The sequence below is a fragment of the Oreochromis niloticus genome, linkage group LG12 (genome assembly GCF_001858045.2).
Source record: "Oreochromis niloticus isolate F11D_XX linkage group LG12, O_niloticus_UMD_NMBU, whole genome shotgun sequence".
NCBI classification, from domain to species: Eukaryota; Metazoa; Chordata; class Actinopteri; order Cichliformes; family Cichlidae; genus Oreochromis; species Oreochromis niloticus.
The window spans coordinates 10,092,757-10,235,113 of record NC_031977.2 but is presented as its reverse complement, the minus strand read 5'-3'; the positions used below and the strand labels follow the sequence as shown (position 1 = coordinate 10,235,113).

Below are 142,357 nucleotides of genomic sequence, written 5' to 3'. Positions count from 1 at the left end.
TTTCTTTTTTTTTTCTTAAACAAAAGATGGTTGAAGAGTTCCCACGCGTCGAAGCACCTTGCAGTGTTTTTGGTTGTGCAGAGGAATCACCTTTTGCCAAAATGTACAGAGTGAAAGGACTTCTTGTAAGTTTTTCTCCTGAATAATTCAGTGTTTAGTTTCACTGATGCATCTGTCATTGCTGTCAAAAGGCAGGCAAAGAGTTGACCTCGTTTTTTTGTCTTTTTTTAAAAAAAAATGAATTTTCTCCTTTCCTTTCAGGCGAGTTTGGCCGAGAGGGAAAACGGACACCGGACATTCAAGAAATGAAAGATTTCTTTGATTCTACAATTCATTTTTTATATAAGCATAAAACATTTTTTTGTGAATGTTGCTCTTGTTTTATAATCTAAAATATAAATAAAAGCTTTCAACTCACTGAATTTGTTTTCTGCTAAGTTTGCTTGTAATGTTTGATGAGACAGCACCTCGATTTATTTATTTATTTTCATCTTATGATCCAAATCCAAGCAAACAGTACCAGGAAAAAAATGCCCTTTGTATTTGATGTCAAATGGAAAATTTCTCTTTTAATCAAGTTTGGCTAAGGGGCAAATTTACAGCCACAGTTCAATGACAGCAATATGCATTAAATTTGGGATATTTAATGGTATTACGTACAGTAAGTATTGTCGTGTAGGGATTTGGAAGATTGTTACAAATTGGCAACTAAAAATAACACAATACAATTCTTCTTTAGAAACACTATAATTTTAAAAAATGGCAATTTTATGTATTTTTTGATGTATTTCTTGCTAATTCTGCTGAAAAACAATATTTCCGCATCTAATATCGTAAATACTTTTTGGTGCACATGATGTTTTACCCCATCAGTGTACCTTCCTTTAAGTATTTGTATCTAAATATAATAATAATTTAATAATAACTTCAAATAAAATACACTGAAAATCCATTTAATTGCAGGGGAATTACACCTGTACACCTTACACCTGACTCTTGGAACTTACTATAAAGTGTTACCAGTTGTTCTGTTTGAAATATATTTTTAAAAAAACAGTAAGGCTTTGTGTTTATGGCACTGTAATATGAAAAATATGTTCTTTATTTAAACCCTCTTTACCTTGTTTGACGTAGTTGATGTGTATAGTAGTAGAGGCTGTGACTGAAAGCAGGAAAGAGTCACGTCTCTTTTCTTTCCAGTATCACCCTCCTTCGTCCATCCAGCCTTTCTCTCTGGCTGTCTTCTTTGGCTCCTGCTTTCAGCTCCCCTCTCTCAACATTCCTCCTTTTCTGGCACACACGATCACATGATCTATCTTTTATCTCCCTATCTGCCTTTCCTCTAACTTTCTCAGCCATATTGTTCTCTTTTTGCATCTCCCTTCATTAAAATTTCGAACTTTCCTTCTTATCTATGCAACCCCTCTTATATTTCCAGCCCCCTCTATCCCCCACCCTCTTGATTTTTCTCTCTCTTCCATCCAGCTGTCAATTTTTGTTTGACATTTTTCTTTTACATCTTCTTATCCTATATCCAGTTGTCATGGCCCCTGGCACCCCTCTTCCTCTGAACCCTGCCTTGCTCTCCGTTTCCTTTACACTTCCACTGCTCTCCAGTGTGCTCCTTCAGCAATCTTCCTTCCCCTCTTTCATCTTCCCTTGAGTCTTCACCTTCTTTATCTACCTTTTCCCTCATCCTGCACCTCCACCTCCTATCCTAAAACCATCAGCCTGTCCTCATTTCCCTTTCAGTCACAGTCTGTACTTTTTCTTCTCTGTGCTTCTGTTCCATTGTTTAATCATCCTCTCTTTCTTTTGTTCATCTTCCCCACTGCTCTGCTAATGCAATTCACATTCCTAACCTCCATTGCTCTGCCATTGTCGTGTCCTCTTCTTCATTTCCTTCCAGCGTCACCCCACACTCTCTGTATTTCTAATACACTTCTCCAGCTTCTTCTGTCTCTGTGTCACACCCTCTCCTGTCTCCTAGCATTTTCTTTTCCCATTCTGCCCTCCCCGCCTTTCTGCGTTCATCTTCTTTGCTTCTGTGTCCTTCCTTTTCTGTCTACTTTCATTCCTTCCTCTCTCCACTTTGTATCCTACACCCTTATTTTGGACCCTCTGCACTCTTCTTTCTTTCTGTTTTCACTTCTACACCTTCTGTTCTGTGTTTTTTTATCTTTCTATCTTGATTGTCTTACTTTTCCACTCAGCCTTGTTTTTTTTAATCTTTCATCAAGCCATCTAACAGATCTTCATCCATTTCCCTGTAGCCTGTCACTCCACTGGTTTCAGTTTTTTTTAACTCGACCTCTCTATTTTCAGTCTTTCTCTTCTACTGGCTTTTTTAAAATAAAATAAAAACTTCCAATATCTCTTGTCCACTCTCTCTCACTTTGTCTTTAATTTTCTTTCATCTTTATTCAGGAGGAGGAGTGTACCCCTCCAACTAGTTGCTTTCTCTCTGATCAGTTTTACTAATCGTCTACTCTGTGGATTAGACTACTCTGTCTGTTCCACGTTCTTTTCTTTCCACATTCATCCTTCTTCCATTTTACCCAGTTTCCTTTTGTCTCTCCTGTTACTACCCATCTTCTTTCTTTTTCTTTCTACTGATGTCATCTTTGTGCTTCTCATTGATGAGATGCCTGTCTTTCTCAACCCTTTTATGCATATTTGTCCTTATTAATATTCAAATTTCCACACTTTCTGTTCTCTTTCTATTACACTCATTGACCTTTACATCTCTCTATCTCAGAAAGACATATGCAGATGTAAGTATAAATTACACCTTATTAGTCCTGTTTGGGAAGAAGCTTCCTATCCTTCTTCATCATTCCCTTTTCCTTCATCTTCATAATCCTTTATTTTCCTCACCACTACCTTTGTCATCTTCCTACTATTTGAACCTACCTGCCATTTCTGTCCTCCACCTGGATCTCTCTCTCTTTCTCTTTTTTAGCGGTCTTTTTGCTCCCTCATCCCTTCAGTTCAACATCATTTCCTTCACCCTACTTCTTCATTTGTTTTTCTATTCAGCTTCAAATTCTCCCTCTCACATCTTCTGTTTCCTCTTCATTTTTTCTACCTTTCAGTTCAGTCAGTCAGTACTGCTGCTCCCATCCGTCTGCTTCATCCCAAACAAGCTTGACGGGGGTTTGAGTCTGAGGACTGTGCTGGTCTGCCATCATTTGTGTGCCTACCTTTATTTCTCTTTGGGAGGAACCCGGCCCAACCAGTCTGTCTTCCGCTGTTACTTGTCTGTTTTTTTGTCCTAGTAATGCATCGCAGGGTGTGGTAACACTGTTTGTTCCCACGCAGCTTTTGCATATAGGTTTTGTAAGCATTAAAACAAAAGCTGGCGCTCCTGTGCACATTTCTTTCCACCCCACAATTAAAACCATCCAGCAGGTGTGTGTGTGTGTGTGTGTGTGTCGGTTGGTCTAATAAAAATAAGGGCGTGTGTACTCTAAGAAAATGTAGTTTTGTGGTTAAAAATATATATTTTTTTAAATACTTGTTTTTGGCTCCAGCAGCACACACGAGCCTGATGCAGCGTCTCTAGCCACCAGGGGGCACTAGACAACAACATGAGAGTCCATCTTTCCATGTTTTGGTCTCGGTGTGGTATTTCTGTAGCTGTCATGTTCAAAATTGAGCTGCAAGTTTGTAAAGTCTGCATGCTCTCTCCGAGTACCGCTGAAGTTTTATCTACTGCGTGGACTTGTACTCCGCCCCCTCCTTACTGCACCGGATCCCGTCAAGAGCACCATTTAATGACATTTACTGTACATTACTGTGTTTGCTTTCCAACAGGACATGTGCCCGAAGCCAATTTACTGTATCGCAACAGCTCATTGCTTGCTCGGTCCATTTCATGTGCACTCCGCAATCTCCTCTGGATTATAAAAGCGCTTATTTATGGTTTGATAAGCACAATTATTCCGCCGGGCCACATGTGTGCTTCGACTTTTAAACAAACTGCACAAGAAATCGAAGTTTATTCATCACGACGATTTGACATCCATACAGCAGCCTATAATATCCTGCTGAAGAGCGAGTGTGGCTGGCGCACTCTTATCTTCAGTGGAAAGTGTTTTTTGTTTTTTCTCACAGTAGTTCAATCTGTCTGTCACTCTGGTGTTACTGGGCACACACGCACACACACACACACACACGACAGAAAATCGTTTCCGTAGTTACTGATGAGATTGCAGCTACTTTGGTTGAGCATACAGTCCACACCACACGGGTCAAGTATTGTCCTTTATTTAAAGAGCTTTGATAAGGGCTGAATCATCTATGAAACGCAACAACGCAGCAGGACATGAAATATCGACCGGAGATCAATGCCCTCGTGTACAGTAACCACCCTCCATTTGAAATGTCAAACATTACTGACTATAAGAAACTTCTGTTATTATTATTTGTGTTGCTTCCCTCAAGAGGAACATCAGCAGCAGATTTTAAATCACACTGTACAAGGAAATGGGCTCCTTGCTGCTGAGCATGGACCCCCCACCAGCTGTGAGGTCCACCAGGTTACTTGTAATTAGTCTCACTGAGACCAGTCTGAGAATAGATGAACTAATAAGAGAGAACAGGGGCCTTAAAGTCACGGAGCTGGCAGACTCTGTAGGCTTTGAATCTGGAGACCAATTTTATATGTGAAACTAAAGAGAAAGTGAATTGCGACGAAATTACAGTGAAGTAAGCTTTCTTTTTTTTAATCTTGAAAAGAGTTAGAAAAACTGTTTTATCTGCTATGTTTTTATATAAAGGCTGGAAAAGACTTGACTCTGTGCAAAGGTAATTTTTATACTTCAGGCGATCTTGAACAGAAACCAAATGTTCCAACCTTTAAGCTATAAACAGCTTCTGCAGGTGGTCTTATATATTGTCTGCTGGGAGTGCGCTACTCCAGGGTGCACTGTTCCCCCAGCTGAATGGTCTGTGAACGCACATTAACCGTTCAATATCATCCATTCTTGGAAAAAAAATAATAAAGGGATTTAAAATAGCAGAAACAAAACCAAACCCATGGCTAATATGTGATCTGACTGTGAAGCAGAAACAAAAAGGTTTCGTCTCTGGTGATCTGGATCAGATTTTAAAGTGTCTTCGGTTCCTGGCTCCATCTCATATTTGCTTTTCAGGCAAGAGAATTGAAATGAAATTTCCAATCTGACTCTTGTGTCTTTGCCAAAATATGAAACTGTTCCTTTAATAAAGCCTTTCCTCCCGGTGTCCTTGCAATAAAGCATGCAATATTAACTGGCCTTGACACAGGCAAATGACATGCTGCCAATATGAATGTAGCTACACACGCCTGTGCTTTCCCTGCTACAACTTCTGAAAATGCTCTTTTAAGAAAAAAAAAAAAATACTGCTTGCTGTGATGTAACTATCACAAGCCAGTGCAAGTCAAAAGGAAAGTTGCTGTGCGTCATCAAGCATCCTCAGCAATCATGTCTTACGTAGGACTGTTTGGCTGACATGGGTCCAGTGAACTGCTTCCGCCTGGTGCAGCTCCTCTGTCAGTGTTTAATAAAGTGACTTTAATAGCTCGGTGCTCTGTGTCAGCTTGAAGGAGACCCATTGAATACTCCGAGGAAGCTGTAACCAGGCAACTAAAAGAGGCTGTGGTCTTTTCCTCAATCAAAGAAAATGGAAGGCCAGATGCAGAGGCCAAGACCCTATCTATCTATCTTTTCATGCACGCAACAGAAAATCGTGAGGACAACCTGGCCGACACCAATCAGGGAGTTGCTATTCCAAGCCGTCAAGTCTGCTTGCATTATGCAAGAAGCAACTGTGTGTGTGTTATTTTGAATAGTACAGAAGACACATAGGTAAATGAAGGCAAGAAATATCTTGCAGTCTACAAAGAAAATTTCCAGATGTATTATAATACCGGAGACACGCAGAATTGTATTCTGGAGGTGGTCATGTATTCACGCCGTCATGGTGTCTGTGCTAACAAGCAGATGAAACTGGGAACCGTCACTAGAGATAAAGCTTCCCTGCAAGATCTGATGAACACAAGGTGGGAGGATCATTAGGGCAATTCAGCAGAATGATAAGGGAACAAGAAAATATTGACCTAGCCGATCTATGTGTTTGACCTGTAAATGAGCAACCTACATGTCTCACGGATGTCGGTATTTGCATAACACCAGGACGGGATTCGAAAGTCAGCAGCTGGTCTCCCTTTGACCCTTTCATCTGCCAAAATCTAAAGATTAGTTCTTTCTCAGCCAGGATCAGAGGTGTCATTGACTTTGTCTCATGAGATTGCAGCAATGAGTATGAGCTGAAAAATCATTCTGTAGCACATCTATATTGTAATTCTTCACAAATCCTTTGGCACAGGCAGCACAAACCCCTCAAATTTCCACTGTAATATTGATCCTCTTGCTATGAATATTGACACAAGGTAAAGCAGGATGAATTATACATCATTCTCACTGTTGAAAGGAAAGCAAAAATATGACTGAGGAGAATTGAAATGCTCAAAACAACAGCTTGAGCAAATCTCTGGCCAACTAGTTCACGTTGTTCCTGTGATCTGGAGAGATTTTTTATTTTTTCCCTTTTTAAAAAAAAATGAGAATCTCTCTAAATTAAAATGCACAGAGCCAAGATCCCAGTCTTCCTGGAACAGCTCGACTGACAAGGAGAGACTGGCCCTGTGGACTCATTAAGTATTTGTCTCCAGCTGAGCTTCATTTCATAGTGCAGTAATGTGCTTGTAGACTGGGTTACAATGGGTAACAATGTAACAAAAAAAAGGGGGGCTAATTTAGGTTCCACTCGTTGTCAAGTGCCACTGGAGTTTGCAACTACCTCCGGCATCTTGGGTCCTTTATTGCAAGGGGGGAAAAAAAATGAACACTTCTGCTTCACTCGGCTGGTGTTCTGAAAGGAAAGGCAGACTAGAGGAGTGAAATATGGGAAAGGAGAGGGGATTGGAAGTCAGCAAAGGGCAGCACAGGCCAGCAGAAGCATGCAGTCAATTATGCTGACAAGGACCCGAGAGCTCTCTTCAGGGCTAAGCTGCCTTTTGGAAAACGGCTTGGCAGGTGAACAGGTTTGGCTCTTTGTAAGGTGTGAAAACATCTAACACTCGACCTCCTGAAATATCATAAAAGCTACAAGGCACCTGGCAGCAAAAATAAAATAAATTAAAAATAAATAAAAAAAAAAAACAAACTCCCTTCTCCATCTCTCGCAGTTGGTCTTTGATCTTCCTTTCAGACAGGACGAAGCATGAGCGTTAGCAGGCATTCCCCGAATATGAATATTCAGCACTAATTCCCATTGATCTCTCATACACTTTCCTCCCCTCCCCGTGCTGTTTAACATCTATTGCACCAAACACAACACTGATTTATTCAACACTACGAGCGCATCTAAAATGTGTTGTGATCTCAGACTTCCCCTTCTAAATAATGCACACAGAGGCAGCACACAGAATTTGACCTCAGAAAGAAACAAAGAGTTTGAAATATTTAATATTTAGAAGTTGAAGGGTTTGGAGGGTTTTTCCCCCCCCTATGTACACTATATAACACAAAAAAGATATCATATCAAACCAGTGCTAACTGACCAGCATTCTGGTCAGAGGGTAGCATTTACTTTCCTGGGTAACTTGACCTGCAAGGTGACAGCTTCAAACCAGCATGTAAAGCAAGGCAGAAACAAAGAAAAGAGAAAAAAAAAAAGTCAGTACAAGAGCTAAACATGAACCAAATATTACAACAACACGTTTCCTAGAGATACTTTCTATCGTGCTATGCTACACAGTGCTTTTTATTGCACACCACACGCTATAACTGTGCTTTATCTTATATGCAACGGAAGGAGCCCGCTCTTGTCCTTTACTGCCACTTCTATTTTGTTTTATTGCGATTGAGAAATGGTGGCCGTGTGGCACATTTTATGACCCCCCTATGCCCCTAAACATCTGTATATATACACACAGGAGCATGGACGCGTCAAACAGCATGAAATGCATGCAGCTTTTGCCAAGGTTCTCTGCAAAAGACCATTAAAGCGACGACGGTGGCGGGTTTAGGTAATAAGAAATGCATTAAAATGATGCCAGTAAGTCCTCCGCCTAGAGCTACGTCTAATGCACAAATGTTCCCTCCTTCGGTTGTATTCTAAGCTACTCTGTTGATAATCATTTACACGTTGCGGTTCACAACCCCTCGATGTTTTCGTCATCACTATTAACACCAGAAAAAAACCACAAAAAAACCCGCAAAACTGAAAACAACATTTGCTGCTCCACGACCCACCCGCCTTTTGTTGTCCTTCCAGCACTCTCTTGGGGTTCGCCACATTTAGAGCAGGTGGAAGTGTTAAAGCCAGACAGCTAATATGCATTTAAACGTGATTTCCAAGCAGATCATTGCAGAGAGAAAACATGGTGTAACAGAGTAAAAAGGCATCTCCTCATTTTTATATGCGACAGCACGTGGGGGAAAAGACTATACGTACTGTAAGTGTCCTGTAAACCCGTCCAACCTTTGCACCATCACTGCGTTCTCTCTTTCCTCTTACATGTGGACTCATACTGATTGGAGGGCAACCTGCCATCCTGCTTAGGGCTCTTCAGCCTGCTCCTTCTGGACTGCCGTCCTGAGGTTTCTACCTTTTGCAAATGTCAAACCAAGAAAGAAAGAAAATCTCCGCAGAGTGACACAATGAAGGCTGAAGAGCACCAGCTGCTTTCTTTGTCTTTCAGTTAAAAAAAAAAAAAGAAAAAGAAAAAAAAGGCATGGATTTACGTATTGTTGCTGACAGAGCCATTGCTCAAAATCGACCCCTTGGTGACCTCTGTGCTGACGGTGGAGAGCGGCACGCTCTCGTACCTCTCCACCACGCCCCAGCAGCGGCAGCGCAGCAGCGTGGACTTGAGCTGTTTCTGGAAATTGCTGTTGAGGAAACCGTAGATGATCGGGTTGACGCAGGTGGAGATCATGGCAGTGAGGTGGCACAGCGAGAAGATGATGTCATGGCTGCAAGACGGGATGAGCTCGTGGTGCCAGTCAAACACCGTGTTGAAGACGTTGAGGGGGAGCCAGGAGAGGGCGAAGGCCACGACTATGGCGACTAACATGGCATTGATCCTCGTGGAGCCCTTGTTCTTTTTCTGAGCGGTGTTCCTGCCGCGGTCCACCATGTCCTTCCTTCTCCTCAGGCGAAGGTAGACGTGCAGGTAGCAGACCATGATGAGGACAAGAGGGAGGAAGTACTGAAAGACGAGCAGGGAGGTGAAGTAAGCTCGCCGTTCCTTAACTGACGGCCACTGCTCCATGCAAATAAAGTTGTCATTTATTGGGAGTGGAGTGCTGAAGTTCTGAAAAGGCAAAGTGAGTACGTTGTAGGAAAGCAAAGGCACTGAGATCATGCAGGCCACAATCCAGGTGATAGCCACAGCCAGGTAGGACTGAGCTACCATGGGTTTCCATCCTGTTGGGTGGACGATAAGCTGGTAGCGCTCCATGGCGATCAGAACGAGGGAGAAGATGGAGACAGTGACTGATATACACTGGATGAAAGGTGTGAGCTTGCAGAGGGTCTCTCCTAAGATCCAGTGGTCCATCAGTGTGTAGATAATAGTGACCGGCAGGCATATAATGCACGTGAGAATGTCTGAGCAGGACAGATTGACAATAAAGATGTTGGTCACGTTGTGCATCTCTTTGTGCCGTGTGATGACAAACACCAGGCAGGAGTTTCCAATGAGCCCCACTGCCATGACTGTACTGTAAGCAATGATGAGTAACGTGGTGCCACTCACCGACAGCGAGCAGTCCTCGGTCGAGTTCCACGGTATCTCTTTCCACGAGGCTTGGTTGTGATTGGTGCTGTGCTGCAGCTCCATGACGATGGTTTTCCCAGGCTCGCTTCGAACACGGAGGACTAATCGAACCAGATTGTATTGCAGCACCTGCTGTAATTATTTTATGAATAATATTTGAATTTTAAATAAGAGTTTTCCCTAATCCTTAAGCTCAGGCAGTCTTTAAAGCAGTCTTCCTTTGTGGCCTGGAAAAAAAGACAGGAAAAGAAATGTGCAACCTTTAACAACATTTTCCATCATTGGAGTTTTTTTATTTTCACAGTAATGGAATTTTAAGAAATGAAGGTTTCGGTTTATTGCTCAAATTAAAATGTAGCAACCACAAACACACCAGCACGACAGGAAATTGACCCTCGCGCGCTAAAAAGCTCATTTTACCCATTAGAACTGATTGCCATGCTGCAGGATAGGATTTTAAAATGTGCAGCGCATCAGGATGCCATTCCACAAGTGTCTTTTTTAAAAAGTGTGTTCAGTATTGGAAATTCAACTTCGCACGCAGCAGAGGTAGTTTCCATATAACAAAAACAGAAACTGATGAAGGGGATAATTAATCTCGCTATGCAGACATCACGAGCAGAACACAGACCCCCACTTTTTAAAAAAAATTATAAATCTCTTTGCATGCAGGCAATGAGAATAAATGATGCACTGATGGAATATCATCAAGAGAAAAAGCACAGATCTAGGTTTTTGCGGCATCGCTGTAATGGCATGCTGCTTCAAATTTCCATCACAATAACGGTGATAATGACTGCTCCTTCAGAAACAATCATCCCCCCCCCCCAATCACTCTTATCAACAGTGGGAATTTATTCTGTCCGTAACAGCTTTCATCATCACTGAACATTCACAGAAGCTTCACAGCCTTACAGTTCCCGAGAAACGGCTGCACTGGAAAACAACAGAAATACAATTCCACTCCACCAAGGCCAAGAACTTCTGAGTAGCGTGTGTGTCCGCATGTGTATAATTATCGTAAGTGCGTATGCACAGCAGTAAAAAGAGCCCTGATTAACCGAGATGTTTGCCCACAGCTCAGTTCCCTAGAAAATAGTTTTGCAAACATGCTGACAGAATTAAATCACCAAAGGATGGAAAGTATTTATCATTTTTAATTGAGGACTCCTTAACAATGATAAATGTTGACAGGTAGGACATTAATTGCTCGTGGCTGTCTCTATAATGAGCCCTGATGTCCTATTAGAATGTGTCGCTTCGTCTGCAGTAATCACAGATAGAACCAGAATAACTCAGGTACATACTTGAACTTAGAGGCTAAAATGACTTGAATTCATTTGTGGTACACGGTCTTTTTCTGGGTGCCAAACTTACTCAATCTGACTCGGCTTCAACGCATATGGCAAACATGTAGCCAAGACCCATCCTTCAGAGCCTTGATGCAGAATATTCATGACAGAATTTGGACTCATGAAGCGATGCAGTGCTTCCCGTTGTGCGGTGTCTGCAGGCGGAGGAGTAATAGCAAAAGTAACGAGAAATTTTGCTAAAAGCTGACATTAGATTTCATCCTTAATGTGCAAATTATACCGATTATTTCCAGATTACACACAACCTGCAGGGTGGGGAAACAATAAAAATAGTCTGAATGGGAGGAATGTGTGAAGTCACTGCAGAAAAAAAAAAAAAAACACAGAAGGAGAAATTATATCTCGTGGGGATTTGTCTCGAAATAGAGATGAATGCAAAATGTAGATTCCCCCCACCCAGTGTTATCCCTGCTCTGTCACCAAACCAAATAACTTTGCCAACACACAAAGTCAGCACATGAATTATTACAGAGGCTGAAACGCATAAATCAATGAAAAGTATGAGTATGATTGTGTGTGTGTGTGTGTGTGTGTGTGTGTGTGTCCTACCCTCGGTCTTTGTAGCTCTGTCCTGGATCCACTGTCCCTCTGCAGCTGTGCGTCTGCTCGCACTTGGGCGGACTTTCTCAGCTCCGGACAGATGAAGAAGACCTCCGTTGGTAGGTGCCAACTGCTTTCCTGTCCGGGGGGCAGACTCATCAATCATTTCCACATCACAAACCGTTTAATGTCCAATATAAAGCTCCACTTAGACTTCAAGCATTTCATTTTGGAGATCAGTCTGACCAGGGGGAAAATATTTCGAGGGAAGGAAGGAAATCCCACTGGACTGGGAGACTGACAAGCGACGGGAACTGACAATCCCAGCGCAAGCGATCAGGTTATTAAAACTCTACGCGCAAGAACGCACCAGCCTAGAGAGAGCCATCACCTAGAAAAAGGTCATTAGAGCTTTCTTTTAGCATATGATGAAAAATAAATAACCTTTCTGGGAATTGTAATTACTCACTCCCATCGCCACCTGCAAGAGTTAGAGGCAAGAGGAAATGGCACACTAATTAGCCACCGTTTCTTACCGAGTCTTATTTCTTCTAGGACTTCTTCGCGCCGCTGTGCATCAAGTGAGGCAAAGCTGAGAGTTTGTGGTCGAGGAGGAGGAGGAGGTAGGAGGTGTCCTGCCAGGACCACTGGTAGGAGCTGAGATGTCTCTTAAAGCGACCTCATGCCTCACACTCGCAGGCAGAGATGAGACTGGGAACATCTTACATAATAAGTTCTCCGTGGTTGGCACGCGCGCACGCAGGCGTGCGCACTCACGCGCTCTCGCACACGCACGGGGACCAATGGGGAAATTCAGTTGTTTGATACATGGTTTGGTTCAGCCAGACCGACGCTGGCCGTACCCACCTGAAGCCTGGAGACATATAGTGACATCAGATGATCCGTTTTTGTTTCTTGGAAAAGGGGCACGCGGAGGTTTCTCGTAACGAGGTCAGCTTTCATGTCTCCCAGATGAGGAATTGCCGTAATATCACAGTAATTTTGTATTCATATATTATTTTTAGCATTTTAAAAACCAGACAGGGCTTGCTGTATAATAATAATAAAGTATAGAATGAAATACAGTACTGTGCAAAAGTCTTGAGTCGTCCGTCCATTTCTTTGTGTTTGGCATCCAGGGAGCCTGAGTTTCTACTAATTCTTTAAAGTGGTCTTGATCAATGGTTCTCCAGGCTTTCTGAGACTATTTCAGAGTTTTTCTTTGGACACTGGCTGTTTTTCACTCTTGTGAATTCAGCCCTTGTTCCTGACCTTTTTCCAAAGAATGTTTTTTCCCCTTTTTTGTTTACTTAACCCTGAGTTATGAAGCATTCGAGCATAAAAAAAGGTGATTAACTTAAGGGATGAACCAGTGTTTTGTCCACACATTACAAGAAATTCAGCAAAGGTGTAGTTTTAAAAATTGTACCTAATGGACTTTGTTATGTGCAGCCTGTCACAAAACACATAATTTGTTCCTGTTTCTTTAGTTGAATCTATAAAAATATATATCAATGATAACACAGTTTGACAGGTATAAAAGAGTATTTTTGCACCAACAAGGCAATACCCAAATAACAACTAGGCAAAAAGTTGGCATATCTCACCATGTGCTAAAAAACTTTGAGGGGTAGCTGGACAACTGGAGGACAGAAGAAGAAGTGGCAGGTGTAAAACACATACACACACACAAAAAAAAACTGTTGACAGCAAATAAACAGTATATGAAAGTCACCTCCTTATGAAGAAAGTGTCTACAGTCATCTGTAAAACATGGTGGACACTCTAAACCAGGGGTCCCCAACTCCAGGCCTCGAGGGCCGGTGTCCTGCAGGTTTTAGATCTCCCCCTGGGTCAACATACCTGAATCACATGATTAGTTCATTACCAGGCTTCTGGAGAACTGCAAGACATGTTGAGGAGGTAATTTAGCCATTTGAATCAACTGTGTTGGATCACGGACACATCTAAAAACTGCAGGACACCGGCCCTCGAGGCTTGGAGTTGGGGACCCCTGCTCTAAACGCTTCTAATGCAGTAAAAACATACATGGATAGAGTGTCATGGATTAGCCTTTCCAAGAGTCTGAGCCATAATATTATTGAAGGAGTGTTGGATCATCTCAACAGTGAATGTAACAAAAAGCAGAAACATCCAAAGAAGAGCTTTGAATGTCCTTCAAGAAGCCTGAAGAATTATTTCTGAAGAGTACTTAAAGACATGACAAGAAAGCGTAGCTAAGAGAGTTCAGGCTGTGTTGAAGAATAATAGTGATCATAGCAAGTACTGACTTTCAAGCTTGTTAGAATTGTATAAACTCTGTTTTTGTCCTATATGCTGTGTTGCACACGTTTCAATGAATCACTGCACTGCACCTATTTCTCATTATAAATAAATGAGGGGTGGTTGAAGAGTTTTGTACGGTACTGTATATCATAATTGTGCTTTTGTTTCTGTATATGGAACTGAGAAATTCAGGCACAGATTTCACTCATTATAGTTCTGCAGAATGAATTTTGGATTGATGTGAATGTCAGCGTCTAATGTGCCTAAAACTTTCTGTGTGTTATGTCCCCAAAGCCAGTGAGACGCAGCTTAAAATCATCTGCTGCCAGAGTTTGATAATGAATACTGATAGACACTGCCTGCATTAAGACATAAGCTGACTTCCCCATTAGTTATAAAGATCACCAGCTTTCGTGATTGTCTGTGAGATGTCTCAGATCTGCATATCTGCTAACCACCCAGGGGCAATGTTCTCTGAATCTGCCATATGCACCTATCACAGGCTTTTCTACACCCAAACTGACTGAAGCATCATCACGAATAAGCTCGCAGCTCTGATCCCTCTGCAGCTAACACCTAGAACTATTTTAAACCCTTTTTTTTTGCACCTCCCTTGCTTGTGCAACAGATTCTTAACTGCATCTTCACACTGTCCCCACACATTCCTGTATGAAGAGGAGCCTGTTTGAGACAACAGTAATAGCTGTTTGTCTGAGAAGCAGAACGGTGTAATGACTTGCCACCAGAGCTCTGTGGGTGTTTATTCGACATAGAGACACGGGTTTCAAGTCACTCAAGACGACAAATCTATGCACATATTTTTCAGAGGAGAGCAGGACTGCTGAAATGGAAAAAAAAATGCTCCAGGACTGCAATATTGCTATATTATTTGGCCGCGGTCGCCCTTTCTCTGTGCAATCAGCGCTGCTGTCAGTCACACTTTGAGTTTTCTTTGAACTGGAGCTGTTTTGATGGAAGGAGAAGAAGAAAACACTTCTTGGAGAAAATCTCTAATGTCTAGACAGTTGTGCACTGTTATGACATGAAATTGTGTTTCCTGACCGCGTGTGTCCGCCATGTCTGTTTGATTGAAAAGCGACAGCTTGATTCGGTACGAGGAAGTGTGGCCGGTGAAGTCTGTGCAGTCTGAAAAGACTTCTCGTGGATAAGGGAACATTGCTTCTCCAGCCAAAAATGCTGTCGCAGTTCACTGTGCACACAACCAGAAAGCAGGGGGAGGTTTGTTTCACATGACATGATAAGGTAGAACAAGAAACAGACAACATGTTCCAAACATTTTGAAAACATCATCTTGCTGTCACGAGATTTAAGCACTCTTTGATCACTTACTGCAGTTGGTACATAATATCTGCTATTTAGTCCCCCTGTGCATGTACACAACGCTTGATTCAAATAGGGTCCTATTTGGACAGAAAGCTTATATTACATAAGGTATGTGTACAAGTGTGTGTAGTTTTTAACACCAGCAAGCTAAAACAAGGAAAGAAGGGTGGTGCTGTGAAATGTCACACTTTGCTCAGTTGCATTTGTATGTATGTAGGTAGGTAAGGAAAGAAAGAAAGTCATACCGTTGTGCAAAGCAGCCTGATAAATGAAACTAATCACATCGACAGATTACTTAGACATTCACTTTATAACCATTAGCAAAATCCCACATGAATCAGAAACTTAATAACTTAACAAAATAATTTAATATTAGACTACAGCCTAGGATCAAATTAAAGTTTAATTGAGCTCTAAATGGTGCTCAGGCCCATTGTCGAATTGCCACTTCACTGTGGTGGAGGGGTTTGTGTGTTCCGGTGATCCCAGGGGCTATGTTGTTGGGGGGCTTTTGTGCTTGCCCACTGATAGGGTCTCCAAGGCAAACTGGTGGCTGTGCCTTAGCCCATGGGACCCAGCTGGATGCAGCCTGAAGAAAAGACATGGACCGCCCTCCTGTAGGCCCACCACCTTCAGAAGGAGCTGTAGGAATCGGGTGCAATGTGTGTTTGGCAGCAGCCAAGGGCGGAGGCCCTGGCAATTCTATTAATGCCGGCCATGGGGACATGAAATGTAACCTCTCTGGTGGGGAAGGAGCCTGAGCTAGTGCCTGAGGCTGGAGAGATACTGGCTAGATATAGTCGGGTTCACCTCAACACATGACTTGGGCTCTGGAACCAGTCTGCTTTAGACTTGCCCTTGATGAGAGGTGGGAGGGAGGGGTGGGTATTCGTATCCCCTCGGCTTGCCGGTAGATGAGAGACCTACAGGGTGTCCTCCTGACTAGGAGGAACAGCCTGCCTGAGCTGAACCGAGTTAGGTTCTGCACACAGTTTGTCCATATGAAAAACCATGTTTGAACATAAAGATGTCTATAAGTGCACAAGGCACCAGGACAACCTAGGTCACAGATTGATGATTGATTTTGTAACTGTATCATCAGATCCGCATCTATATGTTTCGACAATCAGGTGAAGACAGGAGCTGATGACCACCTGGTAGTGAGTTGGCTCAGGTAGGGTGGGAGAATGCTAGTCTGATGTTCTGCCACACCTAAACGTATAGTGAGGGTTTGCTGGGAATGCCCGACAGAGGCCCAGTTTGTGAAATCTTAAACTTTCTGACTCGGAGAACTTGGACAGCATTCCAAGAGAGACTGGGGACGCAGATCAAGAATGGATTGTAAGGTGGCTGGTACCTCTCGTGGTGGTAATCCCCAAACTAGATGCAAGACATCAGAGCTGAAGGGAGGTATTAAGCTAAAGGAGTCCTATCAGGCTTGGCTAGCCTGTGGGACCTTGGAGGCAGCTGACAGGTAGAGGCCAACCGGAACGTCGCACGGGCAATAGCTGAAACAAAAACTCAGGTGTGGGAGGAGTTCAGTGAGTAAACTCCTCCCACACCTGTGGAGGCGTGTGGACTGTGTGTGTTTCCACACCCCTCTATATTAAAACAAAATATAGAGAAGAGTGAGTAAATAAAGTTTCATGTAAATTTTAAGATCTGATGCTAAGGATGACATCCGATATTTCTTGGAGATAGCTTATCACTAACAGTGTGCTTATGAATAAGTGATGATTTATGAGGGTGACTGGACCACTCTGGGCCAAGTTGTTGTTCCAGGTCCTTATCGCTTTGAGATTTTGCATCTGGCAGATTCTTGGCGGGACACATGGGAGTCAAAGTCTTTAAGCAGACGGCTGATGCATTTCTTCTGGCCCGGAGTAAAATCAATCACAGCTTGAGCACGCTGTGTGCACAAACATACTTCTAGACACCCTTTTATAAGTGTGACACTGTAATCCGCTTAATTGAGAGGTTTCCTTAAATCAGCCTGCACATGTTCAGAACAGAACAGAGGTCTACAAACCTCCGTTTACATGATTGTGCAACTCCTGGCACGACCAAGCTATTTCCAGCATCTCTTTTTCCTGCTGTGTGTCTCCTTTTTCTTTTATTCAGCTTTATTAACCTTATTCTTATTAACCTTGTTAGCATAATAAGCTGTCTCGTAGTGCTGATACTGCCTAATCTGTAAGACTACAAGGAATTATGATTGTTTGTTCCACAAATGACGCTCAAGGTACTAGAGACACACCGTGTATCGATAGTGACAGCATTGTAAATTTGAACACTTCTTCATGTTTACCTTTCACACACGTTTCAGTCAGATTAGATCAAGGTCTTTCTTTTAGGGAATTAGTTTATGGCCCTGTTTACAGCTCATCTCTGATGTAAGCATGAAATGATCAGGACAGAACGGATCAGTCACTCATGTTACAGCAATATTGTTCCATGCCAGTATTTTATATTGCAGCACATATTAGTTAGTATAAATACATCCATATGTCAGGCAGTGATAAGGAACCTTATGCATACATGTATGTGCTGATTTTGTAAAGTGTCATCTATGCACTAATGAACTAAAAGCTGTCCTGCTACCCATGCTGTCATTCAGAGATGAGGAAATTGAACTTTTTGAGAAAGTGTGATGCTCACTATTTTTTAATTACAGTCTTTTTATATGCATCTAAATTTAATTTTTGCATTTTGACATTATGAGAAATGAAACACTCGATCCATTTTCATATATAATAGTGTCATAAGTGAAGACAACCACGAGCAAACTGGGCTTTTAAAAGCTCATTTATGGGGCAAAAATATCCAGAGATGTAATCGGCTTTTATGAAAGGAGTAAGGATATGCTTCAGCCTTCAAACAGATGGCCTCACACTTGATATGATGCAGAATTTCTAGCTGAATCAGTGACTGCAAGCTGCCCAGTCCCCGAGGGCAGTAAGCAAACCTCAAACCATAACATTTCCACCACCATGATTCACAGTTGGTATGAGGCTCCTCTTCGGCTGAATACGGAGAGGTAGGAGGTCCCAAAGAAACCGGCAGATGATTGAAATCTTTCTGCATCTGCCACATGCAGATTGAGAAAATACTTTGGCAGAAAATGTTTTCTTTCTTTAAAAGGGAAAGACTTCTTTCAAAGTATTTAGACATCTTGACAGACTCGTGCGTAGCTGCTGCCATTTTTAAGGTGTTAAGAGAGCTCTGTATTTTGGCAGGAAAGCAGCAGACGCTTCACTAAGAATGAGAACGCCACATCTTAGATGTCAGAGACTTGGACAAGACAGCTCCCACCGGTCACTCTCCAAAGGAGGGTCTTATCACTGGCACATAATCTGGAACCCTGTTATTTTATATTATGCATTTGATGCTGTGATAAACGTATGGGTGTATTTAGTTTTTACACATGACTTTTCTTTTGTTTTCCGCAAATTCTAAATGATAAGGTCCATGATTATATGAACTGCCTAACAATACAGCAAATCTCACATATGATCATGTGATGGCCTAAAACAATGGTGGGGCCCACTGTGACCTTAAGTGGGTCATACCAGTCCAACTACATGATAAACCTTTTGTGTAAAATTACAGGAAAAACCCTGTAATAATGAAATGTAAAGTTTTTGTTAGTTCCCAGAAAATGTTTAAACTGTGGACTATAATAGTGGAAAACAGGAACTTTCCTGTCATTTAATTGTTGATCTGTTAGTTAATTAGTATGAACAGTAATTTAATGGTATTTAACAATAGGAAAAGCTTTAAATGGGGTTGTCAAACACGACGCTCGGGGGCAAGAATTTGCTCGGCAAAGCCCACTGGACTTACGCCTTATTCCTTGTTTTAGGCCATCAATGTGGCCCACTGGACGTCTTTGGAAACTTTGGAGGAATTTTGGACATTTAACTGTAATTTCATAAATTTTGCAGCTTGTCCTTCTTATAAAGACCTTCCCCACAGTGATAATACACCAAAGTAGTGAAAACAATTAAATGACAGTAAAGTTCCTATTTTCTGTTAAGTGGGCCATAAAAATGGCCTCCATACAAGAAAGCAATAAGTTCTAATGAAACTGAACTGAAAATGAACTGAAAATGGGGTACACAAGATGCTGAAGACGCAGTTCTGGCCTGCAATCCAAGGCCCACAGCCGGCACAGTCAGAATTGTTAACCTTGTGTTGTTAGAGTGGGTTTCCACATCAAATCCTGGGACTTCAGCTCTCAAGCTCCTCCTCTCAAAGTCTTGAGCAATTTCCTCTCACTGGTGACCTCCCAATTCCAGAGTAGGCTTTTCCTCCTTGAACCCAGCACACCAACAGTTTCCAATCCAGTCTTTTTATCACAACAAATCCACAGGAACCCTGATTAAAATGAGTCCTCCCTTCAGTGTCATCTGATTTTTTTAAAAGCAAAACCTTCCAGGCCAGATTAATACTATTTTCCTTTAAAATATTCACTTCTCTCACTGGAGTCTCCAAATTTAAACCAGCTTCCCTGTTGCAACTGTGCCCTACAGAAAACGAAAACTCCTTCCTGTTTTCTCCTTTATAGATAAGGCCTAAAACCATTACCAATCAACTACCGGTACTCCCTGTACTCAACTCCAAATAGCTGGACTAGAGTAGAAACTCCACTCCTACATAGGTGTGGCCTATAAGCACAAAAACACCAAAGCATGCAATAATTGAAATGGAAAATGATGCCAACCCAATGTTTGGTGGGAGATTCTCTCAATTATTCCATCATGTCACATTCTGCAACGTTTTCACCACTATAGAAACTCCTGGGATTTTTTTGTCAAAGAAAATATAAATAACATAAAATAAATCTTCTGTGACAAAAACTTTCTGCTTTATAATTACAGGATAGTCTGGTCCACTTAAAGTGGGCTGTATAGCCCACTATATAAAATGAGTTTGACATCCCTGATTTAAAGCTTAAAGTCTATGCACTCCTTTACATTTTGTATCCTTCACATTTACTCCCCAGGACCTTATGTTTGACACCCTTGGCCTAAAAATCAATAGCCAACAATAATACATTTTAAATATAACAATCCTACATTATAACTTTTTAAAACAAAAACATATTCATCATGTGAATGAAATGGTAACACTAGATAAACATGAACTTTGCTTTCAAAGCCACAAAGGGAAAATCTATCATGACCTTTATTTATATTCAATTTTCTCCTCTATTGTCTGCTTTTCGTGTCGTTGCTTGTTTGTGTTGGACACCCGATCGCTGCCTGCTCCCTTTGTGTCGTTCGCACCGCCTTGTAAGTCTACTAACCTCCAGTAAACTACATATGAATCGAATGTGCCTTTTTTGGGTGCTGTGCTTTTAAATTCCTGTCTGAACTGTGACACAATCTCCCCTGCAGTATCGCAGCCTCTTACATGAATCAAGCTGAAGTGATCCTTGACACCATCACAGCAACACAGTTCTACAAATCCCCCGAGGCTTTAAATAACCCCAGCAATGAGCAAATGCCACAATGCCTCAGGTAGCTTGCGATGACAAACAACCCTCATCAGTTGCACAGATCACATCTGACATGGAGCTCACCCCGGTGCTCTTCGCTTAAAATGCAACTTAAAGGAGCAGCACACGGTGGGCGGTACATATATAAGATGTGCACATTATTCAGCACTGACAAGTACAATGTTCAGCATTTCAATAAGTCACACATTTATGTTGTAACAGATGGATCACATTGGTGTTGTGATGAGCCCACAGGTAATCATCAGCTGACTCTGCATGCGGTCCCCTCAAGTCTGTCGAGTTTGTTAGTGTCTTCCAGCTAACGGCTTTGTTTTCACTGTTTCGCTTTGTTATCATCAACCTTGGTTTTGGTCTGCTCGGGGACAGCGAAAATAATATTTTAAAAAGGACAAAATGATTTCAACTAGATGTGAAGCAGCCTGATGCTTCATTTGGAAGTCAGTGGAAGCTAATGCAGAGTTAGAAGTTAGAAAAAGGTGAGCTTTTAAATGTAATTGAAACATAAACATGCCTCACGATCAGGTGAGAGACCACACGTTTTTCACAAAAACTTGAATATATTGTTACTGTCCTTCACAGTTATAGTTTTGTTTAAGAGAATCCTTTTTTAACTGATTGATAAAATTTTCTGATCTGTACAGAGTAGGCCTGCAGTCATGTGATGAAGAACGTTTTCTCAGGACAGTGCACGTTTCAGCAGCTTATACAACCATGTTTAGCAGCAGTATGACTTCTTTACACTCTTCTTTGCATCATTGCTTCAATTCATTGAGATTTGCAGGCATTCAGGTATACACGGCTCTCTTAAGGTGCAACCACAGCATTTGAGTGGTTTGACTGGGTCATTGCAGCATCTTGATTCTTCTCTTTTTCAGTCATTCTATTGTAGATAGGTCTGACTGGGATCATTGTCCTATTGCATGACCTAATTTTAGCAAAGATTTAATTCATGGTTGACTCAGTGACTGCAAGCTGCCCAGGTCCTAGACCTGGAAAGCAAACCCAAATCATCACCCCTCCACCACCATGCTTACAGTTGATATGAGGTGTTTGTGCTGATATTTGGTTTTCACCAAACATGGCGCTGTGTATTATGGCCAAGCATCTGCACTCCGGTCTATCCAAAGGACATTGTTCCAGCAGTCTTGTGATTTGTTGCAACTTTGCAAACCTAATCCATGCTGCCACGCTCATTTTAGAGAGAGGAGGCTTTCTCCTGACAACCCTTCCCAACAAGTCATCCTTGTTCAGTAATTGTACTGTCATGAACTTTAACATTTAACATGCTGACTGAGGCCTGTAGAGTGTGAGATGTAACTGTTGTGTATCTCTGAACGTTGCATGGTCTGATCTTGGAGCTAATTAGTTGAATGCTCCAGACCAGCAATCTGACAAAGTGTCTGTTTTTATAGCAGTGCTGACAGTTGGTGAAAATAATTTGATGACATGCAGCATGTCTAAGGCATGCTTAGTTTTTTCCCAGAAGTGCACAAAGTGGGATTGTATAAAGTTATGACCTTCTGCCAAGTTGCAGATTAGCTTAAGCTAACCTAAAGAAAAGCTAAATTAGCTAAATCACTACCCTGGATCTCTAAACACTGCCAAACGCCTCTGGTGATTGAGCTGATATAAAAAATTCACTGTATATAAGACACATAGCCCATGTGACGTCACCAATTTGTTAGCCACATCAGTCGTGAAGCCTCAAGCTAAGAGCAGTTTAGCTAAACCCAATGTAGCGTAACATATAATATTTGTATAAGTCTTCTAATCTTTGGTATTTCCCTTACTTAATTCACCTAATTTATCTGTCTCCAAGCCACAGCCATAATGGAAAGTCTGCCAGGTAACAAATAAGGCAACGCTAAAAATAAAACTCATTTCAATTTTGATTCAAGCTACTTATAGAATTGCTCTTCATATCATGCGGCAACCTAATTTTAAAACAGAGGGGACAAATAGACTGAGAGGGCAAAGAGAAATAAATAGACAAGTGAGGAGCCCGAGATTGGGGTCTATTAAATCACAGCTGCATTAGCAGCGGGCATTAGTCCCTCTGACCCTCTTCGTCTAATTCATATAAATGTTCTGCATGTCCTCTCTGCTTTCTCAAGCCACATATGTATTCTGCTCAGCTCGTGTCTGTGTGCAGCATGCACAGTCTTTCTTGCCGCCTGGCTTTCGCCTCCCTGTTCCTTGTTGCTGGCGAAGGATTCCTAATTTACACTAATATTGTCACTGCAAATAAAATGGTAGATGTCACACCTCAAAATAGCCCTCCTCCCAATGGCAAGAGGTGAAAACTGAATTCAGAGGCAGCATAATATGATAGCGGGGGGACAGCAAGTTGTTATTGATCCACTCAAGCATTTGTTCAATACGAGTCTGCTGACACATGGCAGATATGACCATCTGCCCACTCGGGGTTCTTGGCCACAGCTACATCGCCTCTTTGCAAGATTCGGAGAGGATGCCAGTCATCGTGTGTTACTGTATGAGGCTGAAATGTTTAAAAGCATCATGCATCACCGATTGTGTGATTGTGCTGTGTCCAGCATGATGCAATCAAATCATATCATACACATGCAAAACCAGAGACATAAAGACTTTTTTTTACTTCTTAGATTTTCCATTAGCAGTAAAGGCAAACTGTAATATGGCACGCAGGCTGTGCTTCTCCTTTGAGAGCATGTGTCAGAGGACAGTCCAGTTGAGTTATCTGGTGCTATCAAGCCTCTGCTTGCTGTCTTGTATAATGTTCTCCACAGGGAAATGCCCAGCTTCTGCCAAGTGTGGGCCATGTGTGAAAAAGCAATGATCCACCCACTGTCTGTCACTGCAAGAAGCTATAAGCTATAAGGCTGCTGCCCTGCATTTTACGATGTCTGAGTGAACAGTGCAGAAAACTGAGTGACTTGTACTCCCTGTTTTCTTCTTTTTTATCGAGAGTGAGTGAAATCCTTCCACCCACAGTAGCAAACACAGTTGGGAGGCTTAAATATTTCACCATTATTAGTTTTCTCTAACTACCCCAGTGAGGCAGGGAAATCTCTCTGCCTTTTCCAGAGCTGGCTCGGACCTCAGAGACAGACAAACCCGAGGAAGGTCGAGCCACTGCTTTAGCTGACTTCAGCTGCTAATATGGTCACCAGTTAATTTCACTATTTTCCCATTCTGTGTTAATTCTAATCATTCCTCAGTAATGTGTTGTTGTTTTTTTCTTTGTATCCAAATAAGCCCACTACAGTGTCCAAATGTGATTTCTCACCACATGATTCATAACGACAACAAAATACTGATACAGATCTGTCCAAATCTCATGGCGGTGTAAATGACCCTGCGCTGTTCATCATTCTGGGAGAGCCGTGCATCACGGAGCAGCCGCCGCCCCAAGACAGTTGGCCGGCTTCACCAAACAACACACTGAAAAGTTTTGTCTTGCAGGATTGTGGTGTGGAGGAAAATTGATTGCTCGCTTCAAACAGCCAAGTAACCCTGGGAAAATTGCACCTGCCACCTCTGTCAGTTTATAACCACCCTTTCGAGCAAAACACAATTCACCTGGCACCGCTCTTGCTCCTTTATAAGCCGTCTAATTTTACAGTCTTGCCATGCATTCTTCGTGCTCTTACGACAGGTTTTAGCTGATACAAACTTTGCAGCCGTGGTTCTCATAGTACGGGCAACTGGCCACCAGAGGTCCTCACTAAAATCTGATGTGCCCTCAAGGCTGACAAGGAAAGATTGCCCTGTTGTGGATTTCATTCACCTGCAGTTAGTGTGGTACAATGAAGCAGGGCAAACTAAACCTTCCTAACAAATACATCTTGCGTCTAGACGTATGATTTAGTCATAATGGATTACAAACACCATCGAGATGTTTTTATATGATGTATTTTTCCTGTGGAGCACTCAAGTGTATGTTGGATTCCTAAATAAGCCCTCAGTTATCAGAACTTTAAAGCCATTCCTAAAGATCCCCACTGTTATGCATTCAAGTCACGTGTGAAAGAAATATTCACTTTTTTTTTATTTTTATGTTTTTCTGCCACATTTTACAACTCACATCTCCTGCGCCAGACTGAAGATGGCAGTTAGTTGGCATGGAAACCGTTTTAGATGGGGCGCAGGTAGAATGAATGGCACCACTGGAGCTCCACTGTCCCAAACTAATCAGCTGTATTGTCTGTTGGTCTGCCAGCTCCTTCTCTTATCAGATAAAGTATAAGGGGGCCGCGCTGTGGAGCGTACCTGGTACTTTAACTTTAACTTTTTCCTTTTTTGTCCATCAGCCTGCTGAGATGCATTTCCTTGTTAGGGTCCATTGTGTCCATAAGACATGCTGTACCTGTCCTTACTGCAAAACAGCCTGGATGTTCAGTAACAGCAGCATAAAATGCCTTCTTCGAGGATTATTTTGATGAAGATTAATAATAGTTGCGGGATTTGCGTAACAGGGTTGCTAATAAAAGCTCAAGGTCATGGACTGGGCCAGTTTATGTCTTTATAACTGAGTGTTTGTGGTATACACCCACAGTTAATTCTGTAAATGCTGCCCACTTTGTTTTCATTATGTTGTCATTTCTCTTCCTCTTCCTATGTGCGTCGTCTGCACAGTTTAGCTTAGTTTTTTCCTGATGTGAGGAGATGCTGCTGTGCTGGTATAATGGAATGCCGTACTTTCTGTAATACCGCACTTACTATACAAAAACGCAGGCTTTTGGATATTTCACATCACAAACTCTTTTATTACTTAGTGTCCACCTGTGATTATGTAAATCTAATCAGCAAGACATGTGAAAATTATTAAGCAAATGCCTCTTTGAAGTGATATGTGTGATCTGCTTGACACCTGATGTTAGGAGTTAAAATGAAACAAAGACTTAGTGTTGCCGTACATTATCAGCCTGAAGTCAGAGGACAAATAAGAGGCAATATTGGTTTTGTAAAAACTTTATTGCCTGGTGACATATTTTTATTGTGTGTGTGTGTGTGTGGTGGTGGTGGTGGGGGGGGGGGGGGGGGGGGGGGGGGGGGGGGTTACAGTGATGTCACACCACAGTATTGGAGATCAGAGTACCTCTAATGAAATGATTTGCTTATATAGCCAATTAGCTGATTGTTGTAAAATAAATAAATAAATAAATATGAAAATGTCTCCTCTCAGTTTTTTTTTAAATCAATTTGGTCCAATCACTTCTGCAAAGCCTAAAGGCACAAGAGAAATAAATGGAAATCTGACAACAACTAACTGATTAATTGAGTGCTCGAGTCTTTCAGGTCTGGCGGTTGAAGAATGACCCTGACAGAAATACAGTAGTGTATAGGTGGTGCGTATGCTTGCTGTTCAGACAAAGGCAGCAGGCTCTAATATAGACAGGACTGTGGGAGGGCACTTCTTCACCCAGATGGAAAATATATATGCAAACAAAAATTCATTTGGTGTTTATAAAGGGCATTTCTACACCCGGGACAGAAACCCCTCGGAGAAGCCCCACTCTCAATTTTCCCCATGCACCGTGCCGCTGTGTACAGTGTATTGGACAGAAAAATACATCAAGTGATGGATTATTCCAGCAGTGTATTTTTCCTTCCTTTTTTTTGCAGGTGGAAAAATAACTGCTCTGAGTGTCGGGGAATGATGTATGCAAAGTGAAATGTCAGCAGAAGATGAATGAAACTGTAAAGCCCAAGAAACATGGAAGCCACAATAAATTAAAAACAAAAAAAGCATCATGACTTGCTCCCTTGGAAAATCTATCTGGTAGCTCATGCTTCTAAAACTGTGGGAAATCAATCTGGGATGAAGGAGAGCAAAAATACTGGAGGCTTAAAAAAAGAAGAGATATGGCTTGAAGAGCTTTATATTATCTTTTTGCATTGTGTAGCCATAGCCTAACCACTGCTTTTTAATTGGTCAGTCTATGTAAGAGTTCCCAAAACACAATAAAGTAAATTGTACACAATTTGCCCTGAGCTGCTGTAGATGTGTAACATTTTTGCCTTTTTTTTAACACCCTTACCAAAATAAACACAAAAGTGGGACAAAGTAGTAAATATGCTAAGCCCCTGGTGCAGGTGTGACAGGTAGAAGCTTCAAAGGTGTTTGAGAAGGAAGCAGCGCCATCTTGTGTCAGAAAATATCACAGCATGTATTTGTCTTTAAAGGTAGTGTTAAAGAAACATTTTATTCATATCATTTTCATTTCTTTTTTAAACGACTAGATTTAATATAATGCAGATACATTCAGAAAAAAATAATATTACTGATCATTTTTAGAATAAAGTCGAAATTTCGAGAAAAAAGTCGAAATGCGGCTGCTGTATACCCTCTACAAAATGCCTTGTTGTAGATGAGTTAGTGAAAAAAAAACTCATCAGCTGTCGTGTGATACAACATACATCCTCTTGTTACACGAAGGTGTGACCATTGATCGCATCTGTCCATTACCAGCCATTTCATTTTGTACAATTCATTCTTCTAGGCTTGTGTGTGCGTATGTCTGACCAGATGCAACTTTCTGCACCATCTTTTCAACTGTAATCTCCACATTTCGACTTTTTTTCTCTAAATAGATTTTCGACTATAATCTTGACATTTCGGCTTTATTCTCAAAATTGTGTTTTGTTTTGTTTTTTTTCTTAATGTGGCCCATCGTAAAAAATGGTCATGTCCACACACTGAACACTGCTTAGTACCGTTTTAAAAGCTGAAGCTCTAGCTTTATTTCTCGGCAATGTGAAAGATTTCTCTGATTGGTTCGATTTCAGAAATGGGTGGGACATAGCACAGCAATGACCAATGGAAGTTGATCTAACGCCAAAATACCAAAAAGTAAACAGACTTTGTTTTTATGTATCAGGTGCAACTCAGTTCGCCGAAGTGAAGGTGTTCCTGAGGCCGTGTAGTACTAGACACCCGTCTGGTTTTGAACAATACGAGGACTCTTCTCTGTACAGTCGCTTTGGTTGTGTTTTACATCCTGCTGTTACAGAGTGCGTTGCACTAGCTGGCGCGCTAAGTAGCCTCTAGCTTGTTTTGGCTGCTGTCTTTTATACGAAAGTAACATTAGCTAACAGCTCTGCCGCGGAGTGACAGCTAGCCGAAGGTAGGGAGATTTGTTTGTAATTTATATGCTTTCTAACAGTTCTTTGGTTTCATGTGTGGCATTTATCGGGCATTTAATGTGGTATAATTCTGTAATTTCACACTGACTGTGCAGTGCCATTTGCAAGCGAGCATTGTCACCCACACCGCCTGTTTAGCTTCTAGCTACATTTTTCTTCCTGTTTGCACCACATGTCGCTGTGCTGTTTGATTCCACTTTAGAAATAAAGTGAAGACAGCTTTGCGTGATGTATGTATCAGGCAGACAAACGCGATGAAGCCCGAGCGCCGCTGTGCTTTCATGGCTGAGGATGGAGCTCTGAGTCCAGTAGGGGGACGCGCCGGGTCATCGGGCCGCCTGCGCCGACAGTCCTACAGAAGTTCAGAGCATTTCTGCAGCCTGCTGGACGGCCTACTGTCTCTCAGACACAGTGGCACCTTGTTTGATGTTGTGCTGGTTGTGGAAGGTCGCCAAATACAAGCCCACCGTATAATACTGGCAGCCTCCTGTGATTATTTCAGGTAAAACTCACAGGAGTTATTTTTTCTTTTGCTTTGACTTCACTTTGCTGTTTTCTCTCTGTGCACACGACAGTACTGTATGCAATCTTTTGTGCCTGTGTCCACAGAGATCCAAAATTTTCATACAAGAGCATTCATATGCACGCCATTGACCGTCAAAATAGTCAGCCACCTCCAGGCTACTGAATGAATAAGTTGTTTCCTATAACACACACCACAACATATGCTAATGTGTTTACTAGCAAATCTGACCAGTTACTGTGGCACCCTCATGTCACAAGACAAAGCCTAGGCATCTTGCACAGTCCAGTTGAAACCAAATGTATCCTCAAGCTCAGCAACATTGTCATATGATCACTAGTGGTTTGCATATTTTCGGTTCTGCACCAGTCACATGATTTCTTGAACCTCAGTGCTTTGCCCTCAGAGGCCTTGAACTGCACCTGTGGTTTAGTCTTTCCCTGCATACTGTAGACACATCAAAACTTCTGTGCAGGTGATTTAACTGTTAAAAAAATTAAAGAGTTCCTTCTTAGTTATATAACTCTGGTTTGTTTTTATTATCGTCTAAAGCCTAAAACTTGAAAACATTTAGTGGTAATAAAACCAGGGTCACTTGTTCCTTTAAGTCCACTAGCTTACAAGGTCAGCATAGAGCTATTGTGCCTGGAATACAAATGTCACCACCAAATAATTTCAAGTGTGTTACTGTGAGCATAGTTACTGCACCTAACTTGTTGGTATTTGTTCCTGGCTATCTGTTCGTCATATCACAGTCAGTGTCTGAGCATAACTCACAGTGTTCTTATTCACTTGAGTTACTCCGTAACAGCCTGGAAATGTTAACAACAATGGAAACATTGCGGATGTCTGTGTGAAGCAGAGATAAAAAGATGGACTCGTCAACCCATCCTTCTATTCATTTTATTAACTGCTTATCCAATTCTGGAGCTGGAGCCTGTCCCAAATGTCATAGGGTGACAGGCAGGGTACGCCCTGGGTCGATGCCAGTCCGTCACAGGACTCCCACAAAGAGAAATAAACAACTAAACGTACATTCACACCTGGAGCTGGTTTAGATTAAATAGTTAATCTAACATGCATGTCCTTGGATTGTGGGAAGAAACCACAAATTCACATGGAGAACATACAGACCAAGCCAGCTGGCAGGTTCAAAGCAGGAACCTTCTTGCTGTGAAGAGACAGCGATGATTTGACTCACTCGCACTCGTTGTAGGGCAGCTGGTTCAGCCGATTGCAAAATTGCGCCTGATTTTAACAACACAATCAGGCCCAATGTTGCATCTGTGTTTTAATCTCTCCAAATGTTCCATCAGCTAGTTAAACCAGTCAGGTGAGATAGCTACAGTTTGTTTTAGGTCTGTGTTGAATTTTACTTTTACTTGCGATTTCTTTCCTACATTATGTCTCAAACTAAAACTGTAAGAGACACATTTTAGAGGTTTCACTGAAAACCTCAGCCTGCAGTTTGCATAAGCCAAGAGTCAATGCAACATTTTTGTCCTGAATGCTTGTTTGTAGTCAGTGCAGGACTGCAGAATATTTTCAGGGTAATGCATCGAGTCAGTAAACTCTCAGGCTCTGCTCTTGACAGGTAGCCCTCTAACCCCCTTACAGATAATGATTTTCCATTAAGCATTGTCATATTAAATTTCATTTCACTGGTAACCATGACCTAAAAACTGCGGATATAGAATAATCAGTTATATTAAAAACAATTTGCTGGCTTATCCTAAAATAAGGCTTTTTCTCCCTCTGCCGGCACAATTTTTGGTTTTTCTCCCATACATTTGAATTCAACGTTCTTTGAGTTGCTACGTCTCTCCCTTTTGATAGGGTGTGAGTCTTATCATTACTGGGCGACCAGGATGACCCAGCATAATACTTTATTACCCTTCTCCACTAGGGGGATGTTTGCAGGAGGCCTCCGGGAAACACAGCAAAAGGAGATTGCAATTCATGGAGTGTCCTACATGGCCATGAAGAAAATACTTGACTACATCTACACGTCAGAGATCGACTTAGACCCAGAGTGCGTGCAGGAAGTCCTGATAGCTGCCACACTTGTACAAGTAGGTTGTTGTTCCTACTTCTTTCTTATTTTGTTTTTTTTTTTAATTTTTTCAGCTAACCTGTGCAGCTTTTGTGTTTTCCAGCTCGAGAATGTCATAGGCTTCTGCTGTGATTTCCTTTTCTCTTGGATGGACGAGAACAACATTTTAGAGCTGTATCACCTGGCCGATCTCTACGCACTGCAACAGCTGAAGGCCAAGGTGCACTGCTTCATGCTCAGCAACATTCAGACGTTGTCCCGAACAGATGTGTACCGACAGCTGCCCCAGGATGAAGTGTTCAGGGCGCTGAGCAGCGACGAGCTCCAGGTGAACAGCGAGAATGAGGTGTACGAGGCAGCGCTTCACTATCATTACAGTCCCGAGCAGGTGGAAACTGACCAGGTGTATTTGCAGGTCAGTCCAAAGGTGTGTCTGCATTTATACCCATCTATCTAAATAAAGCACACATCTTAATTACACTCTATTAAAGTGTTGCATTTATGTTTCTGTCTCCCTCACCTAAAGGACAATCTCAAGATGCTCGACGCAGTGCGGTTTTGCCTGATTGAAAAGCACATGCTGCAGAGATTGCACAACAGACTGAAGCAGTGTCCACTGAAGGATTCTGTTTCAGCTGCACTGCGCTACCACGAACAGGAGCTCCTGCAGCCTGTCCTCCAGACTCCTCTCACCCAGCCGCGGTCCACTTTCCACTGCATACTGGGCTTCGGGGGAATGTTTAGTTCCAGCTCCCTCGCATACACCGATCACCTGTTTCAGGTGTTTCACCCAAGCTGGGGGGAGTGGAGGAGTCTCACTGCAGCTCACACTCCCCGGATGTCCAACCAGGGTATCGCCGTGCTCAACAACTTTGTTTATCTTATTGGCGGGGACATGAACACCAGTGGATTTCATGCAGAGACCCGCTGCTGGAGGTGAGAGCCTATCATACACCCTTTATGGTTCATTTTTGTGGTTAAGTTAGAGCTGCAGCTGATTAATCTCCTTAATCAGTTTATTACTGTTGAGTTTTTAAATTAAAAATACAGGAAGCAATCTTACAGGAGGCTCTGGACTTTCATTTGCATGATTTGATCCTCGAGACGATAAAAGGAGAGGAAGGAAGGAGTTTGAGGATCTTTGCCAGCAGATGGAGTTTGCCTAGTTGTCATGGAAATGTAGATTTTCCAAGTTACAGTTATTCATTATCTTAAAGAACTTTTTCTCCTTGTTTGTTTTTTAAATGATGTTCACAGTTTATATTTTGGCAACATCTGTTTAGGTACATCCACACCTCCAGCATTCACAATACTGTGGTGATTTGGGAGCTTTGAAAGTTGACCCAGCTGACCCAGCTGCAGAAATATCAGGGTGGGAGTTTTCTTCTGGACAAGCAGAAAATGACTTGTCGTAAAAACCACATTAGCTTGAAAAGCAGGTTCACACACCTTTTGTGATTTCATCCTTTTTTGCTCGACATCCTCCCATGTTTGATGCTCTCGGCTTGTCTCCATTATGTTGCCGCATGACTGCCTCATACTCAGGTGTTATTTTCAGTGACGCTTTCACATCATTGTGAGCCCGAGCAAAGAACTCTGGTCTTTCAGAGATGTTCTTTAAGTAAGAGAACCTGCTCTTCCTGTTTACCGGTCTGAGTGGTTAATATGATGTGCTTACACTGCTGTTCTGGTGAGGGAGATTATCTTTAGTAGTAGTTTGCCACAACAGCGACCAACATTAAACCCCACAAAGGGCTCAAGCATTAATTAGATGCAAATGGGGATACAGGTTTGATTCAAATAAATAAAGCCGAATATTCGTAATTTCTGAGCTTTAACACCAGTTGACAGGGCTGGTGGGAGGTGGAGAAGTGAAGTGGGGGGAAGAAAGTTGACTTCATGCTGAGACTTTGCACACAAACATCCACAACTAAAAATTATTTACTAATGTTGCCAGTGCCTTTTTATATGAATATTGGCAAATGAAGGAGTGAACTGAGTACAGGTTAGAGTAAAGGGGGATTGGCTCTTTGCTTTAAGATGGAAAAAAAACAACAAGACAAATTCCTATCTGCTGATGAGGATTGTGTGATTTATAAAAAGAGCTGCACAGAAGAGCTGCTAAATCCTTAAAGATTTTTAAAACAATATCAATAGAAACTAACGGTTCTGTTTTGTTTTAATAGAGTTTCCTCTTTGCTTCCAGATCAGCTCATCTTTCATATAAGTTTTTTCTTCACTGTTCTGAGACTCGTCTGCTCTTTCCAGATATGACCCCCGTCACAACAAGTGGCACACCATCCAGCCTCTGCAGCAGCAGCATGCCGACCACTGTGTTTGTGTGGTGGGCGGCCATATTTATGCCATCGGAGGGCGAGACTACAACCACGAGCTGGAGTCGGTGGAGCGTTATGACCCACACAAAGACACATGGGAATTTGTGTCTCCTCTAAAGAGAGAGGTATGGGAACCTGAAGGTGTGAAAGATTGAAAATGAAGAGTGCATATGATTCTTCTACTGTCCACATGATGGCGCTGCTTACTCACATTTGTGCTGAGACCTACATCCAGTGTAATACTAGTCTACCTTTTCAGGTGTATGCCCATGCTGGAGCAGTGGTGGATGGAAAAATTTATATAACGTGTGGGCGCCGAGGCGTGGCGTACCTCAGAGAGACTTGCTGTTTTGACCCAGCAGCCAATCGCTGGACAGGGTGCGCAGAGGGCCCGGTGGAGCGGGCGTGGCACGGCATGGCAGCCGTTAACGGCCGCATGTACGTTATCGGAGGAAGTAATGACGAGCGCGGATACAGGAGGGATGTCCTGAAGGTATGGTCATGAGTGATCGCAGCTGTTTATCGTTGGCTCTCTGCTTCTCATGCAGTTTAAAGTATTGCCTCTTTTTTAGCCTGCTCACCTGTTTTTTTTTCCTCCTATAACATGAATTTAAATTTGAAAATATTCCACGGCCTTTTCGAGACCGACATTATTTTGCATACTAATACAGGCCAGAAGCTTTGACTTCTCAAGCTAATTAAATTAATTTCTGTGCGAGCCAGAGCGGCATCTTTTGATGCTCTTCCTGCAGCACTTGTATGAAATAAAGAGTAATTTATTACTCCCTGTTGTTTTTTTTTGTTTTTTTTCTTCAATTTCAGGTAGCGTGCTTTAACCCCACAGCCAACTCTTGGTCTTTAATGTCCCCCCTCCCTGCTGGCCACGGAGAACCCGGCATAGCTGTGCTGGACAATCACATCTACGTCGTGGGAGGGCGTACGCACGACAAAGGCAACAGGATGAAATACGTTCACGTGTACAGCGCCGACAAAGACGAGTGGAAAAACGGCACGGAGTTTAAGGCGCACGTCTCCGGCCTGGCAGCCTGTGTGGCGCTCATGACCCCCGCTGTGATCGCCCAGGCCAGAAGCTGGGAGCAACGCACCAAGGCTTCATGGGAAGAAGTGGACATGGACAGCTCAGATGACTCAAGTGTGGACTGAAGCTGCCGTGTTAATCGGATTCCATCATCATCAAGGACCTCCTTGCGATCTCTTTCTGTCTTTTTTTTAATTAACTCAGCATGTTGAGTTTCGGATGTATTTAGTTTTTTTGGGGTGTCGCATGCATGTTGACAACTCGGAGTGCCTCTGAACCAAAGGTGTCATTCAGGACCTTTTTCTTATTTCTCTGATCTGACCTTAGGTACTCTTGCCCCGCCCGGGAATCTCTTCTCTGAACAAATGTTCACGCTGCTGTTTGTTACTGATCGCTCGTCATTATTTCCTTAAAACCACCAGTGTTTCTGCGACGCTTATCACAGAGAGCAAAGAACGCTTTCGAGATTAGTAGCTATGCAATAACATGGTACTTTGGAGTAAAGACACGTACGTGGGTTTTTCCTTTAAGACTGTGGGGCACCCAGTTATTACTTTGGGAGCAGTATTACTGTGTGGCTAAATAAACATAAAAGGGACACGTTGGTCAATGCTAGCAAGGACAAGTCTGTGGCGAGACTGCTGGAGAAACTCAAAACCCGACGATGAATCTCCAATGAAATCCACAACTACCAAAACAAGAGAGTAAAAACTATGACCAGGCATATCCTAGACCAGAGTGCGCTCTTCTGGTCTGACAACTTGAAGCTGAACGGGTCACAAAGCCACTTGGAGATTAGAGAAGTGACTTCTTCCTTATTTCTATTTTCTGCAATGCCACACACTGAAGTTGTATTCTGTAGTAATAACAGTTCCTGTTTCAAAAAAAAAAAAAAAAAAATACTATAAAAGCGGTTTTGCAAAAAAACCCCAAAACCAAGCACGTGTTTTATCTGTGAAAAGAATGGCAGGGGTCACACAGACTCAGCTCTCATTATTCCTCAGCTGGTTCTCTGCATTGTCAGTTCTCAACAATAAACATACAAGAAGTGAGTTTTTGTCTCCAGCCCCCAGACAGCTGCTCAGTGGAGCTATCATCTCTCCAAACCTCTGAATGATCGTTACGTTGTGCAAACGTCGTGCCTTGTTTTCTTTCTTTCATTCACTCTTAGCCTGAGTTTATATGTGATCCCCGTATGTCTGAACAGAGACGAGCCTTAGCTATCGTGCCTCTGATATCATAAATAATGAGTAATTCCAAATAATAATTTAATTTATTTATGTCTGTACCTGGATGGGGGGGGGGGTCTACAGATTGAAGTTGCCATTTATTTGTAAATGAAATGTGAAAATTAACCATTACTTTATTTTTGTGCATGTGTCCTTTCACTGATCCGCTCATCACTTGAGATAGTCTGTATCCTAATGATGGTTTGTTTCAGAATATTTGTGTTCACCGAATCACTGAACTGTGTGTGTGTGTGTGTGTGTGAGAGCGTGAGTGTGTGTTGCCTTAGTTCATTGCAAACTCTGTTTCACACTGGACTCAACCACTGTTAACTCTTCATTTGAACCCACGTAATTGTAAATGTACCCGTCTTTTCCACGTGATTTGTTGGAAACACTGTCAAACATATGCAAACAAGATAACTTTTTAAATTTGATTAAAATATATATACGTCCTGTTTTTGTCACGTCTGAATGTTATAGAGGGAAAAGTATTACATGGGTTTAAGAATGGACTGGATTTTTCAAGCACTGAGCTTGAAGCACCATTTAAATCGTCTTGGGGAACAAACGTCTACGGAACTGAAGCTGACTTCTAACAAATATTAGTTTTGTTGATTTTTTTTTTTATCATTTAGAAAAGAAGTATTTGGTGAAAAAGTTACAGGAAATTGTCAGGCGTGTAACTGAGAAGCAGATGTTTTCGCTTCGACAAATCTCTGACTTGAGTTTGTCTTCACTGCTCTTTTTTTTGTTTGTTTAATTTAAAGCCCATTTCATAAATCTAACGTCAGCTCCCAACAGTTGATTGTGCTCCTTGTTTGAACTGCTGCCTCCTGCCTTTTATTCCTCCCAGTCTCCACCAGTTCCTCTCCATTTGGCTCTGAACTCCATCAGCTTTATGAAGGCTGACTGCTACTTTCCTCTCTGAGGCTGTTTCATCTACATCTGTTACCCCCCACCAGCACTAAGTGTGTGTGCTCCCTCCCACGCACCCCCACACCCCTCTCTTTCACACTATTGTGCCAGCCCCCAGCAAGTAGTCTGGCAGGATCTGCTGACATCAGCGCTGGACATCCAGGATCTGTGTTTGTGTTTACGCATCAAATCTCTGTGTTCTAAAGCTATACTACCACCTCGGGGCCACTTAAGACGTACAGTCGCGCTTTTAACCGCGTCAGCGGCCGTTACAGAAGTCTGAGTGCGGGTCGATCTGGTGCTCTTTGCTGGACCATTATCAGAGCAATTAAAAGGCCCATATTAGCCAGTGATGTAGAGTTATGCAGATTAAACCCAGTGGAGTTGAGGATGTGTGAGCCGAGGGGATTTTGCTAAGTGCCCACTTGTATCCTCTACTTTCTCCTGCTCTGCAGGAGAGGAGGAAGTCAATTGAAATCAATAGAAAACAAAGAAAGTCACCTGTAGACGAAGATCTGGCCTGCAAAACATTGCTTTTCATTGTGTCGCAGACGATTTCCCTCCTAGACGTCTACAGTGGAGACCGGTCACGCTACACACAGTGACCCAGAGACATAGGGGGTTAGGGTTAGGGTGTCTTTATATCATGGAGCATAAAACAATGAGTTTATCATTTATGTTTGCACCAGTATCTAAGTAACCACTGTTTTTGCTTGATGTGCAAAGTCCTGCAAAAAGTTGTATTATGTATTTTGTGTCACAAAGTTTTTCATGCAGCTGCTGAACATTTGGCCTGCTTTGCACTTTCCCCATGAACTGTTCCCAGGTGTAATTTGTAATTTTTCACATGTATTCATTAATTTATAGTTTAATTACTCATAAAAGATTTTTATAAAGTAATAAAACTGACCATTGTTTTTCTCTTTTTCACTTATTTGATCTTGCATGTCTAAATTACATGTGAAGTCCAGACTTCCCTGCAGCCATCATTAACAGATAATTCTGCTGTGGATTTAACTGTATGAAACTTGAGGGTCTCATCAGTATGACACACATGAAAGATGGGATTTTACTGTTGTTAACATGTTATTACAACAGATTATGAGGCCATATTATGAACGGAGACCAGCTGTGACATCACCAGCTTTAAGCAATTAAAATTATGCACTGACAAATATTTTAGCACATGTTTTTGGCTGAGAACACAGGCTTCCTGCAGGTGTAGATGGCATGAAGACAAATGACTCTCGTGCATTCATCTGTGCAGTATGATCCTATATTCACCTAGTTTAACCCTTTAGAGCATGAAAAACTCAAAGCCTGCATGGAAAGGAGCTGCACAGTTTGCAAGTCTCCTGATCTTTATCATCAGGTCAGACAGATTTCAATGAGTCATGAATCTGTTTGCAAAACTCTCAGCTGCTACTGTAGATTAATTAAAATGCAACAGAAATGTTAGTTATTGTGGGCAGAGGTGGAAAATGTGGTGATGAAAGCATTTTTAAAAAAAAAAAACAGATACAGTCCTGTTCCTGTACAACGGAGCTCAAGGTGGAAGAGGTTAAGCAAACTGTTTCTGTGAGTCTGAGCTCCCTCTGCTCCGACCTACTCACCGGGCAGAGCAGATTCCTGTAAAGATCAGCCTCTTCTCGTCCTCATTAAAATGGGCAAATGAAGTGTGTTCAGCAGGAGAAGCCTGTGGGTGGACACGCCAGTTCAGGGAAGCGCTCGGATAATGAATTGCACTGGATAAAATCCACACTAGACTTGGGTTTCTCCTGAAGGATAATTCGCCCCCACCCCCCCAAACCACTCTTCCTCTTACCCCCCTTGGATTTTACGAAAGTCATTAGCAGCCCATATCCCCCTGAGGGTGGAGACAGTGGGCTCAGCCTGTGTTTTTCAGTTGTGAAAAGGAGCCAACAGCCCCCATATTTTCATGCTTTTTAAAGCTCATTGACATGGAGAATGAGGGCCGTGGAGATGCTTTATGTGCCGGTGGGTAAACCACAGCAGGTGACCCGGAGTCGCAGTAATACAGCGTCTTTAATGCATGCTGTGCTTGTCGAAACTACAGAGTATAGCCTCATTAGATCAACAAAGAGGAAATACAAACAAACACCACCAAAGGCTGCGGCTCTTATCAGGGGTGGCCAGGTACAAAGCATGCAGATGTGCACCCACTGGGAGAAGGCCAAGGAGTTCAGGCACTTTTACAAACTCTTACCCATTCAGTCAGGAGACTGGCTGCATGCGTGAACATCGACTGGGAGGAAATCAAAGTCAGCGGGCAGATGCTGGTGTGAGAAATAATTAAAGGGTCACAAGTAAATAAAAAAGGATACGAATCTAGAGACACTCCACAACCTTTGTTGTCACAGTTTTGTTTGAATAGAAGCAAAATGCATAAGAGTGAGATGCAGGATAGAAAAAAATATTTCTTTCATGTTTTTGTACATTTTCGTATCTCAAGTTAATAAGATGTCAGTGTAATAATGATACGGATTCACACACAAGACTTTAAGTCCAGAGACTTATTTATTTTTTATGTTTTTTTAGGTCACACCACAATTCGACAAACAATAATTGCACACGAATGATTAACTCTTACATTATTATTCTTAGCTTTTTACAAAAATATTTATTTACACCAGGAAACGAGGTGAAATGCAAAATAAATAGTTGGTTTTTTTGTTTTGTTTTTTTCAAACAATCAAACCACAAACTCGAGTTGCACTCAGCATAAAATGGCCGGTTTGCATCCTGCCAGTCGGAACAGCAGACAGAGCCATTCCTTATTCTTACTCTCTCCTCTCAGTGTTTCTCACTCTGGCTGCAGGATTGTGGCCCTCAGCCTTGTTTAGGCATGCGCTCTCACAGCTGTGAGTGCTGGGATCAGCTTTTTGTCAAGATGGCATCATAAGCAGCAGCGGTAAAGTAACTCTCAGTTGACGGTGGAGATCCCTTCACCAGCACGAATAAGAGAACAGCGGGTACTGGCTCCACTCGGCCACGTTGCCATGGTGATAGCTGTGATGCACAGCTTGCGTGGTGTAGTCAGTGGTCAGATGGTGAGGAGGGGGATACTGGGAAGGACCTGGGCCGCCCCACTGGCCCAGGGGCTGCTCGGTGCTGTAGGGGTTGTAGATGTGGTGACCAATGACCCCCGGCTTGCTGGCCTGGGCCACAGACATGTTGAGCACCCCCGTGTAGTCCTGGGGGCCCGGGAGGTGCTGGGGGCCACAGCTGGAAGGGCCAACCTCACGGGGCTTTGAAGAGTCGTGATCAGGGACCGTGGCTATGTCGGGAACCCTGGACTCAAAGCTGCTGCGTCCGGATCTGCTGTTGCTGCTGCCGATGCTGGAAGAGGGGGACGGGGACTTTCCATACTCATGGAACCTGGCGAGTAAAAAAAACGAAAAGAAGAAATATTGATTGGCATTCATCAAAACAATATGATTATAATATGATCTGCTGCATCACTGATGTTTACCTGTATGACTGGTAGGAAGCTGGAGTAGGAACAAGCTGCTCTGTGCTGTAGAGATCTCTTGTGTCTGCCCCAACAGGAGAGTCAGTCCTCACTCTGTGCTCTCTCTCAGCATCCCAAGGAGAGTAGCGCTCCTCTTTGACACCATCCTCTTCTTTTCTTTTGGGCAGCTCTTCATCCTCTCCGTCGAAACCGTCATACGAAGACTGGCAGAAGTCTGAGGAGCCACAAATCATCAAATGAGAGAAAGAACAAAACAAAAAAAGGCATCAACATGAACAGAGAAGAGTGTGAAAGCGGTACCTGGTGGACTGTCTTCTTCAGAGTTCAAAATGTCTGATGCCTTGGTCCTCTTCTCAAGGCACGATGGGTCCTTGTTGGCACGTCTGCAGCAGTGGATCAGTTGCATTAAAAACAAATACAAACTAAAATACACTGAACAATAAATGAGCTCAGATTCTTTCAAGTCAACCGACCAAACTGGAGCTTTCGCGTCTGCATTTTAACCTCACCTTTTCTTATTAGTGCCTTCATCCCGGAAGCCTTTTGCAAATGGGTTGTGATCGATCTTCAGCTTTGTAATCTGCAGGAGAGGGAGACATAAAGTCAGAGTTAAAACTTTGTGATTTGTCTCTCGGCACACGGCATACTTGCAGTGCTAGAAACAGACTTTGGTGTTCTGGTAGGCAGTGACTGCAGTGAAGGAAGTCTCTGGGAAGGTGAAGGTCTGGAAAACACTCCAGCGCACACTGAACAGGTCGTCTGCCTGGACGATGTGGAAGCGCGGGTGGTAGCGATGCATGGAGTGCAAAATGATCTGCAGACAGGGAGGCCATGATTTTCAAGCACTGCCAAAATGTTCGGTCTAAAGACGTCAAACTTTATAACAATTTTTTTTTTTTTAAGTGTTGCAGATGTTGCTTTTACTCACATGGCCGTGCTGGTCGAGCGTGTTGTTGGTCAGCTTGAGCTTGAGGAAGGAGACGGACTGCTTCATCCAGTGACTCCCTGGTGCTGGAGAGTCTGGGTGGAGGTAGGTTCTGCAGGGAGGCTGAGGCTCCGCTTTTCCTGCTACCTCCCACTTCTTTTTATTCCACTGTTGGAGGGAGACACATGAGTCAGTCAATTTGAAAAAGGCGAGTAACTGAAGAATTTTCAACTCCTTCCTTTTCCATGATAGACTGGAGAGCGATGGCTGGCCTGTACCACCCACAGAGATGGGGAGGGGAGCGGGGGGTAGTACAGTGGGCTCACAGCAGGGGATAGAAAAACAGGAAGAGATAACATCCTTTGATGTACAACGTTGGGGGGTGGGGGGTGGGTGGGGGTGGGGGTGATAAACAGGGGATGCCTTGTCTGGCTACCACTTTGGGATATCTACAGCCAAACCTATGACTCTGGTGAGGCCTTGGGACGTGAATTTTCTCATGCATGACTCATTATACACAAAGGAAAAAGCCACTGGTGTCTTACCTTATACCTGAAACCATCCTCTGGGACCATGTCGACCAACAACACGTACTTGGCACATGGAATAAGCCCGGATAGATTCACTTTGCAATGTGGAAACATTCGCCTGGTAAACACGGGAGAAAGAACGAGCTCTGTAAAAGGTGGGGGAGCAAAGTGTGAACATTTAGCATTTGATTTGATTTTTCTGTTGCCCTACCTTCCCGGTTTAGTGATGATCATCTCTGTCCCTATTTCATAGAAGGTCTTCCACAGTTCAGTGTCCTCCAGAGTCATCCTGATATTACCCTGCAGATAGGCATCAGGTCCGGGAGCCATGGGGGGCGGAGGAGGCCCGCTGAAGTTGGACTTCAAGTCTAGAAGAAAAACATGAATAAGCATTTTTTTTACTGGAAAAACTGGGAGAAGAAGACACGCGTGTGCTCACGGAGGCAAAGCTGATATTAAGAAGTAGTCATCAACTCACCTCTGATGGACTGCATCCTTTGGATTCAACTTGATATGTTTTTGACTCAAAAGGCTTAAAAAAAAAGAAGAAAAAAAAAAGACACACCTCAGTCCAGGTGTGTGATATCCAAAGTGTGTCTTCAGCTCTGCTCTGTCTCCTGGGTCTCCTTCCTCACATGCAAAAGAAAAATCCAACAGCCCAGAAAGGAAGTCAGAAGGTCAAATCAGTCCTCGCTGCAGATGTTTCAGAGATGCTGAGTCCTTGCAGGATGGGATGACCATGACTTTTAAGGGTAGCCCAGAAGTGGGTGGGGCCAGGGGGGGGCATCCTTTTGAAGTGGCACAATGATGGGTTGGAGTCCCACTGTGATTGGAGAGTGCTGGAAATCAAAGAGACTTAACAGAGGCTTGATACCATCCCCACAGGAAGGTGGGGGGTGAAGGAAATGCATCTTTATTAACTGCTAAGAGACAAATAGAGATGGACTTCCCTGCTGCAGAACACATAACTCAGTGCAGCAAAACCTGTGTAAATATTCCCCTCACACACACACACACACTGAGTCTGCTCATGAAAATGCCATTTAGTGTGTTTGTGCAACGTGGTTAAAAAAAGTCATTATAATTCATTTGGCACAACTGAGAGAAACACAGCTGAAGGTCTGTGTAAACGGGTTAAAGCACTGCGGTCTGTGCGTGCATACAGGTAGCGTCTATTTTTTTATTTTTCAGAAAATCAGCAGTGTTTTCAATAACTTAGTCAAAGTACACAGGCTTTTCTCTGATACATTGCATAAATCTGACATATTGGTCTGGAAATGCATACACACACACACACACACACACATATATATATTTTCATATTTTATATATAATACATTTTTTGCATGATCTCCTTTACACTTTCCTCACTTTCCATCAAAGGCACCCACAGCAGTGGGTGGGAAACTCAGTGTAAACCCATAATGACGATGATAACATGCACTCTTTCTGCAGGTAACTTTCACCTGAGGGCTTTGTGTGAAGCCTGCCAGGTAGTGAAGGCTGCAAGAAAAGAAGGGGTGGGAGTGTGGGGGGTGTATGTGTATTCAGGTGTCTAGACAATCCCTGATAGATAATCTCATTAAGCTGGTTTCCCTTAAAAGGAGCAAGTTTCTGCAGCATGGAGAAAGCCCAGGCAATTAACAGCCAGTTAGCACCAAAGGCCCAAGTCAGCCTTGAATGGGACAGGAGGGGTCAGAGAATAAAGACCTGGCACAACAATCCAGCCATCCTCCAGCCCTCCACACACAGGCCAAAATCCACCGCTGGGTCTTTGCTCACAAGCCCGTCTCCGCCTGCGTCGCACCACTCGCTGCAGGCAAAAGAAATGCTTAGAAAACTGCAAACATTAGCATAGAAGGGAAAGAGAGAGAAAACCACAGTTTCCCTTCTTTCCTCCACCAACACACACACTCACAAATTTGAATTAAGTGAGTTTCACATCTCATTGAACCTCTTTTTCTTTTTCCTAGCACAAACACATCACTTCCAGTCAGGTTTCTAATTGTAATCCCATGTCTGCGTGCTGCATACAATGCCTTCTGTAGGCCCTTTTACACCCACACACCAAGGAGTCTTTTGTTCACGCGTGACTGTATGGATAACAGCTCCGGCTTTTACAGGTGAGGAGCGAAACACAGAGATGGGTTTATGAGACAGCAGAATTGGCAGTTGGGTGTGCATAAAGAGGCGCGAGAAGTAAAGTCTCCCCTGTGAAAGTATTGACCAGCCTGTTTAAGACTCTTGTCGAGGGTCGATGTAGAGTAAAGAAAAAAAAAGGAGGAGGAGGGGGTGACATTCAGCTTTTAATGATGCACTTAAGAGATCGTGGTCTGATCATTTACCTATGTTTAATGCCCTGATGCAGGACTCTCCACTCTCTCTGTGGAATTGGCCCTTCCCCCCTACCCCAACCCTCCTTATGTGAAACACAAATACACTGTTGCTCTCCACACTTCTCTGGTGATGCTTCAGGGGACCAGAGAAGGGGTCACGCAACTTTTTTGGCTGTTTGTCAGCAACACGAAGAGCTGAATTCTCTTTAGATCACTTCAGCTTTAGCAGAGGAGAGCATGTCAGCTTCAGAGCGGAGGTGTACATTTCAGCAGCGGCAGTGTCAATCCCATTACGCAGTGGTTCTGAAGGCGACAGGTGTGACTGCTAAAGGCCTCAGTGCGGGGCCAGGTGACAAAAAGCCAGGGTGTACAGAGGCATGACAGAGAGCTTATGTAAGAGCTAGCCCAGGGGAGATTTAGGCTGGATGACAAATCAGGGAGCCTGTCTGGAGAAGACTGATAGAGGCTGCCAAAGCCCAAATATACTCCATGAATAAGGCTTTTTTACTAAAGAATGTTCAAGGGTGACAGAAAGGGTCTCACGCTGCAAAAAAATGACTGATCAGAGATACACTGTGTCGCAGTGAGTCCCCATCTACTCCCAGATCACCTTCAGCAGAGCTCTTCTACCTACCAGGTGTCAGTCTTTGGCCATTTGCTTTAACTGCACAGATCTCCCTGTGCTCAGCATTTAACAGCTGCCAATATACAGCCAGGGCCCAGGGATCAGACGGCTCTCTGGTAGCCCAATAAAAAGCCCCCTTGAGTGCAATGACGAGAACTCTCACACCTTTTGCTCACATTAGCCATGCAGCGTAGTCCTTTTGATGCTAAATCAGCCACATTGAGTGGTTTGTAGAGACAGCACCGGCAACTAACACGACGAATGAGAGGAACGATCAGTTTACTTTAGATCGTTGGAGGTGCCGTGTTATGATTGGTCACTTTAAGAAAAAAGTTGAGGAAAAATGGGAGAGAGGATCTTTCCATGTCCCCTTTGACATCCCTGTCCTAAATGCAGTGGCCGTGATCTCATCTACACAAACTAGGGGCCGGGTGAGCTCACATTTGGTCCACCACATAAGAAAACAAATGTCACATCTAGCTTGCCTGGCAAAGAGGGCAAATGACAACTTCACAGCACTTCATAAGAAACTCCTGGAAGTTGCTAATGAAGACTAATGGCTTCCCTCGTGTTGGAGATTTCACACCACTGTGCACAAGCCCTTTGACCGCAGTCAGTGTGGTCAGCTGGCTGCAGGAGTTCAGAAGCTCTGCAGCTCCACTGGCAGCTCCATCTTTGCCAGAGTTGAGTTGTAGGAGGTGCACGGTGCCCAAGTTGTGAATCTCCCTCAGGCAGATGTGTGACTTTGTACCAGATGAAAAGAACTCAGTTTCAGTTGTTCTGAAATGAGTTGTCGGAGTTTTTGGTTTTAAGTTACTTGATCACAACAGAAAATAAAATGCAGACAATGGGAAATAATGGGAAATCCAAGTCACAGTGTGTGTGCCCCCCAAAGGTTTGAGTGTGTTTTCTTTAAGTGTGGGACATTTATACTGTCTAATATGTCTAAGTTTCTTAGACTATACTGTCCAATGAGAGATGTTTGTAAGGTGTCTTAATGCTTTTATGCTGCTTTCCTCTGACTAAACAGAGTGACTCAGCATTAGAGCAACAGCCTCAAACTGCAGTCATAGTTGTCAGATTGCTTAAACGTGACTTTGTTACAATACAATTTGCTAAATGTGTTACTTTGTCTGACATGAATAATAAATGGTTATTCACTCTATTGTAAATGTATTATGAAAGGACACTCATAGGCCATTTCCTTAGGTACAGCAGCTTGCTCGCACCAATATCTAATCAGCTAATCACATAGCAGCAGACGTGGTGAAGATGACTCGCTGAAGTTCAAACTGAGCATCAGGATGAGGATGAAAGGTGATTTAAGTGACTTTGAATGTGGCATGGTTGTTGTTGTCAGAAAATCTGCTGGGATTTTCACACCCAATCATCTGTAGAGTTTACAGAGAATCGTCAGTTCTCAGGGAGAAAAATGCCTTGATGATATCAGAGGTCAGAGGAGAATGTGTGAGCAGTGAGGCATCAGCAACTCAAATAACCACTTGTTACACTGAAGGTAGAAGAGCATCTCTGAATGCATGTTAAACCTTGAAGCAGATGTGCTACAGCAGCACAGGAGTGCAACAGGTGCCACTCCTGTCAGCTAAGAACAGAAAACTGAGGCTACAGTTCGCTGGGGCTCACTGAAACCGGGCGACAGAAGGCTGGAAAAACGCTGCCTGCTCTTACGAGTCTGAATATCTGCTGCAGCTTCAGTGCGCAGGGTCAAAATGTGGTGTAAACAACATGAAAGCATGGATCCATCCTGCCTTGTGTCAGTGACTCAGGCTGCTGCTGCTGGTGGCGTGATGATGTGGAGGAAATTTTGTTAGCACAGTTTTGAACCTTATGTACCAACTGACACCCCACATTCTATTGCTGCTGACCATATCCATCCCTTTATGACCACAGTGTACCCATCATCTAACAGGACAGCACACCATGTCACAAAGCTCAGATCATCTCGAGCTGGTTTCTTGAACATGACAATGAGTTGTCACGTACTCCAATGGTCTCCACCGACACTAAATATCAATTAGACAGAAAACATCTGGGATGTTAATATGAACCAAAATCTGAGGAAGGATTCCAGCACCTTGTTGAATCTGTGCCATGAAAGTCCAACCCAGTACTAGCAAGGTGTAGGTAAGAGAGTGGACGATGAGTGTTTATACTTGGAAATAAAACTAATGTACAGAGTTTCAAAAAATGTTGGGGCGCTGTGTAAAAGGCAAATGTTAAAAAAGGAAATTAAAACTGTTTATATTATAAAGAAACCACATCAAGAGTTAACACTGAGAAATCACCTAAAAAAGCATCTCAGAATGAATAAGGTTAATTAGTAAGATGATTGGGTATAAAAAAGAACATAAGACAGGCTGAGTCTATCAGAGGTAAACGTGGGGAGGAGTTCACCGCTCAGAGTTCATGTGGGTAAAACATGAACGTAAGCAGCAGGTTTGAGAAGGGACCATTAATATTTACAGGATTAGGAGTGACACATTCTATTATGCAGACTGCTTTCAGGGAAATCATCGTTTATATCAGCAAGCCAACGCCAAAGCACAGTCTGCACATGTCACAGCAGCATGCTTGAGTGCTAAACTGGGCTGTCTGCAGAGTAGACCAGTCAGCCAGTGAAAACATTTGGTGCCTTAAGAAATTAAAGATAGAACAAAGGACGCTCTGAAGCCTGAAACATTATGATGCAAAAGTTGGAAAATATGTCAGCAGTGTTAAAAGAACAAAAGAACGGGTGATGCAACAGAGCGGTCAACATGCTACCGTTTCCCTCAGGGTGCTGGAAATTACAGAAAAATTATTATTTTTAATTAATTTGCTAATTATTCCATTCTGCTTTTATTTACATTTTACACAGCACCCCAACATTTCTGACGTCACAACTTTTTCAGCAATCAAGTGAAGTCAAGCAACAGCATGTAAGCACTTACACGCTGTATGATGAGGATCTCCATCTGCACCATATCAGTCTGCATCCACGGCTCTTATAAGTTACAGCTGGTTTCCCCAAACAAACCATGTAATTTGATGCACGCATTGCAGCTGATAACAAACAGCACACACAGTGCAGATCATGTGTTTCTCAAATATATTTTTGGTTTGACATCTATAATGCATTCAGTCCAGACACAGAGAACAGTTCCACTTCAGCAGCCTGCACCAGAGGGGAGCCGGGCGAAGCTTGAGCTCAAGCCTTCGACCTGCTCGCCCTCTTTAGCCGTGATACATTCCCAGAAGCTCGGCAGAACAATAGAAAAACTATCTTACACCAAAAAATAATCGTGAAATAAAATACAAAACTTTTCTTCTTTTATCAAGGGTGATAGTTTACAATTATTCACTTGTAGGCTTTCTTTTAAAAATTACATTTTAGACAACTTTCAAGAAACATAATCAGTAAATAGCTTTCTTTAACATCTTGTATAGAAAACAAAACAATCTTTAAAAAACATTCTGTTGTCTTCCTCTGAGTTAAGCTAGATTGTGACAAATTTACCAAAATGGTTTCAATGGAAAGGCATTGGGATTAGAGAGTCCTCCTCGGGACGCGTGAAAGATCGGGAAAGATCACGAAAAGCGCTTCTCGAGCTTAAGAGTCAACCGCTTAAAGCCAAAACATGTCGGAAAGATACTTGGATTGTGATGCGTACAAAAAAAAAAGAAAAAAAAAAAAAAAGCTAATTTCCAATAACCCCTTCCCATATGATTACAGATCAGTGCTGGTGACAGGGAGGTCCATCCTGGTAAGAACTGTTCCTCTTAGCTACAAATGCACATGAAAGAAAAGAAAGAAAAAAATAGTACAAGGAATACAGTGAGTACAAAAATAGCGCAAAGTTAAGTGCAAACTGAAAAACATCCCGAATGTTAAGTGTAAACATTTTCAACCTGCTACATGTCATGAGGCCGCGTGGCTCGTTGGCTCCACGGGCGAACATCAAACGCAGCCGATTGTTCTTGTGTCCTTTGAAATATTTCGTGTAGCGATGCATTGTGTCCTGGAGATGAACGTCTCATGCCCAAGTAAACTATCAGAGTGGAGGACAGCAGGTGCATGCTGCTGAGCGCCCATCCAGACCGAGGCGCCTCAGCTTGGTGGGCTCTTGAGACGACTGGAAAGCTGCAGCTTGGCGATACAGTTAGCACACAACATACGAGAAGATGCATAAACACGGGACTGGCTCGCTTTAAAGGCTGATTTTTTTTTTTCTTTTCCCCCCAAGTTGGGCACAGGAGAGCTCAAAAAGCTAAAGAGTGATATGCATAAATGGCACATTACAGACATGCTGTGAGACGAAAGCCATCATTGTCTGTCATATACATCATCACCAGAGCAACACTGCGACATGACGGCCGATGAGAATACTGCAGTGGGAGTGCAGGGATTTTGTTTTTTTTGCAATGCACGTGAGGGGACAAGAGCATCAACACAGACAGCTGCAGAGGTATGAACATCCTGGTGTTTTTGTTGTTGCTTTTAAGAATTGGGGGAAGTGGAGTTTGGCAAAGTCAGGCCTGGATGTGTCATGAGTTCAGAGGCCTTCCGAGGCTCAGATGTCCATGTAGTCGTCCTCCTCGTCCGACTCGCTCTCCAGAGACGACTCCTGGCTGGATGTCTCCTGCACCTCCAGTGCCGGCTGGGTCAGAGTGTCCTTTTTGACTGTGGCTGCGGACTGGGACGACAGGATGACGTTCTGTACAGGAGCAGACAGCAGGGGTCACTGTTGAGTGCTGGGACCACAGAGAGCCGTGTGCGTGGTAATTCAGAGTGCTTACCTTAAGTCTCTGTTTGGTTTCCTCTGAGATGCTGCCTTTGGGGGAGAGAAGCGTGGGGGTCGGAGGCGTTACTGTGATTTCTGGCGGGAACTTGGTAACGGTGGAAGGGATGAAAAGCTTTGGCATGTTGGGTGGGACTCTGGAGCGGATTCGGCTGGGGTCTGGAAGCTTCGACTGGTCATTGCTGGCATACTGCTGCTGGTCTGAGAGAAAGAGCGTGGAAGAAAAAAAAAAGAAGGCGTGCACAGTCACTAACGGTGCTGTTATGCGCATTATCTGTTGAATTCAATCTACGCATGTTTTTGTAAGACACTTTGATTCTTAGGTAATGACCTGGGCAAGGTTGTGTTGTGCTACATGTGGCAGTTTCCTCCTGAAACCAGCCTGCTGCTGATTCCTGCCCCTGCTGGGACACAGTGGCGAGTTTCATCTGCTGGCAAAGGTGCGACTCCTGCTGTCGGTACAAAAGTCCCTCTGCAGGCTCCTCCCGCTCCTCTGCGGGCAACAAATAACATGTTAGGGATTGATTCGACCCAACAAAATACTTTGCAACCGCCCAAAAACTGTGCTTTAAATTTATAAATCAAAACAAATAAATCAGTGTATAAAAAAAATAAATATTGCAGCAAATTGTAAAATGTCAGCTTTTATAGCAAATCAACTGGACACTGACAAGAAACATTTCTTTTCAGAATAAATCAAAAGCATTGGAAACCAAAGTTGCGTTGCGTACCATTTCACTTCCTCTCTGCTTTCCTTCTTTATCACGATTAGAGGCTGCACACACACAGAAATGTGTTTTTGACTGGAGGTCCCATGAAAGTCATCAGGAACACTCACAAGCGACTGATTGTTTACAGGTCGCCGATGAATGAGGGGATTATTTTGTAATAAATCTTCTTATATTTGGCATTTATTAGCAGACAATTGACAGTAACAAGTTTCCCTTTGATTGGGACCTCACAGCCTCATTCATTAGACAAGCATTTGTAATGATTGCAGGAACACTGCTGCTAACACTAACTGCAAAAATTCCCCCTGCAGCTCAGACACGGACACAAATCTGAAAACAAAAATTATCTAATACGTTTTCAGTCTTCACCCGTAATGTTGCCTAGGAAACCGTTACATAACACACATCAGTGCAGTGCTGCTTCATACCGACCCGTGTGTGTTTGCACGCACATGCAAACACACTTTTGCATGTGTTTTCACCGACTTCAAAGGTCATGCAAGTTTAGGAAATGGAAATGAAGCTATACAACTTCATAATATGCAGCTCCTGGTTACGCTCTCGCTAAATGAATGATGAATGCAATTCAATAATGCCACCAGTGTGTCACAGCAAGAGATATTTGTACTTCAAGGACAATTTCTAATTCTCACATGACCACTAATGAGTCCATATGAAGTTCTGTTTAGCTGTAAAAATGATGAAATGGACCAAAAACCAAGATAAATATTGACATGTTGGGGAGCTGCCAGTTCCCAGCAATGGTCGCCTGAAGTTGCCTTATATTGTAAGACCAAAAAAACCAAAACAAATAACAAAAAAACCCACTCTGCAATATTAGTGTGAGAACTCCCACAATCCCTTCTGGGGGGGGGCTGTGGGGAAGAACAGGAAGAGACCTCCTGTAGAAGCAGGTTCAGGGAGGGGCAGCCGTCTGCTGCAAATGGTTGGACGATGATGGGAAGCAATGTTCATTAAAATGCCAGGTATGACAGAGAGAGGACACACACAAAGAACCCTGATCTGAAATCTGTGATGGTGGTAGAAGTGTAATACCCGGTATTCTGAGCGCTGAGACTTAATTCAGCTTTATTAGTCAAACATAAAAAAAACAAAAAAAACAAAAAAACTACTAAACCTGCAAGTTGCCTTTGTCTTTTTTTATTTCCCTTATTGCGTACATGGTTAAGAAAATATAACTCCTACTGTGAGTTGGTTTGCCCACATGTGTTTTCTCCTCTGTACACAGACACACATGAAAGATTCACTGGTTCTAAGCTGCCTGCAGGTGTGAATGTGAGTGTGAATAATAGTCTGTCCTGTGACTGACTGGCAGCCTGTCCTTCACTACCGCCTGGTTACCAGCTAATGAATGATAAAATGTTTCATTCATGTCTGTCAGTGCAACTTAAACATCCCTATGTATATTCATTTTCTGAAAACTGTGAATGAGTGCCAACTCGCAGCATCCATATCTGTTATTCTCCCTGTGTAAAAACCCTGAGGGAGCTTGCCCCTTGAAAATTAAAGGTTTGTTTAAACTACCTTTCTGTGTCTCAAGAGTGGAAACAGGTAAGAAAGGCAAAAGAAAAAAGAAAACATTTTTTTTAAACTTCCTCAACAACATCATGACAGTCATCAAATGGTGTCAACTGATTATTCTAACTAACTGATGCTAAATCTACTGACCACAAAGAAAAGGTTCACACATTGAATTTGCATACTACAGATTCAAGCTCTCAGCCTTTAGAAATGTCAGTTCTACTCATCCTAAAAACCTAAAGAGGAAAGAATGACATGTTTTGATATCAAACACAAGATAAGCTGAATATTCATTATGATTAAGCCAAAGCCTTCGAGGAGCTCACGTAGGCACACAGAGTCACAATCTGGAGGATGTGAATTTCTCAAACTCTTGTTGGTGGACTGACAAAACCCAAAAGGCAAAACATAACCAGGCCAGAGCTTGCTGTTATGTAACTGAGCTGCTGAAACCCACAGGCGCCCCCTGCTGGTCACACGGACACAGGCACTGTAGCATCATTAGAAACTGGAGCTCCACTTAAAGCAGCAGAATTTAATGGAAAAACTGCATCAATTTTTGCCTGCAGAATCAGAGGACGTCGCAACATTTGATGTGTGTGGGAGGAGGCCGCTGTACCTGTCTGTGGCAGGAAGGCCATGGCTGCAGCAGAGTGGCTGGCTCCTCTCCTGTGCTGTGGCTGATCGTGGAAGCCTGAGGTCTGAGGTCTGGGCAGCTTGCTCAGGGCTCGTACACCACCTTGGTTTGGCTGTCCTGGGTGGACAGCGGGTGGCAGGTGGAGTGGCTGACCAGGACGGGCGTCGGTAGGGAGGCGGGGAAGAAGAGGTCTCGTTGCTCCTTTGTGTACTTAGGTGTGGTCGGGGCATCGCTCGAAGCCTGCTGAAGACAGAAAAAACCAAAAAGAAGACAAAGCAGCGTTCATGAGGAGGTGTGACTGACCTTGGCTAACCACCCCCTGCTCCGGCAGACTTCTGAGTACTGTACATCCTCCTCCCCCTAGACAGATCTGCTGCGAGACTCAGAGAAGCAGAGTCGATATATCTGCACTTTTCAAACACACATCAGCCGTGCTAGTTTTGCCTCTTTCACACAACAAGTAATGAATCCTTTACAGAGTTTCGGTGCCGCTCCTCGGGGTTTCACGGGCTCGCAGCACTTGCCCGCTGGACTGTGTGTTGGGTTATGGTGAGCTCAGATCTGAGCCACTTTGGTGGATGTCCTTTTGAGGACCACTTATAAACACAAGAGCTGCACAAACAACCTATGACAACAGCCGCCCTGCTCCCACAGCCGCTGTCATGGCAACACAGAGGAGCACAGTTAAAAGGAATAAATACACCTTCTCCTCTAGTTTTTACATCTAAATGGATAAAAAGTTGGATGAAAAACAGCTTTTCTAAGCACAAGACACACAAGATGCTCGGTCTATTGTGCAAACCGAGCCAAAAAGTGAGAAATTCAGGAATGAATTCATTTCATATTGACTAGAAGGCTACATGGACATGTACAGCATTAATTATGCAGGGATGAAAAAGAGGCAAATATGACTTCATACTTGCAAAAGAATCTGTGAAAGCTAAACTGCATCTGCTACAGCTCTGTTAAGACATCTAGGGTCATAGTGTATATTCTGTCATGACAAGTGGCCTTTGACAGATATAGTACGTTAGCTCAAGAAAATTTGGCAATAACAGAGCTCTCGTCCCAGTTCTCCCTGGGTGTCTGCAGGGAGATGAAGCCAAATTGCACTCGGCTTCACAGCTGCGTGCAGTGAAGCTTCCCATGGGATTCAAACAGCAGAGAACAGGCAAAATTAAACAAGCAGAGTAGCCTTCCTAAGGCTTGGAGAGCAAAAGATCCTCCAGCCCAACGCAGAGCAGCACAGTAGCTTCGAGTAAGCAAGCAGTAGCTCCGTAGCCGGCTTTGATGATTCATATCTCATGAATTAAACATCCCCAATAGAGACACCAACAAGTCAGCTGGACTGTGCGCTTAGAAAAACTAGATTGCAGCACGTCGCATGAAGCCAGTATTCAGGGTTGAGCGTTCCCGTGTGGTCGAGGTCCAACAATGAACTGAAAGACTGTTCTCTGCCATCACAGATCGGGCTTTCGATCAGATTAGAGCCGCGGCAGATCTTTCCGACACAGCGGAAACAAACTTTTTCCATTAAACTGCCCTCCAAAAATGAAGCAATACTGGCATTTCACTGTGAAGCAAACAAAACATATTTACTGAAGTAAACCCATAATGTTGTTCCAGCTCAAATACAGGAGTCTTTTCTAATAAAATACCTCCACCAATTCAGTGTTATCCTTATTTAACTTATACTGGGCTTTTGTATAGCCCCTCAGTTCACATTCACCAGGTGACAGCAAATTTTAAGGACTCCTCCAGTGAAAACAAGACAGAGGACAACACAGCTGATTTTCCAGCTCAGCACTCAAAGGACTCTCTCCCTCTCCCTCCCCCTCTATTTGTGGGGGCTTGAAGGAAATGTGTGAATCTGCAAGCAGCAGGGAAAAAACAGAAAAATCATTTCCTCAAGCTACGATCTACATTACCCACCACATACAAATGTAAGCAAATGCAAACCGCAACAGGCGATGGTGCCACAATAATTACACATTAACAGCAGTTAGATAAGACTACAGAATGAGCTTTGATGTAGAAAAGCACCCTCCGTTTTTCACATCCTGCAAGGACACTCACCAGTGCATACAGACCACCTATCAGAGTAATTCAGTGATTTTCCTGGCTCACAATGGGCCTTTGGGCAGATGACTATGCACATAGTAAAGGCAATACGTCTGTATTAGCTTATATGGAAAAAAACACTGAGAAGGTGGTTAAAAAAATAAATTACAATGCTGGTGATTTTCCTTTGGCTCCGGCAGCCAGGCGGCATGACTGTGTCTTGTTAAGAATCCATGTATGAGCTGTTAAGTATTAGTCATCCAATATAAATGATCATGATGAAATAAAGTGGTCAAATTTTAATTCTTTTTGAGTGTGGATGCATCTGGGTTTAGGCTTCTGCAACCTTAATAATGGCATTATTTATACATTATTTCAATTTTCTCACATTTAAATTATTCTAAATTATTCTAAACTGTAATAACATAAGACACCACATTTACAAACATCCGGTAAAGTCAGCATACAGTCCCTGAAGTGAGCTAAAGGCTCTTTACAGAGTTTTTTCTACTCCTGGCTCTGTGTGATGTCAGTGAGATTGAATTTCTGTGGCATGCTGTTTATGAAGTACAGCAAATCAGAAAAAAAAATGTCTTAAAAGGACATTGGTCTTAAAGGGAGAGGATCCCTAGTTAAAGACAGATGGTGAACTGAGGTGGCTGCACAAAGGCCCAGTATAAGTTAAATAAAGAATTCACTTCTTTATGCACGTTAAAATTGTTATAATTGTTTAAGAAGCTAAACAAAATACTGTGAAATTAAATACATGTAGATAAAAACAAAAATATAATTTACTGCTACTAATTAACAACTGTAGTTTTTACACATGGTGTCTTGCAGCTCTGCAATCATCTATGAGTCAAGCCTCGCGTGGAAAGTAGACAAACGAATGAAAAGACCGAGACGAACAAAAGGAATCATGCAGAAAATAAGATGGTGCGATCGCTGAACTGGGGGAAAAAAAAAACACGGATTTATTTTGCTTACAACTGTGGTACACATGAGCCTGAAGTTCAGGGAACATCACCGTGACAACAGGATGTGGGCAGAGAGACCCTTGATGACTGTGTGGGCAGGAGGAGGGATGAGAGGAAGGGGGGGGGAGACACTGATCCAGAGTGAGGCAGAGCAAGTAATGATTCAATGAGGAATGCGTGTACTGGAGACAAAATTGAGATAACGTGCTTAGGCACTAGCTGATTGTCTGCGATTACACAGACACTTTAAGTATTTACTCGTTTCTATCACTTTACCTTATAAAATGAAAGACATCATATGCATACTGCCTGTGCAAATAAACAACCTGAATATCAGTGCCACGCTGAAAACGATGACAAGTTTGGCAGCGACTGAGTGAGGCTGAAGGGACAACAGGGAGCATTCACACCACGCTTTGGGCTATATTTAGCACTGGCAGGCAGGAGCAGGTTAGACTTGAAGTCTGGGAATTACCAAGTTAGTCATCACTTTAGCACATTTTACTACAGATGCTGCATGCTTAACCCCACACATAACACAGAACATATATTATAAGAAGTGCTATTATGAGCTAAATCAGCAGACATGTAACACGAGAATTGAACTTGCTGGATTTGCCAGGTGGGCGAGCTAGAAGATTGTAGTTTATCAGACATTTCTGGCGTCCTGTTAATTTGTTTTGAAAGAAAACCTTAAAATTTGTGTTTCACTATGCAACGCACATCCCAGGAGTTTTTTTGTGCATCATCTTTAATAATGAAGGAAAAGACCATAGTTAAGCACGTGCTACAGTGAGCTACACCACAAGGATGAGAGAAAATGTGAAGGTGTGGGTGTAGCAGATGAACATGCTGAGTTACAAAGGTTTACCTGTCTTTGGGCAGAAGTGGCCAACTGTATCTGACAGAACTTCACAGCCTGGTCCAGAGCTACATCCTCATCAACCTGAGACAGGAGAAAAGGCAGAATAAGGATTTTAGGGCAGAGGAACGCAGTGTATCTACAGATAATCAGATTCCACAATGTCAACTTTTTCACATACGTTTCCTTCCAGTATAAACACAGAAGCAATGATTATAGCACCACAAATTCATCAGATTTCTGAAGTGACCTGTCCTGAGAAACATACCGTGTTAATTAATCCTCATACAGCAACGCCAAACCGACAACAACTTAATCTGATTCTGAGCCAGCACGATTTTTTCTCTCCTCAGCTTTCGCATCTGATCATTAGCACAAGTAAAGAAAGGCGTAGTTCAGCTGGTGGATGTGTGGGAGTTGGCAAGCTTAGCTAGAGAACAACACCGCACACTCGAAGCTGGAGTAGGCAGCCAGGTTTTGGCATCTTCGGGGACACAAATTTGATAATAACCTTTCAGCATATTGTAACTCAAGTACTCGGAGAAAGATCTAGAATCTACCACTGACTGTTTTCAGGTTTTAGAAAATTAAGCCCCGATTGGAGAATTTAGCCAATCACAGGTCTTTGTTGTCCAAATGTTTTCCAGTTTATAGGCAAATGTTAAAGTTCCTCTGTGACTGCGAGACATAGTTGTCTGTATGAGTTAAGCAGACAACTTCCACCCAGAGGAGTGGGCGTAAGGCCTGTGAGAGGACAAATATTTAGGGGGACTTTATTTTTCCTCTATCGAATTTTTGTCTGTGGCAGCTTTAACAGCTGCGTGAGCATGTTTACAGCGACGTTCGCTGTCTGCAGCAATTCAGGGACCCCCAAAGGGAGGGAATTTACAGCATCCTCAATCGAGTTTTCAAACTGCTTATTGTAGAAAGAGACTGAGTCAAGCTTCAACATGTCACAGAGGACAGCCCTCTGCTTTCATCTCTAGCTCTCTGCAAACTCTTTACTTGTTGAACTTCCTCCCCACAAACACACAAGGATGCATGTGTGTGCCTGCTTATTTGCCAGTTAGAACTTCTCAAAAATCCCTTATGTTTACCATTCTTTTAAAAAAAGGGAAATTTCAACAAATAATCTGAAATAAAACTATTAATATCCTGCAGTTAGATCTCATTTACAACAAGGTTAATCTTATTAATGCAAAAAAAACAAAACAAAATAAAAATGCCCCAAAAGTATCTGACTGACAGTTATGGAGGACCAACACCACTTTCTAGAGAACTGCAATGCCCTCATTAACAGACAGAGTTTGCAAACAATCGAGAGCTGTCATTTGAACAAATTCTGAACCAACGCAATGTTCACATGATGATGCGCATTTGAGGATCCTTTTTGAGGTAACAATGAGCAACCATTATTCTGTACTCGTCAAGCTGAAATACTTTGATGGCAGGAAATGCTCAGTCTACATACACTTAGTGGGTTTTTGTTTTAACACCTCAGCAGAGAGGTTAGAGAATGAAAAATGTCTTCAGTGTGATATGCAGCACTGCTGAAATAAACAAAAATGAAAAAAATCAAAAGGTACAGATTTAAAATATAACTGTGTGCAGGTGTGTTCTGGGGGGAAAAAAAAGAAAAGAGGAAACAAAGCCTTTGGAGTTTGTGTAAGTAGGTACAGAACTACAAGATGGCTTTGGAAAATGTCCAGGCTTATTAATTGCATGATTTGGTGACAGGAAACATGTTGGCTCTGGCTTTTAGGTACGGCTCTGAGAAAATTATTCTCTAAGCTGTGTCTTAAAGAGCACAGGAAAAAGAATCTTGGCTGCAAAGCGAAGCGCCCAGAAAAACCAACCAAACGATGCAAACCACTCCATTCAATTTCTTATCTCATTCTTGCTATATTTTCAAAGTTTATATTTTTCCAATGGGAACTACATGGCTATTCTATTTTATCTTAACATAATTCATTAAAAGAAGCCTTCTGTTTCTAGAAATATCCTACAAAGTTTTGGTTTGTGTGTATGCACTTTGTCACAGCACACTTTGCATCAGTTGTGCTGGCAGTGTAAAAACAATCTTTCACTATCAATTATACTTTGAAGGCAAAAACTAGCCGGGGCTGACATGAGAAAACAATTTGCTTTTCAGTGCAGAACCTGAATACAATATATATCAATGTGAAAAGTTAAGAGGCCAATCACAGGAATAAATAAAGTGAAATGCAGTGATAAATTTCACTGTATCTTTAAATCAGCAGTGACTGAGCCACTGTGGTTTTTGCATGCTTTAGAGATAGATATATATAGCATGAGAGAGACAGAGAGAGCGAGCAAAAGAGAGAAAATATGGCTATTCCTATTTAAAAATACCAAACAACTACATTTAGAGGCAGCAATCTATTTTAGAAATAACAGCAAAAGGACGGGAGACACAGGGGTTGAATTTGGGTTACTCAGAGTAAAAACAACCGCACCTTGAGCTGTATTTGCTGCAGAGCTCGAAAACTCAAAGTGGGAAAGTCCCTGATTGTCAGTAGGAGTACTGTTACTAATTCAGTTAGAAAAGGGGTTTCCCGAGTCCAAATTATTTTAGGAGGATTCTCATTAAGAATGTATGACTTTGCAAAATACCATTGAAAAAAATGCAATGCAGTTATTGCGACAATAATGTTACCTATATGTGCACAGTGAAGACATGTGGTGTGGCACATCTGCAAGAGGTTTACCTGTTTTATGAGCATATAAGTCTCTGACATTATCTTTTCAATGCGCCCCAGGTCGTAGGTCATGACTTTCTGGCCTTGTTGCCACACTCTGTAGGCATCAAGCAGGAGGGTTTTTCCAGACTCTACATCCTCTAGAAGTTTCCTCTTCCTGTTCGGCTTTCGTAGTAACCCCTGATCAGTCCCGCTCGCTGCCACGGTGATTTTGGGTGCTGAGCCTTGAAGCTGCTGCTGTCTGGAACTGATACTTAGCTCCTCCAGAGAGAGCTCTGGTGTCCGGCTGATGTCAGTCACTTTCTGCTGAGGCTCAGTGCCACTCACTGAGGTCTCAGCCTGTGTTTGGGTGCCCTGAGAATCTGTGGCATTAGAGGGTTTTCTCCAGTGGCAGATGTCCAGGTCCATGGGTTCTGCAGGCCCTGCTTTATGCCCCTCATTCCCAGGAGTCTCTGCCTTCCCAGGGTAGCCCTCCTGAATCTTACTCCCTTTATCTATTGACGGTACTGGCGCTGGGGTGAGTTGCGCCTGGGAGGCTTCTCTTGGACCTGGATCAGTAGCACAGGCACCCTCTGTGAGTCCAGGCTTCTTAGGCACGGCGTGTTTGCTGTCATCTGAATTGGGCTTGTTGGATGTGTCTGTTGTGGTCATCTCCCCCATGGAGGGCGCAGGCGCTTTCTGAAGCTGCTCAGACACCTGAAAAAGAACAGAACCTGTCAAAACATGAAGTGGGTGCATGCCAGATGTGTAAAATACTGAGCGGCTCTCGGCCGTGCATGTATACAGTGGGCTGTAGTAGTCTTACCCCAGTGAGACTGTTCAGATTGTCTTCCAGGACTTTTACAGTTAGGAAAAATGCTCTCTTGGCCAAAACCTGGCGATCAACATCCCGTAAATACTTCCTTCAGAAAGAAGGAATAGAGATGTCATGGAACGAATAAAAGACACATGACAGAATTAACATCATCACACAGAACGTGGTGCTTACTTTCCCTGGTCAGGGGTTCTCTGCAGCATGAAAGAGACTTTCAGCAGAGTATCGTGATCCTTAAGCTGAGACAGCACCTCCAGCAAGAGGACAATGGATCGGTTCATATGAGATGCAAAACTACCCGGGCGATCAATCTCATCTACTGGAATACGCCAGATGCCCTGAACAAGACAAGGAGAAAACAAAGGAAAATGCACAGTTAAGTTTTGACTATTTTACTCATCATTGTTGCTAGCAGTTGGAGTAGGAACATTCAAAAGAGGAGACAGTGCAGTTACCCAAGAGTATTTCAAATTTCCCAGTGAAGCCAAATGATCTCCAGCAGCTCAAACGAAAGTTACCGCTCAATATCCCAACGGTCCAATTTGTAAAATTCTGAAAGTTTGTGTTTTTATAAATGCTCTCTGCTGCTATTCTAAGTTCTCAGAGGCATGTGGAGTGCATGACACAACGGAAACAATTAACGGGGACACGTGGAAAAGCTGAAAGGAAAGAAGGTAGTGGGGAAAGCAAGAAAAATTAATGTGACTGAAACACATGGCTTTCAAAGAAGAAAGCCCTAATGAGGGGATGGAAAGGCTGCAGGAGAGATCTAGCGGTCTAGCTTGCCATGTAGGAGGTATTAAGGGAGAGGGGGGCTTTCTCTCTGGGTGCACATGATGGGCAGTCTCATTAGTGCTCAGTTCTGTCCAAGCAATGAAACAGACCAACAGACTAGCTGCCAACAAACACTGTCCTCTTTTTTCCTCCCCCCTTCTTCTTCTTCTTCTTTTTTTTTTTTTAAATGGAGAAGTCCACCTTTTCAGTGAGCACATGTCCACTCAGCAGGTAAACTGAGGAGAGGATCTGCACTCTGAAGCTACTGATGCGAGTGCAGATGGTGGCCTAGGCAGCACACAGGCTTCAGTCGCAAAGCACATGGCACATAGTACAGTTACAGACTCAGAGTGTGTGTGTGTGTGTGTGAGAGAGAGAGAGAGAGCGAGAGAGAGAGACAAACAAAGATGACCATATCAGGATGGAACAAAAACAAATGAGATGGCTCTATCAGCTGCTGGAGGCATGGGGAGCATGGCGTTCCTCCTAACAGACCGCTCCAGATTGTCAGATGACATTTTCAAATCCACCGGAGAGGAACAAAGCAGGAAAGATAAACCTATCAAAACAAAGTCCATGCTTGAAGATGGACCTACAGCCTTTTAACCTGGAAATATAAATGAAACGCAAATGAATCCCAGAAAACCTGATACATATTGTTTTAAAGCATTCCTAATTTCTGTTAGTATTTTTGTTGTACATAGCCATATTTTTGGACTGTTTTTTAAGCAACTTCCGTGGTGATAACTCAACTAAAAAAAAAAAAAAAACCCCAAAAAACACAGAGGTCAGGAAAGAAATCCCAAGAACATTGCTCCAATGTCTGCACAAAGACAAGAAGATTTATTTATGATGTCATGCGACGCAATCAGGCCGGGCTTGGGAAGGTTTTTAGCCTTTCAATGCACAGATTATGAAAAGCCTCCAACATTTCTAAATGGAGAAGAGTTGTTCTTTACAGTAGCATCCAACCTCAGCAAATCTGTTTAGGGGAAGCAGAGCCATGGGTTTACACAGATTATGAAGCAGCACAGCATCTAAAGCAGATTTGTAAGACTTTAACGGCAATAATTTTAAGCATCTTTTTTTCCCCTTTTTGCTGCAGAAAATATGAACACTGCTTGATATCTGGAGCTTAAGCACAGACGTGGCCAGTAGATCACGTAAGAATCAGGCAAGGGGTAAGAGGCACAGCAGACAAACTCATACTTTAGATGTGTTTTTACAATTAAATAATAAGCTGGTTGAAAAGCAAAAGCAAAAAAAAAAAAAAAAAAAAAAGCAAAAATAAGCCTTTTGGGCTTTTGGACTTTACAGTTAAACTGAACTGGGGAATTCTTTGTTTGAAAGCCAAATGAAAAAACTGGCTGTCTTATCTGCTTCATCTTCTCATGTCTAAACATGCCATGGACAAGGAAAGGCACGGGCCCCGATACAAAAAATAAATAAAATAAAATGTAAAAAGGCAGGAAAGTTGCACAAATTAAGCATTGCTATGTTTTAAAGCAACCAACAGTCACTATCCCATGTTCTATCAACTACAGTTTCACTATAACCAACTACAACTTTAGATGGTATGATTTCGAGGGGTGGGGGGGATCCAAGATGGCTGGTCTCCTGCTAAAGCCATGAGCATTTGGCAGGATGTTGGTGTAATTTTATATCTTCCTAAATTCTTCTTCGCATTAGTCAGTCCTGACATGCAGAAATCTGAAGAATCTAAAGAATAAAATACTCCAGGAGTGTCCTTTACAGTTCTGTGCAATCTAACAGAAACACCACAGATTTAAAAACAGCTCTACTCCAAGGTACAGCTACTATAAACACAAATTTGTGCTCGATTTTGGAAAAAAAAAAAAAGTCAGAAGGAACGAGAGGAGGCAACTCACCATCACCAAAGAAAGCTACTCCACGACGCCTGTGTTAGTATTCTTTTGGACAGTTTCCTGCTGGCGGTGGCGGCACCAGCAGCCCCGGCAGCGCCTCCACCCTGAAAGAGGCTCACGCTCTCAGAGCCAGGGGTGGGCTGCATTTGGGTGCTAGGGCAGCACGAGCTGCAGGAGAGGAGAAGAGGGAAGCACAGCTGCACATGGCAGAACAGGAAAAGAGAAAGAGAATGGCAAGAGGAGAGACGGTGCCGGAGTCACGGCCTATAAGCTCAGTACGCCACTGACAGTAGAGCTGACTCGTTCTTCTCCTGATTTCAAACCCTGCCATCTCAAAACAAAAACACCCACGCACTCCATCTCCGCTTTCCCCCTGACCCCAGCCTGCTGGAGTTCTCCACCCCCCCTCCTCTTCTCTCACTCTCTCTCTCACTCTACACAGCATACATCCAATCCTCGTAGGTCTACGCCAGCCAATTGGAGGCTGGTGGAGAAACTCCCGCCCATTAGTGCACACCCACACAATACACACAAACAGGGGAGTGCCAGAGAGAGAGAGAGAGTAATGAGGAAGCAGAGCAACAGAGTGAGGAGTTGAGTAGAGTGAAAAAGAGCCAGGGGGAGGGGTAGAGCGTGATCAGCCTGAAGACAGAGCAACAGGAAAAGAACAAGAGAACATAAACTGGCTGAAAAATGAATTCAGTGCTACCTCATCTGTGTAGTGTGATGCATCAAGAGGATGACAAACCAATAGTGAGAAAGGAAAGGCAAAACTAGCAGAAAAAAAAAGTCCCTCAAGGTTTGTGTAAGTAAAGCCCTCCCCCCCGCAATAAGCCACAGAAAACAGTGTGAAGAACGGTGCTGCCTGAACAGATTGTGTTGCGTACACACATTTCCTCAGTCAGCCACCAGCACAGCAACAGCAGCCCTCACCTTCTTGTTTTCCTCTCCTTTAACTCTGGTCGTCTCTCTCCAGCTGGCCACCAAAAACATACTAAGGAAACACACCTTGTTTTTCCCGCTTCCTGTTGTGAGTGTAAAAAGAAGTGCTGAAAAATATCGAGCTCACTCAATTACAGAGCAGGAGAAGGCAATGAAAAACAGACTTGCAGCCAGAGTTAACCCTCCAACATGCAAATCCAAATATCAACTTGTACAAAATGAATTCATTGGGCCAACACGCCTCCTCTAAGAGAGGCAGAAAAAAAAAAACACAACAAGGTTCTCCTAAGTGAGGCTCCACCTACAGCACGCTGCACAGCTGAACACACAAATGTTTGAGTCATACATCAACTGAGGCAAGTAATGCAAGTCTAACTGCTCCCCAGAAGCCTGTGTTACCCTATAATATAACAAGACACCAAAGCTCACCTATAAGCAAAGTTAGATTCAAGTGGTTGAATTAAACGTGAATGCTCACCCGACACTCACGCACAAAAAAAAGGTATCATTTCAAAACATGACAGGAGCAGAGTTACGTCTGTCTGAAATATAGCAACAAGGACGCCCATTTTCTCTGGAGCTACGCGAGTGGGTGGAAGAATATGCAAGTAAGATGAGTGCGTGTGTGTGGCGGGGGAAGGAAGGAGGTGGTAACTGTGCCTGAGTGAATAGTCAGGGACTCCTCACGACTACTCAACAGTAGTCTTGTAGCTAAAGCCTCCTGCTGTTACAACAGCATCACAAGAAATATCATTACAACTCAGTTTTCTCACTCTGTAAACCACTGTGGAAATAATGGCTACAATAATCCCACTACATGCCTGTAATGACGACACTGAAACAAAACAAGGTGATTTGGAAATTCACAAAATCAGTGTGTGATGTTGATGTTACATCACATTATCTGTATAGTTTAACTATACAGACTTAAGATATACTGAATCCATTTACTAATGCTTCTTTGGTGGCAGCTCAGTCTGGGTTTATAACATGCTCACTGGATTATAAACATGTGACATCACTTGGGTCATAAATAATAAATTGCAGACTAAAGAGAAAACATTTCTGCTTTGTATGAAGTGTCACAATACACACATCAGTAATGTAATGCTAAATTATATATTGGTATCTGCTACCAAGTTTTATCATTATTCAACAAAAACATATAGTATGTTATACTCAAGCCTTGTTTGAATGAATCTTCCAAGCAATGGGTTTGGGCTAATAATATTTTCAAACCCAATAAAACTGACACGGGACTTAGTCCATACAAAGTGTAAGTGTTGCTCCTGTAAAACCAAACTTTGCATTTTTACATCTATTCCCTGCATCTGAAAATCCAAACATTTTAAGAATTAGTTTAATTTAATTTATCCAGCGCCAGTAACACCAGTCGCCCCAAGGCTTTTTATATTGTAAGGTAAAGACTCAACAGTAATACAGGGAAAACCCCAATAATCAAACAACATTCTCTGAGCAAGCACTTGGCGACAGTGGGAAGGAAAAACTTCCTTTTAACAGGAAGGAACCTCCACTCCCTGAGCCTGGTTCTGCTGAGGAGAAGAGTAAGAGGGCCAGAGATGAATAATTAATAATTAAATGCAGAGTGGTGTATAAACACAGAGGTGAGGTGAGTTAGTGCATCATGGGAATCCCCCATCAGTCTAGGCATATTGCAGCATAACTAAGGGAGGATTCGGGGTCCCCTGATCCAGCTCTAACTGTAAGCTTTAAAAAAAGGGAAGCTTTAAGCCTCATCTTAGAAGTAGGGTGTTCATCTCCCGAATCCAAACTGGGAACTGAAGAGGGGCCTGAAAGCTCAACGCTCTGCCTCCCATTCTACTTTTAAATACCCTAGGAACCACAAGTAAACCTGCAGTCTTCTCTCAGACTGCAGGTTTAAAAACGGTAGAATAAATAAATAAATAAATACATAAATAAATAAATAAATAAAAGAATCTGTCTAGACAGACATTTATGCTTCTTATGTATGCTTCTTTCTGCAGATGGATGTGCTTTATTAATGTGTTTTGCTTCTTCTTTTCTTTCTATCACAATTACTTTAATGTCATAATCACATCTCACCTTATACTGGTTCACTTTTGCTGACAACCACACTGATAAATTATGCAGCATAACTTCATCTGGATCATTTCTTTACAGCAGTATGTAGGTTACTTTGTGCAGTTAATGTAACCCTGCCAATGCGAGAGGGAAAAGTAGGGCATCATGACCTACATTAGGGAACTTAGTATTCACCAACAGGCTCAATGAGGTGTGTACTCAGCTGAGAGTCAAGCCTCTTTGACATCAAGCGGCGCCACGCATCATGCCACATGTTTGATGTAATCACACTAGCACATTAGACGTGCTGCAGATGAAGCCGTGACTTGAACATACAGAGTATATTTAAGAAAAAGTCACACCGAGTCACTAGTTTGTCTCAAATGCAGCTGTTGACTGTCTGCTGAAAATTACTCACCTAAAGTTACAGTTTTCCTGAGGGGTTCAAATCCACTTCAAGCCAGCTAATCTGTGTGCCCTTAACTTAAAGACTAAGGGAAAACAGGCATTTCTCATTCATATTTAGAAAGGTTTAGATTGTCTTATGGCAGATACAGAGTGCTTGGTTCAAAGTGAACAGTAAAGCTCCAACAGTTGGTATGCTAGGGTGGCAGGTTTGCCTACAGAAGGGGCTCTGAAACAACCCAGTGGGAGCCAGAGAGCAGCAAAGCTTTCCTCCAGCTCAGACCTGGCCCTCATCGTTTTCACAGTCGGGTAACAGAAGCGTTCTGTAGCCAACATTTGACTCTACGGCCCACACAATCAATTATGTCCAAAATAAGGTTCACTGCTAAAACGTGCCTGACAACTGAATGATACAAGGTGCTGACATGACGTGACATTCTGCTTGTATTGTCTGGCATGTTAGTGAGAGTCTTTACGCTTTGACAAATCACACAAAGAGCAAATCAAAAAGTAACCTTTTTTTCTGCACATGCTGAGAAGGCATAATATGTGCTTCAAGTGAAAAGAGGTAAACAGACTGACATGCAGAACAGATGACAGATTCAGACAGTAATCTCCTCCTCTGGTACGCAACAGAGGTCTTGTAATTCTGAGAGGCAGATAATGCAGCGATGGCCCACTGTGTGACTCAGATTATAGAAGTGCTTGTCTTTAGTGATCCATATATAGGGCTGATTTTTGTGAATCCAATTGATTCGTGTGTGTAAACCTAACTATGGAAGGCCAATCATTCACAGCAAGCTGCACAGATCACCGAGTCCCAAATGATCTGAACACTTCATGTCAATAAATGTTCTTACGTTCTTATGCTGAGGCTAAACTTTATACAGATGAGACAACAACCACCTGGGTACGCATGCAAGTAATTTGGGATCTCTTATGTGACACGATTCTGCGCCTGCACATTGAAGATTTGACTTCAGTGTCAACGCAGTCACATGGCAACCTAAGCCTATCCCATATATTAATTTTGCTTTTGGAATAATTACTTAAGCATGTACTGAAAGAACCTTATAAAGTTACAGTGTTTAAAATCTCACTGCTAGACTTCAGTAGATTGCAGAATGCAGGCAGGCGAGTTCTGTTTTCTTGCTCATAATCCCAGCTACGGTGGCGGTTGTAAGACAAACAACAAATAAACAAAATGCTCACAAACCCTTTCTTTATCAGTTCATGGTCTAATGTAAAGGACTAATAAAATAAAAGAGTAAAATAGTCGACAAAGAAGTGTGTGACTTCTGCTACAGCTACTGTCCTTGTGAAATGGTCATCAGTGTGTGTTGGTCACGTGCTTGTTTGGCCTTTATTTGTACTGAAATGTGCTTAAAGAAGCTAGCTGTTTGCCATCACGTCACCCATCCGTTTCTAAAGATTTTCATGCCTGAACACAGAATACTATAAAATACATAATATACTAGAAGTTTGCTCTGCAAACCTGAAGCACAAACCTCTTTGACAATCCATACAATAAGCCATAATTGTCAGATAACAATCTAAAAGACACCAATACCACAAAAAAATTAGTGATTGATTAATCGTGTTGAGATGATATCCCAAACCTAAAGCCTTAGCAAAATCCAAATGCTTTAATTAATTAAAAAATAAAAGTAAACAGTAAAAACATACAGTGGATATCAAAGGGGAAAGTACCCATAGCGACAGAAACCATTTTTCTTTTTGTACCCGGCTGTAAAATATGCTTTTTAATGCTGTTTAGTTGGTGAGTGGGATCGACTCGTTTTTTGGAGCAAGTCTTACGTGGCCACAACAAGAACTGCAGTTTTTTGCACTTCTGTGTTTTCAGTTCCACAGGCTGCTGCTTGTTTTAATGGCATAATAATAACCCTCTTATAAAACATGCTCACATTCAGCAAAAGACAACAACTAAATGCCAAGCCTTCAAAATGGAGTAGTAGTGGTAGATATGGCCATTGTTTGTATATAATCTACGGCTACACACAGGTGCTACAGTCTGAAGAGCATCTTGCAGAAGTCTGTTTTGTAATTCTCTGATTAAAAACAGATTATAGCACTGAAGTTTTTAATTTTCATTTGTAAATACTGTAAAAGATAATTACTCTGTAAATTTTGTGTGTTGTTCAAAATTCTATATTATATTTATTAGATTATAATGTGGAATATTCACTAAATTAATTCCATCATAGTTATAACCCAACCCCATTATATATGCAATATTGGCCCTGATAGCCATGAGTCACGTGAAATATTTTAAGTTATGCTTGGTGGTTGGCAATAATTCGAGTGATGAAAAGGCTGTTCAAAAACACGTTAAACATGTGGTGGCTTAATGACATATTAAAGGAGGAAATGTTTGTGTGTGTGTGTGTGTGTGTGTGTGTGCGTGCTGAACTCTGGCTTACATTGAACAGGTTTGTCTTGTTTCTTTCACAGAAAAGTCCTTGTGCTGGCATGTGCTTCAGCTGTTGCCATGGGACACTGCTTCCTAGCAACACATCTCTGGCCCACTGTAGGTTCTGTGTGGGGAAAAAAAAGCAACAACATACATTTGAATGTACAACATTTATCTGTTTTTATGTATATCCTTTTATTCACCTTTTTATTTTCTCATAATTAAAAGTATAAAAACAGATTGATATATGAACACACAACGCATGAAAAACATTTGCAATGTAAACATCTTTTTATATTGAGATGACTCACAAATTAATGTATATACCAGTGTACTGTTGAAAACAAGATTGCAAACCAACACCACTTCATGCTACCTGTCACAATCCCACTGCCCATAGCATAAAATTAACAGGCTTCCCCTCTTTCCAGGTTTGAAATGTGAGAATAAAAATGACCAGCCAATGTCAATGGAAGAGAGGCTTTTAATACTCAGTGTGTCACGTTGTGAAGGTGTCTAAGCAACCTGTGGCAACAGCATCAAGTGACTGTCATCCACTCAGTGCTGGGGTGCATTTGCTTTCCTCCATGTTAAACCTCTAGGAAACCTTACCAACAGTTTCCTTGAGCCCAATACTAACTAGGTAAGCCTCAATCAAAAGTTATTGTACACTGAATTGACTCCAATGGAAATTTCCTTTAGTGAACTTGATTTCAGTGTTTGTTTAGACTACCGAGGTCAAATGAGGATATTATAAAACATAAAACACCTAACACTATACCACACCCAATTTACCTTTATTCAGTTTGGGGAAAGACTGTATTTATTTAAGAAAACAAAAACTAAAGTGGTAACAGAAGGTTGCCATCTCAAGTAAAGCTCATTGCAGTCTCCTTGTGCCAAACTGGCTGAGAGAGCACTGCGCACCACCCACACACACCTCTGCCCACAAAGCCTCATAGCCAACACAAGCTGTTTCAGCAGCTCATGTATCACTGCAGAGCTCACAGTCCCACAAGAAAACCAAAGAAATGGAAATCACAGCTCTGGTATAATTACTATAGAAATACGGCTAAATACATAAGGAATTGGAGAGTAACATCATTTTTTTAAATTTCATTTTAGCGTCAACTTTAATTACAGCTGTTTTGTCTGTGACATTTCTTCATGAGTCCCATGTTTTCCCACAGCCTTACTGGACAAAGCAGCTTCACTTTCAAACGTGGTATGTTTTATTGGCATTTCATGGTGTTGGCTTAAACCGCTGAAGTTGCATTCACTGATTTTCACGAGAACATGTTAAAACATGGTGTCTATTCAGGTGAAGGCAGCCATCCAAATGAAAAAAAACAAAACAACCCTATCAGTGATATGGAAGGCTTAGTAGAGCCTGGAAGACCATCAAAGATATAATGACAACTAAGGCAGAGTTCTCTTCTTGGAGAAGACGGCTGTTGCAAGACCAAGTCAGGCACATTGTTGAAGAGGTAGTAGAATAATACTGAACAGTCAAAAGGATGCTTTTATGAATGTAAATATCACAAGGTTAACCTCAAGTTGTAAATCACTGTTAAAGATCAAAAAATTAACAGCCAGATTAGACTGGAATAATATTATTTTGACAGATGAGACTAGATTGTAGGATCAGAATGAGCAGAAGAAAAGAATATCTCCCAAGGAGAAGGAACGGAAGGGCTCACGATTGAAATCACATGACAATATCTGTCAAAACTGTTGGAGAAAGTGATATAGAGAGGGAATGTGTGGCTGCCAGTGGGACCTGTATTTTGGTGCATAGTTAAAAAAGCAAAACCCACTCTACAAATACTTATGGAACTGAATGCACTGAACACACCATCAATGCAAGAACAGGCTTGTGGCTTGGCCATCAGTTAACAGGGCTGGACTGACCTGATGGGTCTTGCTGTTTGCATAGAAGAAGGCCAGGCGGTAGAGACTCTTGTAGTGCTGAGGGAAGCGCCCCAGACAGAGAAACAGAGCCCGGACACACATCTCCACCAGCATTCGTTTCTGATCAGGACGATCTGGAGGCAGGGCTTTGGGCACTTCTATCACCTCAGCGGGGGGCTCGGGCTTCTTCTTACCCTCGCTGGCCGGGGTCTGGGGAGTGGCCTGCTGAGAAGATGCTGGCTTTGGAGGGGTGGCTGGCACAGGCATCAGGTTAGAACAGGGGTCCGAAGAGACTTTGGGAGCTGAACCCTCAGACACCACCACCACCACTCCTTCGACTTCTTCCTGGATAACTTTCTCTTCTGTCTGAATGCCAGTGTGCTCACCACGTGAGGCTAAGAAACAGCACAAAATAAAAAACTTTAGAACCTGAATTCAGCACAAAAGTCTCAAAGATTTCAGTTCTGGGGCATTTGGTTAAGTTAATGTTGATAGAAACAAATGTGGTTTTAATGCTTGGGTTACACAATTCTTTGGGCAGGAAGCTAAACTTTGATTGTTTTAATAAATAAACTGGACAATAATTTGCATTTTTCTTTATTATGAGTCTCAAAACAACAAGCTTTCATTGTTTAAAGACATTCACAGTCCTGCAGTTTGTCAGCATTTGTTTACCTCTCAGCTGAGATTATGGAAATTCAACAAATGCAGCAGCTAAGTATCCATGTTGTAGTTTCTGACATGTTTATGAACTTGAAGGGGAAAATATCAAAATTCTTACTACCCAGAAACACCTACATAATCTAAAACCTTCACAAGCCAGAAAGAATTTCCCCCACTTGCAATGTCAAAAGCATATAATCAATAGGCTTTGACCTAAAAAGTCCCACCCCTTCACTTCCTGCTTTATCTGAGGTGAAATGAGTGAGGTGGAAGAGCAGAGCATTTTGGGAACTCTACAATGTTCAGGGGTATAAATGTTGCATCCTTTGGATTCTGGCTGAATTTTATAGCAAATTCAACTCTTTCTCACTGAAATCAGCCCACAGGCTGTTGGCTCTAACTGAGAGAAGGGAAGATGTCATTTTTAAGTGATGTTAGGATCTATTTAAACAATGGCAGTAGAAAACAATAACTTTCAAATAAAATTTCTTTCATGTCAAACACTAAGTTTGTGTTTTTGATCCCTCATTTGGGAACCTTAACTACACGAACATTTAATTGAATAAAAATCTTCAAAATGCTACTTTACAGAGGAACGTGCCAACATGTGCCTGAAGCCATAAAAGGTTCATTTAATCTCTGATTACCTGTGTCCTCAGATGCTGGCTGGCCATCCTTTACCGGGGTTGTACTCTCTGATGAAGATGAGCTCGCTTTCCCAGAGGCGATTTTGTGGCTGCTGTCTTGTGAGCTAGCAGGGTCTGTGAAGGCATCCTGAGTGGAGTTGGAGTCAGAAAGCAAGACAACCTCACTGTCCTGACTGCGTTCTGGCGAAACAAACAAAGAGAGGGGAGGAAAGAAAAAAAGAAAAGAAAGAAAACAAGGGTTATGCTGCCAGTTGCATGGCCGCAGACAGATAACTACAGTATTTGGGATAAAAATGGAGAATTATACATATTTGTGAGTTTTTGTGTACAAAAAGGTAATTCTGGTGAAGTGATCTTTCATAAAGATCAAGTGAAAATACTGTACAGTGTAAACTTTCATAATAATTTGTTATATGTAACAGCATGCTGTGGATGCCTTTTTGGAATTGGTGGTAATGTGACAAACATTTCCTGTTGTAATGTGGGGGAGGAGGGGGGGTATTGTACATATTTAGGAAAAAAAACAACTCATGAGCCAGAAATTCTTATTAGTGCATCGCACAAAGAGAGATGGTCTGTTTTTGTAAGTAAAACAGTTTTTTGTTTTGTTTTTAAATGCTACAATTCTTCCTAATTACATTCTGCAGGCTCAGGAAAAATCATCCTGGGCTGAGAACTGTAAATAAGAATCAAGAGGGCAACAAGCTTTAGCTATTTCAGAGAATAATGCACACAAAGGGCTTTTCAAAAGATTCAGTCATGAGTCAACAGCCAAGTTACTATGGTACTGTAAAATTTGTGTAAACTGACAGCTGTGCATTCAGCGCTTCCTACAAGAAAGCACTTCACTCTAGATTCAAAATATAGCCTCTTAAAAGGTTTGGTGGGTTTGAAGAGCAGTACCATTCAGGGAAGCCAGCCATATTGAAGACCTGGGCAGGCAGTAATCATGGTCAAACTCTGGTGAGGCTGTTGAAGATACGGGGAGCTGGTTTTAAAATATAATCAAGCAAATATTGCACCTCTTAATTTATAGAAAAGATTATTAAAAAAAAGAAAGAGAAAAATCAGTCATTTATGCTTCTAGACAACTGAATGCAAATTTAATGCCACTCCCCTTGAAAGTGTAGAACCTGATTCAGACACACATTTCTTTCTATAAGAAAATCTGCAGGTTAGAAATTAAGTCCAGAATCTGCAATATGAATCAAACCAAGAACAACTTTTCTCCCATTTTACTATTAGAATCTAAAAAATTAAATAAAATCATGGGAGTAGTTCAGGAAGTATTCTTCGATAAGTGTCGAAGAGTCGATAATGAACATAACGATTTCATAAATGCATGTCTGAATCTGGTCCTGCGGTTTTACCACGCTGATGCACTTTAAGCAGGACTCAAGACAGAGAAATTGGACACCTGCAAGCAGCAATGTGCATAGTGGGGCATTTTCTGGCTTCAGTCTCAGTTTTGAGTGCCAATAATAGGGCAGCCACATTCTTTCTGACTTGACATTTTCACACTAATTGGCCATAATTAGAAATTAGATCCAATTAGTGGTAAATAGCAAACATGACTCACGCAAGGTTTTGAAATCTCTCCCAGAAGTTTGACTTTCTGCAAAATTACCCCCCACACTGAGCCCACATAAAAATGTGACCATATGATACACCAGACAATTTAGTGGATTGTGATAAAAGGACGGACTTTGTCCAGTTGTGAAGGCATTCACCCCATTAGAACTACATGCATATAAATGGCAAAGCAGGTGGTAAAAGCAAGCAGGCAAAGAGGTAGCAGGCAGGTAGGTAGGTAGGTAGGTAGGAAGGAATCTGGAAAGGGTGACAAAACTGGCAACATGGGCAATATGGCTGCGTTATTTGCACATTCAAGCTCAATATGATACATGGGGTGGGTGGACAGATGTCACAGTTCTTGTCACATGGAAACAATGTCCAAGGCTCTTTGGTCCAAACAGCACTCGGCCTTTAGAGTTCAGGAAATTAAAATCAGCTCTGCAGCACAGTCATTGTGTAAGTATGCAACAACCACTGGAATTAAAAAAACAACAACCAAAAAACAGCCCATCTTGCATACTTAAAGTGTCTTCCCTTAATTTAAAAGAAAGGCAGTTAGGCTTACAATACACACCGCAAGAGCTAACATAACAGATGGTTAGTTCGCATGAGTCAGTAAGGTCTCTTATAATGTTAACTGTACACGTGGTAGTATATTTACATTGCTGAAAGCAATATTGTGCTATTAGCACATTACTACACAGAACTATCAAATTTATTCTTTTTAAGAATTCAAATTTTCTACTTTCATTTCCAGCTTCATGAGAAAAATCACATTTCACAAAAACAATTCTGTTTATCAGAGCTGACATGTCGAGCACATCGAACGTTCTGAACATGTGAAACTAGATTTTTATCTGCATAATAAAATCCAAACACCATCAAGTTTTGCTACCTGCAGACCAAACTAAAATGAAACCTTGTGTGTAAATACTGAACTTGAGAAGACTTCCATTTATTTTTTTAATACTAAATGCACAAAATTACAGAAAGCTAAACCTCAAATACATCATCCAACTGGATAAATCTAACCTTTCACCTCTGAGCTGTGTAAGGCATGCATAAATATTTAAAGGGCCTTAAATTCAAGAATCTACCAGTTAATTAAAAGTAAACTAACTGGTTATGCTTAGGAGCAGACTTTGGAAAAGTACTAGCCACAAGTCTTAATAAAAATCAAGATCACTGAGAATTTTCAGCTTTTCCTGGTGTGATAAACAGCAGCTCATATATGCAACCCCCAATATCAGCAACAGAACAAATGCTGGATGTTACAAGCCTGAGGAAGTTGCAACACAACAACAACAACAACAACTATTACATACTAGGAGGGGCAAAGTGATGGTTAGGAAAGAACATGGGGCCAGCAATAAAGAGCCACAAGTGAAGGATATGCCACCAATATACCTACAAACACACAAACACACACACACACACAGATATATATATATATATATATATATGCAAACCCACAGGCCTTAATGCTCTGTCATACTCAACCTTGAAATCAGTTTCTTTCCACACTGCTGTTGCAAATTAGTCAAATAATCAGTAGCCATATTGCCCATTTCACCACATCCCAATCACCCAGTGCACGGGAATCATTGTAACTGAAACCAAAGCCATTAAGCATGGTGATTAGCAATCGGAACACTCCCCAGTGGGCGTCCTGTCCCAGCGCAGAAAGAGCTCCAAAGAGCCCAACCCCTGAGACAGTGTCTAGGACTGGGACTGTACCATCAGCCTGCCGCTCCTCATGCCGCTGCTGCTGCCACTGTTGCCTTCGGAGTGTTTTGCGTTTGGCGTAATCGTGGTCAAACGGCGTGGCCACATAAGGAGGTGATGTCAGACCTGGGGTGGCAACTGATGGAATGGATGAGCTAAGGACATTCCCTATACAGACTGAGGGACAGTTAAAGTCTTCATCCATCATAGAGGGCGGTTTCTCCCTGAAATGAATCAAAAACAAGAATAAGTTCTTCTGCATGATTTTTTAAATTTGACTTTTATATCATACTTCTTGTGTTGTATTTTTTATAACTTACTTCTCATGGGCCCTTGGCATGCTTGGCATACTTTTCTCTTCTCCCCTCGCAAATGGTCCTGTAGCTGCTTCAACCAGTAAGTTAAACAAGAGCTCGTGTTCCAGATCTGGCTCATCAGCCTCCAGTAGTTTCAGGATGGTGGCACTCAAACGGAAATGCAGCTAGAAGAAGTTTAATATATGCAGAGAATGTCTTTAAAACGTGAATGTTTCCAGGCAGTAATCTTACATAACACTGCACTGATGTAACACAACTAGAAAATATTGGGAGCCACATGTCACAGATAGCATACCTCCAGGGCTTCCATGGCCAGGTCAGGAGGATTATGGTAATGGATTTTACGGGGATACCTGGCAGCTTCTTCGTGCAGGTAGTTTGCTGCCTATAAACACAGAAAAGGTGAGAGTCACCAACCTGACAATCATCTGCCAAATTAAATTAACTCCTAAACGCGTTAAAAAATGCCTGCTGAAATCACGGTTCATACAGTTCATGTGCTTCCAACAATCTAATCAGAACAACACAGTTATGACTAACTCCATTTAGTGTTCTGCCAAAGGGGAGAAAGAGACAAGAAAAAGAAAAGAAGGAAACATCTTGCGGGAGCGGAAGGGCAGCGATCTTTGCTTCTGTAGGTGGATTACGAAACAACACCAGAGAGAAGAGAAAAAAAAAGAATACATCGGCAATCAAAGGTTTATTACAATGACTGGAACAGTCCTTATGGTTTTTGTTTTATTACTTAACTAATATCTAATGAAACTGAAAGGAATACATTTAATGTTGTGTAGACAACAAGTTCCAGCCAAGCCACACCTCAATACCAATGTTTATTATTAAACACCAATTATTTAAAGAATTCCTAACACACAGCCTACGTAGGATCATTTAAACAATGTGTCTAGCCCTGTGATACTCAAACTGTGGGGTAAGCAACCCTGGTGGGGCAAAACCGGGGGAAAATATGATGGTAAGATTTTCTGATGGAACGTTGATGGATCGTATTGAACGTTAGCGATTTGTATTTTAACATTTTTTTGAAAATGGGAGAACCACTGGTCTAGCTCCTTGTCACCAAACCACTTCACCTTTTTATAAAGCTGCAGATATCCCGCAGGAGGCTGTCTACGTTTCTCTGCTATCTTCCCCAGCATGTAGTGAATCAGCCACTCTTCTTCATCACTGTCACCCTCACAACGGGAGGCGCCCTGAAAACACTGAAAGGCCGTCTCCAACATGGAGTCTCTCCTTTCTTCCATCTGAAACATCACAGACACACATACACACACACACACGTTGGCAACATCATGAATATTGTAGCTCAAGGGGCTAGATTAATTGACTCTATAAAGACTGCCAGTACGGAACAAGCAAGAAGTGGCCCAATGCGATCGGTGAGTTAATGTCTAAAAAAAAAAAAAAAGGTGAACGTTTAAAACAAAAATGACAGGAAACACAGGTGAGTTACATGTCAGAGCATGCCTCACCTGTTTAACCACCTCGGGGGGAAGCTCACTGCGCCACTGTTTGAGCTGCCGCGAAGCAAACGAATGCAGCGCATATGACATGGTACCATACTCTATCCACAATGACAGATTGGAGCTGTCGATCTCCAGGGCCCTCTTAAAGCAGTTAAGCACTGCCTGGGAGTGCTTCCATATGGGAACGTCGCTTTTCAGCTCGTTGGAGTTGAGCTTGTCTTGGATACGGCTGGCCCTCGCTAAAGCCATACCTGCCCAGGAGTCAAACCTAAAGCAACACAAGGAAAACCACTTCAGTATTCTCACTGCACTTAAAAGTACACTATGTTATATTTTATAAAAACAAACAGATACAAACAATTCCTCTGCACATCCACTTTTGTGCTTTTTCAAACAAAAATTAAAGTAAACCTTAACTTTAAAACATTAAGAACAAAAAAGGGATTACTGTGTGCAATGAGCTACCTGTTAGGACAAACGCATATGTCATGCATATAGAACTTGATGGCTTTGGATTGCTCCTTGTTCTTAAAATGATAGTCCGCCACAAGGTAGTAGATCTCATTGATGATCGGAGGTGCAGGAGCACTGCCCTCTGGAAGGCACGGAGCCTTAAAGAGAGAAACAAAAATATCTTAATTAAACGAGATTGTTACTGACATCAAGGCTTTTAAAAAATATATTACAGCAAGAAAGACCCTGTTTATAACGTCCGAGTCACTGCTGCTTCTCACTTTTTCACAGTGGCCCCGCAAACTGACCTTTTCTGTCATGTCCTCAATGTAGGCTGCCACTTCATCCATTGTGAGGACGGGAGTGTCACTTGGGGGGGCGATGCTTGCAAACCTCCTCAGCAAATTGGCCAATTCTGCAGACACTGTGCTCGTCTTATAGCTGTCAAACTCAGGCAGCGACTTTGGTTTGAAATACTGAAACATGAAGAGGGCATCGCTCCACAGAAGCTCAACCTTAAAGCAGAGTAATACCATGGGAAATTAATACCTGTGTAACATACATGGCTACAGCAAATTACTGCTAAAAGGTCCCAAGAAGACTACTCTTTTATTAGTTACACTGTACAGTTAGGACTCCAGCCACTGAAAAGCACTGACATCCAACTGTGGGAATGACCCCCACCTGGTGGCTAAACGCAAGTACTACAAAAATACAAGAGATTGGGTACTTTACACACAAACCTCCTGCTGCTGTGAGTTATAATATAACACAAGTTTACCTTTTTCACTCCCTTTGACTCTTAATTTTAAATCAAATGTAACTATTTACAAAGAACTCTGTCAAGCATCTCCTATAGTGACAAAGCAATAAAGGAGGCACGCTGTTATATACTAAATATTTCATTATCTCGTGAGTTACTCAAAGACAATTTCACTAAATTACGGTAAAAGTCTAAAAGCCCACAAACCACAATTCTGCCGGTAAGTCGTTAATCTAAATGTGTTTGCATTTTTCTCACACACTGAATCAGTGCCATTAACGCTTTTTCACCGGCGCAATTTATTTCAGTGACATCAGAAGTGTATTCCTCACCAGCAAAACAACATTAATGGATATAGCAGACTTTTTCTGTGTGTCGTGAGGGCCTGTCTGAGTCATCAGCCCTCAGCTAAACAACTCACTATTTATGCAGGTTTGTCAATACCGCTGGGAAATCACACAAAATAGTCCGACCTTAAGTTACCCCTCAGCAATTCTGCCTGTTCTTCAGATATTGACTTTTGGGCTATGTCATTAAATTAATTAACTTCTGCTTGGCAGAGCCGCTTGTAGATCAAACAACAAACTATAACACATTAAATCAAGCAGAGTGTTTTAAGCATCTGTATAACCTGTGGAGATGAATGATCTTCAAGGTAGCGGGCCTTGCTCTTCTTACTGGGGTAGGCATATAAACAGAAAAAGCACTGTTCCAGGGCCATTTCCAACTCCTCCTTGTAGGGGTGAGAGTCACTGCTAGTAGAGGCTGCAAACTCTTTTTCCAAAACTCGCACCTAAACCAACAGAAACAAATATTTAAAAACATTTTCATATCTTTTTAAAAATCGACACGTAGGCTGTACATTACTTTGTTTTTTTTGGTGTGGATGTAGCATTTGCAGAGAGCAGTTAACAAACTTACAAAAAATTTGAGAAGGGCGCCGTCTGAGCTGCAACACAAGGACCGGCGGCCAAGATACTCGTGGGCTGTGTTCAGAAGCATCAGGGAGGAGGGCAGCATGGGGGTGTCTGAGTCATCTAAAAATGAAGACTTGACAGTGTCACTCAGTGTAACAACTGACATGGCATATACAGTACACTGAAGGAAAACTAAACAGCATGAAAGCAAGAAGTCAACAAACCTTCATCATCCCCTACAGACATATGCTGTCGAAGCATACAGTCAAAGGCAGCCTCTTCGTGCTTGATAATGCGATACAGGATAATCCAAGGCAGGACTGAGAAGAAAAAGGGCTCCTTGGGATCATCAGAAATGGTCATGCTAAGATCAATCAGCTGAAACGCAAACCGACAACACAATAAATTAGCAATCTAAAAATTAAGTGTATCCGTATCTTACTGTTGCGTGAATTAAAGCATTACTTAAGGCGAACAGAAACTCTCTTTGAACCTGGATTAGGTTGTTTGCCAGTCGAGCCATACTAGAGAAGTGGGGGACATTGCTCAGAAGCTCCGCCTCTTTATTGAAGCAGACCTCGATGCCGTCTAGCAGCTTCACAATGGTGCTAACCCACTCCTCCTTGCTAGGTGGAGAGCTGCTTGGAGCAGAGTTGAGCTGCTGGAGGGCTTCATTCAAGGCCAGCTCGCTGCACTCCAAACACTGCTGGTAGTCCTGCAGCTTCAATAGTGAGTTCTAGGACACAGGGTTAGAAATAATTACGCATTTCAAATCGGTTAGCGATTCCACTGATATCGCTGTAGTTTGTCTAACCTGCAGTAACGTCAACTGGGTGGGACGCTCAGGTGTTGAGCTCACAAACTCCAGAGGTTTGCTCCTGCTCCCATAATTAAGGGTGGGCTGCAGCAGACGCACCACCGAGTCGAAGTCTGATGACTCAAAGAAGCGCTGGATCTCTTCCAAAGATTGACAGCGCTCCAGACTCTTTAGCCTTTTGTCAATCTGCATGTGGGAATAGAGGAACCCCCCCCCCCAAAACACAGTCAAAACATCTACAAAATAAGCTTAAAAATTCCCCTCTCTCTTTTACATACGCCATATACACATACATTTATATATTGCATAATTAAGTATTTTGATTCTGATAAACCCCATAAGAGAGAAATGGGGATTATATTGATAAAAGCGAAAATATATATACTGGCCAGCACACAAACCTCCTCTACAGAGATTGCTGCATCTACACGAAGGTTAGGCAGGTTGATTGTGTACTGTTTCCCATCTGGGCTCTTTGATTTGCTCTGCAAAAGGCCTACACAGACATCATAGCTCTCCAGAGCCAATTCCATGTCCCCCTGTCAAAACAAGAAATACACTGTGACTGAGTGAAAAAAATGACTCAATAATAATCAAATAAAATATAAATAGACATAAACTTTACCTGCAGGGCCAGGAATCGTGCCTTTAGCCAGTATACTCGCACCATGACATCCAGCCAGTCATCCTCAAACAGATCTCTTTGGGATGCACCGAGAGCAAGAAGTAATAAATCACCCTGGAAGTGCTGCCCAGGAAATTCTGAGTCAGTGGTATTGTTTCCGGAGCCACTGCTGCTTCTTCTAGGAGTAACTGGATAAGGAATTAAAATATGAATGCAAGCCAAAAATAAACAATGAAGTTCCAATGTAAAACAAATACTACATATCATCATGTTCAACTCCAACAGTGACTCCAACACCTTTTAGATCATTTAGGCAAATTTTAAATGCTAGATAAATGGCAACACATTTCTCACATTCTCTTGAACGCTTTGCTCAGTAGTGTTGTTTGTCCAAACTGATCTTTTCAAAATCTACTAGGATATGAGAAAAATTATGAAGCTCACTCAGACTTACCAGCCTTCCCTTTGCTGTGTAACCACTGCTCCAACTGCAGTTCCATACAAGCCAAGCTCATTGTCAACATCCCCTGCATACGTTTACACACAAAAAAAAAAGCAAAACAAAACTAGATCCTTAGAGAAAAGCCTTAAAGGGCTTAAAGCAAATTAATGTTAAGCTATAAACATCCCAGTATGATAAAAGACATTCAAGCAACCATGAAATTAACCAACTTTCATTTACCCGGATGTGCTGGTTGCTGCAGTCCCGAAGGAGAGGATTAGGAAGACCGTTGCTGTGCTTCCTCCAGGTCTGATAGACCTCCAGGACCACAGCAGTCAAACCCCGAGGCCACTCCTCCATGAACTTCTGACCCACTGCTTTCAGATAGCGCATCATCAGGTCCAGTATACCACCATTGGCCATATTATCAAGCAGGAAGTTGTGGACATCTTGTTGTTCTGGAGGAAGGCGTGGACAGTGTGTTAATATGACGGAAACACCAAAACGAGACATGATATTGTGAATACACATTTAGGATGCACTACATACCAGACTTCATGTATTCAACTGAGTCCACAGGCAAACAACTCCCATGCAGAGGCTGTATGTCATCCTTGCCATCACACTGCGTCTCGAGATTACTAAGGCTCTCATCGTCATTATCAGGATCAAATTTCTTTAGCCTAAGAGAAACCAGCAAAATACTTTTACATCAACAAAACTATAATTGAGCTGTAAGATTTATGCATTCGACATAAGGTTCAGTATAAAACAGCTACCTAGAAGGTAGGTATTTAAAAAGCAGTTCCTGAAAATCAATCTTCTCCTCCTTCTTGCATTTAGTGTTTCGAACACGTGCAGAGCGCCGCTTTGCCGTTTCCCCGCTATCTTCTACCACGCGTTTCCGTTTCGGCGCTTTCTTCACCTTATCTGTGAGCGACACTTCCATTGCTGTAGCTGTGAAGATTTTGAGAACATTTAAATGGCTACAATAACAACAACAATAATACTTTTAATTGATACAAATAATCACATTGGGAGGCAAGACAAACAGCACTGACCAACAGGTGGAACAAAGGTGTTGACCTCTACAGTGGACTGACTGGTGGCAATTTGAGGTTGAGTACCAGATTGAGCCATCACTGCTGGCTCAGTGAAGACCACTGGAGGCAGGGATGAACTGGGGCTGCTGCTTAGCACTGTGGTCTGGCCCATACTGACAGGGCTGCTTGGCTGGGGGATGTTCTGGAGGACGTTTGGGTCACGGTACTCTGACAAGTCAATTCTGCGGCCAAGACTTGGGCGTGGTGGCTCACACGTGGTCTGATGTCTGTACATTGCAAGGAGACTTTCACCCAGATGTTTCCATCTGCAATAAATACAGAAGATATGGTTGTGGTGCTTACTTAGATGTCAACCAAGCATAGCAAAAAATTTTGGTCCGGTGATTCTGCATTTTCTGCTCATGTAAAGCAAAGCATGGTAATAATTAACAATAATCTGTCCTCATTAAAACAAATAATCTATGGTTAAATGCTGACTGTGTAATGAAATGACGCAGACAGCAACAACAGCAGAGCACTCACGAGAAGCTGTGGATGGGCTGAATGAGGACAAGGTCAGGTTTTGGCTCAGAAAGAGAGAGAGCCTGCCTGCGCCTCCTTATCTCCAGCGCCTCTTCCATAATGGATTTGCGTTCCTCTTCTTCCACTTCCACATAGTGAATAGAAATATCACTGAGAAAAGTAAAAAAAATAAGACAGAGAAAAGTTTGTCAGTCATGGAAAAGTATGGTGCAACTAGTAAACAGTTTAAGAACTTAAAAGAAAGTTGCCTTTACCATTTCATGAACATCTGCATCGTATCCCTCTTCAGACAAGGCTGTTCCTCAAATATTTTTTCCTTCAACACCAGACCTTTGGTGTAACAATGGTCCTTCTCTAGGGCTTTGGAAATGAAGTACAAACAGCCTGGAAATACATAGAGAGATGATAGTTACTTTTTTTTCCCCCATACATGAGCTCTTAACCTGACAATGAAAAGCTTATGATGACATGTTACATACAGCTGTAGTCACTGAGTGTGTAGAGTATAGTAATGAGGTTGTCCAGGCAGGGCCAGTGGTCAGGGTTACAGTGCAATCCTTCCTCGAATGCATGACGAGCCAGAGGAATGCGCACCAGTCGCACAGCCACTTGACCTATTTTGTACCACATGTTCACATCAGTGGAATCCAACATAACGGCCTGAGAACAGAGCAGAGCAGAATATATAGTATGAACACCTGCCAGCATTATTCATTTGTTCATTGAACTTATTCAAGTTAAAGTGGCACATTACCTCTAAGTAAAACTCCATAGCGGTCTCCAGGTCATCCCGTAATGCAGCCATACTAGCCAGATTTTTAAAAGTTGAATATTTCAGCATCAGTCCGGGGTGCTTGAGGCCCACTCTCTGATCATCAGAGGGCATGGCCTGAAATATTAAAAGGATACATCAGATTCAACACCAAACCCTGTGTGGTCTTGATAAGATCAAGCAAGGTAAATAATGTCAACATGACCAAATCAACATGGCAAGTTTTAAGTTTCAAGTAGTGAAACTGAATTTTATACAGAAAATGGTTAACATGATATTTTCATAATGACACAAAGTATGAAAATGTATGTCCTGAGAAACACAAATGGAAGAAAATCTGCAACAATGTGTGAAACTTTAAATATCACAGATCATCACTTTAGTCCTCGTGATCAAACAAGCCTCCAAGCTGGCTACGTGTGGTGTTTCAGTTTGAATTTTAAATGCACTGCATTGGTCTCATTGCAATTTACAAACATGGGATGCGGGATGAGCTCATCAGGTATTAGGATGAGTTTCAGAGCTTGAGCCCTTTCGTTCAGCTCCTGGAATTTTGGCACTTTCCTGTCAATTATCAACTCCTCCATATCATCTGCAGCCATGCGAAGCAGAGCCTCTTAATAGTTAATTTTTAAGTTTTTCTTTTCCAACATTTTGATAACACCATCCTGGGTAAGGTTCAGGGTCTCCTTCTCTGCCTTTATAAAAGCTGTTCTCAAGGTCTGCGCTGCTGATAAATTGATTTTCTCCAGCTCTTTAAAGAGAGGAAACATCACAGTGTAGAGAGCCCTCGGAGCAAGTGAGGCAGCGTCTGCTTCATTCTTTATGTCTCCCGTGGTCATCCTTGACCAAGCGATGGACCTCTGTGCGTGCACTCATCCACTGATGCCGGTTTCACCACACTCAATCAGTCATGGAGACTGACAGAATGGGAGCAGACAAGGATCTCGGGTGAGATGGCTGTCAGTGATGAGAATACCGGCGCACTGTTGACTGGATGGTGGATTTATAGAAAACAATAAATTACCTCCATAGGTAACGCGCTAATGTTAGAACAGCAGCTTTAGTGGTAAGCACTGTTGCCTCACAGCTAGAAGGTCCTAATTACGAATCCACCATCTGATTGGGGCAAAGCCGTGTTGCGTTCGCATGTTTCCCCGTGTTTTCGTGGGTTATCTCCCGGTACTCTGGCTTCCTGCCAGGGTCTGTCTCTATGTGTTAGCCCTGCGATAGACTGCTGACCTGTTCAGGGTTTACCCTGACTCTCGCCCTGGGACAGCTGGGATAGCCCACCCACCCCCACAACCCTGAAAAGTGTAAGAGAATGGATGGATGAACAGGATGTTCTGTGCAACCATATTAAAGATTTTTGTTGGTGTGTTTACCTCTTTGAGCAGTGGAGTTTTGAGAAGCTCATGGTAGGCCTTGGCGGACTCCTCAAATTTATCATGTTTCTGCAGATCCAAAGCTTTGTGATATAAAGCGAATGCCTCTGCTTCCTATAGACAGAAACAAACGGGGGAATACAACTGACTTAATGGGATGTACAGAGATGAATGACTGCATCAGCAGATAGAACTAATATTGCTTATTCATCAGCATATAGTATGTAGCCTACTTGAGCCTCTTTTGTCTGACTCTTGCTGTTTCTCAGGGGGTCTTGAGACTCGTCTGCAGCTGTCGAAGCAGCATTTAGTGCTGCTATGCGAATCTGTGTAAAAGGGCAGCGAGAAAACGCTTTACCATGCAGTAATCTGTCTTAGGCAAGGGAGTGTGCGTAGTTACAATGAGGATGTAGCTGACGCTGTGATTCAAGATCTTACCATTTTAATATTTGAAAAGCAGATCTTCTGCCTTCACGGTTCGCAGATTTTAACTGGATACACAGGAAAGAGACATCGATGAATGCAAGACAAAACAAAAATTACACTGCAAAGCCATTTAGTATGTCCTCTGTGTCTTTTTTATTTACTGTTATCTATTTATTTGAATGTATGTGAGAGATTTGGGCGTACACAACCTACAACACAGAAAAGCAATGCGAGCCGGCGTTTCTATCACGCCACGTAATTGCTCTTTAAAGAGGAGATTACGACCACTTGGGACTGACTAGCTTACATTACCGACAGGCCATTCAAAACCAAATGTGGTTAACTTAGCTCTCTGTAAACGATATTTCGCTCCTAGCAAATAATATACAGAACTCTGAAGAGTAGATGCTAAACGTAGCTCACAGTTTCTCCAGCTAGCCGAAATTAGCAGGGACGTTTGTGAGCTAACTGTAGCTTGTGCTCCGCCGGGCGACCGTCACTTCCAGAGCTCAGCGACTTACCATTCATTCTCAATTAAACTGCACCTGTAAAGTTTCAGGTACTCGAGCAACGTAACAAACCCTGAAAACTCCGCGGCTACGAAGCACGAAGCAATTTAGAAACTTAACCTATTCATCATCCTTTGTTGTTGTCAAACATGGATGAGACCCGAGAATATTTGCGTCACTGGATGACATTTGCTGCCCGCCAATCAGTAACGTGGTCACTGATTGGTCAATACCCAGTGGGCGTAATCTTAGGACCAACGATACTGTATGATATTGGGCGACACCGTCTGGGTTTGCTTTATTACTACACCGGCGTACGCCTGCAGAAGGGGCAGCGCGACATGGCATTTGAAGTGTCGGATATTCAGAGGCCAATACAAGGAAAAGAGCACGCCGACTGAAAGAGCATTTATTACAAAGCTACACGCTATCTAAGGAATACACAAAGGTAGCCCAATTGTTGGAATTAAATAGAATATTGTATATTATCCTAATTTGTGCAACAGAAACCCAACCTGCCAAATGCGTACTCTTGCATAGTGTTATTTTAAACTACATCGGTGACCAATCAGGAACCTCTATATATAAAATTGCAAATTAAAGGTTGGGGCAAAATCAGGTCGGTCAGAGGGATGTACACTTGTTATTGGTTATATCTTTGTTTTCCAAATGACGATGCTCCGCGAAATAACATTATATCTTTATAATAGTGTCATTCGTACGGAAGCGTAGAGCTGCCACCCAGGCAAAAGAAAAAAAGAAGTATATCACGTTATAACGTGAAAAGTTTATTGTTCTAACAAGATACTTTTCACGTTTGTACAATATACTATCATGTTTGTACAATATACTTTTCACGTTTGAACAATATAATATCACGTTATTACAATATGCATAAATATCACGTTATTACAATATAAATATCACGTTCGTACAATATAAATATCACGTTCGTACAATATAAATATATTGTACGAACGTGATATTTATGCATATTGTAATAACGTGATATTATATTGTTCAAACGTGAAAAGTATATTGTACAAACATGATAGTATATTGTACAAACGTGAAAAGTATCTTGTTAGAACAATAAACTTTTCAGGTTATAACGTGATATACTTCTTTTTTTCTTTTGCCTGGGTGGCAGCTCTACGTTTCATTCATACATTCGTATATTTTAGTGGTTAATTAAAATGGGAAGAAATGGGTAATTTCATACTAATTGAATAGACTTTTTTCTCAGCAAGTAGCCCATTAAAAAGCCCCTCTGCGGTCTCAAAGCCTCAATGGGGCAGCAGGCCATTTAAACAGCACGATATGCATGAGTGGCTCGTTACAATACCTGTGCCAGCTTCCTAAAAACGAGCATGAACTTTTAATATGCAGAGATATGCTTATCCCCTCTTGACCAAAGTTAAAATAACTTCATCGGAAGCTAGGCTACCCGTAGTATGTCAAGTTTATGCAGAGGTCCATTCGTAGTGTGTACTAGTGTCATGGTCCACAGTTAGATGGGTAAGCAAGTGCACAGATTTGGTAAAAATAAAACTGAGGGATTTGGGAACAGCCTATTGCAACAAATCCTTTGGGCAGAAAAATCAGTAGCCTTATACATGTTTGCTTGTATGTTTACTTGTTCTCATCAAGTCCAAGCTATTAAATCTTCAAACAACTGTGTACAATCATACATACACTACACGAGCAAAATGTCCAAACAAAATGTTGTGTTTCTCCTGAAACATTACTGACTTATCAATTATGCACTAATAATGGCAAAATTTATTAACTTGATTTTTTCTTGATTTGCGACACTTCAAAACTGTATGTAAACTGCAAAACTAACAGAAATACACGCAAAGTTTGTAGTAAAGTGCATAGCCATCTCATATTTTTTTCCAAGTACGTCTTTAGACTGTAGTTCGGCCTGTGCACTATAAAGCTGACTGCCCATGGATGGACGTGCATATGTTCTTGAGAATCCAATTCCCCATATTTACAAGATAAATATGCAACCCTGTTTCCTGGAAAGCGTGGGTGCTGCAGCATAAGCAGCACGTGTGCATAATATATAAAATGTTGAAAATGAGACATGTTGTTTTATGAAAAATATAGCTTCATTTTGAATGTAGCACCAACCACATACAGCCCATGAGTATTATCTTGCATATTATTGAATTAATTTATCATATATTTATTTATTCACCAAATATACAGTTCATATTGGCTAAATCAGGAGATGACAAGGTGTAAACAAGAACATTTGTTATAGATTAGTGCTCCCAGTCTTAAATATTTATAGCCCTGTTTCCATCATGGAAACTTTCCTCACGTACTAAGAACCATTCGAGTGACTCGTGTTTTTTCCACGGCGTGGATCAGGGTCTAAATCAGGGGTCCCCAATCCCAGTCCACGAGGGCCGGTGTCCCTGCAGGTTTTAGATCTCACCCTGGGTCAACACACCTGAATCACATGATTAGTTCATTACCAGGCCTCTGGAGAACTTCAAGACATGTTGAGAAGGTAATTTATCCATTTAAATCAGCTGTGATGGATCAAGGACACATCTAAAACCTGCAGGGACACCGGCCCTGGTGGACTGGGATTGGGGACCCCTGGTCTAAATGAAGCTCTGGAAAATCAACATGATCAACATTGTGACATGCATGGGAAACAGTCAACCACTAGAGGGCAAACTTTTATCTATAATCATGATAAGATCCAGTTTGGTTTTTTTCACCCTTTTTTCAGCACCCCAAGATGCTGAGCTGATTACCTTAGCAATGGTTTGCTGTGATAGTTGGATCATAATAGAAATTTCACTGATACCTTGTCAGACATTGCTGACAAATTGTATAAAATTATGCAAAGCAGTGGCTAAAAGATGGTTTTCCCTTTATTCTGTAGTTTGCACAGATATGTGATAGAAAGATGAGGTCTTTGTCAGGGTTTCTGATGAAGAACTGCAAGAAAACTGCAGCTTCTAGGTGTAACAGTATATCATCTTTGTCCTCACTGACCCTGTCTGTTGCAGTCCCTTGTTGCTCTGTCGTTGCTTCTCCCCCGCCTCCTCCATCCCTACACTCATCCTCACCCACCCCATCTCTTCCTTGGCTGAGACCGGCTGGCTGGCACTATTATCAATTCTTTCTGTCAGCATGCCTGCAAAGAAAAAAAAAAAAGCTTACGTCACAGTCATTACTGGCCCTATAAAAGTCAGAGTGATGCAGATTCACTGTGCAGTCGGCCCGGCAACATTCACAGACACAGAGCAGCCCGTCTCACTAGTCATGGCTTCCGCCGGCTTTGACCCTTACTTTTCTTATGCTTACAAGAAGCGGGGAGTTGTGCGCAGCGGAGGATATGGGGCTGGTGGAGGAGGAGTAGCTAGGTCTGCCTACTCCACCCACTCTGCCCCAGTACCTTCCTATGCATCTTCACGCAGAAGTTATCCAGCATACACCCGAGCTACTTCCAGCTACTCCACCCTTCTTTCTGCTCCTGTGTTTGCAGCTACTCCTGAGCTACGCCTTGACCAAGCAGCCCAAGTCAGCTCTGAGTTCAAAGCAGTAAGGACCCAGGAGAAGGCTCAGCTGCAAGACCTGAATGACCGCTTCGCAAGCTTCATTGAGAGGGTCCATGAACTTGAGCAGCAGAACAAGTTGCTGGAGACTGAACTCCTGCTGCTTAGGCAAAGGCAGACGGAGCCATCCAACATTCGGGCCCTGTATGAGCATGAGATCCGCCAGCTCCGTGTAGCTGTGGAAGAGGCCCGCCATGAAAAGCAAGCAGCCCAGGACCACAGGGATCAGATGGAGGATGTGCTGAGGAACCTGCAGAAACGGTATGAGGAGGAAGTGCTTGGCAGAGAGGAGGCCGAGGGCAGGCTCATGGATGCCAGGAAGGGAGCAGATGAAGCCACACTGGGCCAGGCCGAGCTTGAGAAACGAGTCGAGACCCTGCTGGAGGAGCTGGCCTTCCTGAAGCGCCTCTGTGAGAGTGAGATTGCGGAGCTGCAGGCCCAAATCCAGTACAGCGCAGAGGTGTCAGTGGAGATGGAGGTTGCCAAACCGGACCTGTCTGCTGCCCTCCGTGACATCCGAGTGCAGTACGAGAAGCTGGCACAGCGCAACCTGCAGTCGGCCGAAGAATGGTTCTGCAACAAGATGAATGTCATGACAGTGGGCGCCACTCGCACCACGGAGACTGCACGCGGTGCCAAAGATGAAGCTGGAGAGTACCGCCGGTTGCTTAAAGCCAAAATGCTGGAGATTGATGCCTGCCGCCAGATGAACCAAGCTCTGGAAAACCAACTACAGGAAGTGGAGGAGAAACAGAGTGCCGAGATTGCTGCACTGCAGGTGAGGCACAGAAACAAAGGAAGTGCAGTGACCTCTGTTTCTTTCTTGTGATATAAAAAAAAAGAAGAAGTGATCCTTTGTTATTTTCTGTTACTCAGAGGAGTCACAGAGCAGATATTTAACTTATGTACATATAACATTTCTCTTTGTACAGGATACAATACGTGAACTGGAAGAAGAGCTGAGGGCAAACAAAAATGACATGGCTCGCTACTTGAAAGATTACCAGGACCTTCTGAATGTGAAGATGGCACTGGATATCGAAATTGCTGCATACAGGTAAGTGCCTTATACATAGTGTCCCACTGTCTTATATACTGGATGGGTAATTGTGGAATACACAATAAAATTGGCAATTAGGCATCTCATCTTCTTGTAATGTGTGCTTTATCCTATCAGGAAGCTCCTTGAGGGAGAAGAGAATCGTTTGAATGTGGCAGGACCGATTTCTGTCACTGGGTACTCCCAAGCCATGTTTTCTGCTCCGTCCTATGCAAGAACGCAGATCTCCATGCATTCTCAGCTGAGCTCTGCAGCTCCATACCTGCTGAGCTCCCGCCTGTATACTACATCGCTGCCCACAGAGGAGACAATATCTGCGAGCCAAGCACAGCAGGCAGAGGCTAGCCCTCCCGAAGAGGAGGAAGAAGAGCAGGTGGAAGAGGAAGAGAAAGCTGAAGAAGAAAAGGAGGAAGAAGAGGCAGCGCAGGAGGAAGGGGGGGAAGAAGAGGAGGAGGAGACAGCAGAGAAGGAAGGAGACGAAGAAGAGAAGGAGGAAGAGGCAGATGCAGAAGGTTAGTGTGGTAAATTTCTATGTATACCCCTGTGCGTGTCCCTGTGTGTGGGAAACTAATGTGACCTTTTATCTTTCTTCACCTCATTTTCATCGCGAAGAGGCTGAGGCAGAGGATGGAGAAAAAGAAGACGAGGGGGAAGGAGGAGAGGACGGCCAGCCTCAAGAGGAGGAAGATGCCGATCAGAAAGAAACAAAGGGCGATGAAGAGGGTGAGAAGGAGGACGAAACTGGAAAAGAAGAGGAGGCTGAGGAGAAAAATGGGAAAACAACAGATAAAAAAGTCTAACTTTACTCATTTTAAAAACAAAGTGCTAGCCTGTAGCTAAAAGGATGTTCCAAATCCTCTGGTGCTCCTATTTGCTCTGATGTCTCATTCAAACCAAATGAAAATCTCTTAAAAAAGTGCTGGTGACCTTCACCTCTGTGTGGTCGACACGAGTGCCTGAAAGCATGTATGCACAGGTACACTCTGCAAAAGATTCTGCAAAAAAAAAAAAAAACATTTACAAAGAAAGGATTTGTCAGCGGTAGGAATTCTGCTTTGTGAAGAAATGTTTGCTGGTGCTTTACCTTAACCAAAATATGCTTATGTAACTGCCTTGTATGTGCAATAGCCTTCAAGTCCATCATGTGCTGCATTAAACTCCAATAAAGCCTTGAAGCCTTCTTAACCAGAAGCTATCTCCTGGATTTTAATTTTTCCAAGCATTTGCAATGGTGTGTCAAATCGAGTAACATTTAGCATAAATAAAATGCATAAAAAGAAAATCATATTCAGCGTCCAAGCCCTGCGACTCACTTGCACATGCCAGGATGGAATTTTTTACTTCCTAATTAGCCCCTGAGCTTCTTCTTCTTTCGTTCAGAGTCTTAAAGCAAAATGCTACTGTTGCACTAGAATGTTAATGGAGGTTAATGGAAAAGTACGGAAATGGCAGCCAGAGGGCCTTGCTTCTGTTCACCACGATAAATCAGCTCACAATTGACTGAGAGGAGGAGGGCTGCAGCAAACCAGCACGGTCAGCAAGTCTGGATCATCTTAGGTCTTATTCAGCAAAAAAAAGGAGAAAAAAACACACCAGTCCATAATTAAAATGCATGGAAAACAACACACGATACAATAAATTTTCAGTGTATCGGGCAAGCATTAATCTTTTAGCTTTTCAACATGACAAAGCCAATAAAGTCTCCTTAGATTTCCAATAACTTGTGAAACCAAAGGCTGGTGTTAACGAATTGAGTTACGCTGGCGTTTTAGGCTTTTTAAGTCAGCAGGTCGTCCGCTGTCCCGTCTCTGTGTGATCAGTGAGCTGACACCGGTGTTTTTTTCCTGCTGCCTCACCCTCATCCACATCACTGTCCATAAATCAGGGCGCCCTGAAACCTTTATGACTCAGCTAGTCTGCTGCACCAAAGAATCTGGCAAAGTGTCAGCTCATGCAGAAGAGCGAGGAGCGGAGGAAAAAGAGAGAGCAATTTCATTATTTCATTAGGGAGGAAGACAGACAGATTGAGGGTGGACTCGGGGGGTGGGGGCATTGGAATAGCTTGCTGCACTAAAACCTTGACAGAGGACAGACTGTCTTTATCCAGCAAATAGGTGGAGGATTTCAGGGCTTCCTTTAGGCATTTGCAGAGATGCAGCTCTTATCACTTAAGTAAACCCCAAACACACACACACCACACACACACACACACACACACACACACACACAGATGCATACACCCTCTCTTTCTTCGTCTCTAAATGGGACACACAAGTGGTTTGAAGTGCTGCATCATATAATTTTAAGCACATAATGGCCCTTTTAATTCATTCAGCAGATTTCCTACTCAGTGTCGCATGTATAAAGGCAATGCCCTAAACACTGTGCAGTATCTTTTGCCACTCTCTCGCCATCCCCCATGTCCTCACTTTACCTCACTCGGAGCTACACAACCCCCCATCCTCCTCGTTCTGTTGCTCTTGGTTGCCACAGTAGAGTCGGTCCAGAGGAGCACTCCATTTAATTATTAGAAATTCCACTTTAGAGTGAATTTGGCTTTGTGTTACACACACCTTTCACCACTCAGAGAGGGCAATACAGCAAATGTTTTCTTACTGGATTAAAAGACCACTAATTACATACCACTGGGTGGATTATAACACACAAACCACATTGCAGATAGAATGCCGAAAAGGGTGAGGCTCCTCGGAACAGAAATAGTAAACCACCAGTAGGATGTATAGCTATTCTCCCACTTGCTTTCCATACAGCTAGGGAGCCTCGCAAGATTTTGTGCATGTGTGTGCCTACAGCTTGTGTGAAGCAGCTCAGGGCACAGTGGGGCACAGATCCCCTGTAAATGCAGCATATCAAAGCAAGGCTGTATTATTTTTATCACATTTCATCTCTCAGATACTGACTTTCAGCTCGTGTTTCATCTGTCACATTTGGGCCGTGAACGGACTGGTGTATAAATCTTATGACTCTCTTCCTCTTCTGGGCATAACACTATGTTAGAGGCAGGGAGGCCTATCACCGGGGCCCACCGGAGACCTCCAAGAGTTACATCCCTTTGATGAAAAAAAGAGAGAGAGAGAGAGAAAACAAAGAGCTGGAGGTGCAGCAGGAGATATTGACAAAAACCAAGCTTTCTGCAAAACAGGTTAGGTAAAAAAGTGTCAGGATTGTACAGTAAGTGTAAAGGTTTCTGTGCTTAACTCTTGTTTTATGATGTAGATGAAATTAACTGATTCAACTTTGTGAACAGTTCACACATGTTTGTATGACAGCGATGATGTTGTCAGATTTAGAAAGAAATTATTAGCCAGTAGATATACATCCACTCCCGAGTAAACACTCGCGCTCATCTGACACAGTCAACATTAAAAATTGAGTATTGACCTTCTGTTACGATCACTATTTATCATTATAATTTCAAAAGGGTAAAAATCTCAGGAACAATAGTGGTTTGTAGATTGATACAAATATCGTGAAAGTATCGATAGTTTCAATATCAATGCCGATATTGGTATCGGATCGATACTAGGGTGACTGATACGACCAAAACTTGCAGTCTGGCACAGCACTAATCTACAAAGCAGAATCCCAGCATTATTAATCTTTTGTGGTCTTTTATGGGATTATTAATTAAGTTGTTTTTTTAAAACAATAAGGCTGCACTTTGATACACTCTGGTGTACGTGCATAAGAAAACATGAGCTTGAACTCTTTTTTTTAAAAAACTCTGCAGGAATGAATGCTTTCCATGTCTTTGGAAAGATGGTGTTTTCACCTTGAAAGCAGCACTTGTCGTCCAGATTATGGGTTTTAAATTGTGGGTGGGCGGGCATGTGCAGTCCTCCCAGGCTCCGGTCCAGACAGTGATTGTGGTGGCACTGCAGTCTGTCTTTTTTTTTTTTGGATGGATGTTAAACACGGAAATCTGGATAAGAGTTGCAGCTCCCTCTGCTGATCTGAGAGAATCGTCTAATTAAAAAGCCTGTGTCAAAAGAGCCCTCACGCTGGCCTGGAAGGCAGCAGGCAGAGACCATTTCATTTAAAGAGGTTGCAAACTCCAGTTCTATAAATAGATTCTCGTGTGTACATACAGCTTAGCTTCAATTTTCAGATGGCCTCATGCACCCACTTTCAGCGCTACAAAGAATGCTTCAGTGAGTCAGATGGAGACAAATGGGAGAGCCTCAGGGTGCATCCCTTCTCTTGCATCACGACCTGAAAATGAGATGTTAGGCATGTGGATACAAATGTGATAAAGCTTGCTTAGACTATACCTGAGAAAGTGGAGGGTGTGATCACATATATTGACACTGTATATTTCCTTAAGTCGTGTGAGGGCCACATTTACTGTCCTGTGAAAATAACACTGTTTATCTAATTAGGATCTTTGCACAGTAAATGTGGTGACACGTCAGCAGGCTTCAACAGCATGCAGCAAACACGAGAAACAGAAGCTTTTTTTTTTCGAAACTAAAAATGACTCAGAAAAAAAAACAACAGAGAATTTTTGGACATGAGAACAACAACAAAAGTCAACAGGAGCCTGTGCCCCAGGATGTAGAGTTGTCATGCACTGGCAGGGCACTGACCTATCCTCAAAAAGCTGCTGGACTGAGCAATTACCTGTATCTGCAGCCTGACAGCCAGGTGGATGCCCAACCCCAATTTGCCTTTGGTGTCTTGTGGTTTGGCTGTGGACCTATAAATCCATTAGGCCTTTTTTGTCGACTTGTGTTTCAGGAGCTGAAACCCTCCCTCAGAGGGGGCAGTGCGACTCTGCGCTCAGATCCCTTCCACTTAGAAGTCTCTGAGGCCTCAAGCTTTCCTCACATTATACTAGAAAATCAGAATTCACTGAGTTTAGTAATTCCCGACGCTGAGGAAAAGTCAACTCAGGTCAAGCTTTATAACACTTCATACATATGGATGCCCATTGTGCTTCATCTTTGTGCATGCTGCAAAAAACAAAACGCGCACACATATACACACACGCGGGCATATGCGTTCAAGCTTGTCCCTGCAGAAAAAAACTCATCAAATGCAGCAGAAAGTAGCAAGGTGGACGCTGGATTGAGAGCTTATTTATTATTATTTCAGCTGTCTGTCATACTAGATGCTCATTCATCTGTCCGGCGACACACTGAGAAAGCCTGAGGCAATGTAAACAGATAGTGTATCCCGCAATAAAGACAAAAATGTTACTGCTAGCTTTGATTTTTTTTTATCTACCATATCAGCAGCACATCCTCATCACCAGGACCACAACTTTGCTTTCATGTAGGAAGCTGAGAACAGACAGTGCTTACGTCCCAGCTGTTGTGGCTCTGAGCTGCTTGTGCAACCTGTTTCCATTTACTTCACACATGTGCACATGGCTGGATTATAAACTGTTTTATTTCCAGAAAAAGGAGGCTTTATCACCAAAATGCTGCACCTAGTCAAAGAGTAGTGCAGGTGTCTGCCTGACCTGATCTAAATGAGACAATGAGGGCAAAAGGGGTTTCTAGTAAGGATGCAGCCTGTCTCCTTCTATTGCTTATGGAGCATTAAACTTCAGGTGAACTCTGGCGTTCAGTCAGCTTGTCACTCGGCCTCTCGCGCTCTCTCTCTTTCAAACGCACACACTAACACACCAGTGCACACAGACACCCATCTAAATTTCATGACTTCTCCTTATGGAGGAAGAGCAGAAGAAGATGTTAAAAAAATACCATGGCAGACCATAAATGTGACTCAAGAATGAGGCTTATCTATAGTACTGCAATAGCAGACAGCAGTCAGGTGATGGCACTGTTGCATTCCTTTTTGCAAGCTTGATTGTTTTCTTTATAACTTTCCAAAAGCAACTCTTTACATTTCATATGAGAGATTTTGCCCAAAGCATAAGAAGAATCTGAGGCAAAAAGGGCACGAGCAGATGCGAACACCCTCCTACAATGAACTCAAACACTCAGCGAGCACCTACGGCTCAGCCAGAAATAGGTCACAATAATCATGTGTAACGGCTCAAGTCATAACCTTGGAAATTCAGTTACAAAATACATCCCTGGTCCCCAGTATTCTGGATGGCCTCAGTCAGTGTACTTAAATCGTTTAGCTCTGTAAAACTGGTTAAACTTACAGCAGAAAGAAAACATGCACAGTCACTCAAAATCCTATCAACTAAGAGCAGAAATGCTTTCCGGCTTTAATTAATTACAGTTTTGTCTATAGGCTTATAAAGTGCTATTTTGTGGTTCCCATATGTTTAATAGCCCCCCCCCCCCCCCCCCCCCCCCTTTTTAAATAACAGCTTCTAATCAGACTGCTCTGCATTAGTAATAATTCATTACAAGCTGTGTTCAAAAAAGAGACACATCACAATAGATGGGGGACAGAATAATGGAAATTGTCCTGGTACAACAAAAGCACCGCGGCTGAACATTACTGACGGCACCATTTGGTTGACCAGTGGCAGCAGAAAAATAAACACACATGACGGGCAAACAAAAGGCTGAATGGGCTACCAGATCTCAGAGCCAACAGCTGTAAATTACTTCAGTGGGGAGGGGATGGGAAGGCAAAGGGAGGGGAAAGGGTGAAGTCTCATCTCACTGATGGACAAATCAGCAGTTGTGTTTTCTGGCATTGCCTCTATAGGCTTCTCCTAATTTTGTGGCTTGCATGGAATGGGCCACAGTTAAATCAGATATAGTCTTCACTATGAGAGCATAACTAAAGATGGGCCGAACAATCCAAATATCAGTAGTATCGATACCAACGCTGATATTGGTATTGATACTAGCGTGACAGGATCGATATTTTGTTTCTGTCCCAAAGTCAGTATGCAGCCCACAGGATTGTGATAAATAATTTTTGTTTTTGAAAATGAAAACAATATGCTAAATATACTATTAAAACATCTATAGCCTATAACACATTTAAACAACAGAACTTGGCCCTAAGTTCTTAGAGACAGGCTCATTTATATTCCACGTCTCCAAAAAACCCAGTTTCAAAAATAAATGAACATTTTTAAGGTGTGTTTTGTTGTGCTAATTGTTGTGGAAAGTAAAAATCAAAGTGTAATCATTAAAATTGTTAAAATGTGAAGAATTTGGAATTGGATGATAAGTCGTGACACACTGATCTCCCTTATGTAAGCTGCCTTTAATGTATAAGTATCACTCTCGGTATTGGTATACCGATAGTGGTACCAAAATTTGCAGTATCACACAGTGCTGAGCACCACCAGCTGCAGCAGGGACTCTGCAGTTCAATCTCATTTTGAATTAAAAAAACAATAACCTGGCTATCATTTATTTATTGCTCATCAGTGATTTATAACTCTGTCTTCAATTAATTATTCCCCTGTAAGATTGTCAACTTCTGAGGGCTGGCCTCCTGAAACCGACACTATCGGGAGTCACTGGAGCAAAGCGAGAGATAGTTCAGTCTTCTCGAATTTCCCCGAATTCAATTTGAAGCTCATTTGAGGATTTATGAGGAACTGTTAAAGTTATCGATTGACTGATGGCGAGAGCAAAATAGCTGCAGGGACTAAGGTTGCCTGGGACAACTAGCTCCCCTTGATGAAATAAGTCCCTGCGGTGTATTGTGGGACTGCGCTGCGTTGTGTCGTGTTGGGGGTTAGCTCGTCAAGTGAGTGGTTCACGCCTATCCCGCTCTCTCCTCTCTCGGCCGTGTTGTGCCCTCCTCTCCCCTCCCCGTGAACAAGTTATGATGGCGGAACTGTAGACCTCGGGACGAGCAGGAGTGCACCGCCCTCGGTTAGCAAGTGTATATAGTTATTTATTTATCCACCCAACTTCACGTCTTCCCCCTCAGCTATGACCCGCTGGATTCCTACTAAAAAAGAGAAGTACGGAGTGGGTAAGTGTTTGTATTTAACTACGTGCCCACCCACCCTCTTTATTATTTTCTTTTGCTAGTGAAAAACTCTCCGCGTCAACTCCCAGAAACTCCACCAACTTCAAGAGGAACAGGAGTCGGGAAGTTGGGAAACTCAAGCTACTGGCGACTTTGTTGCTGTTGTTGTTTGTGACCCGGAGTGATTGTTACAACACTGTTGCCCAACTGGGTTTCACAAGCTTCCCTGTGGGGGCTTGTTCTCCCATTTGTCCCTCTGTGCAGTTTGTTTTTAAGTGAGAAATTATTTACAGTTCAGTCACTACAATGTGCGAGGAGAAATGGGGAAAGAGCCGGGAGTTCAGTGAACGTATCAGCCATTGTCGCTGAAGCTGTGCTGAAGTTAAGGTGAACTTGAATGAATCGTCATTTTGCTGAAAGGTCCTTTCCTTCAAGGACTCCTGTTGGGCCCCCACATGGGATCCGCTGCTGTGACTGCATGCCTCATGTGAGATAGTGGAGGAATGTTATTTGCATAGGCAAGAGAGGAACTTTGTAGACAAGTGGCATTTGGCTACATTTACATAAGACTTTAATGTGTCAATGCAGTGGACTATGACCACGTAGCATATGTTTGTGGTCCTCATGACTGTATTTTACACTTAAGTGTGTTGAACTAAGGTGTGGCCCTTCCACCTGTGTGTGTGTGTGTGTGTGTGTGTGGTGGGGGTGTTTGTGAGCTTGCAGTTTACCTTGCATGCATACATGTATGCTAATGCTATCAGGAACCAGTTATCCATGCCCTCAAGGCAAATCAGCACAACTTTCGTCTCTGTTAGGAATCCCTTTGATGTTTACTGTAAAGATTTTATAGCCTACACAGGTTGTCTGGTCATCGGTTTCTTCCCTGAGTCACTGCTGGATCTTTTGCTTTAAGCTACAGACACTTACCAATATTGCTTCCTGGTGTACCACACACATGAGAGTGAATATATCTGGTGTCTTTTTTTTCTTCTTCTCTGGATGAATCACAGCTTAGGACTGAAATACCTTGGCTGTGTTCTCTAACCTGGATCCCCCGCCCATGACTTTATTTTGGCTTTAAATAAAATGTTCTGTGCTTGGTTTGCTGTTGTGACTAAAAATATTTATAAGCCACAATTTTAAGGCGCGCATGTGTTTCTCTGCACACAAACTCTCAGCCTTTTGGTTTGCATGTGACCTTGTTTCAGCAGCTGATGTCAAGGAATATATATATATATATTTTTAAATGTTAATCCTTTTAGATCCCAGTGTGGTTTTCAAAACCGTATCTCTGATTGATTGTGTAGATGGTGCCATTCTCCTGACATTATTTTTCTTGCCCCAGAAACAAGGCAGGAGTCACTAATGCTGTACGTAATCCTTAAAATGCCATCGGACCCCCGTACAAGGGCTTACATTTTTAATCCGATTAGTTAACCAAGGCTGTGCTCAAATACGGGGAACTACACTTTTTTGGATGAAAGAAGAGATTGTAAGGGTTCTGATCATATCAGTTATATCACGCTAGTTAATGGGGAAATGTGAATAATAAGGAGCTTAAGATATCACGAGCTGTAATGGTGAATTTGTGACACTGTCAAAATAGGATAGCTTCTTAATTTTTATATCCAGGAGAGAAACGCTGCCCTGGAGGCTCAAAAGCATTGAAATCACCAGGTCTTGGGGAGTGATGACACATGTGTGGCTCCAGAGGGAGCTCTGGAAAATCCGGTAAATTACCTCAGGTGATGTCAGTTGAGTCAGCATCAGTCGGGACTTCACGTCTGAGGAAGAAGAAAAAAACCTGGAGGTGCGGAATAGAGAACGACCGATAAATTTAAATTCCCGGCTAATATTGGCCTGCTGCAGATATGCCACTGTCGGTGTGTATACTGTGTATTGTGTGCGCTGACAAGGAAATATAATGCAGGAGTAGATGCTTGGGGTATTTTATGAATGGTGTTCACACAGTTTATCCAGTAGAGCAGCGTTGACTTCATTGTTTTTATGCTAATGACACATCGCAGCTGGTGCGTGCCTTTTATTGTAAATTGTGACCAGTTTTTGAAGTGACCCTGTTGTTACAATGACCCTATTATAATTTTTTTCTTCCTGTTTCAGTATAAATGCTGTGTCTTCAGTACAGCATAGTACTGTGATAGTTTGCACATTTTATCGATACAGAGACATGAAATATCTATATTTTATAAAGTAAACGGAAATGCTCATGAAAAACTACAAACAAGAGGGCTCATCTAATGCACCACCACCCTGAGAGAATGTTAGTGGAGCTGCCGTACACTAAATTGACTCAAGTGAAAAATTATAACACACTTAAAGAGCAACTGCCTACTTCAGAGCACGCTAATGGCTCAGTCACACAAATGAAAATAGGACAGCAGCCTCTTTACGTCTAGCTTATTGCAACATTTATGGCAGGTTTTAGTGACAGTGTTGGCATGTTTGACCCATTTTACAACAATAAAAAGACAGGTGAGATGACTTCATCCAATAAGATAAAGTTAAGTTTAACTGTGAGGGCTTAATTTGCTGTTGTTACTTTGCATATGTCATTGCCATACTCTGTTAAAATGTTAAAAAAAGGTAAAAATCCCAATAATATTGTATCTTGAGGGAAGTATTGTGAGGGTATCTGGTGTTTCCCACCCCTACTCTGTGTATAGTTAAAGAATATAGGCAGATATGTTGATAATGGAATTGTCCATGAAATCCGACAAAGTCTTATCAGCACTAGCTGGTAAATTCACTATTCTAGTGTGCAGCATAAAAGAAGTTTCTTCGACTTCTGAAGCTGTAGCTCATCTCTGCTCGGAGGTAGATTGGTTGCCAGTCTACACAAAGCTCCTTTAGATGTAGAATAGCATGCCTTTATTGCCTCTGCACAATGTTGCACAATGAAATTCTGATGTACCTCCTGTTAGCCGTGCATGCATACAGAGGAACCACTACGGGGAGAACAAAACCGCTGCATCAGTGCGCCTCCACCCTTGTCAAGGCAGACCTCTCCCACTAGTCGTCTGAAATAAGAACATGAATTTTCTGGCTGTGCTGAATCGAACCTTATCCTTTTTAAGAACTGTCCATTGCGAGGCTCACAGTATTATTTGATAACAACACTTACTCACTGGCGGTACTCATTAAAAGGGCCCCTTCAGAAATGTTTGAAGAGGCCTAAAAATATCGCTTTGAATAATAATGTGTGTCTGAGAAGGGCTTACACTCTTCAAGAAAATGTAATAGACCATCTAAAAATTCTTAAAAGCACAATGTGAAAGTTGGTTTCATTAGAACCGGTGATGTCTCCCGATAAACTGGGGGGTACGCTATCATTTTATGTGCCCTGGATGCATCAGGTGTCCAAATCACTCTTGTGTAAGCAGTTTGTTGGCCCACAATGACTGTGAAAATAGCCGTGTCACAGTCATGCTTGTTCACATACATGCACATTGAAGCTGAACACCCTTTAGTGCAGGGAAGTCGAGACAGTTCCAGTGAAGTAACAATAAACATTTCTGAGTAACAATAAGCGGCTTGTGTGATAATGGAGTCATAATTATAATAGCTGCCTTACAGTTGCTTACAAGCAACACTTCTACCTCCTGTTATTACCCAAAGTTTTCTTCAGAGAACTGCCACTTGATGAAATTAGGCAATAAATAGCATGTAGCATTTTCTTTAAAATGATGAACCGCTTACTTTTGTTCTCTCTGCTTGCCTGGGGCGGGCGGGGTTGGGGGTGGAGGTTGTTATTAACAAAATGCACTGGCTTTGCAGCGTAAATGCATCACAGTCATTACATCCCCCAGTTTGCCAATTTTGCCATGTCAAACCTAACTGCAGCCGGTGATTTGGACATAAGTGCTGCCCTCGTTCTCACTTCGGACAGACTGAACCAATACCTGTTTACTTTTAAAACGTAATAGCAGATGAATCTTCTTCTTCTTTTACAGCCTGATGAAAGAAGTCTATACTTCTAAGGTTGTTTTAATTTTCTTTTTCTGTTTTTTTCCCCCTACCCAAATAAAAAGATGAACCCAAGCTGCTCTAATTTTATCCTTTTTTGCACTTTTTGCTTTGAACTTGAGAATTAACTTTCTGATTTATGGATAACATAAAAGGACTTATTAGCTGGAGCACAGTTTTAAGAGCTGCAGATCATTTCTGGCTGTCTAGACAAGGAGATGGGAGGCTCGAGGCTTTTCTTGTGAGGCCTTTACCTTTTGAGAAATGCTGCCGGGGGAGAATTGGCTCAAAAGCAAACCTTAATAGACTTACTTATCTAATGGCTTTTTGGAGAGATACTAACTGAACCTGTCCCTGCTTTTGGTAGTGTATGACATTTGTATGCCACAAGAGATACTGAATGTGATACATCACTGAGTGGTAGTTTATAGGAGGAAATAATAATATTTTAGTAGTTGCATCTGAAAAGTGATTTGATTTTGTATAAATGAATATGCTGCCTGTACATCAAACCCCGTGTATTGTGGCACTTAGTATTTCTATCCCATTATGGACTTTATGTTATATTTTTCTTTTACTGCACTGAAGGCTTTTCTACATTGAATGCAGAGGATTTGTATAGTAACATTTTCAAGGATTTCTTTCAGAAATTGATTCTTTCATCATTTAAAGCTGTTTTTTTTGCTTTTAATGCTATGTTTTTTTTAAAAATCTTGGTCATGCAATGGTCCTTTCATGCCCAGTCAGCAGTAAGAACAATAGATTCTCATTGTATTGTGTTAACTTTGATGAGCTGCCAGCGGCTGCCCAAACTCTTTGACTGGGGTGTTCTTTAATTGTTGGCTAATGCACCTCTATGGTAAATCATTTAGGGGGAATCAGGCTGACTCTGATTTAACATTAGCATGCTCATTAACTTGAACTTGTGCCGATAGAGCTTTATTGGACTTTACAACAGTAGCTACAGGCTCAGCATTTGAAGTTTAAGAGGAAGACAGGGTGCCTCAGAGTAGCACAGATTAGCTTTGCTGCCAGAGCCCAGACTGATGCTTTTGCTTTAGACAGTGTGGCTCTTGCCAGGCCCGGACACTGTGTCAAGTTGGTGAATGGCCCATTGTCACTCTTGGCTTGACTAGAGGCAGATGTCATTTTCTTCAGTGCACATATTCTGGCTGCATATATAATTAATTTCCTGGTGATTCACAGTATGCCTGTAACTTCTTTTTAAATACAAAGACGATTCCAAAAAAGTTCAGACTGTGTAAACTGTAAATGAAAAATGAATGCAATGATTTGCAGATCTCATAAACACACATTTTATTTGCAATCGAACATAGAAACCACATCGGTTGTTTAAAATGAGAAAATCTACCATTTCAGGAAAAACAAATAAGTTAAATTTAAATTTGATGACAGCAACATGTCTCAAAAAAGTTGGGTCAGGGCCATGTTTACCCCTGTATAGCGTCCCCTCTTCTATTAACAACAGTCTGTAAATATCTGGGCACTGAGGAGACCATTTATTGGACTTTTGGGAGAGGAATGTTGTCCCGTTCTTGTCTGACAGGATTATAGCTGCTCGGCAGTCCCCCATTTCTCATTTCATGATGGGCCAAATGTTTTCAGTTGGTGAAAGGTTTCGGCGACAGACAGGCCAGTTCAGCAACCGGATTCTTCTATTATTAAGTCATGCTATTGTAATAGATGCAGTACGTGGTTTTTGCATTGTCCTGCTGAAAAATGGAAGCCCTTGGCTCAAAAGACATAATCAAAGCTTCCAATTCCATAGACACTAATGGAAGCCCAGACCGTCAGAGATACAGGCTTTTGTACCGAGCAACAGATCACTCCTCTCTTTTTTTAGTCGGGAGGACATGGTGTTCATGCGTTCCAAGAAGAATTTCAAATTTGGATTAGTCTCACCACAGATTTCCAGTTTGTCCATTTTAAATGAACTTGGCTCAGAGTAGACAGCAGTGTTTCTGGATCATGTTCACATACAGCTTCTTCTTTGTACGAAAGAGCTTTACCCTGCATTTGTCGATGCCACTTCTGGAAGTATTCCTGAGCCTGTGCAGTGATTTGCATGACAGAATCATGTCTGTTTTTAATGCAGTGCTGCCTGAGGGCCCAAAGAGCATGGGCATGCAATACTAACTTCCATTGTCCTTGCGCACAGAGATTTCTCCAGATTCTCTGAGTCTTTTGATGATATTGTGTACTGTAGATGATGAAGTATTCAAAGTCTTTACAATTTTACATTGAGGAACATTAGTCTGACTGACAGGTTTCCCATTAACCTCATTAACTGCAGTTTTAGCAACTTTCTTCAACTTACATCTCTATCCTTTTGTTTCTGCATCCCAACTTTTCTTACAGTGATACATTTTCTCACTTTAAACATTTGATACTTTGTTCTGTTGTAAATAAAATTGGGTTTCTGAGCTCTACAAAACATTGCAATCTGTTATTATTTACATTTTGCACACCATCATTTTCTTTTCTTTTTTTTAGATTTGGGATTGGAAAACAACATCTGTCGCTTCTGTTCATGTTCATGTTCAAAAGCAGGAAAAATTTAACTGTTGTTAGGTTCCACTAGCTGTCTTTTTTGTTGACACAAGGAAGAAACTCACACCTGTCCAGGTGCTCCTAACAAAACAGCCGCCAAAAACCAGCATGATATTCCAGAAATGCAAACAAAGTCTCAAGCAAAAATGTGTTTTATGGAAAGCTAGACAAATCTGCCGATGAGGAGGAAGTCAAAGAGAAGGAAAAGCAGTCACATTCAGTGATTTGTCAAGTTTTGGTATTCAGACTGAGGTGTGATAAGCTGAGCCAGTTGGAGCGTGCAGTGAAATCTGGCCTCCAGCAACAAGCATTATCACCATGCAAGTCAGGGCAGAGCTCTGCTCATAGTTCCTCCATCTTACTGTGAGAATGAGTGGCTGCGCGCTATTGCAGCTCCCTCAAGTCGTGAATAAGACCTTTGCTACAGTAGTGTTTGCCAAGTTTTCTGTTTTGCAGTTTTATCCGCGCGCGCATGTGTGTGTATATGAGTGAGTGTACATATGTTTTTACGTACAAGCATTTTCTTGTATTAACCCCTCCAATGTCTGTCCTGGTAAACCGCTAAAAAGGAAAAGATAGGAGCTGCCTCCAGGAAAGCTGCAAGGTTAAAAATGAGAGCAGGGAGGGGCAGCGCTTGCAGGTGAGTCACTTGGCAGAAACACAGGCTGCAAGTGTAACTGCCGACCAAAGGTCACAGCAGGCATGTTATCGGATATAGGGAGAGTCTGATGCCATTGCTTTTTTAGCGGTACTCCTCACGTTTGACACTGCAACTACCTGCTCCGGCGCGGTCTATTTACTGGAACGTTAATCACAGCCCGAAGGCATCCAATTCAATTAAAAATAGCACAAACGCTTTGGAGGTTCGAGTCACAGAGGCGTGCTGCACAAACACACTGCCTGCTTTTAGAAAACGCAATAAGATGAGGAATAAATCAAAGATCAAGATCCTCTCTGCTGCGCGTGCGTGCTCTGTGACAAGGAGGTTGAATTGGTTTCTTTTTTCCAGTGAGAAACTGCAAACCTCTGATCCAGAACTTCTTTTAAAACAGACTTGCTCCTCTGTGCAATAAGTGATTGAAAAGGGATTTGGGGTTTTTGCAGTAATCCAGCGGACCTTGAGGAGGAACAAAACTCGTCAATCAATCTGTCTGCCCGAACCTTTTTATTTAATTTCTTTTGGTTAACAGTTTTTGGTGTGTGTGTGTAAGATTCACATTATGAGACAGTCCTGCTTTGTCCTTCAGTGATCTACAATTATGATGCCAGTGGTGAACAGGAGCTGTGTCTACAAGTGGGGGACACGGTGCACATACTTGAGAAATTTGAAGGTGAGCGAGTATAAGCACACAGCAGGCCCCGACACATCCCTCTTTCCCCTAATCTAAAGCAAGCTGACACAGGAACTTAAACGAGATGTTGAACTAACTGGCGCTCAGTGTGTTATGCATAGTAATGTAAATGAGTCTATTACATTGTCCACCTGACATCACTCCTATCTCGCTCTATCCCCTCAGTGTAACATTTTTGTTGGGTAATTTATGTCTTCTCAGGCTGGTATAGGGGCTACACTCTACGCAGGAAATCACAGAAGGTATGGGCAATAGTGCTATATTATCACAGTATCATTGTCTTGGTGTGTATGTGTGCGTGTAAATATACTGATCACTATGAATTTTTTCTTTTTCTTCAGGGCATTTTCCCTGCTTCCTACATCCACTTAAAGGAGGCTACAGTTGAGGGAATAGGGTGAGATCACATATCAGTAAACAGATCATTTTGATGATAATCCACTCTGCTTTTGGTTTGCTGTCCAGCCTTGTGATTTGCCAGCGACATAGCAGTGCACTTACAATTATCATAAGTGAGGACTCAGTAATGCTTTTCTTGGCTGTGTAAGGAAACCATCCACCTATTTATCATGTATAGAAAAGCACTTGAATCTATCCAAATTATATGACATGATCTGTGAGTGATGAGCCACTTTTCCAATGTCTTTCTATTCTCTTTTTGTGGCTGGTAGCCAGCAGGAAATAATTATTCCGGCCGATTTACCCCTGGTACAAGAGCTCGGAGCTACTCTGAGGGAATGGGCCCAGATATGGCAGAAGCTGTATGTGGTATGTGGAGACTTTTCTTTCTTTTATCTGCCACTTTGACTTTAGTACACACAGTTCCGTGCACCTCTGTTTTTCACCCCTTTGACACACTTTTGTTATAAAGTTTCATTGCTCTTCATTCCTCTGAAGGAAGGTATTATTTATAATAAAGCCTGTTTATCTGGCAGGTGAACAAGACAACTTTGTTCAGGACTGTGCAGCAGATGGCCTACAGCCTCATTGAATATCGATCTCAGATAGTGTCAGGAACGCTGCCCAAGGATGACCTTGTAGAGCTCAAAAAGAAAGTCACAGCAAAGATTGATTATGGAAACCGGTATGAATCCTGCTTTTTTTTTTTTTTTTTTCTTTTTTTTTCAGGAACTATTATTGTTGTGAAATCTCCTCAGGAAAGGGTTGTATGGGTGAGCCTTTTAAAATTGCTTCTGTAAACTTATTTGATGCTGTTTTGATCCTCTGGCTTGCTCAGGATTCTGGGTCTGGACCTGGTGGTGCGGGATGAAGCGGGAAACATGCTGGATCCTGACAGGACTAGTACGGTTAGCCTGTTCCGGGCCCATGAGACCGCCTCCCGCAGCGTTGATGACAGGATACAAGAGGAGAAGGCACAGTTCCGATTTGTTGATACTATCACCGGCTGTCAGTTTCATTTAATGTTGTTGTCCGCTCACTGTTTCTGGCCTTGTTTTCATGCAGACACGGCTACAGAACCTGGAAATGAGGCGTCAGACCCTTTTCAGTACGGTGCACACCTACAGCTTGCTCATGAACTTGAAAAACTTTGTGTGTAACATTGGAGAAGATGCCGAGCTGCTAATGTCTCTGTATGACCCGGATCAGTCTGAATTCATCAGGTTAGCTTGTTATGTTTTTTTCTCTTAACTCGACAACTAAACAGGTTTGCCGTTTGATAGTTTGCGCTCGTCTGTGCCTCTAAAAGTCTGTAGAAATGTTCACAATGTTCATATAATTGATCAGAAAACTTTTAAAGAAGTATTAATGGCTCGCAATACTACAACTGCTAAAGTGAAAAATTAGGAATTGCAATTATTTATGTAATGCAGTGGGGAAAACAAATGTAATAATGGCTGGAGGTTGTGCATTATCGTCAAATAACTCAGCACAGCTCTGCTTTAAATTAGCACTCAAGGCTGATCGTTGTTAGGCATTCATCTGCTTGCTGGTGTAGAAAACTACTGTCTGTATTTGCTGTTAGACGTTATACCCGCATAAATAATGGAAGTGATTAAAGCAACCTTTAAAAAGTAAACATTTTGCTAACTGAATGTTTACTAAAGTAGACAAATTAATGGTGCAAAATCTTGAAACAGTCATACTGCCGATGCTCATATCTGACCCGCCACGTACAAACGCAACGAGTGGAAATGACACTGTTTTCACTTTACTCTCAGACGTTGAGATCTTGTAGCTGGAACATTTCAACTGCAACAAATAGCTTTAGATCTGGCAGGGCTAAATCCGAAAGAAGTCAGACTTGGCGAGAAATCCCAGGCCGACCAGCTGACCTCAGTGCCTCACCACGTCAGCTGATGGCTCAGCCTCACCTTGTGTGGGTCCTGCTGGCAGATATTATTCGTGGTTTGCTGTTTAAGCTGCTGGCCTGCAAACTCTTATCGCTGTCTCTGCAAGCTGCTTTACAACCCACCTCCATCGTTTCATGCTACTCGTGCTTTGTCTCACTGAAGCTGCAGCCACACATGGAGTGATTCGAATGTTAAGCATCGCATTGAACTTCATAGTTGGTTGCTAGTTGAAATTCCAGTTGCCTAGGTAGTCCTTAAATGTAGCCCGTCATGCATCACTCTTCAGTATTCTGCAAGTGAAGTATTCACTTCACTTGCTTGCCACGGAGATGACCCACCTGCTTCGTGTTGACAGCATTGCTTAAAGCCACCCTGAATGACATTGGCTTTCCATGGTCACCACGTTGCTGCGAATCACTTCCTGTGTAGATGCAGCTTTGATGTTATGTGCATTGTTATGGGTGTGGGATGCTCTGTTCTGTGGGGGCGTCTCGCTGCTGTCCAACCTGCATTTTTCCCTATTTGTGCATGGAAATGCAGGGATGTGTGCTCTCAGGGAGGTCCCAGAACAGGGCCGTACCGCCAAATATAATTTACTGCAGATGGAATCAGTCTTGTTTTGACTAAAATGGTCCTGACAGAAATACCAATAATGACCGGCTGGTGATGATTCTTTTAGGATGGCTGCATCCTCCTATGTTTGGCAAGGCCTACAGGGATATCTAGGCTCTTATAATTATGGCATTTAAAATATGCAGACACTTGAAATTTTTTTTCTGGAAACTTTTGGATTTTATTGGGTGAGACATAAAATAATGCTGCTTTTACATTACTGGCTTTGGTTTCAGATAACGCCGTCTCTAACTGTGACTTTTATTTGAATTCTTGCAGTGAGAACTTCCTGGTGCGCTGGGACAGTATGGGGATGCCTAAAGAAATTGAAAAACTCAACAACCTGCCAGCGCTATTCACGGTAACCGAATCCCTACCCACCACAGTGCGTTCCCTCTCTTTCAGATTTAAACAATCCAAGCGCTGCCTGAAATCTGTGACAAAGAAGACAATTAGCCCCTGGATTGCTCCTAATTTACTAAAAGTTTCACTGAATGACTCACTCACAGCACATCATTGAAAATTTGAATGCATTTGCCTCCAATATGTTGCTTCTGTTTAAGTTAATAAGCGGTGTCTGTAATCAAGTCAGTGTGTTAACTCCATGTGTGCCATCAGGAGCTAGTGGTTTGGAGTGTGATAAAGCCACATTAATCAAGGTGCACAGTTTAAGATTATAGCAAAGCACACAAGTGGATGGTCCTTTGAAAAGTAAAAACCCTCAGAAAAATAAGCATATAAACATGCTGGGAAGGCGATGTGTTTAAAGCTTTTACTCCACTCCTTTATCATGGAAATATTTTCCATCTGGTCCTCAGCTCCAGCCCTGTGTATGTACACAATGACTGGCAAGTAGAGTCACTGCCTTTTGTGCCTAATGCACCTTATCTCTCGCAGTGTCATAATAAATAATCTTTTGTGTGTCCTCTGTGTCCAGGACCTGAGCAGCACTGACTTGATGAGGCAGCGACTCTTCCTGGTGTGTCAGATCATCAGAGTGGGCAGCATGGAGCTGAAAGAGGGCAAGAAACAAACAGGCGGACTCAGGAGACCGTTTGGTGTGGCCGGTGAGGGGCTTTTTATGTCCTAATATTTGTACGAGCAGTATAAAAGTTCAATTTAAGAAGGAAAAAAAAGAAAAAGCAAGCCCTCTCTGGTGGTACAGATGCATGAATAGTTTTGTTGAGGTGGAGAAATGAAAGATCCATGTGTCGAAACGAAATGGGAACACCTGCTTCCTGACCTAGAAAATGCCTTCACTCTGCCTTGGCAAGGCAGTCGGAGGAAAATTGGTTTAGCAACTGTCTTTTTGTTTTCGGCCAGATGATTAGTGGATTTGATGGGAAATGGTTTTCCTCTGGTGTTCCAGCAAATGGACTGAAACCGGAGTCAGAATGAACATTCAACTCAGAAGTCATATTATTCTTAGCCAGGAAAAAAAAGCGTTAAAAAAAAGCATTCTAGGAAAAGATCCGGGTGAAATGAACAATTCAAAGGCAAGATCAAGACCGCTCAATATATCTTACTAAGCTGGCTTTCTGCTGCGCCAGGCAACAGGTGAGCGGGATCCAACACCTGGCTCGGCTTCTTTTTCAGATGTGGAAAATACACTTTCCAGACTTATAAGTAAATTAACTTTCAGAGCTCTTTAAAAAATAAAACAGAAAAAAGGTGATTCCCATTTTGCTGTCGTTTTGGCATTTACTAGAAAACGCTGTTAAATCTAGTTAATTAGCTCGTCTTTTTCAGTCTGCAGCCTTACTGTGAATGTGTCAATGTGTTTGTCATTGCAGTGATGGACATAACAGACATTGCCCACGGCAAAATAGATGATGAGGACAAACAGCATTTCATCCCCTTTCAGCAGTGAGTCCTCTAATGTTGTCATATTTCTGCTGTTTACAGGCTCGGTCTTGTTTTGTAACGCAACTCAATTGAGCACAAATAATTCATAAGAACATGAATAGCTCTCGAGTTATGCTTACTGCCAACTGTGTTCCATTACGTTTGCTTTTTTTTTCTTTTTTCCAAGGCTGCAGTTCGACTTTTCCTACACTGTATTTCAAGGACAAAACACTTTTTGCAATTCTAAATGAAAGAGATGCTTCAAGATCATGTTTTTAGGGCACCTACAAACCGGAGGGGGAGGTGGGAGATAAACAATGACAGTCATATGTTCACAGGGATCGTAGATGGAAGAGACCCAAAAATATCTCGACTCATTTCTGGCTTCTGTACAAATTTTACCAAGTTTTAACCTCAGTTTTTCTTTTCTTTTCACTCTAGAACAGATCACTCTGTTTTTTTGAGAAGGTAGAGACCAAAAAAATATTGATTTAAATTTTCAATTCATGGCATCCTTCTTACCTTGAAAGACTTTGGCCCTATGTGCTTTGTATCTGACAGGAAATATGCAAGCCTTCAGATAAATATTAGGTTTTGTTTGGACATATACAAAGGAAAGATTGCACCGCTGAGCGTTTTAAGCTTTCCAGCCATGACAGGTTAATGATTTTTTTGTTTTTTTCATTTCATTAACAGAGTAAATGTTTTGGCACTGTACGAACAATTAGGTAAATATAAATAGACCAGGGTAAGTACATTTTTAATTGAACACAAGATTAAAAAAAATAAATAACTACAACGAGACACTGTTACATTTTTCTCCTGAGCACTGAACGTGGTGAAAGGCTGTGAGATGGAACTGATCGAGATCACCAGTTTTGGCAAGCTGTCTGTAGCAACTCTAGAGTTCACCTTACATCTTGGGACACACATCGCCCAGTTTAATCTGAGCTGGTGTGGTGAAATAGAATAACTAATTAATAACCTAGTGTATAAAAAAAAACCCTCACCTTAACGTTCATAGATATAGAAACGTTCATATTTAATAAACTTTCCATTTACAAAACAGCATGAGATGCCGCAAGAAACATGCAGTTACAACAATATGTTTCAGTTTTTCTACATTCAGTTTGCTGTCAGCACAGTGTGTCGGCTTAAGCGTCTTAGTCTGATGTCATTATGTAAAAGCCTTGGGTGATGTCTTTGTCGGTAAGAAGGCTGTAAAAGTGATGATGATTCAGACCTCTGTCTCAAATTAAATTAATGGTTTGGACAACAGCTCTCGTGATGCGACTCGTCCCTAACAGCCTGTAACACCATGCTTTGTGGTGCAAAATAAAGTAACCCCTCCAAAAAAACAAAAAAAACCCATTGATTTTCTTTCTCTGCTAATTTTACACCTTAAAAAGCCATCCAGTGAGCCAGCTGGGACCTTTTGCTGGGCCTGTTTTGGCCCTTGATTAACACCCTGATCTGCAGTGTTAACCTCCAGTCACAGGTAGAGCAGACTAGCAGTAGCATGGTGTTGGAGAACTGAAAGCTAATCCAACATCGTAGACGAGTAAAAACACAACATTTCATCGATTTAATGTGACATATGCTTTTGCAGCACACAGAAACCTGACATAGTGAAACCTTATCTGACACATTTCTCCTTTTCTTGTTCCTTGTTACTAAACCACTACAATAGAGTTTTGTGATCACTCCCTTCTGTGTAATTACAGCGTCGGCACTGTGTGATTCTGTTTTTAGTAACTCTGATACAAAGACGTTCGGCTAACCTCACTGAGTACTTCCATAGAGGTGCAACTGTAAACTAAAAATGTGGTCAAGTGCTTTAAAGTACTTTAAAGATCAAAACTGATCGATTCTTTTTTTGGGAATCTATAATCTATATTTTAAAGTATACACATTGGTGTTTGTCTTATGAAAGGTTAGAGTAGTGCTAGTATTCTAAGCAACTTTACTCTGCTGTAGTCGCTCGAGCAGAGCAGCAGGGTTGTGGGAGAGATGCTGCGTGTTGTCAAAAACTCCAGAAAGCCTCACAGTGCCTTCGCAGCTCTTCCGTCCATTTGTTTGTCACCTGTCAAAGATGCTGGCAGTTGATTATTTTTTTATTTTTTACTTTTATTGTATTGTCACCTCTATATTTTCCCTCTCAGGATAGCTATGGAAACCTACATCCGTCAGAGGCAGCTCATCATGTCTCCGCGCATCCCTTCTCGAGTCATAGGAGAGAACGAGCCCCTCACAGCTGTCTTCAACAAAGTCATTGCCACGCGGGAGGTCAATCACAAAGGCCAGGGTAAAATGAAGTGCTCACAGACAGTGTGTTCCCCTGTGATTTTAGAGGGTTGCTCAAAATTGACCTTTTTTTTGCTTTGAGGAAAATAATTGATGTGTGAGGGGTCTGCAAGGTGTACGCTTCTGCAGTCTGCCTCATTGAATTTCTTTACATGTTTGCTGGCAGGGCTGTTTGTGACCATGAAGCTTCTCCCAGGGGACCTTACCCAAGTCAGGAAGGACTACCCCCACTTTGTGGACCGCAGCACAGCTATCGTCAGGAAAATGGGCTTTCCAGAAATCATCCTCCCTGGTGAATTAAAGCCTTTGTTGATGGGCAATTCTTACCATGGTCATGCTCATTTTAATTGCTCACAAAGCTGTGACGAGCTTTTTTTGTAATTTCTCAACACAACCTTCTGATCGTCTTTTATCCCTTGTCCAGGAAACGTGAGGAATGATATTTATGTAACCTTGCTACAAGGAGAGTTTGACCGTGGTAAAAAGAAGACCCCCAAAAATGTAGAGGTCATACTGAGTGTGCACGATGATGAAGGCAAGCCCATGGAGGTAAAATAGACCAGTGAATGAAATTTAAAAAAAAAAAAAAAAAAATCTTTTATTGAAGAAAAAAAAAAAAAGTAATTTAAATTGAGCTTAATCCAGCTTACTGAATGGCATCTTTTTATAAGTCATATAATTGTGACAATATACATGTAACCATGGTTCTGGACAGCCCTAAAGATAGAAAAGTGTTCTATTTTACTTATCAACAATCAGAAGTTCTGTTTTGTTTCTATTTAGTAAACACTAGTCTATAAAAACTGGAAAGCCCAAAGCACAGTTCACTTGCTCAAGTTGCCCCATACCTCTCTGTTAGAGATTATTGATGAGATTCACCAATAAATATGGCCTAATGTGGATTTTGTAAAACATCATTTGGAGTTGAAGCTTGCTTCGTTGCTTCCAGCTATTTGCAGAATTCTTTCCATTGGTTTAATACATACCTGCAGCTTCCATATGAGTGTCTCCAGAGTGAGAGTTGTCTTTCCAATGCAATGATATGCATGATAACTTCTTAAGTAGCAGCTATTCCTGCTGCAGACAATCCTGTTTTACAGTTAAATAATTTGTTTCTCATCTTTAGTCTTTAGCTTAATCAGCTGTTTGTTCATTTTTATTTTACTGTTGGGAAAAGGCTCTTTACTCAAGTCAATGTTTTTAAATGAACCTATTTATGTAGCTCTATAGTGTGGTAGTTTACACATTCGCTTTGCAATTGAAAGGCTGCTGGTTTGACTCCAGCTGGATACACAAACCCCTTCAGAGTTGCTTCAAGACGAGCATCTGGTGTAAAAATCTGCCTGCATATGGTTGTGGCGTTGGAGCAGCCAAAATATAAATTTCAAGCTACTACTTAAATAAAACTGAATTGAATATATTTATATAGCATCAAATCACAAAAACAGTTGTGCCACAGGGCTTAATAGTCTAAGGTAAAGACCCTACAATAATACAGAGAAGGCCTAACATTCACACGACCCCCTATGTGCAAGCACTTTGGCAACAGTGGGAAGGAAAAACTCCCTTTTAACTGAAAGAAACCTCAGGCAGAACCAGGCTCAGGGAAGGGCAGCCATATGTCACGACTGGTTGGGGGTGAGGGGAGGGATAATATATGAAATGTAGGGCTAATTTGATCGCAGTACAACTGATCTGTATTTCGTGCAGCAAGTCTGACTCGTTTCCTGTGGGTGCTGACTTTTGTCACTGATTCCGTTCATAATTTTTATAGATGGAATTTCTAGGCATAGCTCGGTAGTGGAGGGTCTCCTTTTTGGTGGCCTCAGGATTTCATCTTTGCTTTTTGCAGACGATGATGTGTATAGTGGTGGTGGGAATGAGAATCAACACCTCCAAAGTCTGAGGTCATGGCCTTAGTCAAAAGAGTCAAAAGATGGTGGAGTGTTCACTCCCAGACTCCCAGACTTCCTCAAATGGAGGATTCGAGTGTCTTGGTGTCTTGTCCAAAGTGATGTGAGAGTGTAGCATGAGATTGACAGACGGATTGGCACCACGTCCTCAGTGAAGCGGACACTGTATTAATCTGTTGTTAAAGCTAAGCAGACAATTTATTGGCCAATCTAAGTTCCTACCCTCACCTCTGGTCATGAGCTCTGGGTAGTGACCGAAAGAATGAGGTTGCAGATAAATGAGTTTGCTTCAAAGGGTGGTAGGGTTCTCCCTGAAGCAATAGGGTTAGAGTTCAGTCATTTGAGAGGGACTTGGAGTAGAGCTGCTGCTCCTTAACATTGAAAGGAGCCAGTTGAGGTGGATCAGGCATCTGATTAGGATGCCTCTTGGAAACCTCCTAGTTTTGGACAAGTCCTACTAGGAGGAGGCCCTAGGGCAGAGCTAGGACTCAACAGAGAAATTATATCTCTCAGCTGGATTGGAAACAACTCGGTGTCCCTTGAGATGAGCTGAAAGAGGTGGCTTGGGTGAGGGAAGGTGGGGCTTCGACTATGACCCAAACTCAGATAAGCAGCAGTGGATGAAGAGAAGGAGGGATCTACCAAATCATTAAAGCTAAATCGTTTCTTAAAATCCTTTGGCGGGAGACCGTCCGTATTGCTGGATCATTATCTAACTGATAACTGAAGTTTGGTAACTCTGTATTGATTACATGTAGCAATTTTATGTGCTTGGCTGTACTTTAACCAAAAAAGAAGAAAGTCAGAGACAATTGAAAACAGCAGAAAGAACATTGAAGATGTTCCTGTCATGTAAACTAATCTCTTCCTTTAATGTCTTTAGAAAGCCATATTCCCTGGAGCTGGTTACGATGGCATAACAGAGTACAAGTCTGTCATTTACTACCAGGTGAAGCAGCCTTGTTGGAATGAAACGGTGAAGGTAAGCTCACAGCAAGCACCCACATGAGCAGCTCTGTGCCGTCATGTTATCTAATGAGATTTCTTTTCAAAATGGATTTGCTGTGGCTCAATTTATACAATAATCTGTAGGGACTGCATTGGTTGAATGCGCTATATGTAAATCTCCCACCCGCATTTGTTCCATATGTATAATCCTGTATTAGCACATTTCCTAATTCCAGTACCTTTATTTCTTTGTCCTTGCAAGGTGACGATTCCCATTGAAGACGTGTGCCGCTGCCACTTGAGGGTGATGTTTAGACACAGATCCTCCCAGGACTGTGAGTGACTGTGCCTTATTTGTATGACAAACACCCACGTGTAATGCTGCCACCATGTTAAACACAGCTAGTGTGAGTGTTCTTGGATGAGTTCCCGTCTTATGCTCCTGTGTGCCCTTCAGCTAGGGACAAGTCAGAGAAGCCCTTTGGCATGGCCTTCGTTCGGCTTATGAGAGGAGACGGAACCACGCTGAGAGATGGCAGACACGATCTTATCGTCTACAAGGTATTGTTGCGGTATGATGTATAGGACAGGATGCTTTTCATATATTTATGCCGTGTTAAAGGTAATTCATTGAGCTTTAAGATAAGCAAGAGAATGTTTATTGCTTTTATCTAATTATGCAAAAAGCCTGTCTTGAATAGCTGACAGTGGGTAAATGGATTATGCATGAATCTCTCCAGAGTCAATAAATATGAAATTAGATTTCCATTGATCAGTGAAACCACATGATTCATTCCCTAGTTTCTGACTTTTCTTAGGTTGACGTGAAAAAAGCAGAGGATGCAAAGGTTTATCTCACCTTGCCAGCAACCTGGGCGGAAGTGGAGGAGAAGGAGAAGCAAACGGGAAAGCAGTTCCACCATTCAGGAGTCATTCCTGTGACTAAGGACAGCTTCCAGCTTGCCACACTCACCTGCTCCACTAAACTCACTCAGAATGGTACCATCTGGCTCATCTCTTATTTTTTCTGCCACCCTTCCAGCCTGTCATAATGAAAAGATGTCCTGTCACAAGTGGTGTTTTAAGAACTGAAACAGCTTTGTTGATGGATAGCTAAGCATACTGTCATTTGACCTCCCCGCTGATTGCTTTGAAATGAATGAGAGTGATCCGTGTTGCTAATATTTCGCTGATGTGTTGATGCTGTCTGATGCATTTCTGATTCAATTAATGCTGAAATTTCTGCCTTTTAATATGCATTACATTAAGTGATGTGGTAACAGAGGAGACGTTGCTCTTGCAATTTTTTTGTTTGTTCATTTGTTTTCTCCCCTTTCTCCTTTAGTGGATCTACTCGGCCTGTTGAACTGGAGGTCTAACACTGAGGATCTTGACCAGATTTTGCAAAGACTCATGGAGGTGGAAGGAAGCGAGATAGTTAAAGTATGCACAAAAATGTGTTACATTAAATAAATTGTCTAGAGTGTTTTAGAGAACTGTGTTTAATGGCACTGTTGTAACAGGTTTTTGTTTAATCCACAGTTTCTCCAGGACACTCTCGATGCCCTGTTCAACATCATGATGGAAACCTCAGAAAAGGACACCTTTGACACTCCGGTGTTTAATGCCTTGGTTAGTCACAGGAGCTACAATTGCATATAGCCTAATATTAGGATTCTCATCGGTTTAAAAGCACAAACACAATTAAAAAACACTCCATAATTGGGATCAACCTATTGCTTAATTGCAGAGGTGTGAAATAAACCTTTTCATAATCCCATCAGATTAAACACAAATCAAATGTAAATGATTTAACCTGATTAGTGGCTTGCTGAGATCTTCCTGTCAATGTCCTCTGGCTACCCAATGACAGGCACCGTTGTTGTTGCAGTGAACAAACTGTACAGTATATATGTCCATCTTTAGTCAGCTGATCAAACCATGTCAAAGACAGTCGACATTCTTGTCACTTTGTTTTTTCATTTATGTGGAATCGCAGAATCACACGCCTGAAATGCCCAATCACAATTAGGGAAAAAAAAAAAGTTTGCATGGAACAGCAGCCAGTGTCAGTATGTGTTAATTCCTACTGTTGAGTTTCAGTTTGCGTTCCCTCAGGCTGAATCAGTTCACAGGGAAGAAAAATAAGTCATAATAATAAAACTGAACTGATTTTACAAGTTTAGACTTTTTTCTCCTCAAATTTAAATTCATTCTGAAATTTACAAAAATTGGGTGAAAGTTGCTGCGATCACCAGCCTTGATGATAAATGCAGTTCCTGTGCCTGCTTCTTAAAAGCCACCCGGTGTTTTTGGCTTTTGAACACGTATAATGCCCCAGCGTAGTCCATGTCCATCAGAACTGCTTGCGAGATGATTGATCCCTACCCCCACAAACACACACACGCACCTTTTCTTTTTTTTTGATGCCTAGATTGGCAAAGCAAGGTCCCACTGTTTATTATTACTGTGACTCCTGAAAGCAGCAATCTGACTTTCACACCCAGGCGATGGTGACAGAGTAATTGGGGTTAAAACTTTCTCGTCTCTCTGTTTTCTTCCGTTTGTAACATAACTGAATCTGGCACTTCTCGTGCAAACAGCTAAGTGGAACGCTGTGAAAGCCTTCTAGGACACACTGTATGAAAATGTGTGTTGTCGTCTCTATATTTAAATCATATCATGCCTCCCTCTTTTCTGTGATGGCAGACTTTTTGAAATGTGGCCATTCATAGCAGTTTTGAGCACATTTGCCTCTTGATGTTTTTCCGATTGTTTGAACTAGTAATTTTTTACCAAAACCTGGCACTTGGTGTGAAGTAGTGACTGTGCGATGCTCTGTTTGCATTAGCGCCTACTTGATACAGCCTTTCTATAACGTTAGAGGAGTGAACAACTTTTCATTTACATAAAATGATAACCTTTATGAACTGTTTAAATCTGCACAGGCTTTAGTTTTATTTCCTCCTTGTTCTTTTTGCTTTTATCCAGGTATTTATAATTACTCTTATTGGCGACATCAAATTCCAGCACTTTAACCCCGTCTTGGAAACCTACATCAACAAGCACTTCAGCGCCACCTTGGCTTACGTGTGAGTCCCCATTCTATATTTATACTTTTAATAGCTTGTGCTGTTTATTCTTAATTCTTTCAGCTCTTCTTCTCCTCCCACACCGTAATTACCCCCTTAGACCTTAATGTCTAACTGATTCACTTTCTCAGGAAGCTAACCGGGGTGCTTAACTACTATGTGGGCCATGCTGAAGAGCCCGGCCTGACTGAGAGACTCTATACCGCACTCAAAGCTCTCAAGTACCTGTTCAGGTTTATTGTACAGTCCCGAGTCCTCTATCTCAGGTACGAGAAGCACTGCAACACAAGAATCCCCTCAGCATTTCCATCATTCCGAGGGTGGCTTCTTGTGTTTTAATGGTGGTGTTTTTTCCGCAGGTTCTATGGGAACAGCGAGGACGGAGACGCTTTCTTCAACTCCATCCGCACCCTCTTCCTCTCTTTCAACTCTCTCATGGACAGACCGCTGGATGAGGGAGTAAAGATAAAGGTACACTGAAGGTGTTTGTGTGTTTAGGAACTAAATATATCACGTGGAAGCACTTTATAATTGTATTTATTTATTTTTTTAAACCAAAAAGCCATTTGTCTAGCTTTACAATGGAACTAAAATGCAGCTGGTCAGACTTTATGAAGATATTATTTTGGTTTTTGGTCTCTATTTTTCTGCTGCTGCTGTTCAATAACTGCAGCAATCCAGCTGTGAAAAATGTGTTACACTGTTGTACACAAGTTATGGAGGAAGCTGTACAAATTAACTGCAAAATAATGTGAGCTCTTTGCTGGCGGGCTCGGTGAGGTGAGGAAAAAGCTCAGTTTAAAAGCTTGTTTGACTAGAGAATAAAAATCGTCTCCAGTCTTCAGCCTGATGAGACCTGATTCTTTGCTTTTTTTTCAGGGGGCTATATTGAAATACCTCCCCAGCATCATTAATGACATCCAGACTGTGTTTGATCCTGTGGAGCTCAGGTAACTCTCCAGAGAGTTTGCACAGCGGGAAATGATAATTGCCTGTCTACGTGCAAATTGTCATATTTACTTCTGAGCAAAGGAGGCGTTTTTCCTCAATTCTTGCCGCTGTAAAATCAACCCGTCGTGTGTGCGGCTCATTAGTCCTCTGTGACTATAATTACTGGATGTGAAATGTGAATAGCATTAAAATTGTCACAGCTGCTCTTTTGCCTCTTTTTCTTTCAGCGTTCTCCTCGCGAAGTTCATCGAGAGCATTCCCGACTCTCAGCTCGTGCGTCAGAAGCTTGGTTGCATGTGTAAAATGGTGGAGAGTGACCTTTTCAGGCAGCCAGGTAGGAGTCCTTGAGGCTCAAAAAAAAAGCCCGTGATGACATTTCGTACGAGATGAAAGAGGAAAAACAACTTTTACACTTGCGTACAAGTTTATTAGGTTAAATCCATTAACGGGAAATGCGCCGTGTTCCCTCAGAGTGTCGAGATGTGCTTCTGCCGCTTGTTACCGATCAGCTGAGTGGGCAGCTGGACGACCACTCGACTAAACCAGACTACGAGGCCTGCGTCCAGCTGCTCAGCACAGTGCTGGACAACCTGGACCGCAAAAACGTGGTGAGGCAATTACTACTTCATGTCCAAATTACCGTAGGAATTATCTCGTCAGAAATGAGGTGGTCGATACGAGCTGCCAAAATTCAATTTATCCACAGAGAGCGGGTAAAGAGCTTAGGTATCCATGGGGACCACAAAGAAAAACTGCTGCTCTTTACCATCACAAGGAGCCAGTTGGGGTGAATTGAGCCTATTTTTAGATTTTATCTTTGTACTTTTAACTGGGGAAAAAGGCCTTAGGCAGACCCATAGCATGCTGGAGGGATTATAGATCTCATCTGACCTGGAGGAATCTGCGATCCTCTGGAGAAGGTGGAGGATGTAGTTAAGGATAGGAATGTCTTGGCTGCTCTGCTTACCCTGCTGCCACTGTTGTGCTTATCCAAGATAAGCTGTTCAAAATGGATGGATGGATGGTTAAGTGGAACATCTAGTTATCCCAGTTTGACTTTTACTTGCCTAGGTTTTGAAATATTGCTCTCTAGTGACTTTTTTCCTCCCCTCCCTCCACCCTATTATACCGGAGATGAATGGAATTTCCTTCTTTGATGCTCCAGCTAGAAGAAAAATGGCAGTCGCATCACTTCCCACATAGGTTGTCTGGATAATCCACAAACCTACATTTACTAGTGTGAAGTCTACCTTCTAACCTTAATAAACATGAAAAATATTTGCTGCACATAAAATAATTTCATCCTTGTTATTTTATACCTAAAGAAAAACAGCAGACCACAACAGACCAGCGACCTGCCCATATTCACGAGTTCCAAAAATAGAGCTATGTCAAAGGATGATTCAGCACAAGCATGACAGAGTAATAAAGTAGAAAGCAATAAATTCAACAAATCCCACTGCGGTATCTTTTTACTGTTTAGATGAGAGAGCCGGCTTCGTGTGTAGCTTGGTGATATGCAAACTGCTGCTGAGTTTACACTCAGCTTTGTGGTCACAAATGTAGCCAAGCTGACGACGTGGTGTCAGTAAATTTAGAGCTGAATCCAGTAAAACGCTAAAAACCTTAGACCTGGCAGTCTCTTATAGGCTCTACACATTTGTTTTTATTTTTGAAGTGCTTCTAAGTTTTCTTGCCATTGCCAAAAAGCATAAATTAATCCTGATTAATTCAGTTTGCAACTTTCATGCAATCTGGTAAAAATCGCAAATCTGGAGCCTTCTACATGTATACAAAATGTACATTAACCATTCATATTCATAATCCAGCCAGAACCACGTGGATTTATAACAGGAATTCAGACATTCCCCCACAAACAGGGACATAGTTGCTGCAGGACAGCAAAATGACATAGGCGCTTGGCAGCCTCTCTTTTATAAAGGATTATAACCAGAATACAACCCGATGGCAACCAGTTGAGTTGAGTTCCAACTCTGAGCTCATTGGCACCGAATGACTGTGATTAGCTGCAACGTGCTGGCAGCAGTCTGCTATTATTCACAAGCCTTCGCCAGTTTGTCTGAGAGTGATTGCAATCAGCATGAATCAGGCCGCAATGGTTTGGAGACAGATTCCACCAGGCAACCAGAGGTCACACGGAGGTTGAGGTTGTTGCACTCTCAACCACCTGAGGAGCAGTTAGTTGCCAGAACTACTTGTTGGTCAGAAACGCGGAAAAAAAATGGACGACCACAATTTTTTTTCTCTTGAGTTTTTACTCTAATATGACTAAAATCTGGACATATCCAGTTTCTGATAGAGAAATGCTTGACACCTGGAACCCATAGATCTTATGAGTCAATCCACTAATTGATTGAGTTATTATATTTTGTGTGTGTGTGTGTGTGTGTGTGTGTGTCTATTTTAAAATTAAATACTGCGGGCACCGCAAAGGGAATTTCATTCATCTCTACTGTGTTATAGCGGGGACGGCACTGTCAAAGCTGAGTATTTCAAAAATAATGAAAGCGCCGCTGTTAACAGTTTAACAAAAAGGGATTCTGTCAGTCTGTGACAGCACGTCTGCGTCGCTGGTAACGGTGCCTGAAGCTGTTCTGTCTGCGCAGGGTCCAACCAGGGGGCACGTTCAGCTGATAATGGAGAGGCTTCTTCGCAGGGTTAATCGCACTGTCATCAGCATGGACCGATCATCTCCTCTCATTGTAAGACGCACTGATATTACAGCTGAAATGTGTCCTTGACAACCACATTGTCAGCATTGATTTTAATATTAATGGCACTGACATCAACAATTGCTATATATATATATATATATATATAATATATATATATATATATATATGGCTGAATATGTAAAATATGTGCTGAAAGTGTCTTTTTTTTTTTTTTTTACCTTGAAAGACATTTGACTGTGTCTCTCTTGTGGCAGGGTCACTATCTCGCCTGCATGACGGCGATCCTCAAACAAATGGACGACATGCATTACTCCCACTACATCAGCACCTTCAAGACGAGACAGGATATCATTGTAAGTGTCTTGGTTCCTCCCCTCTTGGCTACAGCTTGTCCTGAAGCATCTCATCAATAACAGGCTTTAAACCACCCAGGCCACTTACTGCTCCTTAAGAGAATATTGATTCTAGACATTTCATGCAGTGGATTAAGCACGCATGATGAGGATGTCCGTGGGCCTTAATTAAGCCGTGGGATCATTATGCGTGACTGACGTGTAGTTGCAGCGCTGTGAATTTTTGGGCTTTTTTATTATATTTCTTTAAAGGGCTGGAGAGCAAACCCATGCAGTAATGATTTTATTGTACTTTTGACCCAAGGACTTCCTCATGGAGACATTCATCATGTTTAAAGACCTCATGGGAAATGTCTTCCCCGCTGACTGGATGGTCATGAACCTGGTGCAGATGGGAGTCTTCCTCAGGGCCATTAACCAGTACTCGGATGTCCTTAACAAGTTTTTCCTGGACCAGGCGCATTTTGAACTCCAGGTTAGTCTCGTCCTCCTCCTGCTTTAGTAGAGGTTACATTCTTTATTAAACACAAACTCGAAATCGGTTAATTATGGTATTAATATTTGAAAACCCTGCTTCCCCTCGCAGCTGTGGAATAACTACTTTCATTTGACCGTGGCGTTTCTCACTCACAAGACGCTGCAGCTGGAGTCCTTCTCTCAAGAAAAACGAAACAAGATACTGAACAAGTGAGACCATTTACTTTTCATCAGACAGGTTATTAAAAATAACAAACAGATTGTGCGTTGTGTAGAATGTAAACAAAAACAGAGTGCGTTTTATAATTGGCTAAATATGGAAGAAAAGCATATTAAATGCTGAAGAATTAACATGTTTTCATTTTTAATACGCAATACAGGAAAAAAAAAAAAGACCGGCATCACTTATGTTTTGAAAAGTCCTTATTTTTGAAAGCACATTTGTTTTCTTCTAATGTAACCTGAAATTGATTGGAAATCTTGTAAATGGCAAATAATGATTAATGGAATAATTCATCATAAATCATTTATGAATTTTTTAATGGAGTATCTACAAAGGCATACATTGGGCCTCATTAGCAACCATTACTTCTGTTCTCCTGTGGCACATTGTGCTACCGAACTCAAGTTTATCACATTAAAAGACTGATTAATCATTTGAAAACCCCGTTCCTATTACGTCCGCTGTTGCATTGATTAAAGAAGTGGTAAATTTGGTTAGTGGTTCGGGCGGAGAATCAGGCTCTGCGGGTCAAATTATAGTGCTAAAATGGGCCAAAAAAATCAAAATCTAATGTTCTTCTGAAACTCTCAAGTTCTAAGAAATAAAGGGTGACCTGGAAATTCAACAGTATGTACCACTCCATTTAAACAAACTGGTTTTAGTGGGAAGCCAGAGTACCTACACGAGTTCGACAGATACCTTGCAGGTCCTTATCTGCCAGCTTCTCAAACTTAAAGAACAAGAGAGTTTTTGATTCAGTTTTATGGATATAGCGCCAAATAACAACAACAACAGTCACCTAAAGGTGCTTTACATTGTACAGACCCTACGGTAATACAGGCCCAGCAATCAGATGACCCTTTATGAGTAAGCACTTGGCGACAGTGGGAAGGAAAAACTTCCCTTTAACAGGAAGAAACCTCCTGCAGAACCAGGCTTAGGGAGGAGCAGCCATCTGCCACAACCGGTTGTTGTTGTTGAAGTGAGGGAGTCGAGACATTAGACACACTGTGTCTACAGATAATTAATAACTGATAATTAAATGCTGAGTGGTGTATAAACACACAGAGAGTGTAAAAAGGTGAGTGAAGAAACACTGAGTGCATCATGGGAATCCCCAGCACCTCAGGAGGGTAACTAAGGGGGCGGGCTTTAAGGGTCACCTGATTAAGCCCTAACTACTGTATATGCTTACCAAAAGAAAAGGTATTAAATCTCATCTTAAAATTAGAGAGGATGTCCATCTCCCGAATCCAAACTGGAAGCTGAAGGCTCTGCCTCCTATTTTACTTTTAAATACTCTAGGAAGAGAGTAAGCTGCTCTATTGGGGTGATATGGTACTATGAGGTAGGATGTGGTCTGATAATTATTTGTTCTATTTTTTGTTTTCCTCGTACAATCTTCAGTTAAATATAAGATTTAAATGATATGCAAATAACTGCATTTTGTCATCATTTCCTGTTTGCACACCTCTTATGCCACTTTTGTTGTGGTTTTAGAGCATATTTTAACAACGCTTTGATTGAATTTTGCTGCAGATACGGAGACATGAGGAAGACTATTGGATTTAAGATCAGAGATATGTGGTATAATCTCGGTGAGTGTGCTGGACCATCTGGTAATGCTTCTGTTATCACAGAGTTTGTGGAACTGTGTATTCATTGCCTGCAAGTAATGCAAGGGGAATAACAAGACAATATTTTTTATTGTCCGGCTTCATATTTTGTTGTTGTTTTGTTTGCCACATTATTAGATTTGTCCTCTCTTTGTTGAGAATGAAGATGCTGTTTATTGCCTCCTCAAATAACACTGATATTTCTGTGTGATAATGTTCGTTGTCCCTCAGGCCCCCACAAAATGAAGTTCATCCCAGCTATGGTCGGACCCATTCTAGAGGTCACACTAGTGCCTGAGCCCGAACTGAGGAAAGCCACCATCCCCATCTTCTTCGATATGATGCAGTGCGAGCACAACTTCAGCCCTGGACACACGTTTGAAACGGTGAAAATCTGCCTCAGAAGTTCACCACTTTGGTGGTTTTTGTTTGAATTCTGCGAAAGCTGCTCCTGGCTAAATATGACATTCGTGATGCTTGTGTGATGGTGGCCTGGGTTACTTTATTTATTTTTTTTAATTCTCTTCTCATCTTTGCAGTTTGAAAATGAATTGATAACGAAATTGGATCAAGAGGTAGAGGGAGGCCGAGGGGATGAGCAGTACAAAGTCCTGCTGGAGAAAACGTAAGCCAGAGGAGCAGATCAAACAGCAAAGATTTCTTTTACCCGAATCTGTTTAAGGAGTACACCGCACTGATGAAAAACACTGATTCTTTCTCAAAAGGGGATTCACATAGGATTGCTTCAAAAAATAATACAAAGGCCTTTCTGATTGTATTTTGATTCGGCTCTCAAGGAGCCAGAAGAGCGAGGTAGTCTGTTAGAATTGTAAGCAGTGTCTAATAAAGAGATGTCTCTCAGGGACAGAGTGTACCATTCAGGAATAATAAAGCAAATTTTATTGTGTTGGTCAGGAAGACAGTCGGGCTTTAGCAAACTGATGAACTAGAAATTTACCTTTACTACTGAAGAGTGGTCTATAAATGAGTTTTGTTTTGTTGGGTATGTGTAGATTATTGGAGCACTGCAGACGCCACAGATACCTGTCCCAGTCAGGAGAAGAGCTGGCTCTACTGCTGAGCAGCCTGCTGGAGAATCTACTGGCGTACCGCACCATCACACACGATGAGAGTCCCGAGCACCGCATGAGCTGCACCGTCAATGTGCTGGTATGCCCTCTGCCTATATTAACCAAAGGTGTAACGCTATTTGCAATATAAAGCAATCACCTGTGCAAATAGCTTGAAAGAAAATGTTTAAAGTAAAAAGTCAAATTTTTCCTCTTTTTTTTCCTTCCTGCAGAATTTCTACAAAGAGAAGAAGAGGGAGGACATTTACATTCGGTGAGTCAGATTGAGACGTAAAGCTATTGGTTTGCAGGCTAATAGGCTAGCTGTGTCTAACCGCTGTGCTCTTGTAACAGGTACTTGTACAAGCTGCGAGATTTGCACCTGGACTGTGAGAACTACACAGAGGCGGCCTATACTCTGCTGCTGCATGCCGAATTACTGGAGGTCTCTGACACATCAAAGCGTTTTTTTTGTTTGACAGAGAGATCTTTTTTTAAAGTCTGAGCTGTTTAATCTTTCTCAAGTGTGCTTCTAAATGGTGAACTGAATGCTTATTTATGGTTATTTGCTTTAACGCAGTGGTCCGACAAACCTTGCGCAGCTCATCTGATACCTCGGGGAGACGGGGAGCATGTGTGGACCCAGCAGGAGCTGAAAGAGAGGCTCTTCCAGGAGATTATATGTTACTTGGACAAGGGCAAGGTGATTATTAGCTGCTCTACATGTGAGCTGTTGTCTTAGCATAAGGCTTAAACCACTCCAGAGAAGGTCTGTTCTGTAAGTCAACACTGGCAAACTTCTCGGGAAGTTGCAAAAGCAACAAAAACACAGACCCAGCCACAAGACTCTTGAGTTGTGACAGCGTTTAGGCTTCTCAGTGGTTAGCGCATGAAGCATCAACCGTTACCCCCCGAAGCTGTGAGGTAGGGGTTTTTACCGAGAACAGCAGGGGGAACCAGATGGCGAAGTATACCTTGTGTTATGTTTACAGTAGTCCCTCTTATGACCGAGTGGTGCATGTGTCTTCTCAGATGTGGGAAAAGGCCATTGAGATGGGCAAACAGCTGGCCAAGATGCATGAGAGCCACATGTTCGACTTCATGGAGCTGAGCCAGCTACTGGTAAGAAGAGAGATGCTTTAGAATTGAGTACTGCAAATAAAGCACTGTGATTACTGAAACCTCAGAGAAAGTCACCTTCATAAACAGATAGGGAAAACAACTGATATAAAGTGCAGACTCTCATTGTTTATGGCCTCATTAATACTAATTTAAATGAGCGTGATGACAAGAATTATGTGCCAGCTTGTTCGAGGCTGCAGCCGGTTCTCTGGGAAGGGGAGAAGAGAGTGTGTGCGGTAACCTTTTGCTCAGCTCATTTTCACTCCGACAGCGTCTGCTGATAGTGTGGAGTTTAATTTGATTATGCGCAATCTAGTTATAAAGTCTCTCAGTGTTAGTCATTTTGTATATTTGTGCTTCAGAAGTCTTTTCTCGAAATTAGGTAAAAGATAATAAAAGTTTTGTTGCTGTGGGTTTTTTTTTTTTTTCAATGCTGTTATAAATGGTTTTATTTTTGTAACCGCTGTTAGTTTAATTTCAAAATACTGTCTTTGAACTGTATTTACAATCTTGTTTGGCTTGTGTTACAGAAAAAACAAGCCGATTTCTATGAGAAAATAATGCATGCGATGCGGCCGCAGCCAGAGTATTTTGCTGTTGGATATTATGGCCTTGGATTCCCGTCCTTCCTCAGGGTAAGAAAATGAACACCTCTCTCAATAAATAGAGACTTAGGAAAAACCCTTATGTACCCGTTGCTTATGCAGTGAGCTGGCTTTTTGAAAAATGTCTCGGGGCAATGTGCAATAATGCCGATAAAGGTTATTGGCTTTCTGATGACACGAGAGAATGTCAGCACGAATACAGCATCAGACGTGCACACCTCTCGTATATCCTGGAAAATGAGGTTGATCATAATTCTTGCTGCTTATTGACTTTCATTTGATGTGTTACACAATTACACTTTCTGCTGCAGAATAAAATGTTCATCTACAGAGGCAAAGAGTATGAGTGGCTCGAGGACTTCAGCTTAAAGCTGCTCTCTCGGTTTCCAAACGCCGTGCGGATGACCAGCACAGCACCCCCTGAAGGAAACATTAGCAACTCCCCGGGACAGTGTATCCTTTAATGATAAGAAAATGCTTTTAATTCATATGTCAGCATTTTTGGACATGGAGTATTGTGACCCACCCCTTATTTCTTCATATTTTGCTTCCAAGAAGCCAGACTTCCTTGTGATTTCTTTTTCTCTTTCTCTTTCTTTTCTTTTCTTTTCTTTTAAGTGGTCTTCAGCCATAGTTCTGCAGGCCTTATAGATGTCTTTCAAAGTTTTTTCTTTGGAAATTGGCTGCTTTTTCACCCATTTTCAGTCCAGTTCTTGTATCTGACCATTTTCAGAGGAATGCTAGTTAAGCTACTTAACCTATGAATTATTTAAGCTTAAAAAAAATGCCACCTAACTCAAGGGATGAACCATTATTGTGGGGCTAGATTTCAGCCCTTGGTGTTGAGGATCTAGTTAACAATGATGAAATTATGAATGCAGAAAAGTTTAATCAGAACGGGAACGGCTTCATTTTGTAGCATGGAAATGATCTAAAACAAACTATCAATTAAGTAAGTGCAAAAATCTTAATGGATTGGCCTCGTCAGAGTCCTGGCCTCAATATCCCAATATTAGTGAAGCAGTGTGGGATCATCTTGACAGAGAACAAAAGGCAGAAAAATCCAAAGAAAAGAAGAACTATTTTACTGTTTTACGAAAGCTTGTCTAAGAGAGTGATTGTGCAAACAATTTTTTGCCTCACTGTATCTATTCTGTATTTCTGTAACAAAAAAAACAACCCAAAATCCCCCAAAAGATCAAAGCAGGTCTAGCTGAAGAGTCACAGACCAATGCAGATGCAAGAACCAATGTTTATGTCTGATACCTTCATTAAAGCTTTAGCTTTAGCTTTGGTCCATGGCTAGTTAGCACATGTTAGCATGCTAACAGAGTGTGTTAGCACTGGCACTGTGAGAGTTCTTTTCTTAGCTCAGGAGTACAACCTTAAAAAATGGGAAGGCACTTGCTTTTATTTGCCAATTAAGGCAAATCTTAAAACCATACTGAGTTTGACTTGTTTTTGTTGTCTCTGCTTTTTCACATTGTCCCTCATCTTATCCTTAGCTGAACTTCAGACATCCAGTGCTTTACTGTCAAGCCTGTTCTCACTTTGCCGAAGCAGTTTAAAGACAAGGGGGTTCCAGAGCAGATATTAAAGTGCGTAACAGAACACTTAAAGACTGATTTATTTTCCCGTGACTATCCTGGGATTTATGGTTCCCTGGGCAAAGCGCTAACTCAACGCTGTCCTTCCCTGTTCTTTTCCAGCTATTACAGAACCAATGAAGTGGACCAATTCCAGTATTCCAGGCCCTTCAGGAAAGGTGAAAAGGACCCAGACAATGAATTTGCGGTTAGGACTTTTTAAATTTACTTTAAAGCAATGACTCATATGTAAGCATACACTCATAAATTAAAAGGAGGTGGAAAAAAACCCCTGTGTATGCACATGCCGCACCTCAAAGATTGATAAAGACATGAAAACGTCAGCCTTTATATTTTATTGTTATTTATTCTCCCCTATAGACCATGTGGATCGAGAGAACAACATACATTACGGCCTATCGCTTCCCAGGGATTCTCAAATGGTTTGAAGTCAAATCTGTCTCAATGGTAAGAACACTGGACTAAGCCTTCATGCTCACACTCTGTGTTTGCTTGCGTCGCATTGTTTGGTTCACTAAAATTTGTCCTAAAATACACTTTATTTTTAATGTGTGTCTTTTTAATGCACAGGAGGAAATCAGTCCTTTGAAAAACGCCGTAGAAACCATGGAGAAAACCAACGAAAAGCTGAGTAACCTTGTGCAACAGCAAGCATGTGATCGCTCACTGTCCGTCAACCCACTGTCCATGATGCTCAATGGCATAGTTGACCCCGCAGTCATGGGTGGCTTCTCCAACTATGAAAAGGTCTTTTATTTTTAAATTTAATATGACATTTTCTCTTCAGATTGCTTTTTTTTTTTTAACAGACAAATAATTTAAAAGGGATTTTTATTTTTATGTAATTGGGTCATCTTATTAGGGTGGAAGCTTTGTGGAAGTTCTCAAAGCAAACAAAAATGGCTTCTGTACAACAAGCAGATAAAACGCTTCACGGTGAAATACTGATTCCCAACAAAGACGTCCTCAACACACACTCAGGCTTTTTTTTGTTAGCTGTATTGTTTTAATTATACCAGTGTAGCTAGTGTGTATAGGGATAGTAACTTTTGGCATGGATCGCAAAGAACAGCTCGTGCAGTACTGTGAATGCAGTTATATGGTCATTAACTAAAGTAACGGACAGATTCAACTCTAATCTGATGATTGAATTAAAGGAACAGCAGTGCTCATGGAAAAGTGCATCACAGAGAACATACTGTCCTCTGAGAAAACATGGATTGTGATGCATTTCACCTTGTTACAATACTTCTCATTGTTAGGCTCATCTCTGCATGAAAGGGTAATTATTTCTGTGTGTTTTTGAGCATTCCAGATATCACATCAACAAATGAGAAGTCAGTAGATGGAAATAAGCTTTGTCATTGTGGCTTTAGTCACATAAGAACTCTTTAAGATTTTCACTGTGGGAACAAAAAACGAACAAAGAACAACAAAGTCATGCACGACCCAGATGACAGGAAACAGAACTTCATAACAAAAATGATCTTTTGAATCCACCTGTGTATTTTGTATCTCTGGTGTAGGTGGTGGTGTACAAATACTGCATGTGCACATGTTCCCAGCTTCGGAAAAGTGTCTGGCAGGCTGTATGAATTGTTCATTTACTGTGACAACAGAAACACAAATTGTACAAATGGGGAAAAAGGCTACTTTTTTCTTTTTCAAATTGAATATGTACAGTGCACACTAGAAGCCACCCTTTACGTCCATTAAACTACAGTAGAACAGTGTCTCACTGCTTCTCATTGCAGACTGCATTGTTTGCTGAATTGGTTTCACGTCGCTTGCACAGCTCTTAACTTATTTTTTTGAGCCAGAATATAAAGCATTCAATCGACCAACTACTGCCAAAGCCCTCTAATAAAACATAATTAATTCAACTCCAAACAATAATGGTGAATTATAATTTCTAAATCCTTTTTTTCTCCCCCACTCAAAACTTCTGGCTGGCCTGTTGCTTGTTATGAGCTACAAGATTGTATTCATAAGTATACCACTGTGGCCTCTTTGCCACTCTTTGGAGCTATATTCATTGTAGCTAGCAGCTGTATTTTAAGTGCCAATGCTTTAACAACACAACAACAAGAAAAAAAACAAAAAAAAAACCCAAGTTGCCCAATTTTCATTCTGGTGCCATTCTCTGCAGGCTTTCTTCACAAACGCCTACATCCAAGCGCACCCGGAGGACCGTGAATGCATTGAGGAACTTAAACGCCTCATCGCCCTGCAGGTAAATCCTTCGCTTGTCATTGGCACTGACACGGTATCCATGACAGCAGCGTTCTGTAACACTTAAGTGCTCCTCTCCCCCCTCCAGATCCCTCTCTTGGCAGACGGAATTCGCGTCCACGAGGAGAAGACAACGGAGCAGCTGAAACCCTTGCACAACCGCCTGGTCACTTGCTTCCAAGACCTTCGGGAGAAAGTGGAGAAGCAATATGGCGTCATAACTTTGGTGCGTTGCCAGCTCAAAAACTCAATTTAATGTAAGAGGGTGCCAACTTAAGCTATTGGCCCTCTTGCCTTCCTATCAAACGGCTCTCATTCAAAGCAGAGTGTACATTATATTAGTGCAGGACCATAAATCTTCCTTTAGCCAATCTATTGCGACCCGTGTTTTGCCTGTCATTGTGCTCCTCCCCTGCCAAGATCTCCTCTCCTCCCCCCAATGACGCTTAATCCCATTTGTGTGTCCCAGCCCTGCTCTCTCACCGAGCAGAAAAAGAGTCGCGTGGGCTCGGTGGTGATGCCCTACATCCTGCCCTCCACCCTGCGTCGCATGTCCACTATCTCAACCGTCTCCAATGCCTCCTCGGGCCTCTCCAGCGGCTCTGCTTCCTCAGACGGGCCCTCCTGCCTTTCCTCCCAAGAGTCAGTCCCAGCATCCATGCGCTGTTTATTTTATCTACCTTTCCATCCTTACTTTTAAAATGAATTTTGTTTTCCTTATTTGGAAAAAAAAGTGCACTGTCTGTGCATCTGATTGTATATCTGCTTCATTCACAAACAGTTCCTTGTTGTCCCGTCCCAGCGATCGCAGGGCGTCTGTTCTGTCCCGCTCGGATGAAGACAATAGGATTGCTAGAAAGAACAGAAAGGAGTGGAGTGTGAGCAAATCCCAGAACCTCCTTGAGAGGCAGTCAGATGGAGATGAGGTAAGGCCTTATGCCCAAGAACTATTTATACACTTCATATTTCTTCTGTTATTCTTATTCCCCTGTAACGTGCACTAAACGAGGTACTTAAAAAGGCCGTGTTGTTATTGTGTTAAGTGTTTTAGCTGTGAATCGGGAGCAGTCCCGTTGTGCTTAAATGGTTTTGCATTGTTGTGTTTTCCACTTTCATTCCAGACTCCTCCAGAGAAGCAGCAGAGGCCCAAGAGTTTACAGCTGGGAGACCGCCGGCTTACCCTCTCCCTGTTTCAGGGTGTTTCATCTCAGCTCAGCCTGTCTAACCCGCTCAGCCCTCTACCTGCCTCTCCACACACACCGCAAACACCGCGCAGCTCCAGTATGTTACCCCCTTCCCCTCCAAAAAAAGTCAAACACTGCATGTCATCGTTTTATTTTCTCTTAAAGTTATGCCTTACACACGCAGAAACAGGAGGGCTCCGTTGTGTAAGCACATTCTGGTCTGAAGCCCTAATCAGGTCACACACACACCTCATATTCACTGATGCATGTGGCCTGAAAAGCTTTTATTTCCTCTCTCCTGTCGTAGGTTATTCATCACTTCTCACTGACAATGATGCCAGTACCATTGACACCCCAGGGACTCCTCCACCCATGCCACCAAAGAAACACCCGCATGAGATTGACAACTCCAGGTTTTCTACAGAGGTACGTCTGCTCAGAGAAAATAACACCCCCCCCTTACAAATACATATTTAATGTCATGTAAACGCTAAAATATTCAGTTTTTATTTTTATTTGAAGTCCTAACACGAGCTCTTTTCTCTCTTTCCCCGAAGTTTTCGCCTCCGCTCCCGATGAAAATTGAGAGCAAGCCTCCTCCACCGCCTCCAAAGGCACGGAAGTCAATGTTCCCGTCTTATGAGCACCCCCCCCAGTAAGATTATTACCCCCCTAATTCTCTGATTTGGCTGTGATTTTAAAAACACAGCTTCATTTGTGGCAGAGTGGAAACCCCACAGCAAGGTACAGATTGCAGGACCATCAGTTTTTCAATGGGAAGCATATTTCTGATGCAAGTCGATTATAGTTCCTTTAAATTTTGTTGTTAAGCTGCGAGGAAGTTTAGGTGTGGGATTACTGTCACAAGACTGTCATAAGGGTACTAATGTGCAAAAAATGGATATATGATTTTTAGGTACAGGTTTTAATTCTCTTTTTAGAAAAGACACTTTTTTTCTTAACACAAAGCGAATGTGGTGAACAAGGAATGATCAGTGTTGTAATGTTATATTTTATTTGTAGACTAGTCAGCCACAACATTTAAACCACAGGCAGGAGAAACGAACACTGATCATCTCATTATAATCCAGCATCCTGCTGGGAAGTTTGGTCTTTCGTGTGGATGTTAATTTAACTAGAAACACCAACTAAAGCTGCTGCAGACCAAGCACAGCTACCCATGGGAAAAGCAGCTGGTAGCAATGGGCTCTTTTCCTACACTGTTCAGGACCTACTTCAAAGCATCCAAAACGGCCCGAAGCATTGACCTGGCCTCCAAACTTCCCAGACTTCAGTCCTATGAGGCATCCACAAAATGCACCAAAACCCACAGGGGACAAAGGATCTGCTCCTGATGTCCCAGCGCCAGACAGCACAAGACATTCTGCGTGGTCCCCTGTCAGTGGCCTGAGTCAGAGCGTCATGAGGGGAACCTACTCAGAGCTGGTGGTTTTAATGTTGTGGCTGAACAGTGTGTGTGCTTATAGAGTGACACTGGATGACTCATTTCCCCTCTAGCTGTTTACCAGCATTCCATATTTGAACAGTAAAAAGCTGCATTAGATTCATATCAAACTTGATTGAGAGCAGGGAATACAATGTACAGAATGTAGTTATTGTTTGTTGATGGTGTCTAAACCACAATGTTTCAGAAACACTGGATGGCATTATTGAATGTGCTGCAGATTATGTGTTTGTTTTGATGCTGATGATGAACTGAATACTGTAACCCGTGCATCCAAACTAAACTACATCATGTTGATGGTGAGGTTCAGTGAAAGGACGTTTTGGAAAATCTGCTTATTTGCACTGGTTAGGAGACAAGATCATAGATGCCACTCTTGTACCTCGGTGTGTACTTGGAGCACAGACTGTGTATAAAAGATGAATGGCATCACTGATTGGTTTGTGATTTTTGTATTTTTTGAAGCCTCCAATTTAGCTTTATGGCTAAACTCATGACAGCTTGCATTTCTGGAACAGGAAGTGACCATATTTAGGCCACTGAGTGTAGTGCTAAGTTATCAGCTAAGCTGCGTCCATGGGTAAGGTGAAAATATTCCAGGAAATTCCAGTAAAAAAAACAAAACAGCAACACCAGGTCCATGTCTGCACTGGAGCCCAGCAGATATAGACTGATAGCAACATTTGGTGATCTTATATTCTAATAGATCAGCTGACATAAACAGATTTGTTTGTTTCAGTTTCGGCCAACTCTTCTCGGATCAGCTGGTTTCATTTTTGTAACAGTTCAAATGGCTGCTGCCAATAGGGAAGTACACTCTAGTGAACAAACTATGCAACATTAACACTCACAGTGTGACTGAAGGGTGTTTCTGCCATGTCCGCTTTTTTAAATGCTAATTCATTGCCTTATTTATATCCTGATACAAATAGATAGTATTTGCTGATAATGTCGACCTACCAATGAATCAGTCAGGCTAGTCGGCAAATCTCAAAGCAACCGTGCCCTTAACTTTGAACCATGACTGAAGCTAATTATTCATACAATCCCAAAACAAGTATTGTACCCGGCTGTAAACATTCACTTCATCTCTGGGTATTTTTACACAAGAGTCTATGGGCACTGGCTCACTTTTGGAGCCAGCTTCAGGTGATCTGTGTTTTTGCACTTCCAGGTTGTTGCTTGAATTAAAGCCAAAAGGTTAGCTTAGCTTAGCATTAGACATAGAAGGCACAAAAATACACCTGTCATCTGTAAAGCTCAGTTAATAAATCAAATCACAAAACTATAAGAAACTTGTTTAAAGATGACATTGTGTGGCAGTCAGAAATAAGACCAGAAAGTTACTGCTATTGGCCAAGAGATACTCATTCTGCCACATGTAAAACACAACGTTTCCCTCTTTTATGAACAAATCAGAATATTTTATTAATCCCAGAGGAAATCATGAGATCTGAATTGTTTCCAGTCTGTAGCTGTTTCCAGTCCTAATGCTAAGCTAACTGTAGGTTATAGGTTGTAGGTAGTCTCTTTCTCTTGTCAAGAGAGTAAATGGGCAAATTTTCCAAACTTTCTAACTGGTCCTTTAAAGAACCCTAAACGCTATGTGCTACAAGCATAAATACCTCTGAAGTTCACTTTAGTTTGATATTTCAGTTGTGGGTAGATTTTCTTTTTTATCAATTAATTTTCAAGTAAATTATTGCTATTTTTTGAATTGAGTATTTCCTTAGTTTTGCACACCCAGTGTGTACAGACGTGGTTTATTTTGAATGCAGTGTAATTTTTAGTATGATTTCAATATATGCTTTTTTCCTGTGCGCTGTCAAAATGTTCTAAAAGAAACAGTATGTGCAAAATCTCTGCATGTAAAAGTGCTTTAAGAATGATAGAGTTGAATCTCTAGTTAATTTGCCAGTGTTTTATTAAATTTACATTGTTTTTACAAGGGATTAACTTCTTTTGTACAGTGGAAATTCCTTAACCTACATCAAAGACGTTTTATACAAACAATGCCTCAAGAGATATATGATGATCTTTTTTATGAACAAGCTGTTGTTGACTTAACAGAAATAAAGCGGTTTCTGAAATGCCTGCAGACTCCCTATTTTTCTCTTTTTTTGATGACAATGATTATTTGGAAAAAAAAAAAAAAAAAAGCTGTCTTCATCTTTTAGCCGCAATCTTGCCTCCATACAGAATACAGATTACCCTCTGTACCCTCGGTGGAAACGCAGCACTCACACAGACAGTTATCGGGATGCTGTTGATGGCGTGAAAAAAATTACCCACTCAAGCTCAAAACATCAACAAACTAGACACAGAAGTGGTGACCTATGCATTTCAAACACAATTAGAGTTGGTGTAGGTAAACGATACTTTGCTTTAGCTCACTGGTGCATAGGCTGGAGAGGATTTATGTGTGAAAGCAGGGAGGACTTTACGCAGTTCTTCTAGGAGTTGTGTGATGGTGCTGGTGTTGCTAATCTGTATTGTTAATGGCCTCTTCCTTCCTGTTGGATAGTGAGGTGCGGGGGTATCTTTCTCCCTTCAAGTCTCATGGGCAGTGGACATTTGAAGGGATGTTCACTCATGCAAAGGAAGCAGCGTAATAACTGCCAACTTTAGCTGGATACTCGGGAACATCTCCATGGAAACAACCTTATAATGTAACAGGTTTACGGCTTAATGCTGTAACAATTCCAAGGGCAGAAATCACAGCAGCATTGTTCCTTTCTGTTGCAGACGCCTTTCCAGTCTCCTCTCACCTGACTTACAATCCAGTGGCACGTCTGAGTGTCTGAGTCATTCCACAGTCTGAGGTCACTCACACAATTTCCATTTCCTTGAGACAGCACTCAGTCGAAGTTTGAAACATTTTTTCCAGAACACAGTTGCAAACTCTTACACTTCATTTATCAGACATAACAAAGTACTAAAGTACAATTCTGAGTTACCTCTCTTAGATATTTCTGCTACTTTAATTCTTTTAGTCCAGTCCACTGTATTTTATTTAGATCTTACTGCAGAAGCTCTGGCGGCTGCTTTTCAGAATATTTACAAGTCATTATAAATTAATTTGCGGTAGAAAATTCGATATAAAATTCAATAATTTATTTTATTTTTCAACCTGCAGGATTTTTTTGGTCACTTGGGGTGAACAAAAACAAGCTGTGAATACAACATAAGACATACTTAGTTTGTAGACAACATATAACCATCTCACAGCGAAACCCTCTTCTTTTCAAGTTCCAGATGGAATATTTATTTTTCATCCATCCATCTGATTTGGGGTTGCTGGAGCCTATCCACAGGGCAGGACACAGGGTACACCCTGGATCAGGTCATCGATCTGTTGCAGGGCGAACACACATTCACACTTGCGGCCAATTTAGAAATCACCAGTTAACTCAACCCCATGCATATGTTTGGACTGCAGATTGAGTACCTGCAGAGAACCCACAGACGGATCATATGGAAAGGTCCCAGCCTGGATTCGAACCCAGCACCTTCTGTGCTAGCCACTGCACCACCATGCCACCCCTGTTTGTTATAATTTCACTCATTTAAAATGATAATTATTCCGTTTATTGCCTTTTGCTCTTAAGTTGTTATTTACATCTTTTTTTATCTTCCACTAAATGCAGTGTAGTTTTAAAAATCACCAGTATTTATTTATTTATTTTTTTTAACTGTCGAAGGAAAAAGTCCAAAAGTGATCATTAAAACAGATTTACAAGTCTAAAAGCTATATGTGTATATGGTAGTTAAGACTGGGTCCAGTTTGAGCAGCTACAACTGTAGCCATTTCTTTCAGTTAAGCACTGAAGAAATGGCCATTTGTAGGCATATTAGCCCTTTTATTTTTTGGTTCCTTTTATTGTACAGAGCTGTTCTTGGCCTCATCTTTAACCTAACTTGCCCCTGTTATGTTGAATCCAGCTCCCTCCAACAGGGAGAGGGGAAGACGACAGGAATGGAAGCGGAGGCCTTGGTACGACTTAACTCCCCTGCATCAAAGGATAATACGCCCTTTCTTACTTTGTCCGTTTAACAGCTGGAGGGATCCCGAGCCTGTGTGTGTAGTGGGATTAGCTGCACTATTGTATCTCTGCTTTGAACCTCACTAGGTGGTGCCAGAGGGTGTGAACTAATGTAGCATTGCAAGGAGGTCTGCTGCATTTTTTTTCTTTTTTTTCTTTTTATAAAAAAAGCCCCTCTATTTACTCAGAGTAGGTTTGCTGGGCATGAGTGCACTTTTCAGGAACACCGGCTTCATGTCCACACTCTCAGCAACAGCTACATAAAGTCACACCTGGGAGCTGTCGAGTGCAGGTATACACGATTCTGTCGAGGGCCAGCGAACACATATACTAAAAAGGAGGATGTTGGGGGGGGCCTCTCTTCATCGGGTTTGTGTTTTTTCCCTCATATGGTGTGGGGATTTGGCCTGGCATCCTTCCAGCTAACGTGCAGGTTACTCCAGTCCCTGTGTGCAGCTTAAACTATCTGCAACCTGAGTGAGGGGGTAAAAACTCTTAAAGCCAGGTTCTGCATACGTTCCTGTTTTATTAATATGCTCTGTACTCTCACCACAGTCACATGTATTTTTTAACGTTTTCAGATGGGCCCTGAGTTACATCATATCTACGCACGCATGCTTTGGGATCTGTTTTACAGGCCTGACTTATTATTTGTACTACTGAAATATTAACATTCATAGGTACTGTCCTGGTCAGCTGGTTATCTGGCCCCAGTGTGCGTTCACTTGCAGAGCTCTAAGTGGCCAGCACAGCTAAAATCCCATTCTGATGCAAGAAACTGTAATTAATGGTGATGCAGCAGGACAGTAGTCATTACTGAAATTGCTAGCACAAAAGATAAAAGAATACTTCAAAGTTTTTTAATAAGTTCAGACAATGACCAATTGATTTCAGCACAAAGACCTCCAGCAGAAAGCAAATTGGCTTTTTCTTTCCCCCCCAGTTTTTAACTTTTGAAGGAAGGCTGGCTTGAGTCTTTTGTTCAGGCACCTTCAGACAAGACAAACACAGTTATTCACTCAGCCAGAAGTTAAAATCATGTATCAGCGTTTTCCAAAGAGTCCTCTTGCCGTAGATGAGCACCACGGCAGCAACGGTGGTGTAGAGCGATGTGAAAAACATTGTGAGAGCGAGGGTGCTCTCTTGGTGTGCCACAATTTTGTAGTTGACATACAGGTCGACCACGAGCAGGACGAGGAAGTTGGCCACTAGACCAAGGGCCATCTCGATGACCCTTATCTGAGTGCCCAGCTTTGGAGGGTGGGTTCCATTGGTGCTAGCTTTCATGTGCTGGAGATGGATGGCCAGGTGAACAGAGATGGAGATGCAGCATTTCACCATGACCACCCCTGGAAATACATCAGAGAGGAGCAAGTACATGACTTGATAAACCTTCACAGAGGTGGTGTCAGAAAATACAAGTCCACAGTCTCCATTTGCTTTGTAGGTGATGTTGCCAACTGCGTTTCCAGCAGCGCTGCTAGCTGCGTTGCCAGCGTTGCCAGCGTTAAACAACACGAGCATTGGCAAACAGGTGCCAAAACCAAACAGAGGGATGAGAATCACAGCTACGGTCACGTGCTTGACGATGACATCTTGAGCGTGTGTGTAGCAGTGGTTGGGTTCGTGAACCAGCTTGGTGCTGTAGTAGAAAGTGAGAAAGCTGCTGTTCCACATGATGGTGAACTTGAAGCTGAAGGTAAGCACCAGCAGGATAGCGTAGCCTATCTGGGCAATCTGGCAGTCACTGTCCACCTCATCCATGGTCATCCAGAAGTAGCAAGTCATCTGGTGAGCAATACTGGCTACCGACAGAGCCATGGTGATAGTTTCACAAGGCGTCCACTGCTTTTTCTCCTTGTAGTTCAAGACACTCATCAGAGAGATATAGGAATTAAAAAAGACAGTGGTGATGCCCAGCACACCCGTCATTACCCAGAGGGCCAATTTATTTAAACCAATCATAATAACCTTCACCCCAAACTCTTCTGTGCCGTAAACTTTAACGAGGATACCGTAGTCTTTAAATCTCTGTGCAACACTCAGCAGTCTGTGTGGGCTTCTGAAGTGCTTTGTTTTTGCTGCGTTCAAAGAGATGACAAGAAAGGGGGGTGGGGGTGGGGGTGGGGGAATAATAAATTAGACACACACTCCAAAATCAGATGATTCTTCATTTCTGTCACAGAATTGAATCAGTCACAGCTTGTCAGAAGGGCCCGAGGAAAAGATTCACACATTTAGCATTTGAAATTCATTAAACAGATACAAATATGCCCAATTAAAATCTTTGGTCACGGTTCGAATTTTATGCGAATTCTGAAATTTAAGGTGGTCACATGCAAAGCGAACAAGTGAGGTAAGAAGGTTAGAGTAATTAGTGTAGGAAATTCCTACACTAGCGAAGCTCACCTGGGTCAGATGTTGCTTTTTTATCACCGTGAATCCAACTGAAGGTTTCTGCCTACGTTCCCTTTGGCTGTTAGTCGTGACAATACCCTGTCTGGCTCAACAGCTTTGGCAGCAGCTGAGGAATCCTTTGTTTTGTTTTGTTTATCCGAGCATTAATCCTTGCCTGGAGTTGTCTGCAGGATGCACACGCAAGGTGAAAGTCTTGGATCTAAGTTTTCTTTTCACGGGGATTTATATGTTCACGTTGGGTACGATTTGCATCATCTCTGACCACAGGTAGTGGCGACAGCTGGTTTGCATTGACATAAGGTGAACAGGATATGTGCTCATTATACACAGATCAAATAAATAAATAAATAAATAAAGGGACAATTTGAAAACGTATCAGATCTCAATGGGAATCAATGAGCTTCTGGACAGTCTGAGCTGCAACCTGGCAGCATCGGATGGACCAAAACATAATGTCCCAGAGGTGCTCTGTTGGATTTACGTCCATTCAGTGGTATCAGTTCTTAAACATGAAGCCAGGTGTAGTTTCGCACAAGGAGGAACTCAGGACCCACTGCAGGATTTAATCCTGATACCTAAAGGGAGTTAGGGCGGTGTTGCCAAGCTTGTAGAGGTCTGTGTGTCCCTGATGGATATGCCTTCCCAAACCATTACTGAACCACCACTAAACTAATGATACTGAATGATGTTACAGGCAGCATAACATTCTCCATGGCTTATCCAGACTTTTTCACATCTGTCACAAGTACTCAGGGTGAACCTACTCTCATCTGTGAAAAGCACAGGGTGCCAGTGGTGGACCTGCCAATTCTGTGATTCTATGGTAAATTCCAATTGAGCTGCAGGTTGTTTGGTCTGAAACATTCACACTAGCGGCCTGCTGGAGGCCATTTTGTAGCTCTGGCAGTGCCGATCCTATTCCTCCTTCTCAAAGGAGCAGATACCAGTCCTCCTGATGGGGTGAGAACCTTCTATGACCCTGTTCAGCTCTCCTAGAGTAACTGGCTGTCTCAAAGAATCTCCTCCACTCTCTTGAGACTGTGCTGGGAGACACAGCAAACCTTGGCACCTCATGCTACCAATAATGACACTGACTTCAAATTCAAAACGAGTGAAAAAACAGTCAGAAAAGACAAGTAGGAAAACATGTCAGTGGCATCCACCTGTAAAGCATTCCTGTTTTGGGTGTTGTCTCATTGTTGCCCCTCTCCTGCACCTCTTGTTTCATTTCATGAACAACAAAGCGGAAACTGATTAACAACCCCCTCTGCTACTTAACTGACCAGATCAATATCCCACAAGTTTAATTGACTTCAGGCTGCACTCTGATTAAAAAGTCCTTCCATTTTTTTTGAGCAGTGATATTGATATCCAATGACTTTACTGTACGTCTGTCAGTGCAGCACAGCAGCTCAGCCAATCCACAAACCACAATCCAACACGCGCCGCATGCAAATACTTATTCCTGCTGTCCGCCACATATTTACAAACACCAAACCGCCCACGCGCCCATTTACCCGATAAGAACAGCAAATCACCTTGAAGTCACCTTCACAAGCCGTGCTCATGCAGCGCCTTATCACTTCAGCTTGTGCTGTGGAGCACCCCAACTGTCTTTTTAATGAGGTGCTGACTTAAATTATAGTTCAACTCTATTTAGATTTCTTGTTTACTCCATTTATCCAGTCAAAACAAGCAAGATGCTGATTTCATAAGCACACAGTATGGCTTTCCCAGTCTGCAGTCACACTTTTCTTTATAAAAAAAAAAAAAAAATCACCTTAAGCCAAATTTCAAGGACAGATTCTGCTTTTTTTTGCACAAGAGCATTAAAAAGCAGTTTTCCATACAAAAGCTCTTTGAAAGCAGAAAGCAGTGGGAGCCTTTTCTTTTTTCTAAAAAACAATAAAAATACAAAAAAATAATTACTATGCCAGCCCTGTTAAAACTTCTGCCCTCCAAAGGAAGACTGCGATTTTCCAACAAGGCTTCCTGAAGAGTATTTGTAATTAATTATTGTATCCGTTTTCCTGCTTCATGCACGGATCAAAGGACAGGCTAACGTGTGAGCACATGAGAGAGCTTGACGGATGTGCATTTACTGGGAAAGAAAGGGGGAAAAAACACTGGTTAGAGCA

At 42.1% G+C, this 142,357-nt stretch overlaps 8 protein-coding genes across 14 annotated transcripts in view; 4 read left to right on the top strand and 4 right to left on the bottom strand.

Moving 5' to 3' along the window:
- Positions 1-400, top strand: part of gnrh1 (progonadoliberin-1) — a 1,726-nt gene extending 1,326 nt beyond the window's left edge. The window contains exons 3-4 of the mRNA XM_013271546.3: positions 27-125; positions 262-400. Coding sequence (XP_013127000.1) covers positions 27-125; positions 262-309 — 147 coding nt within the window. The 3' untranslated portion in view covers positions 310-400. The remainder of the gene's footprint in view (positions 1-26; positions 126-261) is intronic.
- A 4,354-nt stretch (positions 401-4,754) lies between these two features.
- Positions 4,755-13,434, bottom strand: npy8br (neuropeptide Y receptor Y8b). 3 transcript variants are annotated; one of them, XM_005473068.4, is made up of 4 exons: positions 12,282-12,414; positions 11,755-11,883; positions 11,210-11,339; positions 7,201-10,059 (listed from the first exon to the last, which is right to left on the bottom strand). In XM_005473068.4, exon 4 carries the CDS (start codon positions 9,893-9,895, stop codon positions 8,792-8,794), a length of 1,104 nt encoding a protein of 367 aa, XP_005473125.1. In that variant the 5' UTR covers positions 9,896-10,059; positions 11,210-11,339; positions 11,755-11,883; positions 12,282-12,414; the 3' UTR covers positions 7,201-8,791. The 3 variants fall into 3 exon arrangements, with proteins under 3 accessions (XP_025752935.1, XP_005473125.1, XP_025752934.1); XM_025897150.1 differs by lacking the exons at positions 11,210-11,339; positions 12,282-12,414 and adding an exon at positions 13,353-13,434 and having other exon boundaries at positions 4,755-10,059; XM_025897149.1 differs by lacking the exon at positions 11,210-11,339.
- A 14,280-nt stretch (positions 13,435-27,714) lies between these two features.
- On the top strand, positions 27,715-35,657 carry klhl22 (kelch-like family member 22). 3 transcript variants are annotated; one of them, XM_005473066.4, is made up of 8 exons: positions 27,715-28,005; positions 28,266-28,526; positions 30,454-30,619; positions 30,704-31,015; positions 31,127-31,536; positions 32,869-33,061; positions 33,196-33,429; positions 33,759-35,657. In XM_005473066.4, the coding sequence occupies exons 2-8, from the start codon at positions 28,279-28,281 to the stop codon at positions 34,098-34,100; spliced, it is 1,905 nt and encodes a 634-aa protein (XP_005473123.1). In that variant the 5' UTR covers positions 27,715-28,005; positions 28,266-28,278; the 3' UTR covers positions 34,101-35,657. The 3 variants fall into 3 exon arrangements, with proteins under 3 accessions (XP_005473123.1, XP_013127067.1, XP_013127066.1); XM_013271613.3 differs by having other exon boundaries at positions 28,227-28,526; positions 30,704-31,027; XM_013271612.3 differs by having other exon boundaries at positions 27,716-28,005; positions 30,704-31,027.
- A 3,005-nt stretch (positions 35,658-38,662) lies between these two features.
- On the bottom strand, positions 38,663-42,323 carry tbx16 (T-box transcription factor 16). The gene is made up of 9 exons (XM_025897127.1): positions 41,546-42,323; positions 41,279-41,435; positions 41,083-41,185; positions 40,541-40,705; positions 40,280-40,426; positions 40,122-40,192; positions 39,913-39,995; positions 39,613-39,826; positions 38,663-39,518 (listed from the first exon to the last, which is right to left on the bottom strand). The coding sequence occupies exons 1-9, from the start codon at positions 41,559-41,561 to the stop codon at positions 39,086-39,088; spliced, it is 1,389 nt and encodes a 462-aa protein (XP_025752912.1). The 5' UTR covers positions 41,562-42,323; the 3' UTR covers positions 38,663-39,085.
- A 4,797-nt stretch (positions 42,324-47,120) lies between these two features.
- cabin1 (calcineurin binding protein 1) lies at positions 47,121-84,878 on the bottom strand. The gene is given in 40 exon segments (XM_013271579.3): positions 47,121-48,743; positions 48,826-49,028; positions 49,159-49,320; positions 51,720-51,837; positions 51,840-51,977; positions 55,647-55,721; positions 58,367-59,053; positions 59,163-59,259; positions 59,346-59,509; positions 67,684-67,797; positions 69,585-69,979; positions 70,895-71,074; positions 71,798-71,863; positions 74,207-74,418; positions 74,515-74,675; positions 74,807-74,896; positions 75,603-75,773; positions 76,002-76,263; positions 76,461-76,606; positions 76,757-76,963; positions 77,843-78,004; positions 78,133-78,248; positions 78,353-78,506; positions 78,622-78,864; positions 78,943-79,131; positions 79,347-79,484; positions 79,571-79,758; positions 80,025-80,097; positions 80,253-80,470; positions 80,562-80,695; positions 80,792-80,969; positions 81,074-81,381; positions 81,599-81,748; positions 81,853-81,982; positions 82,078-82,258; positions 82,353-82,487; positions 83,756-83,869; positions 83,989-84,081; positions 84,194-84,246; positions 84,703-84,878. Coding segments are annotated over 39 exon segments (6,699 nt in total). The 5' UTR covers positions 84,197-84,246; positions 84,703-84,878; the 3' UTR covers positions 47,121-48,599.
- Positions 84,879-87,916: 3,038 nt separating this feature from the next.
- neflb (neurofilament light chain b) lies at positions 87,917-90,525 on the top strand. The gene is made up of 4 exons (XM_005473064.4): positions 87,917-89,052; positions 89,207-89,331; positions 89,452-89,846; positions 89,947-90,525. The coding sequence occupies exons 1-4, from the start codon at positions 87,982-87,984 to the stop codon at positions 90,132-90,134; spliced, it is 1,779 nt and encodes a 592-aa protein (XP_005473121.1). The 5' UTR covers positions 87,917-87,981; the 3' UTR covers positions 90,135-90,525.
- Positions 90,526-96,855: 6,330 nt separating this feature from the next.
- Positions 96,856-135,852, top strand: dock5 (dedicator of cytokinesis 5). 3 transcript variants are annotated; one of them, XM_005473063.4, is made up of 51 exons: positions 96,856-97,224; positions 105,027-105,110; positions 105,333-105,373; positions 105,473-105,528; positions 105,803-105,899; positions 106,067-106,215; positions 106,369-106,504; positions 106,596-106,753; positions 108,335-108,416; positions 108,993-109,122; positions 109,849-109,921; positions 112,063-112,205; positions 112,371-112,496; positions 112,629-112,753; positions 115,001-115,099; positions 115,328-115,400; positions 115,523-115,626; positions 115,884-116,064; positions 116,411-116,508; positions 116,608-116,697; positions 118,057-118,157; positions 118,289-118,423; positions 118,517-118,628; positions 119,037-119,107; positions 119,336-119,442; positions 119,580-119,716; positions 121,736-121,831; positions 122,059-122,157; positions 122,462-122,632; positions 122,744-122,844; positions 124,397-124,455; positions 124,705-124,859; positions 125,013-125,098; positions 125,487-125,643; positions 125,777-125,817; positions 125,898-125,988; positions 126,124-126,246; positions 126,576-126,665; positions 127,196-127,300; positions 127,582-127,723; positions 128,787-128,868; positions 128,980-129,064; positions 129,238-129,324; positions 129,448-129,624; positions 131,027-131,110; positions 131,198-131,335; positions 131,579-131,751; positions 131,912-132,035; positions 132,231-132,390; positions 132,601-132,719; positions 132,851-135,852. In XM_005473063.4, exons 1-51 carry the CDS (start codon positions 97,182-97,184, stop codon positions 132,950-132,952), a joined length of 5,598 nt encoding a protein of 1,865 aa, XP_005473120.1. In that variant the 5' UTR covers positions 96,856-97,181; the 3' UTR covers positions 132,953-135,852. The 3 variants fall into 3 exon arrangements, with proteins under 3 accessions (XP_005473120.1, XP_003445697.1, XP_025752778.1); XM_003445649.5 differs by having other exon boundaries at positions 96,859-97,224; positions 131,891-132,035; XM_025896993.1 differs by lacking the exons at positions 96,856-97,224; positions 105,027-105,110 and having other exon boundaries at positions 105,807-105,899; positions 131,891-132,035.
- Positions 135,853-138,792: 2,940 nt separating this feature from the next.
- Positions 138,793-139,766, bottom strand: tas2r202 (taste receptor, type 2, member 202). Its single transcript, XM_019365576.2, has one exon. It carries the CDS (start codon positions 139,764-139,766, stop codon positions 138,813-138,815), a length of 954 nt encoding a protein of 317 aa, XP_019221121.2. The 3' UTR covers positions 138,793-138,812.
- Between the last annotated feature and the right edge of the window lie 2,591 nt (positions 139,767-142,357).

Excerpts from the sequence above, each read along its gene's own strand:
- npy8br (XM_025897150.1), bottom strand. The coding sequence starts at position 9,895 with ATGGAGCTGCAGCACAGCACCAATCACAACCAAGCCTCGTGGAAAGAG.
- neflb (XM_005473064.4), top strand. The coding sequence starts at position 87,982 with ATGGCTTCCGCCGGCTTTGACCCTTACTTTTCTTATGCTTACAAGAAG. Across the intron at positions 89,332-89,451 it reads ATCGAAATTGCTGCATACAG|GAAGCTCCTTGAGGGAGAAG; the intron begins GTAAGTGCCTTA and ends TTATCCTATCAG. Across the intron at positions 89,847-89,946 it reads GGAAGAGGCAGATGCAGAAG|AGGCTGAGGCAGAGGATGGA; the intron begins GTTAGTGTGGTA and ends TTCATCGCGAAG.
- tbx16 (XM_025897127.1), bottom strand. Across the intron at positions 40,193-40,279 it reads CTGCCTACCAGAACACCAAA|ATTACAAAGCTGAAGATCGA; the intron begins GTCTGTTTCTAG and ends CCTCTCCTGCAG. Across the intron at positions 39,519-39,612 it reads GCTTCCTACCAGTCATACAG|GTTCCATGAGTATGGAAAGT; the intron begins GTAAACATCAGT and ends TTTACTCGCCAG.
- dock5 (XM_003445649.5), top strand. The coding sequence starts at position 97,182 with ATGACCCGCTGGATTCCTACTAAAAAAGAGAAGTACGGAGTGG. Across the intron at positions 105,529-105,802 it reads GCTACAGTTGAGGGAATAGG|CCAGCAGGAAATAATTATTC; the intron begins GTGAGATCACAT and ends TGTGGCTGGTAG. Across the intron at positions 109,922-112,062 it reads CATTTCATCCCCTTTCAGCA|GATAGCTATGGAAACCTACA; the intron begins GTGAGTCCTCTA and ends TTTCCCTCTCAG.
- klhl22 (XM_013271613.3), top strand. The coding sequence starts at position 28,279 with ATGAAGCCCGAGCGCCGCTGTGCTTTCATGGCTGAGGATGGAGCTCTG. Across the intron at positions 31,537-32,868 it reads GCAGAGACCCGCTGCTGGAG|ATATGACCCCCGTCACAACA; the intron begins GTGAGAGCCTAT and ends TGCTCTTTCCAG. Across the intron at positions 33,062-33,195 it reads TGTCTCCTCTAAAGAGAGAG|GTGTATGCCCATGCTGGAGC; the intron begins GTATGGGAACCT and ends CTACCTTTTCAG.
- tas2r202 (XM_019365576.2), bottom strand. The coding sequence starts at position 139,766 with ATGATTGGTTTAAATAAATTGGCCCTCTGGGTAATGACGGGTGTGCTG.